Below are 144,179 nucleotides of genomic sequence, written 5' to 3' on the forward strand. Positions count from 1 at the left end.
GTGAGCATTGCATGGGAACTATATTAGCCTGCAAACACAATTTAAACACTGTACACTTGTATGTATAACAGTGGGTTGCACCCTATTTCTGGTTAAGGAACCCTATAATTATATTGCCCAATTCTGAGGAACCCCAACCCTCTCTAATAGTGTGTGTGAGATCAGATGCATTGTAAGGAATCCCAACTCTCTCTAACAGTGCATCAGAGATTAGATGCATTGTGAATTCTTCTGTATTTGGTATTATTTTCAAAATGACCTTAAAAATTGCAGGGAACCATTTAGGAATGCCCATGCAACCCCAGCTGAAAAACAATGGTATAGTGTTACATAAAGTAATAGGAAAACCTGCATCAGAGAGCTAGGCTTAAGACTCTTGCTGCTGGAAGATGCGTTACAAGTCTTTTGGGATCACGATCACAAGCCCTTGGGGTAGCTATGAGTTTTCCGCAAAGGGCCCCCAGTGACGTAAATGGAGGTAGAGGGGGCTCCACATCAGTTCAATCGCGTTCGCAAAATGAGCAAAAAGAGCCTGACGTTCCCCTATGTCATAAGGCCCCTGGCGTGCCAGCGACCATGACGTATAGGGAACAGCTTAAGGGTTAAATGTGTAATCCCACTGAGATAATACTCAATTATGTAACATCTTCTCTAGCACTTTGAATACCTGTTTCATGACTCAGTTTCTTTAATAAGTTTTGTTTAAAGTTCGGTAAGTAGAAAAGCAGAACTTTGAAATATATAACACACATACAAATAATGTACAATTTGTACTGGTTCTTCTAAATTAGGCTGCGCTTATAGTGCCGTCACCGTCACGCTGCGGTCGCTGGAAAAATCAAATTGAAGTGACATCCAGCGATTGCGACCAATAAAATATTTTACCTGGAAGTAATACATTGAGAGTTACCTCTCGTTTTCAAGTATGTCCTGGGCACAGAGTTAAGGCAAATAATACATGGTTACAAGTACAGTTACATAAATGAACAGGTATACATTATATACAAGACATTGCATGCACAGTTAAAGAAAATATATATTATGAGCGTATGAAACAGTTACAGACCAGATTAAAATGTGAGACAGCCTTAGATTTGAAAGAACTTAGACTGGTGGTGGATGTGAGAGTCTCTGGTAGGTTGTTCCAGTTTTGGGGTGCACGGTAGGAGAAGGAGGAACGTCCGGATACTTTGTTGAGCCTTGGGACCATGAACAGTCTTTTGGAATCTGATCTCAGGTGATAGGTGCTGCATGTGGTAAGGGTGAGGAGCTTGTTCAGGTATAAGCGCACGCGACGGCGTAAATACATTTGTTTTGACGCAATGTCGCGTCACTGTCACCGGTACTATAAGCGCTGCCCTAGACTCCAACTCCAGTGGAGTTCTGCAAAGTAGTTACAAAGCTGATCTTAAAGAAAGTCTACATTCTTTTTATTGTTGCCATCATTCCAGAATGAATTAACCAGACTAAACAAGTACTTGGGGATTTCCTAATGCAGTTTGTGATGTGGGTGAAAGACAAAAAGTAAAAGCAAATTGTACATTTGCAAAAGAAAAGTGAGTCATATTATGCTGCTCCTGTGAAATTCAAGCATGTGGCTTTGGTGCTTCTTTGCCATTCCCAGCCTTTCTAAAATGCTGTTTTTTTTGTTGTTGATCTGTGGCCTTACATTTCCCTCTAGTGGAGGCTTTAAGGAATGCTTAGTAGTATTTCACCATCACCCTGTAGAGCAGGGGCGAGCACACTAGGGAGCACAAGATTATCTGCGGGGGGCGCAGGGTTTACAGAGGGCCCGCGCGCTTCCCGAAGGCATTTACATTAAATGCTGGGAGAGTGGTGAAGGCCTCTGCAGACTTCACTTACCTTGGCTCAGGCGGCTTCTGGAGATTGCAACGCAGCGGGGTCACGTGATGCCACGTTGCCGTGATCAGAACGCCGGAGCCAAGGTAGGGATGGGGGACGGGGAGGGATGGGGGAGGGATGGGGGAGGGGGGGGGAGGGATGGGGGAGGGATGGGGGAGGGATGGGGGAGGGGGGGGGAGGGATGGGGGAGGGATGGGGGAGGGGGGGGAGGGATGGGGGAGGGATGGGGGAGGGATGGGGGAGGGGGGGGAGGGGGGGGGAGGGATGGGGGAGGGAGGGGGGGGCACGAGGAGTGGGGTGCAGGGGAAAATGATTGCGCAACCCTGCTATAGAGAGAAGTCATACAGTATGTAAAGATTCCAATTTGCTGTCTTTATTTTTTTTTGGTTAAATCAGTGTTTTTCTAGTGATTTAACTTTATTATTTTTTTTAAAAAAAATCTGTGTTTAGAAGTGTTAAAAGGAAACAAATTGAGACATTTTAAACCGGTGTTTATCAGTACAGTTTTATTTATTTTCTGTGTTCCCAAGTTGTTTTTGTCTCCTACCTGTAGCCGAATTGCTACAAGAGGTCTAATTCAAAACATTTTGTTTCATTTCCGTTTTAAACAGAAGTGTGATATGATCAGTCGGTGGTGTTTTTCCGTTAAAACCCCAAAACGGAATCCCGGCATAGCCGCATATATGCAATTATATTAATCCAATTTCATTCAATGTTATGGTGCCACATCATCTACACTACTAACCTCTGAAAGGTTTTTCTTTTTTCTAATCCCTGTGCTGACATTTTGAAGAAGAATTTTACTGCAGTGGTAATTATAAAAGCCTAGCAAAAAGCAGAAGTGTAAAAAAAAAAAATAATAGGCAAGAAATTCTCCTAAACTAACCAAAGTCACTTGGAGGCATATTACTGATTCTGTGCACTAAGGTAATGAATTTGTCCTGAGAGCAAAGAGTCAACTTTCTAGGATCCATTTGAAATTGAGACCATTTTCTTTTAGCACCTGTAACTAAGAAATCATACCAATCAAGTGTCTGTTCTATCATTATTTTGCTCACTCCATATCAGAGTACTAAGCAGAAGATATGCTTCCCTGTAGAAGGGAAGGCAGGTCCAACAAACAACAATGACATTACACAAAATGGAGACAACTGAAGACTTCTAATTTACCAAATTTATTAAATACAGATTATTTTCAAAACCATTTAGAGGTCAATTATGAGAAAGAAAATATCTTAAATATGTCCGTTATTTGGTTTATTTTGGTCACAAGAAGGACTGCACCATAACGGGAGTGGCGTACGCACCATCACGGGCTGTAGTGGCGTAAATGCATAGAGCACTTTGTATAACACATGTTTTTTCAGGTCATCCTCATTATCTGACACAAATAAATATAAGGGAACTTTTGTTTTTGAAAACATACGCTATCCCTGCAAACTCGGAACCTTTTGCAGGTCCTAACACTATCTATGCCTTGGCGGGGCTCAGGCTTATAACACGCTGGCCAAAGAATTTTACTAAATTACCCTTAGGCTGCGGCCCCGCTGCCGCGGAGCACGCTCATGCTTGAGAGCGGAGACGTCACCATTTCTCCAAGCATGAGCGCTCGGCTGTCCTGCATATTCTTTTTCAAGCGCAAGTGAGTCCTTCCTAACTTTATAGTGCTCCTGGGGAGCCAAGTTGAGGTTTAAGACTGTTCCTACCAGGTTAGCCTTGGCCCGAGACCCACAGTAATTCCCTCAAATCAACGGGTTATGATCCAGCAATTTATACACCTCTAGAGCACCTTATTGCTTCACTTAGGTGTACCTGTTCTTCAATTTTTCAAGCGCAAGCAGGGGGGCATGGTCGTGCAGTGACTGGCACTGATTGGTTGCTAAAGGGTCATGTGACCCTTCAGCGCGCCTGAAATTCATTTTATCTGTCTCGCTAGGCGCCTACCGCAGGCGAGCGCACGGGCACAAGCACGCGCACCGCCTGAGCGTGGTCATTCATATTTACATTTACTAAAGTAAACGCGCCAATGCGCTCAGCGGCAGTGTGGACACAGCCTTACTTTGTGAGAAGACAGACAGATAAGTATTTGACAATATAATTTGTCACATTGGATGCAGCATTGGGGATTTTTGTCTTTTGTTTTTGCACAATATTTGAAACAATTTGTTAAATGCAGGACAAACCATCACTCCATTCCCTCATATAAAAAAATTAAAAAAATAAGAAAAAAGTACCAATATATAAAGTCTGCACAACTCTGTAATTAGATTAACAAAAACATGTTTAAAATATTTTGTAATCAGTGGATTAAACAGTTGAATGGTTGGTAGTACAATTTATTTTGAACTTTTTTTAACGGGCTGCTCACCAAGACGCTCAGTACTACAGCGCGTGTAGGAGCCTAGGAAGGACACCCACCCCAACCCTACAACTAAAAACTACTGACAACAAAGAGAATTATTATGCATTGTGACTAGATCACTTTAACACATTTTTTTGCCCCCCCGAACCTATGACATCAGAGGCTCAAGATTCACAAAGCAGTGTTAGCATTTTCAATGTGGTGCACTGATTAATGCATTTTTCACCATAACAAATATTGTGGCTTCATTCCTTTTTTTTCTTCCAATAAACAATAAGCTCTATTTATAACTTCCAATATGAAAAAAATGCTAACAAAAGACCTAAATCATATGTCCCAGATTCCCGAAGCAGCACGATGATTAATATTGGGAAATAAGGCTGCAGTATATTATTCATCGAATGTGCACACATTTCAGTGAATCTATTGGCTCCGGAGAAAATCTGTTTTAACTTGTGAAATCACTCAGGGTTTCACAAAATTATCAAAAATGTATTAGAAGCAGTTATTTCAGGGTCAGAAAAATACAAAAATGTTTTATTAAGTCACTTCACTTAAAAGCAGGCCAGCCAACAGATTTCCTAAGACTCAGGACTGAAGTCTTGTTCTGGGCCTTGCAAGGTTATCGAACGGGGGAGCAGTGCAGGCCGTGGTTGTGGAACAAAGGGGAGCGGGTTGTCACCATCCGGAGCCTGTTGGGGAGGTGAGGGATGGGACGTTTTGGGCACCATTCCTTAAAAAAACCACAATGGAACTAGAGAAAGTGCAGAGAAGAGCCACCAAATTAATAAAGGGGATGGACAATCTAACTTATGAGGCGAGGCTAACTAAATTAGATTTGTTTACATTAGAAAAGAAGGGATATGATAACTAAAAACTGTGACGGGAGCGGGTAACCAGGCTCACAAATAAAGGTTAAGCCCATTCCTGATCCATGTATAAGGGTCCAAGAGAGTTAGCTCTTGGGCCCAGTAACATTGTACCATTCCAATGTCTATATATATATAAAAAATATGCAATAAAAGTATTTTTGCGTCTTTTCCCCTTTCCGGGCATGCCAGCAGCCAGGGATTGCTAGGGTATAAGTTTCAAGGGGGGGGGGGGGGGTTGGGGGTGGGTTGTGGAGGGTCTGTTAACAGAATGTGCACATTGTCCTGGCAATATCTCCCATTGCAAGTGCGACTCACCACTAGGGTACCCTGCTTCAGCATAGCACAGAAAGGAGAATGAGGCACAGGGATAAATAGGTATCCCTGTAGCTGAGGGAATCCCTAGGTTAAGGGGGGTACCCCAGCTAGTGCCAAGGTGACAATGAACAAGTGTAGGGTTTGTGGGTACCCCAACCATATATAAGGTTGAGAGGGGATTCTGAGAGTCCAGTATGAGTCCAAAAGATAGTGTGTGGGGAATACGGCAGGTAGAAATAAAAGTACAAAGATATGGTGACTGTCCTGGAGTCTTCATCTTGAGGGGGGGAGGTTTGACGGTAGTGGATAACCAGGCTCTCAAATAAAAGGTTAAGCCCTTTTTGGGTACCCCTGATCTGTGTGTGGGGTCCAAGAGAGTTAGCTCTAGGGCCCTTTACCATTGTATCTTTTCAATGTATTGCCTGTAATAAAAGTATTTTTCGTGTATTTCCCTTTCCGAGCATGCCAGCAAGCAGGGATTGCTAGGGTATGAATTTCAAGGGGGGGTTTGCGGAGGTTCCGTTAACAGAATGTGCCTACAGTAGGAGGTGAGCTGTCGGTTCCCCCATAAATGTACCCGGGAATCATGCCTCATTCTCAGATACATGTAGGCACATTGTCCCGGCAATATTACCCCTTGAAAATGCAAGCGCGACTCACCACTAAGGTACCCTGCTTCAGCATGGCCCAGAAAGGAGAATGAGGCACAGGGATAAATAGGTATCCCTGTAGTTGAGGGAATCCCTAGGTTAAGGGGGGTACCCCAGCTAATGCCAAGGTGACAATGAACAAGTGTAAGGTGTGTGGGTGCCCCAACCATATATAAGGTTGAGGGGGGATTCTGAGAGTCCAGTACGAGTCCAAAAGATAGTGTGTGGGGAATACGGCAGGTAGAAATAAAAGTACAATATCTTTCTTCTTTTGTCCCCTGTACCCAGAAGTAAATTACAAGCATATCGTAACGTATTAAAGCATACTTTATTAAAATGTAATGTGTTTTTACATTCGGAACCGGTGTCCAAACAGTCTGCCCGAGCTAACCCATAGGCGCCGTTAAGTCTGCTGGACATCGGAGTTCAAAGCAATCAGAGGATTCCAGGGGTGAGAATAGTATTTGGTCAGCGGGGAAAGGCGGAGTACCAGGTCAAGAGTTCAATGGCAGTTGTCCAGGCTGCCACTTGCTCTGCCAGACCTGGTGGACCTCCAAGAAATGAAACAGAGAAAAACAAAACAAAAAATATATAGTGAAGTACGTTTTGGCAAATCCAAATTTATGCAGCTTGTCCACGAATACAGATGAGCTGGAGCCTTTAGATGGTACAATTCCAACTTAGTCCCCAATTTGCGAGAGCACAGAGCCCTACCGGAAGTGACGAAAGACGCCGGCTGGAACGGCGATAGTCGCGGTCAAGGAGAAAAGCTTGTGTGCATTGGTGTCCCTGTTCCATCTGCGGTGTATACCTTTATGCCTCTTTTTTATTTATAAAAAGTTGGAATTGTACCATCTAAAGGATCCAGCTCATCTGTATTCATGGGCAAGCTGCATAAAGAAACCTTTACATGCCTGGTTGCATGCACTTAGAACTAAGTGCATATCTTACAAAACTACATCTATTTGGATTTGCCAAAACGTACGTCACTATATATTTTTTTATTTTTTTTCTGTTTCATTCCTTGGAGGTGCACTGATTTTCCTGAATTAATCTTCAATCAAAGAACTAGAGTAGGAATAGTTATTTTTCTTCAAGCAGGACCCCATCACCTATTTATTGTAGTTTAGACACTTTGAATATTGATTTTGAGCGCTTTTTTGCGTTATACAGACCTGGTGGAGCGTGTCCCAGCGGGTGGCATTGAGATAGCCAGGAACGAAGGTGGCAAACTTGCGTATGTCCTTTGGCTATTTCAGATTTCCCGCTGACCCAGCTTTTCTAGCCGGCTTGGCTCTGATTGGTTGCTTGGGAATTTTCCCACGCGATGATTGGCTGCTGAGTTTTGTGAATGAAACGCAGAATACTGTAAGAATCTGTGAGCCAATCAGATTGTAGTTCTCCAGTAGTAAGAGCGCGGGCGGGCTTTTCAAAGTTGCTTCTGCGCGAATAGCTGAGCAACCGGCTTCGATTTCAAGCCTGAAAAGCCTGCCTGCCAGAGACTAAGTCCAGCTTTTTGCGCCCAAGTTCTCAAAATTGAACGTAGCTGGGATTTTATGCCGATATGAGTTCCTGAGGATTTGGAGTAATTCGAGGTCAGGAGGGAACAAGTTCTCAGAAGAGAACGTACCGGTGGCTTGTGGAATTTCATGGCGATTAAGGTTCCAAGAGATTCTGGGAGTCCTGGTCAGGGTAAAACTCCCTTATAGAGTTCCCTGCACCTAGAAAATTCAAGTTTTCAACCCCAGTCCCAAAGTAAGTTTGTCTATTTGTCTGTATTTTGTGTATCATTGTAAGTGAATTTATGCGACTAAACATCAATTTATTTTAGTACCTTGTTTTGCTCAATGAATGATCCATGTAAAAAGATGAAAATAACCTGGTCTCCCGTGACATATAAAAATATATTCAGTATCAATACAAGGAAATTTCAAAAGAACTATTCATCCCAAGGGCAGTACAAAGGACACTGGGTCATCACTTAAGGTTGGAGGAAAGGAGATTTCATCAGCAACAAAAGGAAAGGGTTCTTTACAGTAAGGGCAGTTAAAATGTGGAATTCATTACCCATGGAGACTGTGACGGCTGATACAATAAATACCCCATAACAGTCCAGGTTTTAAGGATATCCCTGCTTGAGCACAGGTGGTTCGGTCAAAATGATTGGGCCACCTGCGCTAATGTGAGAATATTATTAAAAACCTGGACTGTTAGGGGTAATTGAGGACTGGAGTTGGTAAACACTGCTCTGGACCAATATACTGTAAATACAAATATAGGAGAAGTATCTGTCATCCACATTTAACATAGGTTGAACTTTGACATAAGTCTACCTCATCTACTACGTAACTATGTAAAAAAAAAAAAGTCTGAAGTCAAATCAATGATAGTTGTTCCATGATTGGGGAGTATTTCTCAACTTTTCTTTCCCCTCCGACAACGAACCCCTATGTATATTATCGAAGAGCAGAGCCATCTCAACATTGGTCATTTAAATTAAAATGTCAAGAATGTTGTGATCGTAGTTTTGTATATTGATGATTGTATCCTATATTGCATTTATGAAACACGTACAATAGACAATGTGAAATGAAAAGGAATGAAATGTACATCTTGTGACAGGAGGGGGTAACCAGGCTCTATAATAAAAGGTAAAGCTCGTTTTGGTTACCCCTGCTCCATGTATAAGGGTCCAAGAGAGTTACTTCTTGGGCCCAGTAACATTATACTGTCTCTAATAAACCCATTTTATGTGTTTTTCCCTTTTAGGGCATGCCAGCAAGCAGGGATTGCTAAGGTATGAGTTTCAAGGGTTTTGCGGAGGAACCATTGACAGAATGTGCCTAGGAGGTTGGGGTCCAGAGGTGCTGTTTCCCCCATAAATGTAATCGGGAATCATGCCTGATTCTCAGATACATGTAGGCACATTGTCTCGGCAGTATCTCACCCTTAAAACACAAGTGCGACACCACTAGGGTACCCTGCTTCAGCACAACACAGAAATGAGAATGAGGCATAGGGATAAATATGTATTCCTGTTGCTGAGGGAATCCCTAGGCTAAGGGGGGTACCCTAGCTAGTGCCAAGGTGACCCACAATTAGTATAGGGTTTGTGGGTGCCCAACCGTATATAAGGTTGGGGGGGGCTCTGCAAGTCCAAACTGAGTCACAGGGAAAGTGTGTGGGGAAATAAGGCGGGCAAAAATAAAGAGAACATTGTTCCTTTTCTGTTTCCTGTACCCCAAGACTCAGAGTGTATTACAATATTCTTTAATGTAGTGTAATATGTTTGTAACATTCGGAACCGATGTTCAAACAGCCAGCCCGTACAAACCCATAGGCGCAGCAATATCTGCTGGACATCGGAGTTCAAAGCAGCCAGACGATGTCCAGGTGGTGTGAACAGCATTTGGTCAGGGGGGAAAGGTTGTACTAGGTCCAGCGATCAATGCCAGTCCTCCGGGATGCCACTTGTTCTGTCTGACCTAGTGGAGCCTGCCCAGCGGATGGCATTGGGATGGCTGAGGGGGTATGTGGCAGGCTTGAGCATGCCCCTTAGCTGTTTCAAATTTCCTGTTGACCCGGCTTTTCTAGCCAGCTTGGCTCCAATTGGCTGCTTGGGAAAGTTCCCACACGCTGATTGGCTGTCCGCTCTGCTTCTATTTTATGAATGAAGCAGAGCATACTATAAGAAGTCCTGAGCCAATTAGATTGTGTGTTCCCCTTGGGTCCAAGCTGAAAGAGCGCGAGCAGGATTTTCAAAGATGCTTTGTTTGTAACAGCAAAGCAACCGGCTTCGATTTCAAGCCTGAAAAGCCTGCCCACCAGAGACTTAGTCCCAACTTTTGCGCCCAAGTTCTGAGAAAAGAACATAGTGGACACGGCTGGGATTTTACGCCAGTTTGAGTTCCAGGAGATTTGGGCTGACTCGCAGTCAGGAGGGAGCAAGTTCTCAAAAGAGAACGTAGCGGTGGCATATGGAATTTTATGCCGATTTGGGTTCCAGGAGATTCTGGGCTTAGTCCCGGTCAGGGTAAAACTCTCCCAAAGAGTTCCCTGCACGTAGGAAAGTCTAGTTTTCAATCCCAGCCCCAAAGTAAGTGTGTCTTTTCATCTGAATTTTGTGTTTCATTGTGTGTAAGTGAATATATGCCGAATAAATAACAATTTATTTCTCTACCTTGTTTTCTTCAATGAATGATCCCGGTAAAAAGGTGTAAATAACCTGGTCTCCTGTGCGGGGCATCCAGGCACTGGTTAAAGTGTTCAGGAATCTAGTCATTCATATCTGTCTTTCTTTTCTAGATTAGTGAGGACACACACACACACACACACACACACACACACACACACACACACACACACACACACACACACACACACACACACACACACACACACACACACACAACTATAGGTATAGACCTCCACCAGACTTTAAAATGCTGGGAATTTACAAGACAATATGACTTCATTACAACAGATTCAGGGTGGTAACTACTTAGGACCCTTAGCCAACATGGATTATAACAAATCCGGTGAGTATTTTGTTTTTCAATCATTCATAAGCAATTTTAATCCTGATTACGTATCTTTGGGCAGGAACTCATGGAGAGCTGACTATCTGGCGTTTCTATGAAATGCTTCTGTTAATTTAATCCAAGACAACAGCTTCATTATGATTGAGAAATCAATGAAAGAGAAATGAATGATAATCAGGATTAAAATGGCAGTTCAGTGGCACAGATTCAAATGTTATTTGGTTCTGACTGTCACCAACGCTTCAGCTGCTGGACGGAGCAGCATCGCATTCCAAAGTGATCTACGGCTGAGCAATCCGGTAATAAAAGTGTTAAGCAGGCAGAAGTATGCACTTTTCCAGCATAAAGATGGACTCATTTTGTGGTCTCTTGCGGGTTGTTATTTCGCTCAGGCTACGCTCTGTGTTTCTAGTTACATTTGTCATAAAGTTTGCATAAGCTGCTGCCAATTAGCATTGCATCTGAAACAATTCCAAGCCTGTGGGCCAGATATATGTGTCTCTTTTTCTGGATGAGAACTACTGCTGAGTCCCATAAATACTTCCATTTTGCTTCCATAGAGGGAGTCATTTATTTAAGTACTTTGAAGGTCAACAGGTCATAAATTTTACTAAAATTGAATAAGCGCAATATTGCATTACTGAAATTATTTTTTTAAATTAACCACATCAATGAAGCTAGTTCAACGTCGTCTACTTTAACTCTTTCCTGCTTTAGAGACCTATATCTCAGTGGAGAGAACGCTTAACTCTGACATTCTTCACACTACAGGGTAATTGCTCAATTCGGAGGAATTCATTCAACAAATAAAAATAGTTCACGATAGGTTGTTTGTACAGGTGCTAATATCACTGATGCTGATTTGCGTGTGCGCACAAAATAAAGAACAAATTATTGAACAAACATGTCAACTTGAGAAATAGTCTCTGCTTATGGTGACATTTCACAACTCCGTCTCATTCCATTTCAGCACACCATAATACCATCAAAACCTACTTTACCATATCCTCATAACTCCTTTTATTAAATACATGCAATCAACTTCTAAGATTGCTGTACTGCGCTTGAAACTATTTCAGAGAAACACTGCCAAACTAGTCACTGGGTATTTTAACATTGGAGTGCTGCCTGGTGTAGTGCTTACTGACCAAAAAGTCAGGGGGGGGGACACACAAGAATTTCCTGAAGAATTGAAAGGTTACAGAGAGATGTCTCCTTTTGTAAGTAACAGGGGGGGGACAGCATCTTTAACATACAGTAAAACTCCAGAATTCCATGACGTCCGTTTCTCCCGTGGCCTATACATCTCTATTAATGGCAGCAATGGTTAGGGGAAGAGCCAACATTAGGTAGATCTTTCATTTTGGAAAGAGTTCTCCTCACCTGAAGTTGAAATAGGGAGGTCACACAACCTCTCTGGGGTATGGACATTCCTACAAAGATTTAGAACTGTGGAAATAAGTGAAATTTACTGTGAGAAGAGCCCGAGTTTCACAAAACATTAAACATCTTTTAAATTAAATGTTTATGCCATGCTAAATTCAGGAAGGCGCGTTTCTTCTTTTGCAGGCATGGTCACCCATAATAAACAAAATATATCGTGCGCAACTAATAAACCTCTAATATAATCAGTGATACAATGTGTATTAACATATACCCTTCTAATTTTTACTCAACTGGTAAAACCACAAAAAAACCAGTGTGAAATTTTTTTTTTTTTTACATAACCGTGTAATGTGATGTAGAAAGCGTCTGCTGCTATTAAACAGGGGGTGGCTCGGCACCCCCCAAACACTGAAGATATGGAGACAAAAAAACAGCGCACAACGCAAATAGTGAAGTAAGAAAGTAACAAGTATATATTAAAATAGGGGATAAATATTCTGCGTATATCAAGGTATTAGGACATAAACATTGAGTGTGTTAAACACACAAGTTACCACTCGGCGGCCGCTCATACAGGAGTCAGGAGTATGTTTCCCTTGGCAGGCGTCTGGGACAGCAGCTGCGATGCTTTTCCTTCCTAGGAACACCTCTGCATTCGGTCACCGTCTCTGTGGGAAACTCCCCTCTGGTCAGCTGGGCTCCAGACGGATCGAGCAATCTGCAGCCTGCAGACGCATTGGGAGGGTCCCCGGATTGGTCAGTGAGGACCTGGGTGGTTCGCAGAGCTCTCCGTTTAGTGCAGCCACAAGCAGGGGTGAACTGGCTGCGAAGTGACGTCACAGTGGCGATTTCAAAAGTACACAGCAAAAGCGGAAAAAAGTCTCTAAAGTGCCCAAATTGCACACATAGGATAGAGTAGCAATAAAACACTTGGACCAATTACATCCTACATGTTTCGTAGTCACAACTACTTCATCAGGGAATAAATTTAGCATTTCCCAGAGGTACTATATACCTCACAAACACATCCCATTGGTTAGTCAATTGAAAAAATAGCCAATCAGTCACCTGGGTACTGTGCTAGTCAGAGAGACTTGGGAAATGCAGACACCAGTTAAACAACACCTTTATTTAACAATGAAACTTAAAATACATCCTAGCATATAAAAACATCATAAATAAATTAAAAAGAATTCTGTAATAAAAGAAACACATGATTAGTATATTAAAAAATTGACAAAACATTATCAGCATGAGTAAAAAAGAAAGGAGATCCACGTACTAGAATAAAGGACTATAGTAATTAATAAAGTGCCCAGATGTCAACATCTTCATTTAACCCTTTAGGGGACATCGTATCTAATTTATGTATCCAGTACGTTTCTTTTGAAGATAATATTTTAACCCTATCTCCACCTCTCCTATTGATAGGAATCTGTTGAATCCCCTTAAAGGTCAAACTTGAGGGATCTTTATTATGGTGAGTAAGGAAGTGCCTAGACACACTATGCTTGTCAAAGCCATTCCTAATATTTCTGACACGTTCTTGTATTCGAACTTTAAGGCTGCGCTTAGTCCTACCGACATATTGATATCCGCACGCACATTCCAACAGGTATACAATACATGATGACGTACATAAAATAAAATCATCAATGGGAAAAATGTCATTATTAATCTTAGAAGCAAACCTGTTCCTATCTGGGTGTAAGTATTTGCAAATGGAGCACTTTCCACAAATATGATTACCCTTAGGTTTAGAGCCTAACCAACTCCTTTGAAAGGATGAATCCGCAGTTTGATATATATCACTCGGTGCTAGCACATTCTTTAGTTTTTTTGCTCTCCTATAGATAAATCGTGGTTTCGTGCTCAAATGTGACCCCAGAATTGGATCATTGCACAAGATGCCCCAATGTTTTGTAAAGACTTTTTCTATATCCCTATGCACAGAGTTAAAATCCGTAATAAAAGCCACATTAAGAATATCGCTGTTTGTTGTCTGTTCTTTATTTCTCCTATCTCTGGATCCACTTTGAATTAGCATGCCGCTACGATCCATACTGCGTACCCTCTCAATCTCTTTCTCAAGCAGTTCCCTAGGGTATCCTCTCTCTCTAAACTTATGAAATAGTTTAGTAGCCTGAAAACCTACTTTACCATATCCTCATAACTCCTTTATTAAATACATGCAATCAACTTCTAAGATTGCTGTACTGCGCTTGAAACTATTTCAGAGAAACACTGCCAAACTAGTCACTGGGTATTTTAACATTGGCGTGCTGCCTGGTGTAATGCTTACTGACCAAAAAGTCAGGGGGGGGGGACGGACACAAGAATTTCGTGAAGAATTGAAAGGTTACAGAGAGATGTCGCCTTTTGTAAGTAAAAAGGGGGGGACAGCATCTTTAACATACAGTAAAACTCCAGAATTCCATGACGTCCGTTTCTCCCGTGGCCTATACATCTCTATTAATGGCAGCAATGGTTAGGGGAAGAGCCAACATTAGGTAGATCTTTCTTTTTGCAAAGAGTTCTCCTCATCTGAAGTTGAAATAGGGAAGTCACACAACCTCTCTGGGGTATGGACATTCCTACAAAGATTTAGAACTGTGGAAATAAGTGAAATTTACTGTGAGAAGAGCCCGAGTTTCACAAAACATTAAACATCTTTTAAATTAAATGTTTATGCCATGCTAAATTCAGGAAGGCGCGTTTCTTTTTTTGCAGGCATGGTCACCCATAGTCAGTGTTTCAAAAGCTTCTATACTATTGTCTTTACAAATAATATTCTAATATTTTCTGGTAGTTAAGGGTGATGAACATAGTCATCTACAGTATAGACTGCAAATGTGATATTGAATAAATACTGAATACAAGTTCACATTCACTTTATTTCTTTTAATTCAGTTTTTGCATTTAGACCGAAACATCTGTAATAAGTGGGGAAATAACATTAACACTCCGGCTGTCAGACTTACTATAACATTCACAAGTTTTAGACATAAAAATATCTACATAAAACATGCAAATAATATAGGATGAATCCATTGATGTGATGTTCCATACAATTCACTTACGAGGAAATGTCGCCTCAAGATCACAGTCCATGATTTCTGGCTTTACAAGTCTACTTCTAAAAAATGAAACAAAAAACTGAGGTTTTAAAAGTGCTTGGATTATGAAAATACATGAGGACCAAATGTACTTTTCTCTCAAATGCCTTTTAGTCCAACTGTCTGCATACAGTACAGTGCCTCTTTCATACAGTCCCCATTTGCTGGTAAACCAGGAATAGAAATATTATACTGACAATTTGCCAGTGTTCATAAAATGACTAACCCAGAAAACAAAAATAGCTTTGCTTTTAAAGTAAGGGTAACGATTGCTTTGCTTTTTCTGGGTTAAGCAAATCCAGATTGTTAAAACAGGAAATTTCCGAGCGGCACAAACGTTATCCTGCATTAAGGGTCTCTGTACTAAAGTAGTATTGACGCACTTTATTGGATTTCTGTAGGAAGAGGAAACTCGGCGGCTTCCAATGTCGCGCATTGATGGAATACTGCGACATGTAGGAAATCGCCATCATTGTACAGCTGGTTAAATCTCTTCACTTCATGGTGTCAGGAGTAATAGCGACTTCTGTGTCCGGATGATACCGTTAGTGGAAGTGTTAGTGATGAAAGAGAGGATACCTCCCAGTAAAGGCTGTGAGACAGAAAAAGTCTATAAAGCATGATCATGGAGACCGACTGAGACAGGATGACCCCAACTGTGATAATCTGAGGGGGAAAAAAAAAACAAGTATGTCACAATATTATGCAAATGACAATTGTAGCTTTGTATAAATGTACGTTAGTGTAGTCTTCCACTAGCAATGCTCCTTACACAGGTGTCTTTTTATTCTTGTGGGAGTCTCCTAGGAAACCCTCCGTTTTGCTTGAACTAGGATTGCCCCCAGCTCAGGGGGGGAAAAAAAAGTAGGCCTTGTCCCCTGCAAGCCAATCTTTACTTATTGCGTACAGTAGATGTTATCCACCAGTTATGAGAGAGGGTTGGCTCCTCTGGACCCTTCCTTGGGTATGCTAAGAATTTAAAGCAGAGATCTGCCCTGCCAAAATATAATTGTTTTTTTTTTAACTGGCCTCAAATCAGGGGGGGTCAGTCGAAGCAGATCCGTGGTTCCCTGATTTCCACACACCCTCTGCTTCCCGTGGTTCTATAGTTTTCTGTGTGCCAATTTTGACATAAAAGTACAAATATGGCTGCAGGGTCACACATAGAAAGTCACAACTTTCTATTGGCCACCGATAGATCAACCTGCTAGTTGCTTAGGAACCAGAGGGGAGGGGGGGAGGGAGTCGGTCTCTGGAAATCAGCGGTCCGCCCCCCCTTTCAAGTAACTAAAAAAAAACACAAGCAGGCGGAACTGCTGCTCTAATAAGTAATTTAAGGTGGGATGCTTTACAAATACAAAAAAGGGTAACGTCACCATAAATGGATGGAAGTATTGAAATATTGGTTACATATATATTTGAAGCATTACATTGTTTTTTTTGGTGCTTGATTGCGATCATATGCTTGGCTTCCATTATACATAGAAAATGTATTCCAGCATCCACAAGAGACACTTCAAATGCTTTACATCTTTTCAGTCTTTGTGGCCATTTTCATTCTAAAGAGTAGGTTTTGTTGAAGGTTGCGATACTAAACGACTAACAAGAGAGTTCTAAATAAATGTCACATGGTACACAGCACACACGAGGAACAAACCTATGAAGTCTTAAAAGCTCCTTATACTGTACATATATTGCATTTATTAATTTGCCTGATGGTTCAATAAATGGTTTCGCAACCTATGATGAAACTTACCCACAGGAATGAATATAGTTTTTACATTGTATGCCATCATGATAACCAATTTGCTGATAGGGCATGTAAGCTTATTTCCCCATGCTTTACCGATATACTTGAAGTAAAACTCCTTGCAACCTCAAGGATGTCACTTTATCTGCCTTAGCATGCGTCCACGCTGCCGCTAAATGCGCTTGGAGCGCTCACTTTAATTAAAATCAATTTGTATGTCCACGCGGCGCGGGCTCGTGCACGTACGCTCTCCCAAGCTAGGCGCTTGGGGAGACAAAGAAAATTGATGTTTGAGCGCGCTGAAGGGTCACATGTCCCTTCAACAACCAATCAGCGCCAGACAATGCCCGGCCACGCCCCCAGCCCACACAATTTTGCAGGACAGCCTGCGCTCATGCTTGGAGAGTTGGTGATGTCAACACTCAAGCATGAGCGCGCTCAGCGGCAGCTAGTCTCCAAAAACTGAGCACTTTGAGGAAGGGATTTCTTTTTGATCCAAATGCACCACAGTAGGGTTAGAAAGGTATTTGCTATACTTTATATATTCCCAAAGCAGGTACTGTATCTTTTAAATCTGCCCTTTATCAGTAGAAGATTTGCTACATTATACAATTCAGAGATACATTCTCAGAATGGCCATGCACCATGTCACTATGTTTTAACTAATTTGGAGGCGACTATGAGCTCTGCAAAGAAATTTACCAGTATTTTGTTTGCTATATATATTTTATTTTTAAGACATTAATTTAAGAACCACTCATGTTATAAATGGTACATGTAGCACAACAATCTAGTGTAAAAGATGAAAAATTAAAGACGTTAAAATGAGAGATTTTCTTTTTAGGTAGATCGGGCACAGTCTGAAGACATGTTGTAAAGGTTCTACAGGTCCTAAAAGGGTTGCAACCACTGCTCTATACCATATTGTATAATACAAGTGACATCCAAAGAGGTGGGTGAGAGAAAGGTAAACAATTAATCTGACGGAGAATAAAGCATATGTCCAATTAATGTCAGCAATCTCACACCAGCAATTATGGTTACTGTCTCTTCAATGAACTCCCGCAAACACACTTTTGTTAGGAAGATTGGCAGGGTAATGAGGGGGAACACCACACACCCAATAAGTGGATCAGCACACAATGGCAACAAAGTTTTTATTCCAGGAATGTTTTGAATATAGTGCACACACGCCTTTTTGTATTTTTATACATACATACATACCTTTTCTCTTTGATACTCCTCAAACATGAATGAAATGGCTACAAGACATGGGTGGCACAAAAACCACAAAAAGCAGCCCTGAAAAAGAAAAACAATGATTCATGACACGTTTCAGTTGCATTTACAGGTGCAGCCAACAAAAAGGGAAAAAATGGGGACTTTAGTACAATGTAGCTAGAGGATAACACAACATTGTGGTACTTCCAGGAAATCAAAAAGCATAAACCAATGAACTTAAACCAAATACTTTAGATGCCCTCGATAAGACAAAGCCATCACTATAAATCAAATCATTTTGCACAATTTTCCCTCTCAACAGAAAATGATGAGATTGCACAATGAAGCATACAGACAGGAGGAAAAGCGGCTTTCAGTTTGCTCATCAGTGGGCTTTAAAAAAAAAAATCACAGACAACCTGTTTCCCTTACAAATCCAATTCATAAGCATAAATAGGAAAAAGTCATTATTTGAATAATGTGACTGAATTAAGAGTCTTATCTGTGCATCTGAGAAGACATAAGAAGAACAACCACATGAAAATATATGTGAACAGGACAACTGAGAAAAAAGTTACAAAAACCTTGAGGGCATGCACAACAAGCATTTAAAGAGTAGCCTAAATATTTACTTTTCTTCATATTGAAATGGTAATCATACTGAAAGCAAACATTTGTCCAATTTGGTTTCTTTGGAAAGTAACCCTTTTGGTGCTAGCAGTACAGTGGCTCCTGAGAGCCGTGTCTTCTGCGATCATGACCATACAAATCGATTGGGGTAGCTGTTATATGATCATGACCATCTTGAGTGACTCGAAAAGAAGTGGAGGGATCTCTACGCCTGCTCCGATTGAGCAGTAACCAAAATCTTCCCTCAGAAAACAAGCACGCTTCTTGTAACTGCCCTAAACAATATAAGGTCCTATAAAGGGATCTTTACGTTCAGGGACCTACACAAGAACAGCCGAAAACTTTAGAAAACTTCCCTCTCCAAATAGGGGAGTGTTTGTCGATCAATTATTTACCCATATTCTAGCCCACTTTGTCCCTATTAGAGGGCCCAGAGATCAGAAGGGAGAAGTGAGGCGGATCTTACCCGTGTAAATGCCAGTTCAGAGCACAGAGACATGGCACAAAGGGAAGAAGCTAGTGGAAATTAGACATCTCCTCCGTCTCTACTCACTGTGTTCACAAACGAAATAAAAAATATGCTTATTGTGTATTATTTTTGTATCCATCACCAAAATGTTATATGCCATTGGTCCATTTTGGTCCCAGGAGGCACTGCACCTTTAACCAGAGTATCACAGGATCCCCAGCACTTCAGTGTCATGTGGTCGCTCCTGGAGCCACCACCTGACGAGGCTGGTCCTCTTGATACAGGAAGTAGAGGTAGCTCCACTTCCATCTCGATCAGGCTGGCAGCTCTGTCAGAAGTCAGCCCGATCATCCCGTATGAAAAACGACCATTTGCCCATGACGCACCCGACACTTAAATAGGTTAAAGTAGCAACTCACTATACTCTCCACAAAAATACATCTCCTTTGTGTTTATTATAGCAAAGTGGTTTGCTGTTATTTTTAGGCAATCACAAACTTTTTCAACTCTGTAGCCGAACTCTAGAGGGATCAGTTGGTGGGAGGTTAAAATGGCCCCTGCCATTCCTACTTGTAAAGACAAGAGGTTGCCATGGAAACACCCAGTGGAAATAAATAGGTTAAACATTTTTTATTTTTTAACTTGGCAAACAATTAAGATTTTTCAAATATGAAAAGTTACAAATAGCACTACATCAACTATCAGATTATGCTATGACATTTTGTTTCTTGGGAAGGTGGCTACTTTAACCCCTTGAGTGCAGCAAGACAAAATACTTTTACAAATAGAAAAGGCAGCAAAACGTAGTCATGTTTGAATAAATCAGTGATTTTAATTATCCAGACATCGACTGCAACAATGAGAATAGCATAACTAAGCAATGGTAAGCAGGGTTAGTCTTAAAACCTGACCTGTTGGGGGATTTTGAGGACTGGAGATGGGAAACTCTGAACTTAAACAGTTTTTTTTAGGTGTGCTAGAATACAATAACATGTCCCCAAATTATTGAGGAACCAACCAGGAAGTGGGCATTATTGGACTTGGTAATAACAAATATTCAAGTCAGGTAACATTTGTGAAACAGTGCTCATAACATGGTCGCAGTCGAAATGATGATCAAAAACAATATTATGTGGGATCAACAAAGATTTAATTTTAGAAAGGAAGATTTCAGTCATTAGAATCTACAAAGAATAAATTGAGATTAAGTTCTTGCATGAAAAAATATGGAAGATAAATGGGCAGTCCTTAAAACATTGTTAGAAAAGCACACCATTTTTGGGTAATAAATATAAAAGAAACATGTCTAATCCAATGCAGTTAAATAAGCAGTGAGGAGGAGGAAATGGAAAGGAACAGACAGGCATTTAGATCATTACAATCAGAAGGGACAGAGGCATCATATCAGAATTTTAAGGAATGCAACAAATGTTGGAAAAGGAAAATTAGATTAGCAAAAATGGAAAAAGAAAAAAGCATTACAATGGAAAGTAAGATCAACCCTAAAATGTTCAAGTACATTAATAACAAAAAGATTAGAAGAGATAATATAGGAAGGTGGACATTCTCTGTGTCTCCATGCATCTGTGACACCGACACACAGACTCTCACCCCCCCCCCCCCACACACACACACACTCCTTTCCCCCCCTCTGCCAGGGTGTGCATTGAAAGCAGGGGTGGGCAGAGTATAGGATGGCCGACTTGCTCCGCCACCAGCCCTCACACAGCCTCCGCTCTCCTCCATTTTTAAGATAGGTCTTAAAAGATTAGTAACACAGTTAGTTCTATAGTTTTGTAAAGCAAAGTAAATATTGCTAAATGAAAAAACATTGTGCGAATGTTGACGATTGACTAAATACATTTGGCTGACAGTGAGAAAAACATTGTGATTACTAGGTTAAGAAAAATGTATAAAGATTATAACTGGATGAATGGAATTTAGAATCCTATAACATCAACTAATCTGAAGATTCTCCACTATAACCAAATTCTATATACCTGAAAACTTGATATAACTGATTGAAATGATACTGCAAAAGATGTTAATATTGTCTCTGAATAAAGTGAGAGAAAAAAAAACCGAACCGTGGACTATTTGATATATCACTGAAAGGTGGGACATTTATTTGCACCCATCTAATGAAGCAAATCTTCAGGTGGTCAGGCAAATTATTGGAGACGTTGTAGGTATTACATAATTTATTTGCCTCTGTATTTACCAATGAGTCAACTAAGAAAATATTGAAACAAGAGGAAGCCACAACTTTTACATTAACTAACATTTGGTTAACAGAGGAAGAAATGTAAAGGCTGCTTGATAAAATCAAGGTAAATAAAGCCCCTGAGCCCGATGCCATACACCCAAGGATTCTTAAAAAGCAACGTTCAATAACAGCCAGACTGTTATATTTAATATTTAAGGACCCAATTTCCACACGATTGGCGTACAGCATCTATGGGGCCTATAATTAAAAATAAAGTTAGATCACAACAATGGAATTACAGACCTGTAGGCTTGACATCAATAATGGGGAAGCAACTTGAAGGGATAATAAACAGGAATGCCTATTGGGTAACAACATTATTAGTAATAGTTATCATGAATGTATATGAGGGATAGGTCGTACCAAACTAACCATTGGCTTTTTTGAGGAAGTAGGAGTTTAGACCAAGGCAATGCAGTTGATGTGGTCTATTTAGATTTTGCAAAGGCTTTTGATACGATGCCACAGGTTAGGTTCAGTGTACAAAATAAATTAATTTGTTTGGGTAAAAAAAAAAAGTGTACATGGATTGAAAACAGGTTGAAAGATGAACAGCAGAAGGTTGTTATAATGGAACCTTTTCAGGTTGGGCTAAAGTTGTAAGTGCAGTAAGTTATAAGGTTTGGCACTGAGGCCACTGCTTTTTAAAATGGTTTATTAATGACCTTGAGGTTGGTATAGAATATACAAAATAAGTAAACATAGGAAGGTAGAAAGGATGTTGATCCATGGAGAAAATCGATTATTTGGAGTCAGTAAGGAATTTATTTTTTCCCATATGAGACATCATTGGATAATGTTTCACTGGGGGTTTTTGTTTGCCTTCCTGTGGATCAGTATACTGTAAACACAAATATTGTCTTTCATCTAAATTTAACATAGCGTGAATGGACATATGTCTTTTTGCAACCTGATATACTATGTCATGGGTGCGCAAACTTCTTGAGCTGCGCCCCCCTGCCCGGGAGCCGCAGCGTTCATGCCCCCTCTCTAATGACTTGGCGTCAAATTACGTCGCGGGTCATGTGACGTTACGTGACCCAGCTGCGTCATTTGATGCATGTTGCCATGCCGAAGACCCAGCAGAGAGCAAGTATATGAGTTAGAGGCCTCACCCAGCATTTAATTTAAATGCCGTGGGAAAGAGCGCGGGTCCTCTGCAACCGCAAACGCCCCCCACATGAAATTCTCCCGCCCACCCGTTTGCGCACCGCTGTACTATATAACAGTTAGTGACCAAAAAGCAATGCTGTGGTGCTGCATGACATGACGTTATCATCTAGGATTGGTCACATGATCGCAATGTGCCGGATGGGCCGTAGGCGGAGGTTGCCTGACCCTCCGGCACTGAAAGGGTTAAGCTGCGGGTAGATTTATAATGTGTAGGTACTGCGGGGGGGGGGGGGGGATATTTGAGAAGCACACGATTGCACTAGACTGATAAAGAATCTTCTGGTCAGTGGTTTAAACATTGCCAGCACCAAATACAGCTGAACCCCGTTATAACGCGGTCCTCTGGTGCCTCCCGAACCTACCGCGTTATAACCGGGGTCGTGCTAATTTTTAAAACAAAATGGCTGCCACACGCCCGATCGGAAGGAGGCAGGAGTGAGGTGCCGGCAGCCCCAGCACTTCCCCCAGCACCCCGACCCCCAGGCATATTGGGTAGAAGGAGAAGGCAGGAGTGAGGCGCCAGCAGCCCCACCATGATTCCCAGCACCACCAGAGGAAGGGGGGTGGGGGGGTGTATGTATGTGCAGTGGTTGACAAATCACCAAAAAATCTACTCGCCACACAAAAAAATCTACTCGCCACCTAGTACCAAACGTGGGCTGCTTGGGCCAATATTTACTCGCCCGGGGGTTAAATCCACTCGCCCGGGGCGAGCAAATGTATAGGTTTGTCGAACACTGTGTATGTGTATAGTTTTAAAAAAAAAAAAAGTGTTTTTTTGCCAATTAAATATTCGCTCACACAGCGTTAGCGCGGTCCGCTTATATACTCCCAATATTTTTCAGCACTATTACAAACACAGGAAGCACTCATAGATCTCAAGTCAAGTCCTTTTTTCTAAACAACTAATTTTACCAGCAAGTTCACGCATGTTGTAATTCAGAAAAGAATCACTAATCCTTTGCAGCAACAACTGCATTAAACATTATGTTCTGTACCAGAGTGAACATGTCACGTTGAACAGATATATTTCTTTTTGCACTTAACCCTGGGCCATATGTGCCTGTATTGCACTTGAACTTCATTTAAAAGCAGCAGTCCCCCTACTCAAACAGATATTTAACTTACCCGAACCGGAGGTCCCCAGGAGCTCACCCATGGTCTTCCAACGTCCGAGGGCCTCCGGTTCCCCAGATATTTGTGTGCCGTTTTTGACACACAAAAAAGTCCGATCTAGCAGCTGAACTACAAACACGGCCACGGGGTGACCAACATAAATCTGCAATGTCACTGCTTGTCTATTGGCCGCTGGGGAGAGCACTAACCGTGCCTCTATTTGGTGTATGGCGGGCACATACTCTGCTCAGTACCAGAGCGGAAGAGCCAGGGGGTTCTTGGAATAAAACCTAGCAGCACAGAATACGGCTTTAAGGCCCACTCGCTGTACAAATATATGGCTACCCTAAACTGCCTCAAACTAGTTATAATCGTGATATAAACAAAAAGGGATAAAAAGCGCTTCTCAAACCTCAACTTCCTGTTGCATTGTTAAAAACTCAAAATTACAAAAAAACATCTTCGGGGAAATTATGTTTAAAGGCAGACTAAACAACGGCTTAAAGTCGTTTGTTACTTTAAACATGCTTAGAATTGCATACATACACGATAAGTGTAAGCTACGTGAGCTAGGAACTAAAAGGTTAATTTCCTAGTGGTCTTCCTGCATCATGAATGACATCACTAATTAAGGATGGCTTTTCCGGACTACCGAAAACAAGATTTTTGTTTTTATTTTGCTTTGTTTCACTACTGTAGACGTACTGAAGGGGGGAACCCCCCCCACTTTAAATAGGGTATAACTTATCCTAAAATAATAATGTATATTTATGAAACACATATTTTAACATCTGCATGTCTCATGGTTTCTGAAAACCGGTTTTATTCACCTCACTGTACAATTTTACACAGTAGTTAAACTGTAGCTAGAGATTCTGGACAATAACATGCTAATGAGCTCATTAAAGAGGTCACGTTTTAAGATGCACATACGTTTAAAAACCTGAATGTTTCCTTAGTGCCTTTTCCTCTGTTGAGCTCGAGAGGGCCCTGGATCTCCTTAACATATTTGATAGACCATCAGGTCAGAGGTAAAATGTGAAATTGATTAAAAAAATTAAAGTCTACGTGTAATAATCTATAAATAAATTTTTTTTTTAAAAAGTGATAAAATAGTGAATAAAAACCATCTCTAGGTACATGGTCCCCCTGTGTAGATTCCCAATGCCTTCCATAGGTATTTAACTCGGATAGAAACTAGAAAATAGAAGCACAAACAAAACAAGGCGAATTCTAATGCATCAGATTGTATTAAAGTATCAATGCACTCACAGAAGTATATCGATAGTCAGCTCATTGCACAGTGGGGATTCTTCAGCAGTTATGACACTGTTAGCACCCTGAGTGGTTCATTTGGCCTGCCTTATTGTCCATGATTGCTACCCAGGCCCTCCCCACCTCCTCTTGCTAGTTGTGCTGTGGTCAGAGTCGTCCACTGTGCAGTTGGCCCAGTCTCCTCTTGCATTAAGCATCTTGACGAGGCGGTGGGACCGACTGCACAGTGAAGGATGCCAAAGGTGGTCCAACCAGTAAGAAGCAGCGCTGGAATGGGCCAGTAGCAATCCTAAATCTGCAGAAGTGACATCCACTGGAGCAGCAGCTCTATCTTGCGATGAGCCAGCTGTCAATATACTTTTGTGAGTGGGTTGATCATTACTCTACTTCTTTAGAAATTGCTACATTAGAAGTTTCTCCTGGTTTGCACTTTTATTTTCTAGTTTCTATCAAATTTTGGAAGAAGGAAGCACAGTGGCAAAAAAATCCACTCAAAAGACAGATTGGACTGGGAGTGAAGTCACAAAAACTCCACCTTACAAGGTACAGTAAAAACAGGGAACCCATGAGTGCAACCAAAACAGAGACACGTACTTTTGCAAATGTGATGTAGAACTCCCGTTTCATTGTGCTTCTCTCCACAGTGATTATCTGGTGTAGACCACATGCCGACGAAACAGCGAGGCACATTTTCAAGGCAATCAGGAGTGTCCCAGCTAAGCTCAGGTGGGCGTGGTAACTGTGGTGAAAGGTATCTTCAAACAGCTCCCAAACTAACAAAATAACCTGTAATGCACAAAAATAACATTCAGATAAAATGTAATATGAGAAGGATGCTGCATTTGTCAAATAGGTCAGATAAGATTATCTGCATCAAGGAAAGGGAGCAATTCTTAAAAGTAAATACAGACTTCACTCATTCATATACTTTTCTGGGATATACAATGTATAAAGCAAGTCTGCCCCTTAACAGGAAACACTGTTATATTATTCATTAGATGTAACTACCCTGCAGTAGACCTGTAGTAAAACAGAGATATAAAGTACAGACCTGGGCAGTGACGGCCACGACAGCGATGCCGGTGGATGTGGGTGTAGAATCCCACTGTAGGGGTCTTCCCTGGGATTTCTTCCTTCTGCTGAGGGTCCAACCCATACATAGGCTTAGCAGCAAGTATAACATCTGCACCTCCGAGGCTATATCACATACTAGAATCAGAAAAGAAACAACTTAGTACATTTCAGCACTAACCTTATATTTATTTTATTCATGATTCACCGACTTATTTAAAGACCGTTTATGCCATTCCAGCACTCAAATTGTAATTTTTGCAATCCACTTTTTGTTGCTTGACAACTATGAAAAATGACAAAGTTATCATGCATTTATAAGTCCCTTTATCCTGGAGAATTCAGTTAAGATGACTATAGAGGTATACCATCTGTGCACAGAACATGTGACAACTGATAATACTCAAGTAGAAGCAAAAATCAGGAGAACTACAAAATCTGGCATTTTAATTATCTTCATTCATATCAGTTACAATTGAAATACCACTAGAATTAAATGTTTCAATATTATGTTCCAGGCAGTCACATTTAAAGCAGAGCATACGGTCTACTTAAAACAAATGTGTTACTCGAAGATAATTTCAGTGACATTATTGGTAAAACCATGTGTGACTGAAAAAATTACAAAATAGACCAATGGCTCTGGTAGAGGATTCTCTAGTGTTCCACTCTTTCTTGCATTCTACATCCCACAAAAGATAAAATACAATTACAAGAAAAGGACCAGTAGCAACGTTCCTACACATGAGCCTATCAGTATTCCAATCCATTGAATCATGCAGGTGTGCAGAAGTTGGCCGTTTTACATAATCACCCTGGGAATCCCGAGTCGGCAAATGGGTGTGAAATTTACAGAATCAGATGGCCAATGTGTTCAAGCACTTAGAAAGCCGCCGATTCTCATGTTAAACAATACATACAAAAAAAGGATACACATTTATATTACAGATTGCATAACATTATCACGAAAACTCACATTCTGCCAAACTTCCAATGAAAGGTGCTCCTTGGCCATCTCTGGAATACCTGAGATATCACAATGAAATGATTACCAAAACACCACATTCAATAAATAGAAAGAGCACACAAGTCAAGCCTTTTTTGTATACCTTAAGAAATGCAGATAGTTTGCGAAAGCGGACACAGCTTGTAACAGCAGTGAGGTTGACAAAACCTTGAGTACTGTATGCATTGGTCCACCTTTCTTAATACTCTGCCACAGAGACTGGATATAAATACAAGCAGCTACAAAGTATACCAGCACAAGCAGGAAAAAGAATTCATGTAATCCTATGAAAAGAATGAAAAACACACAACTGAAGTCTAAACACCTGTAACATTACATATGGTAAAGTTAATAACCAAACTCAAATACAATATCACATTGCAAAACATTCAAATTACCAAAAGGGTTATAATTTTAAAATGTGAATATAAACAGATTGGTGAAACAGTTTATTTTAACATGAGTAAGAAATTATGGTATCTGTACCTCTGTAATCATTGAAGCAGCAAAACATACCAAATCTTCCTTTTTTTTTAAAAAATAAATAATTTTTTGTTTTTGTTCAATTCTTAGTGCCATTATTAGTTTTAAAGCAGCAAAAATTGGAAATATCAAATATGGATTTAAAAAAAAGGAAATTCGTTCTGTAGTATTGAATAATTATTCAACTCAATGCAATTTTTGTTGGTTTTAAAGCAACTTTTAATTTTTATAGCAGGCTTTTGCCCACAGCCAAGCAGTGCAAGATCTTTGCAACACTTTCCTGTTTGGGATCATTTGTTGCAAATGTTCCCAGCAGTTGGAGCTGTAAACTCTAAGGCTGCGCTTAAAGTGACGGTGACGTCACATCAAAACAAATGTATTGCCGCCGTCGCATGCGCTTATAGTAAACGCGACGCGACGGAGAGACGACTTGGTTGCGATCACTGGAAGTCATCTGTATTTGATTATTCCAGCGACAGCTGCCTGACGTCACCGTCACTATAAGCGCAGCCCAAGGCTTCTTCCACGCTGCCGCTGAGCGCGCTTGGCGTGTCGAGTTCAATGAATGTCAATGTGTCCGGCCACACTCACACGGCACACGCACAGGCGCTTGGAGAGATGAAATTGATTTCCAGGCACGCTTCTCCATTTTGGCTTTATTTTTGCTAAATAAATCATGACACGGTTTAATATGTCATGGGTTGTTGTTCATCTGAGGTTCTATTTACCTAATTTTTAGACCTGCTAAGGAACAGATTGTTATTATGTCCTATGTAAAACCATAGAATTCAAAGAGGGTGTACTTTCTTTTTCACACAACTGTATGTGTTTAAAAAAATAAAAATAAACAAAAAGCTCAGGTGGTATTATTGCTGCCTTAAGACTCTACATGCTGCTTTTGCTCTGATGACTCCCAAGGTACTAGAGGCAGCTTCTTACTGTAGAGAAGTGCTGTCAAAATCAAACCTCACCCTTTTACATCAATATAATTTGGGGTCTGTGTGCATCAAACTGTTTAATGCAACTTTGGAAGCCGCCGCCAATTTCGGATATAAAAACATTAAACAAAAAGAAAATGTATTATTAAATGACAGTTTATATGGTGTGTAATATGGCTCACAAAATGTGGATTGTCATATTACAAACTGAATGACAAAGTTTTTCTGTGCTTTGCATGCTACTTGAACTGGTGAGGTCACATGATCCAATATGCAGATGGAACCAACACCAAATTAAAAAAAAAACAACAACAAACCACACACACCTTTCTGGATAAGGAAAAAACCCTGAAATCTTTCTCATCAAGAATTTATTTTCTCCTTGTCCATCCATGACATGAGGGATTAGGGTCCGCCCATCTGAAGGTAGGACACCAATTTCTGGCCTGTGTGCGGCCTTATAAGTCCCTTCTATGCCTACTTCAGGTCAGTTCATATAGCTAAGCTTTGGGTGCATACATATACACTCACAGAAAACGGAAGGATAATATAATGAAAAGAAAATGTACTGCAAAATCTGTGCAAGAAAAGACAAATAGAGGTAGGAGCAAGGCATGCACTGCCATGGCAGGACTAGGAGAAAAATTAATCAGCGAGTTAAATTTTCGTTCTCTCTCTTGTCCCTTCATTTCAGTGCATAACATGAGGGAATATCCCAAAGTAGTTCCCCCTAAGAAAATGTTGGGTTGGGCAAATGATCGCGATACTACTACCTGGAGGACTTTCCTTCCACAGGCAGCTTCTGCTGATGTGGATACAGTTCGCTGGTAGTGTTTTGAGAACGTATGTAGGGAAGACCAAGTTGCAGCTTTGCAGATTTGTTCTGCGGATGTCTGTTCCATAGTTCAAGATCGCATAGTCCTGATCGCTCAGGTAGAGTGAGCCTTTATAGAAATTGGCAGTGCGTTCCCTGACACTTTCAGAGACTGTATAAATGAGGTTTCATATCCATTTGGCTGTCTTGGAAGTTGGTTTTCCCTTTTGCCGCAAAAAAAAGAAAGAGAGACAATCTTCTGGATAGTCTGAAGGATTCCGTCCTGGAGATATTGGCCTTTAGCACTCGCACCACATCTAAGATGTGCAGACATTCTTCCTCCTGGTTTTTTGGGTTTGGACAGGAGGGCACCACCCACTATTTTCCTGGTTAATGTAAAATGATGAAATTACCTTTGAGCAAAAACGTGGTACTATACTGAAGGGGCGGGAAGTGGGGGCAGCTTTCAATGTCAAGCATCTGATTGGTATTGAATGGAGAGATTCAAAAATGTGTGTCTGTAGTGCTAGATTTAAATCCAACAGAGGTACTGGCTCTGATCCTTGTTCTTATTTTTCTAGTTCCCTTTAAGAATTGCTGAACATATTTTTGTTTTGGGATTTGATCCTGAAAGAAGCCGAGTGCTGCCACTAGGACTTGAAAAGATGATTGACTGAGACCCTTACTGAATCCCTCCTTATTAATGCAAATTATAGGTTCACATTATTGTTGACGCACCAGGATCTCAAAATTGACCTAATTCCAAAATGGATTTTGGATGTTACTGGTTTTCTAGACTTGATCAGTGTTGGATACTTGTACAGAAAAATCTCATCTTCTTAGGATATTCTTTTAACGTCTCCAAGCTGTAAGGTGCAACATTCGTAAGTTTCAATGGTTGATTGGGCCCAGTGTGAGAAGGCCCAGGAAAATTGGAAGCCGCTAAGGAAAGTTCAATTACATTTATTTTAGCTCTGTCAACCAGGATCTTCTTGGCCGGTATAGGGCTATTAGTGTGGCATTTATGCCCTCGGTTTTGGGTTTCTGCAATGTCATCTGAATGAGAGGAATTGGTGAGAAGACATAGACCAACGGGACCTGCCACTTTCTGGCGAGAGCATGTACTACTGATGGCCGGTGGTCCCAGTGTCTGGAAAATAAAAGGCATTTGGTGTTGAGACCTGTTGACATGAAGTCTATTGCTGGTTGAACCCATCTGCGAACAATGTGTTTGAAAATGTCTCCTGCGTCTATACCATTCCTGCTCAAAAAGTTGGCTTGGCTTGGTGACCTGCTATTCGAACTGCTGTAATTGCTGGAAGTTTGAGCTCTGCCCATCTGAAAATGTTTGTAACGGCTCTTTCAGCTTGAACACTCCATGTGCCTCCTTGATCATTTATGTGGGAAAGTGCTGTGATATTGTTGGTGTATCTTGATCATTTGACTTTGAAAACGATAGGAAAATGCCAAGAGAGCTTTGAAGATCTCACTCATCTGCAGTATGTTGCTTGAGACTACTGCTTCGGTTGTCCAAATTCTTTGGACATTCGGATGGGGAGCAAACTGCCAAACGTAAGAGCTTGCATCTGTTATTAGGAGAACTCAATCCACCGGGTCTAACAACCGACTCTTTGCTCAATTGTGTTCTGGTGTCTACCATGTCAGTGACCGACAAGTTTCTGGTAGGTTTCAGGGTCTTGGTCTTTTGAGTGATCGGTAGCTTTGAAAGGACGGTCTCTAACATCTAAATTAAGTAGGAAAATGGGATCTTCTGTCTTAGGTTAATGCTTACCCCTTCTCTCTCCCCCCTCCACCACAATGGTCCCCACTCTTGGCAAAATAGAGCTTTACCCAGAAAAGGGATATAAATTAGCTTATAATTTCTATGAAACATTGGTGGCCCAGGGTTTCAGCCAGTGCTCTGAATGTGGAGACGGAAGCTGCAGAAGATTTGGCCAGTAATCTGGTTGCATGAAATGAAGCGTTGCAGAGAAATTCTAATGACTGACATGATAGTGCAGTCTTTCAGAATCTTCTGACGGGATGCTCATGATTGCATTGCTTCCTGAATACTGGAAAACCAGATCGTTCTTACTAGACAAGTCAACGCAAATCATAGGCTTGAGGAATGATGTGGAATACGGCCTCTTTTTAGTAGGCCATCAATCATCTAGTGTCCCTGAAAGATGGACATTCACTTTAGGAGAATTGCCCCAATCTTCCTTATTTTCTGATCTGAACGGGTATATTTTGTTGCATTTATTTGTAGTTCCACATTTGCAGTCAGGAAATTTGTATTTGCTCACAATTAAATTCTTATGGACCGAAAGGGTTCTGGTTTCTTTTTTTTAGATCTGTAATTGATTTTGTCAAGGTTATTAAAAAGGTCTCCCTTTTCCTCTGGTAACCATTGGGCTGAAGCCATTTCTTTTATCAGTTTGACGATATTGTCAAGGTTAAATTTGGACCGATCTTCTCTGACCTCTTCATCTGAGGATGAATACAGATATGGACCTGATGTACCCTCTTGTTCCGAGTCTGGACCAGAAAAATCTGACTCCGATTCATAGAATCTGATAAGTCTGGGACATGTGCTTGAAGACAGCAGGGCTTCTTTTAACCTTTCTACCATGGGTTTTAAACCAATTGAAGAACTGATATCTGCGCAGGTGCCTCCAGTAATACAGTTTGCCTGATCTAAGTTGCCTGGGTAACCCACAGGCAGCCTTTCGCTACAACCCCTACAATTTAGATGCTTACATTTAACAGCACTCCCCACCAGAGCATGCAGAGATATAGATATTTTTTTTTATTGATCCACCTACAGCGTAGGACACAGACAACTGACCTGCAGCAGGCATAGGAGGAGTTTATAGAGCTGCGAACAGGTCAGAAGTCTGTATCCTACCTTCAGATGGAAGGAGCCTACTTCCTCATGTCGTGTTGCCATGGAGGGACCAGGAGAGAATATATGCGCACATACGTACGTACGTACACACACACACACACACACACACACACACACACACACACAAGAAAATCATGTTATAAAAAGGTTATTGTAAAATTGTGAAAAAACCTTTGGCCACACAGGTGGCAACTATTCTTTGCAGTGAAGAGGCTCAATCCTTTGGACTGCAGAACTAATCCAAATTTTGCAGCAAAGGCCAACTAGATACTATTCTTACCCGACTCATCTGCACCAAAATGATCAAAAGGATTTCCTGCTGCATCGGGATTCAATAGCGTGACTTGAAATGCCATATAGTCTGAGTTGGTATCCTCGTAGCTCACAAGGCAGGTGTATTTGTCCACATATATTGTATGCCATGCTTTGGGATATACCATCTGTGGCAGAGTGTAGTTATAGTCTGTTTGATTCAAATGAACTATAAGGAAGCATACAAAATATAGCCTATAAGACACAAATGTCATTTAATTGCTGTACACGTGCAGTAGAAACATTTTATTTTACCCTTCACTGCTGAGGCAAGGTCTTCTAAACTTTATTGGCAAGAAGGCATGACATTGAGGAGGTTTGGAAAATGTTTTAGGTGCAATATACTTTCTGATGGAACAAATACCTCTTTGCAGCACAGCAGAAATGCAACAGAGTTTTGTATTTAATTTTACAGGTAGTAAAGAGAGTGTCCGGTTTTGGTGACTGCAGCCATCACAAATTGTGTGTGTTAAACGTAACATTGGTGATCAAGTAGTAAGTACTGCAAGGCACTATTACAGACATAAAAAACTAAATATATTTTTTAATGTTGCTCTAGGCAAACTAAACTGGACTGCAAAGCAAGTAAGATAGCTGCAATCTACAAAAACACTACTTTTACGAGTAGATTCATTTCTCACAAGCACATTGTCATTACCTAGAGCCACAGAGAACATGTACTTGTACCTCTTGATCACTCCATTTTTGGCTATCCATCCTTCTTTTCCTTTTAACTACCATTTTGTTTGTGAAGAGGGGGGGTTACACTTTTTTGTATGAGAGTTATTTTAATGGTGCTGTTTTTAACATGAAATACTTATGTTTTATACTATACATTATTTTCTTTATAAGAAACTATGTCCTTTGGAGACACATTGCAATATATAACATTGTGCATTAAGTTATGTGCCAGAAAGATAATCCCTCACTAAATTATTTTTTATGAAACCTGATCAGATGTCCTTGCCTTGTGTGGACATTATACTGTTTGCATTATTACAAATCCAGAATATCCCAAGATTAATCATGCATTCACACGACTATGAACCGACACGACTATGAACCGAGTGGTAAAACTAAAGGATGAGAGATGGAGCAACAGGTGTTCAGGAAGAGGTTTATTGCCACGTATGCTGGTAGGTTTAACCATACTATAAAAGCTTAAACAATAGCACCCGACTAAAGCGGAACAGATACTTGTCAACATGCAAATGAGGCCGGCATCGCAAGTAAGGACTCAAACCCCATATATGGAATACACCGAAACACAATGGCCCTAATTCTTCGGGGGCTGGATTATCCCTGGAATAAAGTAGAGGATGCTAAGAATCCCCAGATGTTAAACAAAAGCTGCCATTCAACGCTAAATTTGGCTACCTACAATGGCAGACTCTCTCCAGTAAAGACTAACGTGACAAGATTAAATGGGATATTGTTGTCCTTAGTAAAATAAGTAGAAAAGATGAAGGCCTTATTGAGTTTAAAAAGCAGACACCTATTCTATTACAGAGGTACAGAAAACGGAAGAATCGACAGAGTAGGTTTCAATGTTAACAAGAGGTGGAGAAACAACATAGAAGAATATGAAAGCTCATCGGAAATGGCCAATATCATCAAGTTGGCAGAGATACAGGATTCCTATAATCCATAAGTATGCCACAACATCAAGTCAGACAGACAATACAATGGTAAACCTCTACCATGAAATCAACCAATTTAACAGCAACGGAAACAGTCACATCAAGACTATTTTGGGAGATTTCAATGCAAAGATGGGTGCTTAGCAGAAAGACAAACCATCAGTTGGTAAGTATGGTTATGGGAACAGGAATGAACGTGGAGACATGTTGGTATCATTTGCACAATGTGAAAACTGCTACATCAGGAATTCCTTTTTCAAGAATAATCCACAATAGAAAATAGACCCAATGGAATAAATTAAATGGACTGTATACTAGCTAACAAGGAACACAACACTGAAGACTGCACAGTCCTTAATAGTTTTGACACAAGGAGCGATCACCGATTGCTGCAAGTTACATCTGAATGCGAAGATGGAAACAAGAAAAGCAACAACAAAAAAACATCAATAACCTCAACAGCAGCAGCAACAGAGAATTTCAAATACAACTGACAAATCGTCTCAGCTTTCTCGAAATGCATGGTGACAAACAATTATGAAGAATTTATAAAGATTGCAGTTGAAAACGCAGAAACAAACTGGAGGAATCACTGACAAAAAAACAACAGGATAAGAAAATATCTGATGAGACAAAGCAGTTACTGAGAAGACAACAAAAAATGAAGCAATCCCAAGATGCAAGAATAATAATTTAATATGGAGAGCTGTACAAGACAGTCTACAAATATAACTGAAAATGTAAGAAAATGTAACTTATCTGGTGAAGAAGACTATTGAAGATAACAAAAGCTTGAAGAGAAAAGCAGCGACTTATGGTTGGGAAGAAGCAAGTCATGGCACTCAAACAAGATGATGGATCAACAATGAAAAAAAGATGGTGCACTCATCAGAAAGAGAACTTCTACATGAAACTGTACAAGAACATATGGCATAATCTAGAGGATAAGCGAGATGAAACCACCAATGATGTATACCATATGTCCTTCCAGAAGAAGTGGCAAAAGCAATAAAATCCATGTAGAATGGGAAGGCTCCAAGAGAAGATGGAATTACAATGGAAATCTTTAAAAGCAGGGGTAGTAGAGCAAATCTTTACATGCTGCTTGAAGAACAGGGAAATTCCAGAGCAATGGACTAATGCCATAGTTATCCTCGTCCACATTAAAAGGAGACAAAGAAGACTTCAAGAACTGCAGACCAATCAACTATGACCAGTCTATGACTAATCAGTCTATGACCAATCAGTCTATGACCAATCAGTCTATGACCAATCACTTACAAGATTTTTACGAAGATACTTGCTAATTGGCTGCAACAGACCCTGGACTTTGCTCCGCCTAGAAAACAAGCGGCATTTTGCAGTGGATACAATACAATGTACCACATCCAAGTAGTACAAGAAGCTATTTTCCCAAGTAATTAATACGATCTACAACTCAATTTAGGAATCATAGATTGCAAAAAGACAAATTGGATTCTGTCTACACCTCAGTGGTTCTAAAACGCATTAAGACAAAAAGTGTTGAAGAATCGTACATTGATATTATAAAGAACATTTACGAAAATGCCACATCAGCTACTAGATTACAAAGATACAAGCAAGATGAGGATCAGCGGGGGGAGTGTCGTAGCGACACACTGTCACCAAAGATTTTCACAGCATCACTAGAAGAATTGTTCAAGACATGGAATTGGTGAAGAAAAAGGAATTGAAAATCAATAGTGAATATTTGAGTCATCTACAATTTGCAGATGACTGATTTTTGCCACAAGAAGACCTTCAGCAACAAATAAGAGAACTAGCCGTAACAAGTAAGGAAGGGGTCTCCATATGAATCTTAGCAAGACCAAAGTGATGTTTAACTCCGTGAAATAAATAGAACAGATCTAGAAGTCAAAGACTATGTCAGACTCAAAGTAACAATGGATTAAATCAACAGGAGAATGAAGATGGGATGGAGCACATTTGGAAGGAACAGAATCTTTCAAGGGAACCTTCCACTGTGCCTCAAGAAGAAAGTTTGACAATTGGAGAGAAATCACAAATATTTGGGTTTACTCAAACTGTAATGGGCCAGATCAGGGGGAGTGCGGTCGCACGGAATCTCCCTTTTACTTGAATAGAAGTTTCCGTTCAATACTACCCTATTTGACACTATCACAGTTTAACTAATAATCCTCAATGAATTCCAGGGGGAAAAAAAGAGGGTAGTGTAGTGAGATAAGCAATTCTGGCTTTTAGAGGTGCCTCAAGAAAGACTATATAAATTAGGATGCAGGATTCACTTGTTTAAAAATAAACTATGTGGGGATATTTAACATTAATACCCAATTCAACATTGTACACAGCATTTTATGGTTCAATAACTGGGACTTATGAGATCTGTTTTTAAGTGTGTCTGTATATAGTACACATTTGTTTTCCTTTTAAAATGAAGAACGAAAATGTTGAAAACGGATATGGCAAATCAACATGTTGTACCCTACATAACACAAACCAAAGCCCCTAAAAAAAGAGGCAAACCAATTTATCATACGATCCATAAAGCATTAAAGGGGAGGGGGAGTAGCACCCACGTGACACTTGTGCCAAGGATAACCTCTCAGGACAGCTGTACTCCTCCACGCTTCCCTGCATCTTTAACCATTCCTCCTCTCGATACAGGCAAAGGGTGGCTTCTTTTCCAACAGCAGCAGCAACATCGCTGATTCTGACACGTAGCACAGCTTGGTCCCCTTGAAAAGAGAGGATATCTACTTAAAATCAAACATCTAGTTCAAATAAAACATTTTAGATTTAGTAGGTTCTATGGAGCTAGGACATGTGGTGCAGAATCTTATTAACATTGGTTACAAAAGTCATATCAATAAAACAAACAAAAAACAAAAAGGCTCAAACTATTGACATATTTAGTTTTAAACCCTGCGATTATATCAGGGACACGAGTCAATTTTAAGTATATGAGTTAAAAGGCGCCAAAAAGGATCCTATGGAATAGCACCGATTAGTATATTTGGGCCATAGTTTTGGTTTGCTCTCCTAGACGGAATGGGATGTTTGGCCACGACCAAAACACTTCCGGCATTCCGGCGCTGGGCAGCTCATCGTGTTGTCCACACCTGCGTCCGACCGTTGTCCGCCGCGCACCCGACCCAACTAGCAAAGCGTGCCGCTCCGTCACCTGCATGTTTAAATTGCCCACGCGGAACCGCTATACTGCCTAGACAGGCCACTCCAACGCTCCATCTTTAAATGTCGCAGTGGTGGAACACGGACGGCGTTTGGACACGGTGAAACGTCCTAGCAGCGGACATTTCAGGTGGGTTGGAGGGAAGGTGTGAGGCCTGCGCATGGGGAAGTCTAGGATTGATAAAGGGAGCGAGTGCTGTGTAAGAAGGGAGAAATGGGGAGTGTGTGTTAAATAAATGGGCAAGTATGAGGGTGAATATGGAGTGTGTAAGGGGAAGGTGTGCATGAGTGAGGTGTGATGAGCAGGGGAACCACTGTTTTACACAATAAATGACCTAATGTCTCATAGTATGATGGTGCATCCGCTCAACTAATGAGGAGCTACTAATTCATGTGAAACACCTGCCCCGGTTAATTGGTAGAGTCCATATTATACCCCACAAATGACAAATACAATAAGTGATACCAATTGCTAAAAACATACACGAACTAGCTGAAAGTACCTGGCTCTGCTCTGGCATTCTCATTATTTCAGCTACATTGATTGCTCTGATCTCAATGAGGTGTGGGCAAGTCAAGTTCAATGAGATTCCATTCTCTGATGGGATCAAGTAATTTGTGACATCATATGTGATGACATCAGCAAAGCATGGGGTAAGAGTTATGGCTGTGTGTCACGTTAACTTCGAAATTTCCAGTCTTTTGAAGGGTTTGTTTACAAACCGTAACTACACTTTAAGAAAGTTTTTTCAGTTTAATATTAATATATATATATAGATCTATATATATCTATATATATCTAAAATATATATTAGTGGTTGACAAATCACCAAAAAATCTACTCGCCACACAAAAAAATCTACTCGCCACCTAGTACCAAACGTGTGCTGCTTGGGCCAATATTTACTCGCCCGGGGGTTAAATCCACTCGCCCGGGGCGAGCAAATGTATAGGTTTGTCGAACACTGTATATATATATATATATATATATATATATACAGTGGTTGACAAATCACCAAAAAATCTACTCGCCACACAAAAAAATCTACTCGCCACCTAATACCAAACGTGTGCTGCTTGGGCCAATATTTACTCGCCCGGGGGATAAATCCACTCGCCCGGGGCGAGCAAATGTATAGGTTTGTCGAACACTGTATATATATATATATATATATATGTGCATCTGTCTGTGTACAAAAATGTATATATGTATGGTAATAAAAGAGCCTGCGTGTCTGTCCGATCCGTAGCTGCCCTTGAAACACATACACATACAATACACACACGTTAAAATCACTGCAGTTTTTAAAAGGTTCAGTCCGTTATCTTGATTATAAATGGTGTCCAATTGTATCCAAACTGCTCCATCATGCAAAACTTGGTTATGATATCTTAAGGAGGTGTCTAAAAGCATATAGTAAATACATATATTTTGAAAGTCAGATGCCCATATGGGGTCTGAAGGAGTGAGAGGTGAAATTGCCAACCCCTTGGAACTGCACCTATACAAATCATACTACTCATGCAAGCCAAGATCTAGGAGTGCACATTTGTGATTCGGTTTGCTTAGGTACAGGTACAGCACTTCAAGACTAGTTGTTGTTTTTAAGAAAGTGCAACCTGGGACAGCTTTAAATCAAGGCCAAGTAACAATGGCCTTTACCATCCAGCCCTCCGAGAAAACAAATGAGTATACGCCACTGCATTGGAGTCTCATTCGTAAAGCAATAGAAGGGTGAAAATAGATACATATATGGCCATTAAATGTCATCCATCAGGTATAGATTTAGCTAGCCAACATAGATGTACACCTTTTATTGCATTGCACTAAACATTTGCATAATTACGATGATCGATAATGGGCGAGTGGAAAGGTACAGGGGAAGGTCAGTGTTTGAGAGCTGCTTGCTATGAAGCATGGGATTGTGAGGAGATGGAGAGGCTTCCTTACACATTCATATTAGCAAGTCCAGCATCAAGAACATCATCAGCAAACCGCTAGCACAGTTTCATGCCTTTTGTGTGACCATGCCAATATCTAATAGACTTCTTTTCAGTTATAGTAGTGTGCAGAATGCATGTATTGCCTCCTGGTCAGTTATAGAGGTGTGCAGAATGCATGTACAGTATCTCTTCCTGATCAGTTATAGAGGTGTGCAGAATGCATGTATCGCCTCCTGATCAGTTATAGCGGTGTGCAGAATGCATGTATCCCCTCCTGATCACAGTTATAGCGGTGTGCAGAATGCATGTACAGTATCTCTTCATGATCACAGTTATAGCGGTGTGCAGAATGCATGTATCGCCTCCTGATCACAGTTATAGCGGTGTGCAGAATGCATGTATCGCCTCCTGATCACAGTTATAGCGGTGTGCAGAATGCATGTATCGCCTCCTGATCACAGTTATAGCGGTGTGCAGAATGCATGTATTGCCTCCTGATCAGTTAAAGAGGTGTGCAGAATGCATGTATCCCCTCCTGATCACAGTTATAGCGGTGTGCAGAATGCATGTATCCCCTCCTGATCAGTTATAGCGGTGTGCAGAATTCATGTATCCCCTCCTGATCAGTTATAGCGGTGTGTATTGCCTCCTGATCAGTTATAGAGGTGTGCAGAATGCATGTATCCCCTCCTGATCAGTTATAGCGGTGTGCACATGTATCCCCTCCTGATCACAGTTATAGCGGTGTGCACATGTATCCCCTCCTGATCACAGTTATAGCGGTGTGTATTGCCTCCTGATCAGTTATAGAGGTGTGCAGAATGCATGTATCCCCTCCTGATCAGTTATAGCGGTGTGCACATGTATCCCCTCCTGATCACAGTTATAGCGGTGTGCACATGTATCCCCTTCTGATCACAGTTATAGTGGTGTGCAGAATGCATGTCCAGTATCTCTTCCTGATCATAGTTATGGCGATGTGCAGAATGCATGCATCTACTCCTGATCACATAATTTTGGGGGCACAGACCTATACCCATCTGAGCCAGTGAATGTCACCCTTATTTGAAGGGTTCTTGCTCAAAAAACGTTGGCACATCACAAGGTCTCTAACCAAATAAATGTGCCATGTGAGGTGCTGTAAGGCTTGATCACCAGGTCAGAGCTCAGAGCCAAAATGCTGGAAGCAATGCATCGGTGTCTTGCTTTGCTCACACACTGTACCCACCATGAAACACAAACGTGACAATGTGCTGCCCTCGGCTGCGCCACGCCAGGGCACTGTCAAAGCTCCCGTGCACGGTCCTGCCCTGACCCATGTGCAGGAGGAGCAGCACAGCGAGCAGCAGCCCCAGCATGTCCCCCGGTCCTCTCTCCGCACGGTGACATGTGCAGCTCCGGCCGCCACATCTACAGCCGGAGCGCTGACGTCACGCGAGGACGGGGTCCCATAGTCCAATGAAACGCCGAACGTCCACCAATCAGAGGCGTCACAATGGGCGGGTCCGCCGTGGCATGCGAAGCTTCTTCCCATGCGCGCGTGCTACGTGTCCGTTGCTAGGGGGAGCCGCAAAGCGAAGGTGAAGAAGCCCACTGACTGTCGTGAGATCTGTGGGATTTTTTTGTTGCTACCCATTTTTTTAGGATGCCCCGGGAGTCTCCCCCGGTTATCCGTCACCGCCGGGACTGGAGCTGGCATGAACCCTAAACTGAAACAGCTTGCCAGGGAGCGGTAAATCGGTGACAATCACGTGGGTGCATGAGAAACGCCTCTCTTGCCAGTCACGTGATCGCCCCCGTGACGTCACGACGGATTTGACTCGGGACGCGCAGGGACCGGCGGGCACGGCACGCGCAGGGACCGAAGAGATGAAGCGTCACGAGCCGACCGGGGGCTTCACTAAGCGGCTGCTGGTGACCGGCGGGGCCGGGTTCATGTAGGTGCGCGGGGAGGTTCACCATGTCATTAACACTATAGTGTCCGCGAATAGGCGTTATACTGTGATCAATGTTTTATTGCGCCCGGTGTGCAGCGGGGAGACTTTGCTGCGGCCCCCAATGTGCAGAGCATCGGGTTATTGTTGTTATTATAAGCGCCACACGTGCTGATTAGTGCTGTGATTGGTGTATGATAAGGACACTACGCATGTAGTCACACCCGTGGTGGAGATGCCCGCAGGTAAAGCAGTATTATTATTGGGGGGTGGAGAGACTGATCTGTTCATACGGCTCTTGTAACCCGCTGTATAAAGACTTGTGTTGGTGGAGGAGAAATGAAGAGATGTGTTTATTACACACGTTTATATCAGGGGTCGCACTGGGATTGTTTTTGTTTTTTGCCAAGTTTATGATTTCATTTTTCTTTTGAAAGAAAAGTTGATTTATTTTAGGAAGCCTGTTTCCCTTTTTAGTACCCACACTTACTTACTTATATATATATATTTATAAAATATAATCAGAACAAGCTTACCCACAATAGTAAATCCAGAATCCTTTTTACTCATATACTTTTTAAAGCCATTTTGACCACAAATTAGGTTTATATTGTTAGGTTAAGAAGGGTTTCTTTGTAAAATAACATTGGAATTAAACACATCAGTTATTGAATTCAATCAATATATATTTTATATAACACGTCCCTTCAGCACAGTTTGGGTTGTTATTGAGTAAATGAGGGCTACGTCTGCCTTATTTAACTAGTGTATCTCTGCTGCTCTGAGATGAGGTGCAACAAAGTTGCAACAAAGCTGTCTGGGGAACAAAGTTTCTATTTGCCCTGCTCTATATAAATGACCTCACTCTTAACTGGGAGAAAATAATCGCCAGATATCAGGGAGACCGTGCTGGTGAGGACCTTCTCTACCTGGCTGCTCAAATTAGGCTGCACTAACCTGCCGGGTAAATATCCTCTGGTCTTGAGAAACTGAGAATGATATATACAATCTGTACATTCAAATCAATAAATCAGAGGTGGAAACATATATAAAATACTTAGGAGACAGTCAGAGAATTTGGAAGCCCGTGTGTTTTTTTTTTTTTTTTTTTTGACGGGTCCAGATACCCCGCCCCCTCCTGTTCATGGCTCTGTGTCACAATATATGTGACTCACACCCACAGAGACTAAGGCAGAGTTTAGGTTGTGTTTATACCTGCACGCGCCAAAACAAGTAGCATAAATCCAATGAAAGTGCTCATACCGATGGCGACGGTCGCGGCGTGACGTACTGCAAAGCGGACAGCTGGGGAAGAGTAAAAAAAAATTTCCTCTGGGACAGCCGTGTCACGTGAGTGGTTCAGCCAATGAGGGCGGACCGCTCACGGCCACGCCACCGCGCCATACGTCCTTTGGAGCTTCTGGAACTTCTCGGACTGTGTCATTTGTAAAAACACCAATGTACAAAAGAGAGGCTAAGGCGTGCTCAATTTCTATAGTAAAGAAAAAGTGAAAAACTCCCAGTGATCCAGTTTTAATATATCAGTATATGACAATGGGTTAAAAATAGTGTCTTGGGGTATACCAAGAAAGGTAAAAAGGGATAGTACAGAAAAATTGGAAGAAAATAAAAACGAAAAAACATAAATTGATAAAAATAGGATGAACAGGACACATACAAATATGTAATACAGGGTGAGAGAAAGAAAGGGCCCTAAACAAAAAGCACTCTAGTATGCCTTGAAGTACAAATTCTCATAATCTTTATTAGATGGTTGTCACAGAACAATAGTTAAAAACAAAGCACAGAAAGTATAAAATAGGGCATGGATCCCCTGTACATGGCAAAACTTGACAAATCCTCCAGGGAGGATCCTGCGCAGGGAGTGACGCGGTGCTGGTTTGGTCTCTTGACTGCACGGGGCCTCTTGGTGAATAGGCGCACGTGCGCAGTGGAGTGTACTTAGGGAAATGACTGTCTGCCAGGTTATGATCCGGCATGGGGCGCCTTGGTTATTGATGGGACGGCACTTGATGACGTCACGGACATGCACACTGGCATCCGTAAGGCGCGAATTGCCCTCAGTCTAAATTCCCAGAGAAAGAGCTTTTAAACCGCTTGTAAATCACTAAATAGATCTGCTACAGCAGTGAGTAAGACAGCCACGCAAGGGGTGACTCCTTATGACATCATGCGCACGACGCACCAGGAAGGTATATTTGCCAGCATTGCCCTCTTTTGAGGGAGAGGGCGTTCTCACGATATAGTCTTATCATTGGTCCTTCAACTGTGACACCCATAGACTCACACAGTAACCTTATCGTGCACACACCTGTCTGTTCTTTGTACATCAGATTACTGATTGATTTCACCAGGTGATTACACTCATTAGCCCAATTAGATATCCTTTTTGAGCATGCATGTTACCCTGCCTACATCACCACTCCCAGTAGAAGGCTCTTGGCCGAAACGCGTAGGAGCAGGTCTAGTAGGCAGGATCCCCTGGTCTGTCCCCCCCTTGGGACACGTTATCATGCTCTGAGCTGTTGCTCCTTGTCTCCTCCTTCAATTTGCAGTGTACCTGACATTAGGTGATGTATTACAACCTGTTGCTGTTGGCTAAGGTGTGCTCCCTTGGCTTAATATTGTGTGTCTCTCTTACTTCTTTCGCACACTGTGTCACTTTAGACATACCCTAGAGAATTATGGGGATAAGAGTGTGTTGTTACTATGTGATTTGACCACTTAACCATAGCCACCGTAGTTTGGCCTGTTGTCAGCTTAACTGTGCTAACCTTGTCAGGTACTTTAGAGTGCAATCGTTGTCAATTTTGGTATTGGTTTTTGAAGTGAAACTTCTTAAGTGGCACCTCATTCGTGATGGGGCAAAAATGGATTGTGGAGACAGAAATGAAACGGATGTGACGTCAGTGCTGGCAGTTGAGGCCGGGCTGTGTTCTGGCTCAGCCCGACCCCAACACTGACATCACACCCGCTCCACAAATCAGATGCGGCGGCGGCGATAGCCGCCGGCGCCGCTCCTAATGGCCACCGCACCCCCCACACAGCCGCTGACATGCGGCGGCGGCGATAGCCGCCGGCGCCGCTCATAACGGCCGCCGTTCCCCGCCCGCTGCCTACTGCCGTGCCGCGCATGCGCGATGGCGCCAGTGACTCCTGGCTCCTGCTCGGGTAAAGTGGGAAGCGGGGGGGTTTGAGCAGGCCGCTTCCCACGCATACGGCAGGCCCGGTGCGGCCGCGTCTCAACCTTCCCCCACCCCTCTCCCCCCAATTACCCCCTCTATTCCTCCCCCCACACCCCCCCACCGGCATCATGGTGTTCTTCCCCGGGGGGGGGGGGGCGTCACACTCACATGGGCCTCCTCGCCGTATGTGCCGTCCTCCCTGCCCTGATCCCCGGCACTGCGGGGCAACACAACCTGTGCCCATCCCTCCTCCTACCACACTGCTCTGCCGCCGTGCTCGCAGGTGCAGGGGGTGAGGGGAGGTGCAGGTGAGGAGGTGAAGGGGGGTGATGTGAGGAGGTGAAGGGGGGTGATGTGAGGAGGTGAAGGGGGGGTGATGTGAGGAGGTGAAGGGGGGTGATGTGAGGAGGTGAAGGGGGGTGATGTGAGATGCAGGGGGGGTGATGTGAGGTGCAGGGGGGGTGATGTGAGGTGCAGGGGGGGTGATGTGAGGTGCAGGGGGGGTGATGTGAGGTGTAGGGGGGGTGATGTGAGGTGAGGGGGGTGATGTGAGGTGGAGGGGGGTGATGTGAGGTGCAGGGAGGTGATGTGAGGTGCAGGGGGGTGATGTGAGGTGAAGGGGGGTGATGTGAGGTGCAGGGGGGTGATGTGAGGTGCAGGGAGATGATGTAAGGTGCAGGGAGGTGCAGGGGGGTGATGTGAGGTGCAGGGAGATGATGTGAGGTGCAGGGGGGTGATGCGAGGTGCAGGGGTTTGATGCGAGGTGCAGGGGGGTGATGCGAGGTGCAGGGGGGTGATGCGAGGTGCAGGGGGGTGATGCGAGGTGCAGGAGGGTGATGCGAGGTGCAGGGGGTGATGCGAGGTGCAGGGGGGGATGTGAGGTGCAGGGGGGGATGCGAGGTGCAGGGGGGTGATGCGAGGTGCAGGGGGGTGATGCGAGGTGCAGGGGCATATGCGAGGTGCAGGGGCATATGCAAGGTGCAGGATGGGTGCGCATACATCACACATGCACACACACAGTCACACGCACACACACAGTCACACGCGCACACTACACAGTCACACGCACACACACACACAGTCACACGCACACACACACAGTCACACGCACACACACACAGTCACACGCACACACACACAGTCACATGCACACGCACACACACAGTCACACGCACGAGGAATTCACGCTTAGTGCAAATAGCTAATACAGGGGAAGTGTGCCGAGCACGCACATTCTAAGTCCAAATTTATTTGCGTTTTGTCAAAGAAATTGTATTTTGATTTTTAATTAAAACATCACAAACACAATTTCTGTGACAAACGTCAAAGAAGTTTCACTTACTATGCGTGTGCACAGCACACACAGCTTCTTTTTTTCCCATTGGGATATACCTGCTGGAGGATTTGTCAAGTTTTGCCATGTACAGGGGATCCATGCCCTATTTTATACTTTCTGTGCTTTGTTTTTAACTATTGTTCTGTGACAACCATCTAATAAAGATTATGTGAATTTGTACTTCAAGGCATACTAGAGTGCTTTTTGTTTAGGGCCCTTTCTTTCTCTCACCCTATTTACCTGCCCTTATAGCACCACCGACTTATCACTGTATATTGATGAAACTTTAGTGTCGGTATTTAGTTGCATTTATCTATCTTGCGGATGCGGGGTCCTCCTTTTCTCCCACAAAATATGTAATACACTTCAGATAAAATATATGCAATTGCCCTTACAGTGCATAAAGATAACCAGCATATCTTTATACCGTCTGTAAGGGAACTTGCATATATTTTATCTGAAGTGTATTACATATTCATTTGTGTGTCATGTTCATCTGATTGTTATTAATTGATGTTTTTTCGTTTTTATTTTGTTCCCATTTTTCTGTAATACCCTTTTTTTACTTTTCTTGGTATATCCCATTTGAACCCTGTGTCATACTTATATATTAAACCTGGATCACTGGCAGTTTTGCGCTTCTTTGTTTCTGTAGATCTTTTTCTAGACATGGTTGTTGTTCTCAGAGGCTGCAGTATCTCCACAAAAGATCTGTTTTGAAGTACCTTCTTTCTCTTCGTAAACACTATGCTAGATAAGTACTATTTGAGACTTTGTTCCGTATTTTTTTTATTTTTTTATTTTTTACTGTATAGTAGTTTTATTTATTGTTTATTGTTGGTGCATCTTTACCTTTATGTAAGACGCACTACTGCGATATTTGTTTTTCTTTGTTCTAGTCAATTTCTATAGTGTTCTTTAAGTGTTTTAATTAACTTTGGTTCTGTAGTGGTGCTCAGGTACTGGGATCATCCCCAATAGTCCTACAGACAATCAAGGGAGTCAAGAATAAAGTTACCTGTTTCTCGCATCATGGTGGCAGTCTGTCCGAGAATCATTCTAGGCCCGATACATTAGGTCTCGTATTTCCTATGTGGTTCTCTGGCATTTTCCGGTGCTTGAAGACACCTCATAGGTGTCTGGTAGAATGACACCACTTGGCATAAATGCTTTATTCTCTGTCCTTATTTCTCCTGTTGAGATTAACCCACTCTTCTCACTTGATTTTAGTTGTTAATTTTACTATCACTTACTACCACATGGGGGAGTAGACCTGCATTGAATAGTCTGGTAGAAATTATGGACGTGATGGAAAGGTATTGCTAGTTTAGTTTGCAGCGGATTTCAACTACAGTTTTAAACTCTCCTGCCCCCCCCCCCCCCCCTTATCTGTAGGGGCATATAGTCATTGCTGCCAATAATGCCTTGATAATTGCGTTCTTATTCACTTTGAGATTCTGGAGGGAAAAAACACTTCAAGCTTTTCAGACATTTGGTTAGATAAAACCCAGAGTTTTGAACTGATTAGGACAGATTTGTTGCACATTTGTTTTAGAAAAATAGTTGAATTAAAATGTCAAAATGTAGATTTAGTTAAGGAGCATGATCTAGTGATCGCACCGGCAGGCTTCTAGTGTGTGCTGAATAGATATATCTATCTATATCTCATATAAAAATATTACTTGAGCACATTTACATGTCTTAGACAGGTCTGCAACCCTGCTTTTTGCCATTATCACCTAGCATACAGGGCTTCCACTGCAGCAAGGGATTCTGGACAATGACATGCAAATGAGCACACGGTGCCACCTTTTGTCTCAAGTACACATTACATGGACAACCCTTAATGTATGCTGCTTTAAACACAGCTTTTAAACATAGCCTGGGATGAGATGCAAAGCCAATAAACCCACTCAGACAGACAGTTTCGACCTTGTGAGTCTCATCAGTGAGGTTGGTTGTACTGGCTTTGCAATTTGAGAGATGAATAGGTGTTCACCGCACATTATTTAGGTTATGGTGGGTGAAAAGGTGACTATAAACCCTCCACCGTATAGCATATAAAAATATTACTTGTGAGCACATTCACATGTCGTTGACAGGTCTACAACCCGGCTTTTCGCCATTCTCTCTTGGCATACAGTGCTTCCACTGCAGCCAGGGATTCTGGGTAATGACTGCAAATGAGCACACAGTGTGTCATTCTTTGTCTTATCCATTTTAAGATGGATCCCTATAAGCATGCTGCATTGCACAGCTTTTCAGCACAGCCTGGGTTAAAGAAGTGTATACTGTAGCCCATAAAACCTACTCACAGACAGCACAAATTGTTTTATTTTTCATTTCTTGAAGGATATGTAAATAGGGGTTCTATGCAAAAACAATCAAATGCACCGTGCCTTGGGTTGTCGACGTAAATCCATGCGCTTGCTGTAACATTGTCCAATATACAGACCCATGGCCACCTAGTGACGAATACAGACTTTTTCCAATGACTGTACATTCCCCCCTGACCCACAGTGTCTAAGGATGGGGCCATGGTGCCTTCGACTATGCGGAGGCTGTGGGAAAGCGGGTCCTTTCCCTGTCCAGGATGGACGGGCCGTGGGGGCGTCATGGAGCTGGTTCGTCCTCATTGGGCAAACCACTCGCGTGACCTCGCTGTCACGCCGAGAAATCAGTTTCAACTGATTTCTCATGCAACGCGCGCCCCCTCATGCTGCCGCCCGCGAGGTCTATGGGCACGATCAATGCCTTTTAGGCAATGTGATCGCACCCCGCGCGGTCTGCGGCAGTATGGACCTGTCCTTATGATATAAATAGCAGTGGTTTTTAACCTATTACCAACCCTAGAACCCTTTACAAATGTCTCCTAAATCAGCAGAAACCAGTTCACCTGTTCCTGTATACCTAACATTAAGTTTGCTGATGCGGGGCATACATATATTTTCTATAATGTAATAATTAAAAATGATATATTTTGACAGACTAAACGTTCTGGCAACATCTTTTGACCTAAATGAATTTGCACCAAATGTTACACCCTTCCTGGAAATCCCTATATTATCTTTCCTTTGGTGTAAGACTTCAGAGTGACACGTGAAAGGTTAATTCCATAAGCTGTCTCATTCCGTAGAGAAATCAACAATTTGTAGTTCTGAGAATGACACTTTTGTTTTGCACAACCTCTTTGTTGCACTAATACACACTATCAAATGGGCAAACCTTCATATCATGTCTGAAAGATGTTTTCATCCGTTATGGACCTACATTAAGTCACAAGAATCGCTAAAGGGAATATGATCACAGCCTTTGAACAAGACAACCTTGTTTTGTGGTAATTGTTCTGCTTTCTGGATGAATTTGGGTGCCAAATATTTTTAATAAAGCTTTTGTTCATTAAAAATGTATCGGTGGCTTCCTGAGACTTACTGGATCGTCTGAGGACATCCTGCCTTCAAATATTACAGCATACAAAAGCTTTCTTCTTACATCGGTATGCTAAACGCTGGGAGCTTTTCAACTTCTTGTGATATGTTTGTTGTTCGCAATCTTTCAGGGCCTGGCCCCCTGTTAGGCATGTCCTACAATAAAGAATGCAATTCCTTAATCTGTGGCATGTGACAGAAGAATCTTCTACATTTGTATTCTGTAAAACCTAATTTTTGAAAGTTTACAGCCATAAGCATCAGTTGGTTAGTAAAGATATCTTCACAAACTATTTTCCAATAACAGTAGCTTTAGTTCGTAGTAATCCAAGCGCACACTTTTTTTGCGAATTGTTTAAGTTTTTTTCCAACATAGGATTGAAGCAGGGGGTCTTCGGGGCTGAACCCCATTCATTCCAGCTCCCTGCTCCTGGAGATACTTACCACCGTAGTAGGTGCCATTAGCCTCTCTGCTCGGCTACCAGGATCACGTAATGGCAGCGTTTCAAAGCGTATGGGCCAATAGGAAGTCGTGACATCATCCAGTGCCGCTTCACATTGGCCCATGTGACATGGGAGCTTTAAAAGCGCAGATACCCCGGCACTCCCTACAGAGATAAGTATATCTGGAAGCAGGGGGTCCCCAAAGCTGAAATTAATGGGGTACAGCTCCGGAGACCCTCTGCTTCCATCCCATGTAAAAAAAAAAAAAAAAAGATGAGATGTGCACTCATATCGAAGTCTCTGCAGCTTTCTCATTAATCGGGCTACTTTCACCCATTTGACATGGTTTTATATGACTGGCATTTATTTATTTTTTTCAACTTTACTCTGTACATTGCAAAAGTTTTCATGGGTAGAACTTGTTTGGTTCCGATTTGCTATTTTTGCGATGTTATTCTATTGACTGAGCATTATTTATGAACCCGAAATGAATAAACAGCGGTTTACGATTGCATTGGATTGGCGTTACAATTTTTGGGGGGACATTTTTTACTGTGACTTGTTGCGGTCTGGCCTTGGGGACAGGGAAGCACTTACTCCCTGCCGGTCACATTATAGAAATGTGGGCAGAGAGGTGTACATTGGACACTCCTGGTTGCCCCCGTTTGCCTAAAATGTTCTTGCTGTGCGCAGTGATGACTGACCTGTCAATCACCTTTGCTACCAGCAACATCGCTCAGCGACATCAGACAGATCTGACGTGCTGAGATCAGCAGCGATGGTGATTGCCGGGTTGTCACCGCCGCTCAGTGGGGAGAGCGGGAGGTTTGGAGATGGGACAGCAGAGGCTGGGGGAGGAGCTACTCAGAGAGCTGGTGTTTAATTTGGTGGGGTGGTGGGGGGGCTTTATTTGGTCTATGGGATTTGTATATATAATTTCTATACACTTGGATTGTGTGTATTATGCATGTATATATATTTGGTATACATTTGTTTGTATCACATCGTTTGTGTGTGCGCGCACGCCGTTTTGATATTTGAGCTGCTTGTCCCCTAGTTTAACATTTGCCTACCAGCCTATGGAAAGAGATCTGAAAGCTCAAGGCCACCACAATACAGGAACTCATTATCTGGTATTTACCAGCGATCATTTGTCTTTTAGTTCTTCACAAGTAGAATGATTTAGTTGGCTGGAACAGGTTATACTGGATTGTAGAAGACCCTTTAATGAGCATTACAAAGGATTGAAGTAGGGGGTGTCAGAAGCTGAACCCCATTAACAGCCCTGGGGACCCCCTGATTTTTCAAAGATACAGAGGTCTGTAGGGGGTGCTAGTCGCTGCTCTGCTACCAGAGCTCACATATTGGCAGCGTTTCAAAGCACCTGCGCGCCAACAGGAAGCAGTGATGTCGTCATGTTCAGCTTCCACATGACGCAGCAAATTTAAACTTTGCTGAGATACGGGCACCCCATATGGAGGTCTGTATCTTGGGAAGCAGGAGTTCCCCAGAGGTGAAACTAATGGGGTTCAGCTCCGGAGACCCCCTGCTTTTTGTGTGTGTGTGCATGAATTAAACCTTTTAATAAGACTAAGCTATTGTATGTGTATGCAATTTCTATATATCATTAATGTTTTATTATAAATTCTTATGCAAAACTAATAAATTAATAATTTTCTTTTTCTAGAGCATCTCATATGATAATTTCACTCGTTGAAAACTACCCTGATTATCTTGTTATGAACCTTGATAAGGTAAGAATGTATTATTTTTGGATTGGGGGGAGGGTGGGAGGAGGAGAGAGTATGTTTAAAACCTGTCCTTTATCTTGCTACCTCCATCTGCTGCTGTATTTTGCAATAGATCATTTGCCTTGTGATGCATTCAGAAATCACAAAACTGTTTGAACTTTAGTGTAAGGCTAAGGCCCCGCTCCCTCAGTCAGCGCGCCCGCACTGCAGACAGGCGTCGCGCTGACAGGCACAGACCGCGATATGCGGTCTGTAGGGAGCTGGGAAGGGGGCGGGGGCGTGGCCAAAACGGGTGGGGGGTGCGGCCATGACGTGAGGGGGCTGGACCATCGCACAGCTCCACAGCGCTGACGCCCATCAGCCCCTCAGCCCCTGCAATTGACCGCTCCCTGCGGTCTGTAGGGAGCTGGGGGCGTGGTTTGAGCATGGCGGCGTGATTTGAGCGGAAGGGCTCTCGTGCTGTCTCCCCCCAACCTGTCGGTCCCTCTCCCCCCTGTCGGTCCCCCTCTCCCGGAGCAGGGGCAGCATGCGAAATGGGCACCAGAGGGTGGGGGGTCGGCGCTATGCACGGCTGCACAGACAGGGTGGCCGCCTCCCTCCCCGTAGCCGCCTCCTTTCCCTCCTCATTGGCTGAGTGCTGCACCACGTGACGCGTCAGCGCTTCTGATCACAAGAAGCTTGCAGCATCGGCCGTCTGACGCGTCACAGCACGCAGTCAGCCATGTATGAAGGAGCCAGCGGGGACCGGGGACCTTCAGACTGGAGGAAAGGAGCTGGTGGCCCGCGGCCGCGCGTGCCGCCGGCCGCAGCGGGTTCGCAGCCTAAGATCACTGCTGAAATTTTTCCAGTTCATTTATATTCGTTAAGGCAAAAGCCCAACAACACAATGTGTTGCTTGTCCGTCAAGCACTGAGGGGCATAACACTGGGAATAAAAGTATGGTCTGAGAATGCTCAGTAACTGAAATGTGATACGTGTGTGTTTTACACAATAAACATGTTTGGAAATTGTATTTGCTTAGAACGGACAGTTTCTCTAACATTTGTTAAGTTAGGCTGCGCTTATAGTGCCAGCGTCGTCACGTCAAAACAAATGCATTGTCGCCATCATCGGCGCTTATAGTGCACGCGACCAAGCCAATTGGAGAGCTTCTCCGTCCCTCTGCCTTGCCCTTTTATGACGTCACTGGCCTTGTTGCCAGCGACGTCGCCTAAACTTGTATTACAACTATCGCAATGGCGACGGGTGACGTCATCAGTCGCGTCGCCGGCACTGTAAGCACAGCCTAACAAATGAAGACCGTGAATGAATAGTGGAAGAAAAGTTACTTTAAAAAAATGTTTTTTTATGGAATGTTTGCTTCTGATTAAGTATTTATAAGCTTTTTGCGTTTTCATTCCTTGTCTTGCACAGCTTGATTACTGTGCCAGTTTGAACAATCTCAGAGCCATCTCGGATCGTCCCAACTACAAGTTCTTACAGGTGTGGTAGACAATGAACAATTGAAGGTGCTGACCCACCCAGGGGATCGTAACACGGTCTGTGTATATTGTATTGTGATTGAAATGTTATTTTTTTGCCTCTTATTAACAATGATGTGCTTTATCCCTCTACCCATACTCTTATAATAATCACATTCTCGACCCCATACAAGTACAAAATCTGAATATAAAATAAAACAAAGGGGGAAAAAAAGGCAGTATGATGACATTGTATTAGATCAAGCAATCGTTTGCACGATAGAGAAATAAATATGTACGCTCTAAAAGTTCCCTAACCAAAATCGAAGCCGCTTGCTCTGCTAGTCACACACAAGCAACTTTGAATAGCCCGCCCACGCTCTTACTACCGGAGACTGCGAATCTGATTGGCTCATGATTCTTGTAGTATGTTCAGTTTCATTCACAAAACTCAGCAGCCAATCAACGCGTGGGAACTTTCCCAAGCAACAAATCAGAGCCAAGGTGGCTAGGAAAGCAGAGTCAGCAGGCAATCCGAAATAGCCAAGAGACATGTGCAAGCCTGCCACCTCTCACCATGGCTAACTCAATGCCACCCGCTGGGCAGGCTCCACCAGGTCTGGCAAAACAAGTGGCAGCCCGGAGGACTGCCATTGATCTTTGGACCTGGTGCTCTGCCTTTCCCCACTGACCAAATGCTATTCACACCTTCGGGCATCCTCTGGCTGCTTTGAACTGCGATGCCAAGCAGACTTACCGGCGCCTATGGGTTAACTCGGCAATCTGTTTGGACATCGGTTCCAAATGTAAAAAGCACATTACATTAAACTATATTTGAATACACTTCTGAGTCTCTGGATACAGGGGACAGAAAAGGGAAAATATTGTAGTTTTATTTCTATCTGCCTTATTCCCCACACACTTTCCCTGGGACTCTCTGAGTGCCCTCAACCTCATATACTGTTGGGGCACCCACACACTTTATACTGGTTTTGGGTCACCTTGGCACTAGCTTGGGTACCCCCCTTAACCTAGGGATTCCTTCAGCTACAGGGAAACATGTTTTATCCCTGTGCCTCATTCTCCTCCCTCCACCCCCCCCACATCCCCTCCTTGGAATTCATACCCTAGCAATCCCTGCTCGCTGGCATGCCTGGAAAGGGATAAACACAAATACTTTTAATACATACATTATAACACAGTGATACAATGTTACTGGATCCAAGAGCTGACTCTCTGTGGGACCCTTATACACAGAACAGGGGTAACCAAAACGGGCTTGACCTTTATTAGAGAGCCTGGTTACCCCCTCCCGTCACGTGTTCCTTTTTTCATCTTTATAAAAGCTCATGGTGTTAATGTTGTGAATTCTTGCATTCATACTGATGTTGGGGTTCCTTGCTTGATACATTTTGTGGTTAAAGGAATAAGCCTTGAAATCGGTGTACTTTTTTTTTTTTTTTTTTAAGTTATGCACTTCATTCATTTATTTGTTGGTCATTAATCTTGACTTAAATTGGGGGATTTGCTACAGCAATGTTCTCCCTCATTTATAAAGCATGCATATCCTTTGAATGTTATCTTAAATGCTCAAAGCGAATAATACTACAATTTCTTTGGACTAGTCGCTTCTTGCACTTAAACATTACACAGTTACGGCGTATAATTACACAGTTACGGCGTATAATCAGTAGCACCCGGCGCAATTTTAGAAATACCAGTATTAACATGGATCTATTAATAAGGGTTAATTTGACTAATGTCTTTGAAGAGGGTGAGAAATATATCCCAACTTATACACAATTAAATTAGATGCAATTAATCAGTGTGTGTGTGTATGTATATATCTATATATCTATATATATATATAGATATATATATATAGATATATATAGATATATATAGATATATATATATAGATATATATCACTTGCAACATATTTTTGCGCACCTGAAATTCAATAGTGTGTGCGTGTGGACACGCTCACATACACCAATAATACATATATATATTTTTTTCCCCCGCAGGGTAATATCTGTGACTCGCATTATATAAAGCTGCTCTTTGAAACAGAAAATATTGATGTTGTGTTACATTTTGCTGCACAAACCCACGTAGGTAAGCAATTTGAGCAATGTTGCACTCCAAGCGCCTTTTGTTATTTTTAACATTTATTTTATAATAGGTTGTTCAACATCAAATCATTTGTGCAGGGGGATCTTCCCACCTCTTTGGTTGTTAATTAGTTAAAAGTAGTGTGTAGTTTTCGGTATTTTTTTTAAAATGATCTCTTCCCCCCTTAATATCTGAAGTTTTTTATCTTCATTTTATAAAGTGCAGTGCAGATCTATTGTACAGCACAGTGTACTTAATATTTGCATGCCTTCCAGTAATGTTACAATATGTAATATAAATTATGAATGGATCTGGAGTGAATGTCGTTTAATGCCAATGTCCCTGAACATTTGTATGTATATAATCTCCAGTCTTTTTCTGTAGAATCTCTGTTCTTTTAGACTTGATTTATTTTTCATAGATACTTTTTATTATACCCTGTCAAGCTCCTCTTCATACAGGATGTTATGCCCCATATATGTCCTTCCCTGAACATCAAGTTGAATACGCAGTTTACCCCATGGAATAAGAACCATGTGATGTAGCTTGTCTTGTGTACAACATTTCAATAGAGGAATAAACAAAAGAGTGTTTTCAAAGCATTTCATTTTTGAATTGATTTGTCTCTGAATTAATACTAGCTACAAGCTCACTGGTTACAGTTCTATACTTGGTACAACTTTTTATTTGTTCTACTGTTTACAATTCGCTCCCATTATTGACGCTAATCTTGTTTAACCCACAATCGCTTGGTGCAGCGATCCTTTAGTCGCTAGCAGGCCTCCCATGTTCCGATAGTATTTACCTCTCCAAATGCAGTCTTCCCCTAGAAAACATGAGTGTTCAGAATGCTGCATTCCTAGTATGACGTTCCCTGTACGTCGAGGGTCTTAGCGTGCCGGCCTTCATAATGTGAATCTGGGGGCACTCGGAGGCCAAATGTCTCCCCTTCAAAGTCGCTTAATGTAAGCGTGTTCTGTTAAAGAATAGTTAGGGCAATGCTGGAGCCTGGTGAGTGCCAACCTTTTTTTTTTTTTTTTGTCATTTGGTGGTAATGGTACCCATTATAGTGATGACACTACAAGCAATTCACAGTGGCTAAAAACTCTCAAATGAGACATTGGAGGATGCTTAAGTTGTGACTCCTTTTTGTTTTAGATCTTTCCTTTTTGCATTCCTTTATATTTACTTACGTGAACACTTATGGTACTCACGTTCTTCTCAACGCTGCTCATGGAGCTGGGATAGAAAAGTTTGTCTATATAAGTACAGATGAAGTATATGGCGGTAGCCTTGATGAGGTAAGAAACGGAAACTGAATGACCTCCTCCTGCATTGCTATATCAGAGCAGCCTTAGGCCCAGATCACAACGCTGGTAAGGCTGGTCTTGTAGCATGACATTGCTTAAATTAAAAACAGATATTGTGTTCCCTGAGGTTAACGTGTATCCTCTAATCCAGGGGTGCGCAAACTACTTGAGCTGCGCTCCCATGCCTGGGGGTCGCAGTGTTCTCGCCCCCCCTCCAATGAATCGGCGTCAAATGACGTTGCGGGTCATGTGACGTCACGTGACTCCAGCGCGTCATTTGACTCATGTTGCCATGGTGACGCGTCACCAGGGAGCAGGTAAGTGAGTTACAGAGGCCTCACACCTCCCCTGGCATTTAATTTAAATGCTGTTGGGAAGAGCGCAGGGCCTCTGTAACCGCCATCGCCCCCACTAGAAATTCTCCCGCCCCCCAGTTAGCGCATCACTGCTCTAATCTACTTATATGCAAAAACAGTCGTTCTATGTACTTTATACTTAAATTGTTATTGTAACAAAGTCTTGACCGTCTAATAAAGTGATTTTATTCTAGTCTTGGCGTTACTCCGATTTAAACCCTGAAATAGTATTTAACTCCAGTTGAGAGAGGAGAGAAAAGGGAAATAACGCTGGAATTAGCACTATATATTTTAGATATTGCTTAACTGGGGCGTTGCACTCATTCCGATTCCATAAAAGCCTTATTTTAGGGTTTGGATGTTGGTAACACCAAGTTTAAGTATGGCCCTAACTATTGTTATGTTGAGTCCCCCCGTGTTATCCTTGGCCCACTTTTCAGGTTATGCGATCTTATGGTAATGCCTCGTTTGCATGTAATTTAACATGAACGGATGTTCTAGTCAACACACTGCATTTTACGTGAGAAACATGATTACACGTAGCTTTGTGGATCTGGGCCTTAATCTATTTAATGCATCTATACATATTTGAGGCACAACTAGACACAGTGAAACACAAAGCTGTGGTATCCGTGTGACTTTAGAATAGGGCAGTGACCGCTCCATATCCATGGTCATCCATATTTCCTTGCAATCTCTGTATCTGCTAAAAAGTGACGTTACTGAAACGACTAATTCTACATGTGAAGGGCAGACATATTGTACAGCACAATGTACTTCATATGTGCAACATGTCTTTGTGGGAAATTTTACTTTTTATCTAATATACGTTTTGAATGGATATGGAGTGCTGGTTCTTTTATTCCAAAGTCTCTGAAAATGTGAATTGGGGGGAAATAAATCTTTACTCCCATAGGTTTTAGCAGGATGTTATTAACATTATTGCTAGCCTTTTAATCTAGAATCTGTGCAGCCCTTAACATCATTCCAGTTCGTTGCCATCTTTTGATAATCATATTTCATTAGGAATTTGATGAAACCTCACCAAAACGGCCAACAAATCCATATGCGTCATCTAAAGCAGCTGCAGAAAGCTTTGTGCTGTCTTTCTGGGAAAGATACAAGGTAAGGAGACACAGAGCTAGCCAAGAATTCATTAGCACAAGGCGTCTTAGTTCAATTCAGTAGGGTTATGTGTGGAAATTAAGCATCATGCAGCCATATGTTCTGAAGTGTGAAAATAATTACATAGACTGCTGGATGTATTCAGAATGTAGACCAAACTATACCACCTGCTCTGCAATGCACCAGATGTCATTAAATTCTTTCATGGTGATAATTGTTTACCCTAGACAAGTAAAAGCTGTAAGCTATCCAAAGGAAAACTGTGATATCTGGTAACGTATTGGATGTCAGAAGTTTTCTGAACGAGATATTTACACCGTCCCTCTTGAGTGCTACTGGAATTCCTATATTCCAGCTCCCCTCCTTCTACGGTATTTAGGTCTGCGCATTAAAGTAAACACATGGCTACACGTATTGAAACTAACTCATGTTATAAATTTTTCTAAAGAGAAAGTTTTTAATATAGCCCCACACCTTAATTCAGGGGTGCACAAACATTTTAGGTTGCCCTCCCCGCTCTTCGGCATCTCTCTGCCATAGACTCGTGTCCGGAGAAGCCGGAGAGAAGGTAAGAGGCAGTTACAGTGGCCCGTGCTCTCCCCCATCCATCAATTTAAATGTTGTGGGCCTCTGTAAGCATGACGCCCCCCAGTTTGCGCACCCCTGCCTTAATTTATAACCAGCATAAAGGAGTAACACACCTTGATTTGAATGCACATCTTCCTTTGTATTCCTCTGCACCGCGTGGTTTAACATCTGTTTGCAATTTCCTTGATGTAGGGAAGCACATGCGTTGACACTCACATCCATTACTTTAATGGCTAGCTCAACAGACAATCCGCTGGAGATCACAAGGAAGCCGGATTTGCATGAAGAATATAAACACTTTATTTGTTTTTCATTTTTTTAAATAGTCAGGACACTTGACCAATTGGAATTATTACTATGATCCATTGTGACATGTATCAAAATGAGTAACTTGAAGAATACATTTCTTTTCTACTAAATTGGTTTTGAAAAAAAAAAAATATATACATATACATATACACAGTGTTCGACAAATCACCCAAAAATCTACTCGCTCAACCAAAAAATCTACTCGCCACCTAGTCCCGCCCCCAACCCACCCCTAGTAACCGCCCCCAAAGCACCCCTAGTCCCGCCCCCAACCCCGCTTTAAAATAAAATATATAATTAAAATACATTTAATAAATTCCTAGTCAGAACAACATTCGTTTTTGACAAATGTAGTGTGTGTGTGTGTGTGTGTGTGTGTGTGTGTGTGTGTGTGTGTGTGTGTGTGTGTGTGTGTGTGTGTGTGTGTGTGTATATCTAAAGCAGTAATCCCGCCTGGGATTTTACCTGATCCGCAGTCCCTCAATGTCCAGGTACCTCATTCCCGCAATGTTATAAGTTGGAGGGGATGTGTTCCCTACCTGTCTTCTGGGTTAGGGGGGATTCCGATGTCTTCCGTGTGAAGCTTGAGTCAGATCTGGAAGAAAGCAGTATAGGTTATTTTGGTGTAGTATAGGACAGTTAAGATATATAGGGTAAATAAGATATCCAGATACAGAGGGAGGGGGAGAGAGGGAGAGAGGGAGAGGAGACCAGAGAGGGGGGGGGCAGGGGTGACTGACTGATTGGGGGGGGGGAGGTACCTCTGGTGTCACACATACTCCCATACACACATACACATTCTCCTATATATATATATATACATACACACACACACACACACACATACATACAAACACTCCCACATACATACACACACTCCCACATACATACACACACTCCCACATACATACACGCACTCCCACGCACATACACGCACTCCCACGTACATACACACACTCCCGCGTACATACACACACTCCCGCGTACATACACACACTCCCGCGTACATACACACACTCCCGCGTACATACACACACTCCCGCGTACATACACACACTCCCGCGTACATACACACACTCCCGCGTACATACACACACTCCCGCGTACATACACACACTCCCGCGTACATACACACACTCCCGCGTACATACACACACTCCCGCGTACATACACACACTCCCGCGTACATACACACACTCCCGCGTACATACACACACTCCCGCGTACATACACACACTCCCGCGTACATACACACACTCCCACGTACATACACACACTCCCACACACATATGTACACACCTATATACACACACAAAGGCCGCGACCAGCACCACCACGCTCCCCCGCCCATCTCCTGCTCCGCTCCCACATGAGGGGGCTTCCCCCGCTCCCATCACCCGGCGCACTCTCTGACGCGGGAGCGGGGGGGGAAGCGGGGACATGAGGGGGCATCCCCCGCTCACATCACCCGCCGCGCTCTCTGACACGGGACCGGGGGGGACATGAGGGGGCATCCCCCGCTCCCATCACCATAACTGCGGGCAGCAGGAGCACCGGGGAGGGGAGGGAGGTGGAGGAAGGCACAGATAATACTTACTGTGTCCTCCATCCTCCATGGAAAAAAAAATGGCCGCTCGTTGGGGGCTGGCTCATATAGAGCCTGGCCGCGCGCCCACAAAGCCTGGGAGCGCGCACCAATCATCTGCCAGGTAGGGGGAGTTTTTTTTTTTTTCAGCCAGCGCGAGCAGGAAAATTTCAGCGCGAGCCAGGCTCATATATATGCACACAATGTACTCGCCGAACAAAAAAAATCTACTCGCCACCTAGTACCACACGTGTGCTGCTTGGGCCAATAGGAGCTCGCCACAATATTAAATCCACTCGCCCAGGGCGTGCAAAAAAAATTTATATATATATATATATATTTTTTTTTTTTATGATGATGATACCGTTCTGTGGCAAATGAAATGCTTTTGTTTGTGCGAGCTTTCGAGATACACTGATCTCTTCTTCCGGCGATGTTACAAAAAAATCAGAGATCAGTGTATCTCGAAAGCTCGCACAAATAAAAGCATTTCGTTAGCCACTGAACGGTATCATCTATATATTTTTCATTATTGAAGCTCGGCTAACACGGTATTGATACCTCTACATGTATATATGTGTGTGTGTGTATATATATCTATATTTATTTATTTATTTATTTAAAGAAAAGGCTACATTCTACGAACAGCTAAAAGCCACTTGAAATCGAACAGAAAAGTAACCCAGAATAACACTGAATACGTCCCAAAAGTGTGTGTGTGTGTGTGTGTGTGTGTGTGTGTGTGCACAAGTGACTTATGACTGACTGACGTTTTAAAGATAATGTTCCACATAGGACCAAAGTAAAAATGCCAGTGATATTTTTTAATCTTGTTGATTGATGTAATATATGTTAAACAATACAAGTATTTTTAGATAATTTAGTTTTCACTCACAGGAAGGACTATGATAGTAAGGTGAGTATGTGCCTTGTTTGGGCCTCCCCATTTTAATGGTAAGGTAAATACACAAAGATAATGTCCCCGGCGCTAGAAATTGATGGTCACAATACCATATCCAAAAGACAGTCCTGGATAGAATGACAGTCCTGATAGTGGAGTACTGCACCAGCCAATGTTCTATTAAATTAATGGGTCCTCAGACTATGATACCCAGGTGGTCTCTGTAATAAAAAAGAACAAAAACACCATTGCACAGTATCAAAGGTCACACAGCCCCAACCAAAGGTGGAAAATCCCTACTTACAAGATATAATCTTGTTGGTTCAGGGGAGAGAATCTGTACACAGCTCTTTCTTCACCTCGATATCCACGGACCCCTCGTGGTTCACAAGATGTCTCTCTTCACATCGACTGGCGCCCTCGCGGGAGCAGCATACACCGCAGCGGTCGTTGGTGAGAGAAATGAAAAAGCATAAAACACTTTAATAACAATAAAAGGCAGCACTGCTCACACTTACAATTTGTGAGGGCAAACGTGCCGCTATCGAATGCCGTCCACACCCTGTAACCAGCTCCGTGGGATTGAAGCACACACAGTCACGCGCCAATTGATGACGTCAGCGGCGCAGCGCCCATGGCTTTCTCCCACACCAGAAGGAACACAGAGGGTGACCGGCTCACATGCACTGTACTAGGCTCCTCCCTACGCGTTTTGTGACGATGTGTCACTTCCTCAGGGGATGTGGGAGCCTAGTACACTAATGGCTTAAGTACAGGCAAGGAACAGATATCCGCCCCTGATGGGCGGGGGTAATTTGACTTAATTAGTGGTATCAGGACAAAAAACAGCTAACACAGAGTGATAAGCTGATGGGGTCAGATTGGTCCTAGATAACACTCAAGCCATTCAATTTATGCTAAAACTGAGTGATAATAGCTCACTCCTATGAACTTTAAAAACTAATAAAAATGTCCTCTTGACGGCCTTCGAGACCGTTATGTTACATGGTTAAATGACCTAAAGGGCTACTACACTTGTTCTAAATGTATTGGGTGTAGAAATAGTGTGAAAGGAAAATCTTTTAAGTCCAATGTAACGGGAGCTATTTATAACATAGAAACATTTATCAACTGTAGGACAGATTACTGTGTTTATTTACTTCAATGCCCATGTGGGTTGCAATATGTAGGGCGGACTGGGAGACCCCTCAAGTGGCGGTTTGCCGAACATATATACAATATCAAGAGGGGACTTGAGACCCATAGTGTCTCCAATCACTTTAAGCTTGTGCATAATCAAAATCCAGAAGGCCTAACCTGCATGGGCATTGAAAATCTGAAGCCCAATTGGCGTGGGGGAGACAGGTTGGGCATGTTGTCCAAACGAGAGAGCTATTGGATTTACGTGCTCAAACCCCTGTCTCCTCTAGGCTTAAACATAGACTTTAATTTGGCATCATTCCTGAAGGATCCTTAGGGAATTATAATGTCTATAGCTTTAAATCTATGTATCTGTATGAAATCCATTATTGAATGTTTATTCATTTTTATTAGAGTTTTTAAAGTTCATAGGAGTGAGCTATTATCACTCAGTTTTAGCATAAATTGAATGTCTTGAGTGTTATCTAGGACCAATCTGACCCCATCAGCTTATCACTCTGTGTTAGCTGTTTTTTGTCCTGATACCAATAATTAAGTCAAATTACCCCCGCCCATCAGGGGCGGATATCTGTTCCTTGCCTGTACTTAAGCCACTAGTGTACTAGGCTCCCACATCCCCTGAGGAAGTGACACATCGTCACAAAACGCGTAGGGAGGAGCCTAGTACAGTGCATGTGAGCCGGTCACCCTCTGTGTTCCTTCTGGTGTGGCAGAAAGCCACGGCGCTGCGCCGCTGACGTCATCAATCGGCGCGTGACTGTGTGTGCTTCAATCCCACGGAGCTGGTTACAGGGTGCGGACGGCATTCGATAGCGGCACGTTTGCCCTCACAAATTGTAAGTGTGAGCAGTGCTGCCTTTTTATTGTTATTAAAGTGTTTTATGCTTTTTCATTTCTCTCACCAACGACCGCTGCGGTGTATGCTGCTCCCGCGAGGGCGCCAGTCGATGTGAAGAGAGACATCTTGTGAACCACGAGGGGTCCGTGGATATCGAGGTGAAGGAGCTGTGTACAGATTCTCTCCCCTGAACCAACAAGATTATATCTTGTAAGTAGGGATTTTCCACCTTTGGTTGGGGCTGTGTGACCTTTGATACTGTGCAATGGTGTTTTTGTTCTTTTTTATTACAGAGACCACCTGGGTATCATAGTCTGAGGACCCATTAATTTAATAGAACATTGGCTGGTGCAGTACTCCACTATCAGGACTGTCATTCTATCCAGGACTGTCTTTTGGATATGGTATTGTGACCATCAATTTCTAGCGCCGGGGACATTATCTTTGTGTATTTATATTGTTAATTAGATTTGGAACGGTCTTTTGTTAATCATCCCCTTAGCTGCATTTGAATTCACACTCATCACAATTTGTTTGGTGTATTCATATCAATTCACTTATTTCACTTATTATTAATTGGATCAAGCGCTGGTAGAGAGTTATAGTTAGTTGTAGTATATTAATGGTAAGTTAATTAGATATATTAATACTGTCACTCCATATGTAGAATTACTCAGGTGCGTGGACTCCTGGTTAACCTCATATGAAGAAAAGAACACAAATGCAGAGGGTATAGTGTATTAACATTTACTCCTGATGACAAACAACCCAGGGGGGGAGGAAAGAAACTCACACTCTCCCCACTGGTGTATAAGCAAGAAGTGAATTCGGGCGCACTTCAACCCTTCTCCCGAAATGACTGCTCCCAAATCAGCTGCTGGGCATGGAGAGACACATGCAAACTCCGGTCTCCTCCTTCAGCGCCTCTCACCCGCACTCAGAGTCCTCCGTCCGTTTCAACACGTCACAGCCTCCCCAGCCAATCCGGATAGTATAGGGTTAATGCAGTGGCCTCAGAGTCAAAAAGCCCAATATGTTTCATCCAAAGACTGACCCCAGATGAAGTCTTTGGACGAAGCATGTTGTGCTTTCACTGGGTTTATTTGCACATGGCACTGTTTATATTTGGTCACTTTGCGCCACGAGCACTTTTTGGTTCAGGTTTATGTAATTGCGGTTTGGGGAAACCGCAGGTGTTCAGGCAGCAGCTTGGTTGTATCACAATATTTGTTGTGCTTTATTAGCCCTTTATCTGTCACTTAGATATATTAATGCCTCCTCCAAATCTTGGGCCAAACTAGGACTAGAGCCCGGATTATGGAGAGATTAGGCAGCGAATAAGGACATTGAATTTACCATAAATTTAAGGATACAATAGTTGCTGATATTGCCAGAATAAACTTTTAGGCAAACTCTTAACTGATTATTTTATTTAAGCCTAAAATCATCTTGTTTAAACCTACTAGTCTTCACTGTCATGAGTTCAGTTTGGTTCACTGTGGAACTGCATGTCTGAGAAATGCTGTGCTTGTCTTATTGCAAAAAGCTACATAGAGCTTTATGTATATTACACCTAGGCCTTCTTTTTTTTTTTTCTTTCAAGTTTCCAGTTGTCATTACAAGAAGTAGCAATGTTTATGGACCACATCAATATCCCGAGAAAGTAAGTGTTTAAATCAATACTGCCGAATTTTGTTTTTTAATTTGTAATTTTTTTGTTTGCCCGCTCCTATATTACACCACCTCCCTAAACGTTATCTACCTCCAGATGCCAAGTTGCTCTCTCACACATTAAAATGTAGACTACTCACACAGTTGTGTTTATACAAAGCTGTAGTTGTTTAAACTGAACACTGTTCTATGAGGAGGAGGTAAAATGTTGGCAAAGGACATGTACAAAATGAAATGTACTTTTTGCATAAGTATTCAGTCCTTTAAGTCTTCGCACCCTCCTTCTCCCCTCTATCCTGACAAGCTTCCCAGTCTCTACTGACGAGTCATCCCCATAACCGGATGATGCCAACACCATGCTTGCCAGTTGGAATGATGTTGACTGGGTGGTGAGTCTGTGGTCACACATCAATATGCCAGTCCCTACACAAAGCTGGGCTGTATGGATGTGTTGCAAGAAAAAGTTATTGCTCAATCTATTGAAAATTGAACTTTTTGTCTAAATTCCAAACGTTGCGTCTGGCGCAAGCCCAACGCTGCACATCACCCAGTCAACACCATCCCAACTGTCGAGAGAAATCGGTGCAACTCCCTGAGTTTGCTATAAACTGTATGAAACCGTACATTGCTCAAGACCAAAGGCAAAGGGAGATTCACTACAAATAAAGTACACAAGATGTCTTCAAACAGGTGGTCACATAATCTGGGACTAAATGTATATGTCTCTTGCAAACAAATGATTTAATTGTCAGCGGTTTAATTGTTGTTTCGGTCATATAAACACACACCCTTGAATTGTCAGGCAGCCCTATGGTGATCTTAAGGGCTTGTAATGGACTCCTGATTTGACACCTTCAACCGTTTTTCAGAGTTGATGTTCTTGTTGATGATAACTGTTGTTACTGTTTATCCTACTTATGGTACTGAAATCTCATTCATTTTCTGACCACATGTTTTATCCTGTGCCTGTCCTATTGCAAGATGCACTTTGTGGCTCAGTTTGAGATCCACCTTTAAGCTGGGATTTAGCGGATAAAAACGTAAAGCTTTAAATATATATATATTAAGATCTAGAGCTGGATTAAAAAAATGTCTGTTATTTTCTGTTTTCTAATGTAGGTTTTATTGGTTGCTTAGCATGTCATTGTCACAATAAGACACAGCAAAATTGTGTAATTGTCAGATCTTAATGGCATTTTGCCTTTTTTAAGCTTAAATTCACACAGCTCAAACCACCTGGAGTCCTGCAATTATCCCCCGTAATTACACCCCCCGGCATGTTTTAAGGGCATTCATCACTTATAATGGATTCTTTGCAGATTTTGATGCTCTTTAAAGTTTTGCGCAAGACTCCCATTGTATGTATTTTGAGTCCCTATAGCTTAGTGTATCATTTGTGCTACCTGTTCTCAGTATTAGGTCTTCAGGGCAGGGGCTCTTTTCTCACCGTATTTATTTTTATTGGTGATGTATTTATCCCTGTTTAAACACACATTTAAATTCTTTTCAACGGTTTTGGTAAAGGTAAATTACTTTGACAGCAAATTATTATTTTTTTAATGCAAAACTATAATAGGGATTCTCTTATTTTTGTTTGTTTTTTAGGTTATACCCAAATTTATTTCTTTGTTGCAGCACAACAGAAAATGGTAGGTATCTTGACCATTCATAAATAATGGTATTTCTTTTGGGGGACATTGATGGAGTGAGTATGTGCCCATCAAATGAAAGGATAAGAATTGGCGATGTACAAAACTTTTGCTCAAGATCTCAAACCAGGCATCATTTGCCCTTCCTTTTTTTTTTTTTTTTAAAGCAAAAACAACACAGTCTTGTCATGATTCGCCACACATTTAGTCAATATGCATTTACATTTTGTATAATATGCTAATTTGCTATGTTCTCTAAAATCGATACATTCGCTTATAAATAAAAGCGCATTCACCATGTTTTGCTCACGGCCCAGGCCAGGGATGTTGTGCTGAAAGCTTGCCAAATTTCAAGCTCCTAAAAACGTTGCTATTTTGCATTTTTTTTTATAGTTTTGTACATCTCATAAAAATGGACTACTCCTTATAAATACTGGGTGTCACTGCATTGGATACAGTTCTCTTTTGTAGTGCTGTCTAATAAGTCAAACATTACGTGACTCGGCTTAGTTCATAGTCGTAGAAACAGAAGTTGCTTTGCTGTCATTTCTGCTTTTGAATGGGCTAATCTTCTAATTCATTATTATCGGCACTAGGGCAATAAACCTGGTGGTGGCAGAAATCACCCGTATTACTCATGTAGTCTAAATACGCTTGTTACAGATCCTGTTTAAAGGTGCTATCCTCCCTATGACCAACATGAATTAGTACCTAGGGATATCAATTAAATAATATTGATTGCCCTTTTTAACCAAATCTGACACTTATAACTATTTTGTTAACCCTCTCTGTGCTAGAGGGTCCTGTCACCTCTGTGGCCTTGGACCCTCTGGCACTGACCTATCACGTGATCGCTCTTCACACTCGATCAAATGAATCCTTTTCGGGTTACGCCTCCAGACCAGAAGTGATGTGCAGGGTTAAGGTTATTATATAAATATCGAGAGGTGAGACGTGGGAGTGGTTTACTTTCCTGCTCCCACCACCATTCGACAGTTGGGATGGTGTTGACCTGGTTGAGTCGGTGTTCACACATCAACAATAAACCAGCCCCTACACAAAGCTGGACTGTATTAATTGGTGCTCCCTTTTGTCTGATGTCCTTATTTTGATCAGCGAGTGCTTATACAGCCTAAGTCTCCCCTTAACTTTATTGGTTCTCTAAGGGCAAAGAAAACACTTGATTGACAAATACTTTCACATTCACAAGCCCCTAAGAAATTCAAGTTGTAATTAATTTCCCAAAAAATAAAAGCAGCCAAACATTTACAATTATACGGTTAGATATGTATAGGAAAACTAATGAAACTGTTATAAATTCTTTAGAAATACAGGCATACCCCGCATTAACGTACGCAATGGGACCGGAGCATGTATGTAAAGCGAAAATGTACTTAAAGTGAAGCACTACCTTTTCCCCACTTATCGATGCATGTACTGTACTGCAATCTTCATATATGTGCATAACTAATGTAAATAACACATTTGTAACAGGCTCTATAGTCTCCCCGCTTGCGCACAGCTTCGGTACAGGTAGGGAGCCGGTATTGGTGTTCAGGACGTGCTGACAGGCGCATGCGTGAGCTGCCGTTTTCCTATTGAGCGATATGTACTTACTCGCAAGTGTACTTAAAGTGAGTGTCCTTAAACCGGGGTATGCCTGTAGTTGATTTACAGGCAGATACGTGGGACTGCACCTTTTTAAAGTAGTTTTCATGCAAGCAAATTGTTAGGATGGTTTCTGTTTTTCCAGGGATTAAAACAAAGTTTCACCTAATTGTAAAATGTTTGCAACCACACCAGTTGTAATGTAAGTAATAATATTAAGGGATGTCATATTTTACATGGGGATTAAAGCAAAGTTCCCAACAGAAAATTGGTAGTCGGCGATCCTTTGATTTTACGATATTACTTTGGTGAAGACAATTTTGCGCTGAAACATTTCGTCCTGTTATAACAAAATTAGGGTGAAACCGTATTTGTGCAAAATAAGGGTTACATATATGTCAAATAAAAGGGAAATCTGTAGACCAAAGAGATGTGCTGCATAGAATAACAATTTGTCCCTGTTATAAGTACTAAGCAGTTACCTAATGTATGCATTGTATTACTTTTTGTCTTTTTATCCTTTGCTTTCTTGTGCACCTGAAGCTGTATCCATGGCACTGGAAGGCAGATGAGAAATTTTATTTATGCCACAGATGTAGTAGAAGCATTACTGACCATTCTAAGAATGGGGACAATTGGAGAAATTTACAACATTGGCACCAGTTTTGAAATATCAGTCTCTGAGCTTGCTAGAGAACTAATCCAAATGGTAAGTCACAGACCATATCAGAGCTAAACCGGCCATAAACCTTTGCGTGTAAAACAAAGTACAAGGTAAGTGTCAGTAACCTATATTTAAACATCCAAATATACCACTACTATTCCTAGAAGGGATTGCTTCTTTAAAGCCCTTAATTCATTTGATGGTGCGATGATGTTTTAGTTAATCTTGACCAAAATGTCAAGACATACCCTCCAATACAGTGTAAAACTGACAAGTATTTCTCTCTTTAACTTCTAACAGTTGTATTGCTTAAAAAAAAAAATAGTTCAGTTTTACCATGGAAATAATATTGACGCTTAAGCAGGTAAACCCTTCAAACACCAACAAGAAGCCAAACGATAATTGCCTTCCAACAGTATAACCAGGAATATGACCATTTATTTTACAGTAAGAAATGACCACAATCTGCACATAAGCTATTTACCCAGAACTAACATTTAAGCAAACTATAAATTATGAGAAGTGTCTTATGTTTTATATCACGGATTCTCCACACTGGGGAAAAAAAAGTTTTATAGTTTTGTGGTTATAAACTGATTTAGCTAGCTATTGGTCACTTGGGTTGGCTGTGGTTCACTGGAACATTATAGTCTTCCAGTTGAGGTTTATTGTTTTTGGTATAACTCTCTTATTTTCTTCAAAGATAAAAAATACAGCATCAGAATCTGAAACAGACGGTTGGATTTGTTATGTAAATGACCGGTAATAATGGATTTTTTTTTTCTATTAACAGTTTCTTTTTTCTATTTTGCTTTGTTATTCTGATAGTCTCCTTTTGATCACAATACATCACTGTAACCGATACATAACTAATGCACATTCATTATGTAAAAAATGACATATCGCATACTACTAGATAATGTGGGCCGTGTGTTTCCTTGGCAAACATGGACACAGCCAGAGTAACAGAAGTAGTGTTTGGGTGACCGGCTTATACAATATAAAACAGAACTGAAAAGTACATTCTTATGTATTTGACAATTATTTGTGCTCTAAATACATGTCAATTTCCTATTAAAGGTGCTCAATGGTTACAAGATTACTTTTGTTTCCTGCAATATCGGAAATTGCATTTATAAATCCAGTAAGTGCTTGCTAGGCATGGAGTGTGTTTTCCTTCAAGCATTGAAGGGATTAAATGGGCTCGACGATTATGTTTACCTACTTTTTCTATTACCCTCTTTCCACAGCAAATGTTACCATCAACTTAAATATTGCTTATAAGATAGACAGTTTGCCATAAATATTATTTGCGACTGTTTATAAATATTTGGGTTGTCATTTACAGTAGTGCGTTCAAAACAACCACCATTTAAGCTGTGTACCATATACATGTTGCATTTCCTCCCCACTGTCCTAACTGGGATCCTATACATTCTTCAGGCCTGTAAATGATCTCCGATACCCAATGAAGTCAGAAAAAATGCACAGATTAGGATGGCGACCTAAAGTGCATTGGAAAGAAGGGATTCAAAAGACAAGTACGTTGGCTTTTTATACATTTAGAGAGCTGCATTGTTCGTGGAAAATCTGTTTGGTCAATCCATTTTATAACATTATTTTTTTAATACTGGTATGTGGTTTTAAATGTGATTATGGCTTTTATTAACATGAAGATGCTGTACACACAACTTGTTAAGGCAGCAGATGTTCCTCCTTCATGTGTGACCTTACTACACAAATAACGATTAGAAGTCATACAAAAACTACACGGTATAGGCAGCACTCAAATAGTAGTATGCTGAATGAAAAAGTTTGATGTAGGTGCAGGGGAACAGTGGAGGGACTCTAAACTCTCCTAGTAAATCAATCTCAAACACAAAAAGTTTCCCACCACATTGAAGTAAGGAGATCTAGACAAAATGGTATAAGCCAAAAGATAACTATGTTTGGAGAAAAAAAATGCTACAGGATATGCTGCAGTGAGGACAACAAAATGCAATGAGCAATCTATATTGACCCTGTTATAAATGGATAACGCCAGAACAAGTATATATACAAAATGACGAATACAAATTTGAGAGGGGGGAGGGAACGAAGGTGGGGAAAGGGGAAAAAATGGGGATGGAGGGGTGTCTATGGTACTTCCCTTCAACCAACCACACACTCCTCCCTTAGAAAGAATAAAATGGTAAAATACACGAGTGCAGAATCAAGCACATCTAAATGTAAGCAATGCATAGTTGAACTACATACTGTATGTCAAAAGGTGAGAACTCTAATCAACACTAGAATAGGTAACCAACACTCCTTTTTATAACTACTGACAACAGTTTGTGGTCACAGTGATAAGAAACACTGACCAATAAAGGGACTGTAATCCCAAAGGAGATAATTTTATAACAAAAGCAATAGCATGGTGAATTAAACAGAAAAACTGTAATAGTCACTACTGGGGAGATAATAATCCCATAAGATGTCACCCTATCCAGACTGCTGGCTCTCTCCTAAGGACACGTATTGTAGACTGAGGACTCATTACCTAAGCCTGCCTTACCTGCTTTGTAGCTTGCCTTTCCTCACATGCTTGATTACACCTTATGGTATTATCTCCTCAGTAGTTACTGTTATAGTTTTCTGTTTAATCTATGCTATTGCTTTTGTGATAAGTGGTTATCCCCCTTGGGATTACAGTCCCTTTATTGGTGAGTCTTTTTGGTCACTGTGACCACAAACCTTTATCAGTACAGTTATAAAGGTGTTTAAATTACATATTCTAGTATAGATCAGTTGTCTCACCTTTTTGATATACAGGCATACCCCGTTTTAAGTACACCCGTTTTACGTACACTCACAAGTACGTACATTGTTTTTAAATTGCACCTTACCCCCTGTGTACGTACACATGCTTCGCGAGTACGGACACCAGGGGGCAGCGTGCGCATGCTGCGGCGGTGTGCCCTCTCTTCCTCTCCCCGGCGCTTCCTTTACCCGGCTCCCCTAGCTCTTCAGTTCCCCAGCTTCCCCCTGGCTCTTCCTTTCCCCGGCTCATCCAATGCCTGGCTCTTACGAACACCCCCCACCTCCCCTGGCTCTTCAGATCACCCCCCTGGCTCTTCCGATCAATCCCCCACCCCCCTGGCCCTTCCGATCAATCCCCCACCCCCCCTGGTCCTTCCGATCACTCCCCCCACCCCCCTGTCTCTTCAGATCACCCCCCACCCCCCCTGGCTCTTCCGATCACCCCGCCACCCCCCTGGCTCTTCCGATCACCCCCCCACCCCCCTGGCTCTTCCGATCACCCCCCCACCCCCAGGCTCTTCCGATCACCCCCCCATCCCCCCCTGGCTCTTCCAATCACCCCCCAACCCCCCCTGGCTCTTCCGATCACCCCCCCACCCAGCCTGGCTCTTCCGATCACCCCCCCCCCCCCGAGCCCGCTCAGAGCCTCCGCTTACTGCCATGCTTCTGCCGCCCGCAACCTGCACGCTGCTTCAGGTAGGGGAAGAAAGGGAGGAGGGACATGGGGGGGTTGATGTGAGGGACATGGGGGGGGGGGTTGATGTGAGGGACATGGGGGGGTGATGTGAGGGACATGCAGGGAGGGGGGTGATGTGAGGGACATGCAGGGGGGAATGATGTGAGGGACATGGGGGGGGTTGATGTGAGGGACATGGGGGGGGTTGATGTGAGGGACAGGGGGGGTTGATGTGAGGGACATGGGGGGGTGATGTGAGGGACATGCAGGGAGGGGGGTGATGTGAGGGACATGCAGGGGGGGATGATGTGAGGGACATGCAGGGGGGGTGATGTGAGGGACATGCAGGGGGGGTGATGTGAGGGACATGCAGGGGGGGTGATGTGAGGGGCATGCAGGGGTGGGGATGATGTGAGGGACATGCAGGGGGGGTGATGATGTGAGGGACATGCAGGGGGGGGATGATGTGAGGGACATGCAGGGGGGGATGATGTGAGGGACATGCAGGGGGGGATGATGTGAGGGACATGCAGGGGGGGTGATGTGAGGGGCATGCAGGGGTGGGGATGATGTGAGGGACATGCAGGGGGGGTGATGATGTGAGGGACATGCAGGGGGGGGAGGATGTGAGGGACATGCAGGGGGGGGATGATGTGAGGGACATGCAGGGGTGGGGATGATGTGAGGGACATGCAGGGGGGGGGGGTGTGAGGGACATGCAGGGGGGGCTATGTGAGGGACATGCAGGGGGGGAGGATGATGTGAGGGACATGCAGGGGGGGTGATGATGTGAGGGATATGCAGGGGGGGTGATGATGTGAGGGATATGCAGGGGGGGTGATGATGTGAGGGACATGCAGGGGGGGGTATGATGTGAGGGACATGCAGGGGGGGGTATGATGTGAGGGACATGCAGGGGGGGGATGATGTGAAGGACATGCAGGGGGGGATGATGTGAGGGACATGCAGGGGGGGATGATGTGAGGGACATGCAGAGGGGGGATGATGTGAGGGACATGCACGGGGGGGATGATGTGAGGGACATGCAGGGGGGGGTGATGTGAGGGACATGCAGTGGGGGTGATATATGGGAGACGCAGGGTGGTGATATGAGGGATGTTGGAGGAGATGTGGTGATTTTACCCGTGCGGCCCGATTTTTGTATGGGGGGGGGGGGGAATCTTTTAAAAATGTATTGAGGCGGTGTTTTTTTTTTAAAAAAATGTATTGAGGCGGTGGGGGTCTTTTTAAAATGTATTGGCAGGATCGGGTATTTTTATTATGTATTGCGGGGTGGGATTACATGTATTTAGAGGGGTGGGGGGTTTTGGTATGTATTTTGTGGGGGGGATTGAGTGAGTGGGGTAATTGACATAATTTTTACATAATTTTCCGTTCATCCATTTTGCATCTGCCAGCACTAGTAAGAAAAAAATCAGCTGACATTAAAGATTTTCTTTCTATAAAGCTTACTATATTTATTTTGGTTACAAATGTGTTATTTACATCAGTTATGCACGTATATGACGATTGCCGTACAGTACATGCATCGTAAAGTGGAAAAAAAGTAGTGCTTCACTTTAAGTACATTTTCACTTTACATACATGCTCCGGTCCCATTGCGTATGTTAAAGCGGGGTATGCCTGTATGTGGTTCTACTGTGCATTGCTTACATTTAGAGTTGACTGATTCTACACACATTATTGTGTATTATACCATTTTATTCTTTCTAAGGGAGGAGTGTGTGGTTGGTTGAAGGAAAGTACCATAGACCCCCTGGGTCTGTGGGACGGGCCTGAAGAAAGGTCCCACGCCCCAAAACGTTGCCCCCCTCATCTTGCTTCACCCTTTTTTTTTTTTCCCCTGGGGTTTCTCCTTTCCCTCCTTTTTTTTATTTTTATTTTTCCCCTCCCCCCCTTCCTTCCCCTCCCTCCCCCCCTTCCTTCCCCTCCCTCCCCCCTTCCTTCCCCTCCCTCCCCCCTTCCTTCCCCTCCCTCCCCCCCTTCCTTCCCCTCCCCCTCTCCCATGTATGTTTTTATCTGTCATTTTGTATATACACTTGTTCTGGCGTTGTCCATATTTCATGTCTGACAGGGTCAATACAGATTATTCATTGCATTTTGTTGTCCTCACTGCAGCATATCCTGTAGCATTTTTTTTTCTTTTCAAATATAGATATCTTTTGGGCTATATCATTTTGTCTAGATCTCCTTACTTCAGTGTGCTGGGAACCTTTTTGTGTGTTTGAACTATTAGAAGCATTTCATACATTATTCTCCTGTTTCAGTCTCCATCTTTTTAATTGATCTTAGCCTTGCCAGTAAATATATTGAAAGTAGCTATCAGAGTCTGCACAAAGTGTCAGGATTGAGTGCTTGAAACAAGAAAGAAGAAGAAAATACTAATTAGTCAGGAGGAATGAAGTGAAATTTGGATGTAGGGAATCCGAGCAAGATTTCCTACACACATCATGGGTTCATACAGAAAGTGGCATCAAACGCTGGGTATGGGTTAGCACCTGATCCAACATTAACTTTGAGTCAATGGCAGTTGACGCTGGATCGTGTGCCACCAACTCATACCGTTGCTTGACTAATCTGCCCTTTAACCTTTCTTGATGTCTGCAATGTCATGAAAAAAAGTGGATTAAATAGCCTGATGAATTCTATTCTGAATCCTGTCTGATTGTGTGTGCATTTTACTGCATGAGGCACCACAGTGGATAAAGTAGGAAAAGTGAGTATCAAAGAAAAATCATATGGGCAAGTGTATCAAAGAAAAAGCACTGTAAATGTATATGAACGGTTAAAAATGTTTATTTGGCATGAAACTTGACTAAATGTTGAATAAATATTTAATTGTGATTAGCAACAAATGGGATCCTTAGCATATTTAACTGAACTTTCTTTTCTTCATTTAATAGTTGAATGGTACAAAAATAATTTTCACAACTGGAAGTATGCAGAAAAGGCACTGGAGCCATTTCCATGTGGATCATAGGAACAAGAGTCCTAGGAACAAGTGGATCATAGGAACGAGAGCCCTAGGAACAAGAAGTGAATCATGGGGAAAAGAAGCAGTAGGATTATTATAATTCTACCTTTTTTAGGACAATTTTGCAATGATGTACACGCAAGATCACAGAGATGGTGTTAGAATTGCTACAGGCAAAATGAAATGCGGTTCAAATAACAAACCATGGGTATGAAAGACAACCAAAGCATTATTTTATACATTTTGTTTTCTTGCTATTTGAAATGGCAAGTTTTTATTTCTTTTTTTTTAACATTTTTTTAAAGATTGTGAATAAAGGGGTCATGTTATTTTTAGTTCCAGGGACCCCAGAGATACTGTACTTGCTATTTTATGGGAAACAAATACACAAATTCTGTGCTCCTCCCAAATTGTCTTGCAATTATTTTTAATGATTTGTTGATTTTACTAATGTTTTTTTAATTAATTTGCTGAATTCAACATGGCGTGCGATTTGCAAACATGTTTCGTCTCGGTTTGAAATAAACCACAATGTTTGTAATAGATTATTTCATTCAGAACATAATTGTCAGATCATGTGATCATATGATCTGATCTTGCCTCCCATGACCTCTTTGAGTAGAACAGATCATGGCACTAACAGGCTATTCGATTCTCCCCTAGCTCAGGACTCTAACTGGTGCCAACAAAGGGATTTCATGTGGCCCCTGGAAATTTCATGCTACAGACAGAGAAGCCCAATGCTACATCCAACATGACAAATTTCATGCGGTTATTTAAGCATCGAAGTTGTAATTTAAGTTAATGTTGATTATATATGGTACAAATGTTTTTATAAATGATTGTAAAATGGTTAAATACATTTTCATGTATCAAAGTAAATTACAATAAGATTGTGGCCCTTAGGCTCCGAATCCTTTTCTGATCTCGTCCCTTTGGAGAAAATAGTTATGCCCTAGGTATTGGTTAGCTTGAGTCCTGTACTAACTATTTCTGTTTAATGATGAAAACTGTTGCAATGAAAGATTATTCTGATTCTAATATAGCATAAATGATCTAGCCAGAAAATGCAAATCACCAATACTAATGTTATCTCACATCTGCAATTGGTGTTATTTGTTGTTTTATCTTTAGTCCACACCAACTGCCTTAATATTTGAGAGAATCTGCTGTCTTCTCACACTGACTGTAAACAATGACGCAGAGGAGCCTTGTTCAATTCCAGCTTGTAAGGTCCTTGTGACCTTGGACAAGTCACTTTATCTCCCTACTGTATGTCTCATGCACCAAAAGTGATAGATTGTAATCTCTACAGAGCAGAGACTGTGTCCGTAAAAATCCTATCTGCAGTGCTATGTACTGTGCACTATATTGTAATTGTGAAGTGATTTCAATTTCAGTCCAATTGGGAGAAAAGCGCTATATGAAATAAAGATATGTTTTGATTTGGTGTGTTCTGACCCAAAGAATTAGTTTCTATTCAAGTCCTTCTTTTGTTTTTCTTTTTTTTTTTTTACCAGACTATTTTCATATGTTCATTTTTTTTTCTTCCCATCTCACTGATTACCTTATCAGAGACGCTCAGGATGCATGATAACACATTGCTGGCTGCTGACATGCAGCATGTGTGAGTAAGGCTGAGTCTCTGGTGGTGCGGGCCCCACACCAGAGAACAGCCCCCTGTTGGGCAGGCCTCAGTCGCCGTATCTGTGTGGGCACGCGATGACGTGACCGCTGGCAGGGACGACAAGAATTTTGTGTTTCCTTGCAGCGACGCTATCGCATGGTCGGACAGCCATTGGAAGGGCAGATAGTGTAGACCAATGGGAGTGCAGGTAGTGTAGACCAATGGCAGGCTGTGCTTTGCTGTCATGGCCCCCCCTCCCGCATCCATCCCATTGCTCCCCCTAGACCGCACATCTTAACGCACCGCCAGGCGCTCTGATGCACGTGCAGGCATGACCAGTGGGGCCGTAGCCTAAGCTGGGGAGGATACCCTATAAATACTATACTGCAGCTTTGAGTCTGTTTAAAGGTAAGTATATTTTAAAATGAAAAACGAAAACAGCCAGAAAAAAAAAGTTCGTGTTTTTTTAAAGGCTTCGTGCTCATTTTAAAAACATTGCCTCAAGTTCTATATAGACCGTAAGAGCATGAAAAGAATAACCTATGAGATGGTATCGTAGTACAGCAGTATTAGTCCCCACATCTAACATTAACTGGGGCTTCTTTTAATAGTTGAGCCATGAATTGCATCAATAATGTATTTTCCTGATCACCCTGGCAGTGGGCACCATTGGGTTAATCCCTTCTCACTCTAGGTAGGACAGGAAGTAGACTTTTGCAGGTAGACCATATAAGGCCCCTCCCTCTACCTGCACACCAGTCTTTTTCCTGTCCTCACAGCTAGGTGTAGGATTTGTTATTTTTTAACAGGGCTCACCTACTGCACTTTGTGCAGAGAACCAGGGTCTCAACCTCTCTCCCCTGAAGCTCCGCGGTGCGCCCTGCGGGGGGCAAGTCGGAGACCCCTTAGAGTCGGGGGTGCCCCTGTTGGGTGGGGGGAAACGGCTGCAGCGCGAGGAAAACTTAGTGCAATGCCCAAGATACGAGGCGCACAGCAGCTGCAGCAGGGACCCATGGAGGCCCAGACTCACCGCATAAGCGCCTGAACGCTGCGGTAAGGTACCCGGCAGCCCGCCACACGCGGAAGGGGGAGCAGCAATAGCTGCGAGCGGAGGAGCTCTACAGACCGCAACAGCGTAACAACGCGGCGGTACTACCCCAGGAATCCGCGGTGAACCTAGGAGGTTCAGAGGACCGCAAGTGTATCAAGGATACTGCGGAGAAGGGTACAGGGCACGTAGCCGCTCGGGAGCGCGCGCGTGCAGGCCGGCAAGTGCGTGCACGGACACGCGAGCCGTGCGGGTGCACGAGCACGAGCACTTGATGACGTCAGGAATGCGACGGCCACACGATGTATGTGTGAGTGAAGCTGCAGCATGGAACGCTCAGCAGGGAGAAGCCAAGTGCTGGATATGGATGCAAAAATGGAGACACCCAAAACATCAGTTCCCAAGACTAGGTGAGTCCTTAGTTTAGTTCTACAATGGGAAAAGAGAGATGGTCTATATACATTAGGGTGTATGTTTAGCATTTATTTTGTTTTATAAATTAGTTCAGTGGTTACCCTCCCAGAAGCAGGATCTTCAAAAGGGATGGGGGAATCCCTGCAACATAAATGAAGGTTGCTAAGAAACTAAATGGTGTTCAGCTTGTGAGAAACCAGCCCTAATAGGGAAGTAATTATGTGAAGAGTGTCTTAAGACACCTGCAGGTGATACCAGTGAACAAATGAGCATTTTCTTTATTGATGAAGGAGGAGAGTTGATGCGGCAGTGCAGCAAGCTGTTAACCCTGCGCAGGAAAGATCTATATCCCAGACCAGTCTGGATAAGGGGAAAGGTTTTTCATCATATGGGTCTGAAAGTGATTGTTTTCATGTGTCAGAGAATGAAATGGATTCATCAGATCAAGATATTCAGGAATAATCTGAAATTGATGTAGAAAGGGTGGATCCACTCATCAAAGCCTTGATACAGGTTTTTGAACTGAAAGACATTTAGGAGTTAACACAATGGTGATCTTGTGGCTCACAGAGTTGGGGTGTGCAGTGTTTGAGCTGATACTTGGAAGAAGTTGTGGGATCGAATCCAAACAGGAGGAGGTTGAAAACAGGCACCTCTGAAATTTAAAAAAAAAAAAAAAACAAAAAAAAAAAAGTGTCCTGGCTGCTTCAAGAGTTGAACTGGCCTGCTTTGACAGGCTAGGTGTGCTACTACTGCTGCTACTACTGCTACTACTACTGCTGCTACTACTATTGCTACTACTGCTACTACTGCTGCTACTGCTGCTACTGCTGCTACTACTGCTACTATTGCTACTACTGCTACTAGTACTACTACTGCTTTTACTGCTGCTGCTTTAAAAGGTAGAGTCTTTACTATCCATCAAGTAATTAAGCACCTCATTCAGGTGGAGTTGGCGCAACCAGACGCCGGAGTATTACGCCTAAAAGGTTTGGGAAGATGTATCCATTCCCACAAGAGGAAATGAGAAAGTGGGAGGTTAGCCCAAAGGTGGATCTTGCTATTTCCAGAATAGTAAAAAAGACCACAATTCCCTTAGAGGAGGCAGCGTCATTAAAAGACGCTATGGATAAAAGGATGGATTATGCATTAAAAAAAGCATATGTTACGGCAGGAACAGCCTACAAGCCAGCCATAGCAACTACATCAATTGCTAGAGCTATGCGAGTGTGGATTGCCAATATTGAAGAGGCAATAGACAAGGGTGTAAAAAGAAGTACTATTCTTAAGGCGTTGTCAGTGGTGAAATGGGCAACTGATTACATAGCAGAAGCCTCATTGGATGCAGTAAAAATAGCAGCCAAGTCTATGGTACGAGCGGTATCAGCAAGAGGAGCTTTATGGCTCAGACAGTGGATGGCTGACACAGCATCAAAGAACACCTTATGTACATTACCATTTGAAGGTGAATTCCTATTCGGCAGCAAACTAGATGCAATAATAACAAAGGCATCAGGACAGAGCCAGGAGATTCAGTCTCCAACAGATGAATAAAATCAAGATAAAGAGATGTTTAGCTTCTGAGAATCCAGCTGTTATAGGAATACGGCTTTAAGGAAATTACTACAGGCAGAAGTAATAGAAAAGGTAAGAGGAAGCGGAATTTTTCCAGAATAATTTTGGTAAAGATGCCTACAGGGGATTACAGAGCAATACTAGACCTAAGAAAGGTAAATTCAGTCTTGAAGATAAGAAAGTCAAGATGGTGTCTGTAAATCTGATTATACAAGAGGTACAACCAGGAGACTGGATGGTGGCGATAGACTTAAAAGACGCTTATTACATGTACCAATAGCAAAAGGGCATCAAAGATTCCTAAGGTTTGCAGTAAATCAAGAGTATTATCAATACACAGCACTAACATTGGTCTGGCAACTTCCCCAAGGTCGTTTACAAAGGTTCTAGCCCCTCTAGTGGCAGAGATGAGAAAGGGGGGTAGAGATATACCCTTACCTGGACGACATCCTGGTAAAATCAAAGGATGGGGGGAAACTCCAACAAGACCAGAAAATGGTAATAACCTTCCTAGAACATCACGGTTGGTTAATAAACAGAGACAAGAGCATTGGGTACCCACTCAGCTCTTAAGATTTCTGGGAGTGAGATTGCCAGAGGCAAAGGGGCTAGACATAGCCATGCGAACAAGGAGGCTCAGAAAAGCTACCAGGACTTCTGCAGAAGAATGCATGAGACTCCTGGGGAAATTCGCTTCAACATTAAGCGTTGCATATGAGACCTCTGCAAAAACAATTTTCTGCAACAATGGAACGGGAATCACAAAGACACAAGACAAAGAATCTTGTTACACCCACAAACAAAACAAGAGTTAAAATGGTGGGAAGATACCCGAAACCTGGTCAAAGGGAAAACGCTACAACCTGTGCACTGGTTAAAAATTACAACAGATGCGAGCAAGACAGGTTGGGGGGCTCAGATGGGAGAAGTGGTGCAAGGAACCTGGGGAAATCAGGTAAACCACTTACCATCAAATCTGCTGGAATTAAAAGCAGTACAAAAGGCCCTAGAAGTTTTCCAGGACAAAATAAGAGATGGCTGTATAAGATAGAATCAGACAACAGCTCTGTGGTCAAATATATAGCCAAACAAGGAGGAACCAGGAGCAGAAAGCTGATGAAGCTCACAGCAGAAATACTCGGTTGGGCAGAGTGCCACTTGTCGGATATCACAGCCATACATATCCCAGGACTAGAAAATGTCACAGCAGACTTTCTAAGTCGCAATATCATTCACCCAGGAGAATGGGCGTTAAATCCAGGAGTATTCCAAGACCTGGTAGAGCGATGGGGTCAACCAGACATCGATCTGATGGCGACACACCAGAATCGCAAAGTAAGGAACTATTGTTCCAGACAATTTCACCCAAGCGCACAAGCTACAGATGCTCTCAGTCTCAAATGGGACTTCAAATTGGGATACCTGTTCCCTCCAATTCCTCTGATTCCAAAAACAATCAGGAAAATCAGAGAAGAGAGAGCAGAGGTGATATTCATAGCACCATACTGGCCAAGAAGGCTTTGGTTTACACAACTGGTAAATATGGCAGTGGATACACCATGGCACATACCAGATCAAAAAGGCCTGATACAACAGGGGCCAATAAGCCATCCAAATACCAAACAATGGGCTTTGACGGCATGGCGATTGAGCGGGAGACATTGAGACTGAAGGGTTGTTCAGAGAAAACAATTCAAACCCTCTTACAAGCAAGGAAAAGTTCCACATCAAGAGTATACCATAGAATCTGGCTCTGCTTTTGTGATTGGTGTGAAAAAGAGAGAAAATTTCCTTTCACCAAAAATTGTATCTATAGTGGAATTCCTGCATAAAGGATTTGAGAAAGGTCTCAGTCTCAGCTCATTAAAAGTACAAGTGTCGGCACTATCAGCTTTGTTGGAAAGAAATCTGGCAGTAGAAAGACTGATAATCAGGTTCTTTCAAGCAGTTAAAAGGTTAAAACCTCAAATTAAGAACAGAGTACCTACATGGGACTTGTCGTTAGTCTTGGATGTATTAACAGCAGCTCCGTTTGAACCAATACAGGACATTGGCCTAAAATGGTTGTCTGGGAAAATGGCGTTTCTGATAGCAATCACCTCGGCAAGGAGAGTGGGAGAACTACAGGCGCTATCTGCTAAGGAGCCATTCCTAATCATACATCAAGACAAGGCAGTTCTTAGACCGATACATCAATTCCTGCCAAAGGTGGTATCACAGTTCCACATAAGTCAGGAGATGGTGATCCCGTCATTTTGTCCAGAACCAAAAAATGAGAAAGAGGAAAGGTTACACAAATTGGACGTGGTAAGATGTCTTAAGGTGTACCTAGAAAGGATGAGAGATATCCGAAAGTCTGACAAATTATTTGTCATCCCAGAGGGACCAAAGAAGGGACAAGCGGCATCAAAGACTACAATTGCACAGTGGATGGTGTCTTGTATCAAAGAGCTTATGAAAGCAAAGGACAAGATAAACCTTTGAAGGTGAAGGCCCATTCTACAAGGGCCATGGCTACTTCATGGGCATTCAAAGCCCAGGCCACACCAGGGCAGATATGTAAAGCAGCTGTCTGGTCCTCATTCAATACATTTCTGAAATACTACAGACTAGACGTACAATCATCAGCTGACGCAAGCTTTGGACGTAGAGTCTTAGAAACTGTAGTGAAATAAAGTGTAAAGGGTATTAATAAAGGTTGAACTGATAAGACATTAAACTGGTGTTGTCTATTCTGATGTTCCCTCCCTAAAAATTGCACTGCTTGGGTATGTCCCAATGGTGCCCACTGCCAGGGTGATCAGGAAAGGAGAAAATTTAAACAACTTACCGTAATTTTCTTTTCCTGGAACCATGGCAGTGGGCACATAGGCATTAGACATACATAGGGAGGGTAACTATGTGCCCACTGCCATGGTTCCAGGAAAAGAAAATTACGGTAAGTTGTTTAAATTTTCTCCTTTCCCATGTTAGGCTTGCAAACATGTTTGTAAATGGATATGTATATTTTCCTATGAGGGTTAGAGTATATTGGGGTAGGGTAGATTGAGGTTTGAATTTTTGTGTTTCATTGTATGTTTTGTTTGTACCGTGTTACACCTCATACATTTTGCACTTTATATTCTACCTATAGGTATTACAAGTGGAACAAACTATTCACTTATCAGGGAGGCTGTCACAGTATTTCACATTTTTATGAAAAGTATAGTCAAGCACACCAAAAATACAAGTCAGTCAAAAGATAACAAAAAGTGTCATTTAATGACTTAAGTCATAACTGCATCCAATGTTTCGGTGCAACAGGCACCTTCATATATTTTTAGCCACTATTTATTGTTACTCATTTTGTGGAATACATTTTGGATAATTGTTTTGAATATATTTTTGTTAAACATTTTCTGAGCTGAGTGCTTTTTTGTGAGGTTCTGTGTTTGCTTTATTCTTGATGTTACCTCTTAACACCACAGGGGTATGGATTTCTTTTTTTATTCTTTGTTTATCCCCAGCTGTCTCTTGAGGCCCAGTTTTCTCTCCTATATACAGTGGTGAAAAAAAAGTTTCTGAACCCCTTAGGATTTTATTATATTACAAACCTAAAATGTTATTAGATCTTTATCTAAGTCCAAATAATAGAATAAAAGATAACCTGATCAAACAAATGACACAAAAAAAATAATTATGCTTTTTTTTCCAATATGTATCCATAAATGATTCAACATTCAATATCCATGTGTGAAAAAGTATGTGAACCTTTAGATTCATTACCTGGTAGCACCCCATTGAGTAGCAATGACTTCAACTAAGCGTTTCCTGGACTGCAGGTCCGTTTCTCTCACATAGGTTTTGAGGAATTTTGGCCCATTCCTCCTTACAGAACTGCTTCAGCTCTGTGACATATAATGATTTCCAGCTTGAACAGCTCGCTTTAGGTACACATTTCGATGGGGTTCAGGCCCGAACTTTGAATAGGCCATTCTAAAAAGCGGAATTTCTTTTTCTGCAGCCATTCTATTGTAGATCTGCTTCTATGTTTAGGATCTTCATTTTTCTGCATGGCCCATTTCACTTCAGCTCACAGACAGCTGGCCTGACCCTCTCCTCTACCATGCAGAATTCATTGTTGGGTCGATGGCAAGCTGTCAAGTCATAAGGCAGCAAAGCAATGCCAAACCATCACACTCCCACCACTATGCTTGACGGTCGGGATGAGGTTCTTCTGTTATAGCGCAGTGTTTGGTTTTCACCAAACATAGCGTTTCTCATTGAGGTAAAAAAGTTCTACATTTGACTCGTCTGTCCAGAGAACATTGTTCCAGAAGTCTTGTGGATCATCCTATGTTCTCTTTAGTGAACTTCAGACGGGCAGCAATGTTATTTTTAGAGAGCAGTGGTTTCCTCCTGTATCGTTTCATGAACAACATTCTTGTTCAGTCTTATTCCGATAATTACATAGTTATATAGTAGATGAGGTTAAAGACATGCGTATATCAAGTTCAACCTATGCTAAATTTAGACAACCGATACTCTATCCTATATCTATACTTAGTTATTGATCCAAAGGAAGGCAAACAAAAAACCCCAGTGACATATCCAATGATATCCCATAAGGGGAAAAATTAATTCCTTCCTGAATCAAAGAATTGGCAATCGGATTACTCCCTGGATCAATATCCTTCCCATGTTTACTTATTTTGTATATCCCTGTATACCTCTCCTTCTTTTTTTTAATTTTTTTTTTAAACATGAACACACACATTAGTCAAGACGAGAGTGACCTGCAAATCTTTGGATGTTACGTTGAAGTTATTTGTGACTTCCTGGATGATTTACTGTTTTGTTCTTGAAGAGATTTTGGTAGGATGACAGCTCCTGGGTAGTGACTGTGGTCTTGAACTTTCTCCATTTGTAGACTATCTGTCTGACAGTGGATTGGTGGAGCCACATCATTAGAAACTGTTTTGTAACCCTTTCTAGACTGATGAGCATCAATAACTGCTTTTCTGAGATTTCTTTTGATTGTGGCATGACGTGTTTCCTTACATCTGTATGGTGAAGACCAAAAGCACAACATTTCTGATCCTTCTATAGGATGGGGCTTCCCAAACTCACCCTTGAACATCTACCTAATTATTTAAACACTGATTCTAATTGGCCCCTTTCATTATTTGGCTGTTAAAATCAGGGTTTCACTTACATTGGCACATACCCTGACTCTTAATTACTTATTGTCTAATCCATACAGCATTTTGTTTAAAAAATCATGGAATTGGTTCATATAAACCCTATTGCATATTTAAGAAAAGATTGATTTTAATTCAAGAAGGTTATGGAAAAACTATGGCATTTCTGTAATCATTGGGGTTCACAAACTTTTTCTCACCACTGTAGTGTGTGTGTGTGTGTGTATATATATATTTATATATATATATATATATATATATAAACTCCCTCACATCCATATACTATACTAATATTTATACACGTGTATGCTTGTATATTTTGTTACTGATGAAATGGGGTCACATTGATTGATTAAACCACAATGCCACTTTAAAGCCTTGTAATTTCAATCACTGCCGTGGCGGACGAGTGCTGAATCACTGCCGTGGCGGACGAGTGCTGAATCACTGCCGTGATCTAGTAAATGAGCTCTGATTCTAAAAAAGTTTTGCTATATGAACCAAAATGTTAAAACAAGATTTGTATATTTAGTGTTCCAAGTATTTAATGTAAAACCTTTCTGCTTCAGTCTTCCTTCTTAATCTGCCTAATAGATTAAAGCCTTTTTTTTAAATAATTGAATTGTGATAATAAAGTTATTTTTAAATCTGTCGTGTGTGTTGTTGTGCTGTAGAATATTCACAGCCCACTAAGTGGCCTTTTTTAATACTACTTCTTTACTTGGAGCCATTCTGTATAATGTGTATTTTATTTCATGTAATATAACAGTATATTTCAGTTTACTAAAGTGAGCTAAGGGACCTGTTCTTTTACTTATTGGGTCCTTTTTGTTCTTGTATGCCACATTTCCATATACACCTAATGTGAAATTTAAGGTAGAGCATTCTTCTGTAAAATCTATTTTAATATGTTGGTCCGACCTCTTCACTCAAAAACATATGATTAATTACTTTTTTTAACATCAACTCCATCACAAATTGTGATTGATACAGGAATGCAAAATGTATAATAATAATTTGTTCTTGGTTGTTTTACGTAGCGCTTTACAGAGATATTTTGCAGACAGTCCTGGCTCCGTGGGGCTTACAATATATGTTTTTAGATGCCTGAGGCACAGGGAGATAGTGATTTGCCCACGGTCACAAGGAGCCGACACCGGGAATTGAACCAGGCAATTGATTCCCCTGCTTAAACCCCAGTGCCAGTCAGTGTCTTTACTCACTGAGCCGCTCCTTCTCCTAATTGTGACTGTGTGCCTTTTGGTCAGCCGTGTGCACATTCATCACATTTTATACTTTGCAATTATTTCAAACTCCAACATTTTATGCAGTGCAGTACGAAGGATGAGAAAAGATCAAACGGTTAAAAATAAATAAAAAATACATGTACTGTATATACATTTAATTATTTTGTGTAAATCAAAGAAATTCAAAAAGTAATGAAACTAAACCAAATAAAAAAAAATAAAACAAGCAAAAAAATAAATAACAGAAAAATAGACTCTAATGGCGCCTGTGATATACCACAATAAGGGTTATGAACACACTATAGAATAAATGGTTCAAACCATGTGATGTCCTCAGGTACTAATCAGATAACTCCGTCCAACCCACTCCACTTGGGGTAATCGGGATGATCATAACATGGGGAGAATGGGAGAAAGAAAAAAATAACTGATACTCTTATTGTATGCAATATGATGTCAATAGCGGAAACAAAAACAAGAAGCGCAACAAAGGGACTAGTAAATGTAAAAATCAATTATATAGAGAAGTAGCCAAATATTAACTCACATCAAGTATAGGATACATCGGCACACCCGCTGTAAACATCACAACAAAACGCAGTGCCAGACTGGTAATGGTCCGACCTCCCAGCAAGTAAAGTCTAGTACAGCAGCTGAGTAAGGCACCGGTGTGACGGTAAGGCTAGCCAGTCTTCATAATAAAGGTGAAGCCCGGCTAGCTGCCCCTAACAAAAAAAAAAGTGTGTAAGGGGCCATGAGTTTCAGACCAATTAGTCAATGATCTACAAAACCTGTGTTCTATTGGAAATCACTTGCATTTGATGTTATTTTTGACATCGAGGCATAACTGACATACACTATCAATATATATTTATAATCATGCTGACAAGCTTATATATTACTAATAAGATAATACAGTTGTAAGTCATTGCATACTGTACACTGCAAAACCGCCTCAAATAAAATTGCTACATAAAATACTAAAAATACATCCTACATGTTCCCAATGTTACATAGCATTTTAATCCACATCTTACTGTACATGGCTACCAAAGTGTATGTTAGTGGTGCTGTAATAAAAATTAGTAAATGGCTATAGGAAAAAAAAACCCATGTAGGTAGAATAGATCATATTGTTAATGAAATGATGGACTGCATACAATGCAGGCTACACATTTGTCGATGGTGGACATGCAGGTGTTCAATAACATTGCAGGTCTATCTGCCAATTTATTGTTATTTTTTTTAATTACAGGTAATGCTTAATTTTTTGCCTCTTTTTTGCTGTTGACTCTTGTCATGGGAGACCAGTCAATTACACCTTTTATACCAGGATCATTTCACTGAACAAAACGAGTTAATGAAATAAATTGTAAATTTATTCACAGGCAAAGGCAAACACACAATGTTACACAATTTACAGCAAAAAAGGCACACTTACTTGAGCATTGGGGGTTGAAAACAAACTATACTTTCCTAGGTGTTAGGGCTTATCACCAAAGCTTACCTTAAAAAGTCTTAGGCCTCGTCCATGGTTGTTGCTTGCTGGCGGAGGCGTGATTCCGCTCAGCGCTGAGCCCTTACAGCCGCAATTAGAGCGGCTTTAGTAGGGGCTCGCCTATGCTTCCACAAGCGCGCGGAAGCGTAGATCTTCAGGAAATTTAAAAATTTCCCCGCTTGCCGGAGCGCAGGGCCGGTCACGTGAGCGGTTCGCCCAATGAGGGCAAACCAGCTCCGTGACGTAACTGGCCCGCCCCCTGACAGCGCGCAGGGAAAGCACCCGCTTTCCCTGAGCCTCAGCACGCCAGCGGGAAGTTTGGCCGAGGCCTTAGGCCTAGGACATAGTAAACAGCTACCAAGTGACACACACAGTGATACCCGCCTCCCAAGCGCGCTTGCTGTGTCCTCTGCCAGGACAGCAAAAAGCTCCTGGTAAAGCGAGCAGCAGCAAGCAACAGCGAGCAGCAGCACAAAAGTGTTTACTATGTCCCAGGCCTTAGAAGGGAAATCACCATGCCGTTTCAAATGTCCCAGCTCACTCTCCATAGGGCTAAAGTTCACTTACTACTGAGAGTCTTAGCCCTCGGGCATGGTCAGCGCATAAGGCGTGCTGCTGCTCGAAACTGAGCCCCCGCAGCCGCAATGAGAGCGGCTTTAGCAGGGGCTCGCGCACGCTTGCGGAAGCGTGTGTCTGACACAGTTTTGAAATTTGGCGCTCGCCGAAGCGCAGGGCCGGTCACGTGAGCGGTTCGACCAATGAGGGCGAACCAGCTCCGTGACGTCACTGGCCCGCCCCCGTCCCGCCCCCTGACGACGCGCTGTGTAAGGCCAGGGAAAGCACCGCTTTCCCTGAGCCTCAGCGCGCCTCCGCACTGTTTGGGGCACTATGTCCCAGGCCTTAGAAAACTTTAGAGAGCCGTAGAAATCTGGAAAACTTAAAACCAACTTAGATGACACTTAGAAACTGAAAATCTGAGCTGCGTAAGGGTTTTTAAAACCTCTCGGGTTCATTCATAGAAAACCTACAGCCCAATCAAAAAGCCTGAAAAAATTCTCAGCAGCTAAACAGAGCGGGGCTCATCTGGCTGATGATTTCAGAGAAAGGGTCATGGCTATTTGCAGAGCAGGCTCCACAGAGTCTGCCAGAACCCATATGGCTGTTGGGCCTGTTTCCCCTGCCCCTCCTTGCTACCAAACGGTCTTGACACCGCCATATCCTGGATTGCCTTTGAAGCTAGAAGACGGGGTAGACATCAGGTCTCCGAGGCAAATGCTGAATGGATTTTTATACATACAGTATAACACCCTCTGAACCTTACTTTAGTAAAGTATAAACCTTACACTTTTATGCTGCTAAAAGTCTTTTTGGTGATGAGGGATAGAATGAGAACTTGTACTTTTTAGTCCCACTAGCCATATGCCTTACACTCTGCAAAACCTGACTTTTAGACTCAAACAAAACCTTAACAAAAGTCTTATATATAACTGGTGCACCCCCTGAACTCCTATACTGGGTTCGGGATGATCGGGGCTTTAGCTGGGCATCCCTCCTTATACTAGGGACCCCTTGACTGTTTCAGGGACACCTCACATCCCTATGCCTTTTACTTTTCTGGGTTGTGCTGAAGCAGAAAACTTAGGGGTGAGTCACGCCTTTATACAGCTTCTGGGTGACCTGGGCATTACATGACTATCCTCCTTAACCTAGGGACCTCTTGACTGTGTCAGGTACACCTCACATCCCTATGCCCCTTTTACCTTTCTGGTCTGTGCTGAAGCAGGGAACTTGCCATAACTGTTTTTAAGGGAGGATTTTGACCAGAGGTCTGTGCCTATATGTCCCCCCCCCCCCCTTGAAATTCATAGCCTGTGAATCTCCACTGGTTAGCACTATTGGAAAGGTAGAACACACAAATTCTTGATCGTTGCACAATCACATACATTTCATATACAACCCATGGTTCCAACAGCTGACACTCCAAACCCACAAATATGGTTCAGAGGTAACCAGCTTGGCATAACACCTTTATTGATGGCCTGGTTACACCTTCACCGTCACAACTGTCTCCTATGGGAACTGCATAGCTAGTGTTCATTGCTGAAATATGCCTCCCTGCTGTACCTTGTAGATCTGGCCACTCTTTTTGACTATAAAGAGACATTTTCAACATTAACACAGTTTAATAAATAACCCCCTTGATGTTGTATTTGAACGCTTCTATCATGTCCCTCTTTTCCCTTCTCTCTTTCATGCTATACAGGTTGGGTTCCTTTTTAAGTAATTACTTATTTTCCAGTTTCATGATGTTGAACAGTGTTTTTCAACCAGGGTTCCACGGGAATCCTTAAAGGGTTCCGTGCAATTTTCAGGTCATTTTAAAATTGTGCCAGATACATAATAATTTACAATGCATCTGATCTCAGACACACTGTTAGAGAGGGTTGGGTTTCTTTACAATGCATCTGTTCTCACACGTGCTATTAGAGACGGTTTAGATATACTATATGATATATGTATATATTAATTTGGGTAAATTGGAGTGCTGCTGGGAAAGTGACCTCAAAGCACTTCTATTGGTACAATTATTTATTTATTTTAATTATGTAAAAGAAGCGCAGACAAACAACCCACAGTGCAGACAACAAAAACATGTTTATTAGATATAAGAAACAATAAAAGGCACCCACAACGGTACATAAATTAAGGGCTTATCTGTATGTGGTTACTGAACTTCTGTTGCTCCGTTGTGCTGGCAGAAGTGAGTCCTGTACTGCAGTTACGGTGAGCGCTCTGGTCCTATGGATCGCCAACTGGATCAAAACTCTAGCTTGCCCAACGGGTTAGGTAACATGTTGCTTCATCAAAGGCGTCCCTTGTTTCTTCTATCAAATTAACACCTGGTTTATACTCTTGTAAACTTTAAAGAAAATAAAACCCTATATTATAGCACTTGTACCAGAATTGTAATCTGAGTCACTTGGCATATAACTTTTAATTCAATCATATAAAATAAGGTTTCTAATGAAAAACACGCCGATTATGTAAAAGGAGGTGCGGCAATGAGACATCTATCTTGTATGTAACCACTAGTCATTGCGCGCAACAAATTGATTTACTCAACCAGTAAGCAAAACTGTTTAAGTAGCCTGCCATTAATGAAATTGCTTCATAGGCATGCTATCAAACCCTAGTCGTTGCCTTATCGCCACACCAATTTTTATTTTATTTCATCGCCGTGTTTCTTATTCGAAGCCTTATTTTATATGATTGAATTAAAAGTTAAGTTCTAAGTGACTCACATTACAATTCTGGTACAAGTGCCATAGTAATAATACTGTGCCATAGTGTAGGGATTTATTTTCTTTAAAGTATACATGCCTAATAGTCATATCCCTTTGTGCACCTCCCTTATAATACAACATTAGTTTGACTGAAGCTGAGCAAGGGGCTATCTGTATCTATACTGTTTTATAGTCTGCATTATGTGAGTTGTTTGTCTACACTTCTTTCTTTTAAAATAATACTGCATCAATTTGGGTGTAGGACTCTATTCAGAAACAGCAACAGTGCACCCTCTAAGACTGATTGACACTAACCTGATTGTGGAACTCCCTAACGCCTAACTACCATAAGGACCATATGGTTTGGATTATATGTGACTTTTCTTTTTAATTGACTACCCTTAAAGGACTCTTTGGACTGTTTTGTGCAATTTACCTTTTACATTTATTATTACATATATTGTTTTATCTTTTACTATTTAGTGTGTATATATATATATATATATATATTTTTTTTAATTTTTTTATTTTTTAAACTTGATTTTTATTGAAGTTTTTCAAGGACAGACAACATAAGAGACAGAGGGTGAGGGCGCCATTACAATATAATCTAGTCTCAGATTGGGCTGGGGGTCAAGTGAGGGTACCCAGAATTGGAACATTCTAGGGCTCACCCTCAAGGTATCCCACAACACAAACCCAGTCCGGGTTGGGAGTCAAAGCAGATCATTTTAGTGTAGGGCTCAGAGGAGGACCGTATTGAGATTCAGGCCAGTGATTCCCGCATTGTCGAGCCAAGGCTGCCAGACCCTCTGGTATTTTGAGCAGGTGTCGTTCACGTAACTGGTCATTGTGTCCATTTGACACATACTATGGATTTTGTCTAATATTGGCTCGAGATGGGATTTTTCCGTTTCGAGAGGGCCACCATCTCACACCTGGGGCCATAGCAATATGCTTAAGCAGCTTATTCTCCGAACGAGAAAAATCTTGGAGGAGCCTTGTCACAGGAGACCAGGTTATTTACACCTTTTTACCGGGATCATTCATTGAGCAAAACAAGGTAGAGAAATAAAATGTAATTTATTCAGCATAAATTTGCTTACACGGTGAAACACAAAATACAGACAAAAAGACACACTTAGTTTTGCAGCTGGAGTTGAAAACTAGACTTTCCTAGGTGCAGGGAACTCTTTGGGAGAGTTTTACCCTGACCAGGACTTGGCTCTCTCCCCCACAACAGTTAAACTGATTGCAGGGGGAGAGCGCAGGCCTCTGTAAATGCCTCTTACCTTCCACCTCATCCCTGCCATGACAATGTGATGCTGCAACGTCATATGACGCCGCAATGTCGCTGAGATGCTGATGATAAAAGAAAAGAAAGAAAAAATGATGGCTGCTTACATCATTCTAAAGTATTATAACAGTAATAGTAGCATCTGATCTGTTCACCATAGGTTGACATCATCCAAATCAATGTTTCCCTAAAAGACTATTAGTGAGAATTTAACTAAACGATGGAAAAATATAATTTCAAACTTGATACAAAACTACATGACACTAAGGCTGCGTCCATACAGCCTTCGTCCACGCAGAGGCGTGTGCGTGCATGACGTCACCCACGTAAAGCAGGTGCATTTTCAGGACATGGTAAATGCGCCATCATGGGGGCGGGTCTAGAGGCGTGACTGTGACGTCACGGAGCTGGTTCGTCCTCATTGGGCAAATCGCTCACGTGACGTGCCCGTCGCGCTGAGAAATCAGTTTCAACTGATTCCTCGCGCAACGCGCGCCCTCCTGGTTAAGGCAATGGGATCGCACCGCACATGGACAATGCCTAAGGCTGCAAAGAGTTGATAGAACTACACGGTAATGGTGCACCAAACAAAATAATGGCTAGGGCCTCGGATATAGTAGGCGCGTGCGACGGAGCACATGGCGTCGCGCCCGCCTGTTGCCCGAGCGATCGGTGGACTCGGATCGTTTGCGACGGGGAGACCTGGCCGTGATGTCACGAGGCTGGTTCGCCCTCATTGGCTGAATCGCTCCCGTGACCCGGCTGTCGCGTGACAAAATTTAAAAAAATTGTCGGCTCAAAATTCTGCCGCACGGTCGCTCATCGCGTGCTCACACTCACTATGGCCGCCCTATACAGCAGCTGCGCTTTGTTCGCTTGCGCCGTCGCTCGGACTATGGACGCAGCCTAAATGTCTCTTTTGGCAAATATAGTATTACACAGAGATGTATTACCAGCAAGTCTTGTACCATTTGTGGAATGGGATAAGAGAAACATGTTATCATGAACCTGCTGTAATATTAATTGTCACTTTCATACCTTATTGCACCTGTTTCCTTGCACACACTAGAATAAGTGGAATGAATCTCCTTCTTTATCTTATACAAGTTCTAACAGCCCAATACAGATCAAGAGGAGATGAGAACTCCATTATTTCCATTCACATCAGTAGTCTCCTCTATATCCCAAAACATAGGAACATTTTGCTGTTTTAGGAGTTAGTATCCTCTGTATAAAGAGGAACGCTAACCGCATGCTCAATATGAAGTTGTGATTATGATAGACCCAGTGGCAGCACTCACAGCATGTGTCGCAGTGCACGTATAAACAAGAGGGCATAGCGTTGTGAGATACCGAAATACAGTAGCTCAGTGGGGAGAGCGTTAGACTGAAGGCCCCTGGTTCGATACCAGCTTTCAACAATTGTTTTAAACTCTGATTTATTGTTATAGTTGCGTTTCTACAAAATGTATATTTTATATATTACAATGAATATTAAATGCTTAGTGATCACATTCCAGTATGTCATAATTACGCAGTAATAGTATGGCATTGCTAATTACCAAATACATTGTATTTAGTTTTAATATAGACACCTACCACTTAGAAACATATTGATGCAACTAACATTTTGCTTTACATTTTTTTTTTGTAAATTAAGATTGTTTGGTAACACAGGCCATAGTCTAATTTTGCTAAAGGAGATCTCAAAAACGATATAGTATTAAAATGTATTATAACTGTAGTAATATAATCTATTTGGTATATTGCAAACTGGACAGAATCATACTTCATTATAATGCACTGGTCCCACTAGTTACAGTATGTGCACAGGAGGTTTCATATTGGCCGATAAACTTGATGCTAATGTCTTGCTGTAGCCATATTGGTCCAATTGAAGAGTGGTCCCAGACTGCCTGACATGACAAATTAAGCTGAGGATGTAATGGGGAGCCTAGATACATAGAAATATATGCCAGTTTATATGCGTTTAAAAGAGGGCACAAGGGCACTATACTTAACCACTAAAATATAATGTGCCCCATAATGGGAAACATGCAGATGCAAATCTGAAGTGATTTGTAGACTAAGGTAAAATTGGTGTAACTCTTTGACACATCTCTTGTTTTTTTTATTTTCAGTATTTTACATAAAAATGCAATCTTCCATATGTCTAATGACCCCAAAATCTTCAGAAATGTTCATAAACTGCACATTCCAACCTTATTATGGTACTATTGATGTGAGGCAGTCATGGGTATTAATCCCTGTTGTGTATTCTAAATGAGTGGTTCACAGATATGTTAATTGCTCACAAGCTATGCTTGGAGGTTTTTAGTTCTCATGATTTGTCAAAGTTTGTGAAAGTACAAAGATTCTACACAAAACAAGATTTAATATTAGATGTACAGTTTACACACTAATATGACTATATGTAAATGGCATGTTTAGATTGAGAGCAAGTTATAAACAATACAGTGTTGTAAATGCAGCATTTCACAATTTGATCTTTGGTGTGTTGTCCCCTTTCCCTATGCCTAAGGGATCTAAGTGAGCAACTACGCGTGCTGCTGCACCTGTCTGCTTACAGGAGGGCTAAGCCTCTGGGAGCCTGGGGTGAGCTCTTTCTCTTTTCGTGCAGCGCCTCCACCTATGAGGGATCCCAGCATTGGCAGGATAACCCCTCACAGGAACCAATACACAGTAACGAGTAATACACCACACATATGTATATAAGCTTTACTGTACACACACTAAACACAGATAACACAATTAACGGTACCCACAGTATAACACAGTGACCCAACACGTGGTGGTTCCCCCAAAGTAAAGGGTGCTGTTGTACCAATAACCCCTGGTGTCCTGTCCCAGAAGTCCCACCCAAATGTGAGGTAGTGCTACCCCCTGTAGATGTAGGTACATGTTGGGTACCTGTCTGGGTACTCCAGTACCCAGGTGCTGCTTGGTGTGGTGAGTTGGAGTGGATCCCACGTAGTTTGGCCTCCAACACAAATCCCCTCATAAGGGTCTTGATCCTCCTCTCAGTGTGAGCTCCAGCCGGAAGGTCTCAGGGTCCTGTGGCCACAGTGCACAGCGTGGCCGTCCGGTCACCAGCGCAGTACTAACACTAATGGGAAGAGTCTCTATCTAGAGCCTTCCCAACAACATTCAGCTACTATGGATCAGGGCCTAACTGGGGCTTAGGGGCAGTATCAATACATAGCCCAGGAAGCACTGCTCCCTGGACACTACTTTCTGTCTTGCCGCCTCGGTCCGACTGAGCACACTGGCTCCTTGTCCCAACGGATAGCCTGTCCCTTTCAGCCTGCTTCAATACCATTGGCTGGGACAGCCAACTGATCTCCCCCCCCTCCGAGGATTCTGGGACTCGTAGTTCCGATCAGGCTATGCAGAGCCAGTCCAAGATGGCCACTGCGCTATTCCCGCAAGGCCTTCTGGGAATTGTAGTCTCTATGGGCTTTTGAAGCCATTTAAAGATGACCACCGCTCCGATTGCAACTGCGCATGCGCGGCAGTACATAATGGCCGCCACCACCTCTCCCCACTTGCGCGGAGCTCCGGCGGCAACCCAGCAATTCCCCCTCACCGGAGGTAAGGAGGGGGACTCTGCTACAAGTGCTTGAATATTAATCGCTGCAGTATGAAGCAACAGCAAATTCATTGTTTCTACCTATTCTGTCAAGAACCCTGATCCCCAAAACAGTTTTGCAACTCTCTTATTGGTCCATCAAAAAGTATTGCAACCTACAACTCTGCTCTTCCTCATGCTATTTACACTGCATTACACAGAGGTATACATGTACAGTAGCAAATGTTTTACATGTATAGGCATATTACAAGTGTATACCAACAAAACATGGTATGTCTTAATGTGACTGCTCATTTGCATGTCATTACTCAGAATCCCTGGCTGCAGTAGAAGCATTATATGCTAAGAGATCATTGGGAAAGGTAGGTTTGTGGACCTGTCTGGCAGGTAAATGTACTCCTAAGTGATATTTTTATTATGTGTGACTCTATAGTTGTGGAATCTAATTTCATAGTGTTATGTCTGTAGCAAATGCACTACTAGTACTGTCTTTGTTTTTTAGCATATCATATAAAACAGTGTTCCATTGCTAGGGTAAACAAAGTTATAAATGAAATTGTACTCATTTAAAATCTAGGCATTAATTAGTAATTAGTAATATAATGTTACATATCAGCTGCAGCATTTCACAGACTGTAGCACAAAGTGAGAAGACGAACATTTTGTTAGGCAGACAATCAGGATTTTTAAGCGATTTATGACAGGGGCACAAAACGACCGCCAGCTTATGTAAGGATGTAGAATTATACATTGTCACATGTTTTACATTTTAAAATTGTTTTTTTTTTTATAAAAGGGGGAATGTAGTATTGCTGTTTTAATGCCTAATGGGTTCAATCCCTCCGCCCTGGACATCAATGACCAGGTAATGCCCTGTCCTTTTTGCATTTTCAGTGCTCAACACAAATAATAATGCCATCAACATAATATATACTGTGGATAGGAGTACATATACCACTTTCAATAATTATTGGACAGTGTGACGTTGAAAGGATACTTGGAGAGCGTCCCAGCGCCCAGCTCTGAGGGAGCACCTCAACAAGATGCCAACAGTCGAATGGGACGGGCGGTAAATATACGAATCCTAGTGGAGGGGATATACTCCTCTGCATTGCTTGATACCGGGTCACAAGTGCCCATTATCTACTGACCATTTTATGATCAGCATCTGAAACATCTGCCTATGCAGTTGGCGGAGAAGATAAAACTATGGGGCCTTAGCAACGAAGAAAACCCCATTGACGGTGTGGTGCAAATACAGATAGACATACCTGTGACGGTGAAGGGATTAACCAAGCTCACTAATAAAGGTTCAGCCCACTTGGGTACCCCTGATCCGTGTGTTGAGGTCCTAGAGTGTCAGCTTTTTGGACCTAGTTGTAAGAAATGCATTGCTGGGACTGTGCAAATTTTGCGATTTTATTGTGTTTTGCCTTTCTTGGGGTGCTGGGACCAGGACATTTCTAGGCTGTAAGTTTCAGGGTGGGTTTGCCAGAGAAAGTCATTACAGAATGTGTCTATCTAGCAGGGTTCCGGAGATATGGGATACACCAAGAGTTGGGTCCGGAAATCGAGTGAGATTCTTGGATACAGCCAAGCACATTAGTCTGGGCAAACTCCGACCCTGAAAACGTTCTTGCGACTCACTGCCAGGATTCCTGCTGCAGCACAATCCAGACAAGGTAAATGGGGCAAATTTGGAAAAAAAGAGTGGGCAAATGGTGCATTTTCAAGCTAATTTGAGAAAGCTTGAAGGTTAATAAAGCAATTGTGAAAGTGTAGCTATGACATCAAAAAAGAGCAGCTACTCAAAGTTGCAGGATCTGGTGGATGCCTGGAGAACTTGCCATGTCACTCTGGCGCGTAAGTGCAGAAATTCCAGCCGTACTACTACATTTTAAGGCTGCTTCTCTGCGCAGGATCCTCAGACATGATGTGTGCCAGGTGGGGCACAAGAAAAAGAAATGGGGATCATTAAATACTCTGCTCATCACTGGGCTGGCGGTATTGAATAAACTGTGGGTTGTAGATGAGCTGCAGGGAGTTGAAAAATCCCTTTAAAGTTCTCCTCTCAGGAGATCCAAGCTTTCCTTGCATAATGCATAGTTATATTGGTAAGATGAGATTTGTAAACTTCAAATAACTCACCAACAATGCATTTTTATTGAATACAGCCCTGTATGCAGTAATAGAAACTTGAAAAAGGAAAAGTGTATGTGTGTGGCACACAGTGTGGGTGGGTATATATACTTCTAGTCAAAAAAAGACCCTTCAGTACTGCAAAACCAACTCTTTTAAAAAAAAGCAAGGAAAACAGTATGTTTTCTTTATATAACCCTCATCCAATAGGGTTTCCCCTTGGTGGCATGCTTCATCATTGGGTCCATCCCGTTCCGCTACGAGCTATGTGGGAGCACTTATTAGTATGACTGTGCACACACACAATATATATATATATATATATATATATATATATATATATATATATATATATATATATACACTGTAGTGCCAGATTTCACTTGCCACAGCACTAGATTGCACCCACAGCAGCAGATTGCACTCAATTTGCCAACAATACTTGCCACACAACACCAGTTATAACCCCAAAGCCCTTGCCATAGCATTGGATGGCATCCACATCATTCACCAGATATAATCGCACATTTTCCGCTCCCCTGTTTTTCTGAGTGCTTGCTTGCTTTCCCTTGTTTTTCACTGTCTGCTTCTCCTTGTTTTTTCAACAACACACAAGACACAGCGCAGGGTTTTTTCTATCATGTGCTCCCTCTCTCTCACCATCTTTCTTTTTCCATCCATAGTAGCATCATGCTCCTTTGTCTCTCTTTTGCTGTATCTATTTTACTTTTACTCTCTCTCGCTGCTCTCTCACTCTCACCCTGCCCCTGTCTTGCTTTTTCCATAATATTTCTCCATTCTCTCAGAATCTTTCTCACACTCTATTCAACTCAGCTTAATAAATAGCCAGCATGATGCATGTGGTGGCACTGGCACCCAGCGAAACGTTGTGTTGTCTTTGTACCCTGATTTTCAAATTGTTGCCAATTCCAAATGCTACTTCCTGCCCCCTAAGGCAGCAAAACTACTGTGGTCTGGATTATTTGATTCAGATTTCAGAACTAATTGCAGTCTACTCTGCAAAGTGCCAGGGCCATCGGGGCCTATTGCGCAGAGAAAGTGCTGCTGCCTGCATCTTCTCTCTTCAGCAGACTCTCTGAACTGTGAGCCTGCGCAAATTGACGACGAGTCAGAGGAGGCGGGAGCATGATGGGCGGTAGGCCGCGTGATGAGTGTGGAGGTCAGAGTCGGACCATGATTGGTCCGACTCAGGGACTGGGTCATTAAGAGATGGCGGCGGCTCTCTCATTGGTAGCGCTCAGCTACCAATGATGAGTGGACTTGTTGGCACCGGCACCGCTGCAGTGCAATGGCGGGCCCGGTCGCGGCACAGATTGGTCCCGACTTGGGAGTAAGGCGGCTCTCATTGGTAGGTAGTGCTACCAATGAGAGCCGCCTCACTCCCGAGTGCTACCAATGACAGTGTGCTGTACTTCCTCCTGCGTAGCAGTGTAGGCTAGCCTACCACTAGCTGCCTGCCGCGGCGCCAGGGGGACCCACCCACCTCCGTCCCGGTCCTCCCGGAGTCTGTTTTTCACTTTTATAGTGCAGTTAACGTACTGTTTACTGCCATAAACGCCAAAAACAGTCCGGGACTGCGAGTGATCCAGGGGTGGGGGGGGGGAGCTTGCCCACTCCTGCGGATGCCCATGATCCTTAGTATAAGGAGGGGTGCCCAGATACATGCCCAGGTACCCTAAACCTGGTATAAGGGTTCAGGGGATGCTCCAGCTATATGATAAAGCTGAGAGTGGTTTTTGTGTGTAAAAAGTTCAAAGTTATTTCTATAGTATGAGGCTAGTGAGTATATGCAATATACTGTATACCCTTACTCCATCCCTGACACCAGAACAGGGACTTACACATTTTTTATCACACAAAATACAGGACACAGTATATTTTATTAAAGAGTTATATTTAATAGGTATATGTACTAACAACCTGTGAATGAACTGTGGGATTTTCAAGTCATGGATTCCGAGGGACCAGGTGGCTACTAAGCTTGGTGTCTATCGGTCTGTTCGGAGTCTGGACTTGAAAGCTCAGGGATGCCAAGGTGTTAGAACAGGAGGGGTACTGCAGTTCTGCTTGAGTACCCGCATCCTGGCCTAACACAGGGCTATCCAGCCACCATTTGCCAGAACCCAGACTCTGTGGAGCCTGGACAGCGGATGGGCTCAGTATGCAAAGAGGCAGAGGTGCCAGGTTGGCGCATGCCCCTTTGCAGATCGAGAAAAGATGCCCACCCAGCTTAACAATACCAGTATGAGGATTCACCATCCTGGCGGCTGGAGACCGTCTCCTCACCTGAAAGTTCCTGCCGCAACGGACACCTAGGAGGCGCAGTCTCACGGCCCTGTTATGCGTGTGTGGATCTTGCCCGCGGGCTCCATCTCCGCCCTCTGCTCTGGCGCGCGACGGGTGCACTCTTCCAGCCTCCCCTCTGACTCACGTCCTACTCTCCACCCCGGTGACGGACAGGACCGGTATGGGAGTGACTTGCGCTCCAGTCTCCGTTCCCTGACCTCAATGACGCGTGCAAGTCAGCGCCCGCTCGGTCCCACCTCCGTTCCTGATTCGGCTGCATCATAGGGCACACCTGTGTGCACCAGCATCCTATAGGATTCGGTTTCCTGGTTCCACCCTGGCTCTCCATTGGAGGATCTCCCTTTATATACCCTATTGCTCCAGACACACATTGCTGAGCATAGTCTTGTGTGACGCCGTGCCTTGCTGCATTCTGTTCCTGTATCCCTTGCCTTGTCTGTTGATCCTGCCACTGCCTGACCCTGCTATGTACCTTGGACTCCTCACCTCTCTACTCCTGATCTAGAAATCATTCGACCTTCCACCAGTCTCCAATCTTGAAACTGGCTATGTACCCCGACGATCTGCTACTCTCCAATCCTGAATCTGGTTACGTACCCCGATGATCCGCTACTCTCCAATCCTGAACTTGGCTATGTAACTCGCAATCCGCTACTCTCCAATCCTGATCCGGCAAGTACCCTCTACTACTCTCACATCTATACATCTATATATAGAAGGAGGAACGTCCAGATACTTTGTTGAGACTATTCATGGTCCCAAGGCTCAACAAAGTATCCGGACGTTCCTCCTTCTCCTTCCGTGCACCCCAAAACTGGAACAACCTACCAGAGACTCTCACATCCACCACCAGTTTAAGTTCTTTCAAATCTAAGGCTGTCTCACACTTTAATCTGGTCTGTAACTGTCTCATACACTCATAATATATATTTTCTTTAACTGTGCATGCAATGTCTTGTATATAATGTATACCTTGTTCATTTATGTAACTGTACTTGTAACCATGTATTATTTGTTTTACTCTGTGCCCAGGACATACTTGAAAACGAGAGGTAACTCTCAATGTATTACTTCCTGGTAAAATATTTTATAAATAAATAATACTCCTGACCTGGCTTGCACGACCAATCTACATTCTAGGCGAGCCCGCGTGTCTGGGGTTGGCGTTACTCAATTCCCTACCTCAGCACCACGGTCACGCTTCGTTTGTGGTGAGCTACGCATTACAGTATGCTCAGCCACACAAACTTTGAGGTAGGATGAGTCCTGAGCACACACGCAAGCTACCTGTCCAGTATTGAGAAAAAAATAGTGGCTAGTGATCAAAGCATGCGTTCCCTTCAGGAGAACTTCAGGTCTCTCACCCGTTCTCTCCAAGAGCCTCGCTCCTCTCTTGCTCCTGCTGTCCCTGAGTCTGCCACTATGCCCTCTTCACATATCTCCCAAGAACCCCGGTTACCTACTCCTAACCGCTATGGGGGTGACCCCCACGAATGCCAGGGGTTTCTTAACCAGTACTTTATTCAATTAGAAATGAATCCATCCCGCTTCACATTTCCCGTGCCAAAGTTGCATATATTGTCTCTCTTTTTAAAAATAACGCTCTTGCCTGGGCCTCTCCCATCTGGGAACGAAGATCCGACCTCACACAGGATATCGGAGCCTTCACCAGGGAGTTCCGGAAGGTGTTCGATACACCTGGCCATAAGGTATCTGCTGCCTCTGCACTATTCCATGTCTCCCAACGGAATCGCCCTGTTGCTACTGTAGATACACACTCGAATTTAGGACTATAGCTGCAGAGACAGATTGGAATGACAAAGCCCTGTCCGCGGCCTTTTGGCAGGGGCTATCCGAAACCTTGAAGGATGAGCTTGCAACCTACGATTGCCCCACCGATTTGGAAGAACTAATTGCCGTTTGCATCAAGGTGGATCATCGCCTTCAGGAAAGGAGATCAGAGAGGGTTCATCACTGTGTCACTCCATCCCGGATCACTCCCGGTCAGGTGAGCCAATCTGAGATTCTGTTCTCGGATTCTTCCGAACATATGCAATTGGGGGGTACTAGTCTTTCCAAATCCGAGAAGCAACGACGCAAGAATGCCGGTTTATGTATTTACTGCGGTACATCTGGACATTTTGCTTATTTCTGTCCCCAAAAGTCGGGAAATGCAAAGTTCCCATGAGACCTGGGGGAGTCTCATTGGGAACGCTTTCTCTTTCCCCTATTTCTGATGACAACCCTTCTCACATTCTCCTCCCTATCACTCTCTTTGGGGAGGGCTTCCAAGTCTCTACGCTTGCATTCCTCGATTCAGGTTCTGGCGGAAACTTCATAGATCAAGCATTCGCAGAACGCCATCTGGTTCCTATCAGGCATAAAATAAGTCCCATTGCTCTTCAAGCCATTGATGGAAGACCTCTTCAGCCAGCTTTTATCTCACTGGAGACAGAGGTACTTCATCTCAAAATTGACAATAATCACTTGGAAAAGATTCAACTCAACGTTATTCACACACCATCCATTAGCGTGATCCTCGGCTTCCCTGGTTACAGATTCATAACCTCCGGTGGACTGGCTCAACAAAGAACCCATTCAATGGAGCTCTTTCTGCACTAAGAACTGCATCATAGAAGCAAGTAGTATTGGGGGTACCACCGTGTCAGAGGAAAAGGAAAGGGTACAATTGCCAGAGGAGTATGCCGAGTTCCAGGACGTGTTTGATAAGGTCAAATCTGAGGTCCTCCCTCCACATCGTCCATTCGATTGTCCCATTGATCTGCTTCCAAGTACTATGCCACCCAGGGAAACCTCTTACCCGTTGTCTATGCCCAAAACCAAGGCAATGAAGGAATATATTGCAGAGAATTTACAGAAAGGATTTATACGTAAGTCTACTTCTCCTGCGGACGCTGGATTCTTCTTCGTGAAGAAGAAGGACGGAGCCTTACACCCTTGCATAGACTACCGGGACTCAACAAAATTACCGTGAAATATCGCTATCTTCTTCCCCCATTTCTGAACTTTTCGATCGGTTACAAGGAGCTAATATTTTCTTTAAATTGGATTTACGAGGTGCCTACAATCTTGTCAGGATCGGTCAGGGTGACAAATGGAAAACTGCTTTCAACACCAGAGATGGACATTATGAGTACCTGGACATGCCTTTTGGTCTGTGCAATGCCCCAGCCGTGTTTCAAGATTTCGTCAATTAAGTTTTTAGGGATCTTCTCAACTCCTTTGTAATCTTCTATCTCAAAGACATCCTAATCTTTTCTAAATCCAAACAGGAACACGTTAATCATGTGAAACAAGTGCTCCTTCGCTTACGAGAGAACAGACTTTTTGCCAAACTCGAGAAATTTAATTTTCATCAAACTTCTACTATTTTACTGAATTCCTGGTTGCACCCCTGATATCTATACTGTGTGAGCAGCAACTCAAATGGAGAATAAAAAATACAAATCAACCCAATGAGGGGGAGGGCGTTCTGGTTGTTGCCAGAGCAAGGGATATTTCCTGTATCCCCAACTGTAATATAAATAATCGTCGATTGACTCCAGCAATTCAATATTATTTATAATTGCTGAGTCCTGTTCTATAGCTTAAATGTTATATGCATGTTGACCCCATGCTGTGGGATAGAGGACAACATGGCTATCAGAGATTCAGCAGCAGCAGCATACAGCAGCCACCACTCATTTCCAATGACTATTGGGGCATTTGCATGTTTTTCCGTTTTGTAAGTGGAGCCGCAAAATGTTCTATTGCAGCAGATATCCAAGCAGGAAGTGGCCACACAAATGTAATTATAACAATCCGGGAGAGTAATATTTATGATACATGATACTGCGCAGGTCACGTTCTGTCTAAGCAATCCCTGCCTCCTGATATTGTTCCTAGTACCAGTATCTCTCAGTGTCTGACCTTGACTAGTATCTGGACTCCTGACTTCCCAACTCCTGACCCCGGCAATATGTACGACGATCCGCACCTCTCCAATCTCGACCAAGGCAAGTACCTACGATGATCCCGACTTCTCCAACCCTGACCCGGCTGCCCACTACCAATCTACACACCGGACGCGCTCTCACGGCTAGAGGTCAGTTTATTCTCATCCCCACCTCTGCCCCGCGGTCGTGCCCTGTTTGTGGTGAGCACTCCATTACATGACCTCATCGTGACGTCACGCAGTGTCCATGGCAATGTGCCACCGTACGACATCACATTGGTGACGTTGCAGCATCATTTGACGCCGGGATTCCAATGAAGCAGGAGGGCAGCACCAAGTAGACGGCAGACACAGGCAAGTACCTAGGGGCGGCAAATGTGGAAATCTGCTGCTGAATATATATATATATCACGGAGTGCCTGCTGTTCCATTCCTTTGCTATATATATATATATATCTATAGATATATATATATATATAGCAAAGGAATGGAACAGCAGGCACTCCGTGATAAGTCTCTGATGATGGTGCAAATCCTATATGTATAATAAGCAATACGATACCGTTTTTGAAGACGAAATCAAAAGGCAGCACTCCAGAAACTATCCTTAAAAATGTATTAAAGATGATACACAATACCGACATTTTGGTCCACAAGCGGGACATTTATCAAGATGGTGCAACTACATGACAGAACTGAATACATATACATACCCCTAAAACCCTCACATAAACCAAGTGCTGCACATTACAATGATTGCACAGCGCAAAGCATGTACAGTACTGACCTGAAGAGAACTCAGCGCGATCAACAGCGCAGGGAGCTGCCCGTGTGGTGGGACACAGGAACAGGCTTCTGGGGTCCATACCCCACGTAATACTTAGCAGTGCAGCGCCTCCATCTGCCGTAGTCTCCAGGGATATGGAGGTGATCTCCCACGGTATAACTGTAACTCTTCCCCCCAATTAGATCACACACCAGGCAGGAGGTATATTGCAAAACAGGAACGGGTTTATTACTACTCGTATTGCAGTAATACAGGTACTCAGCAGCCACCTGTTGGATCACAGTCTCTTCTCTCAGATATCACGGGAGATAGTCCCTGGACAGTCACTACAGGCCTAGGGCACCCACAGACATCCTAGCTCTTCCCCACCTCCCTAGCAGAGGCAGAGGTATAGTCAATCTACTCCTCCCCCAAGGGAAGAGCACATGAGAAGGCCCCAATCTCAGGCTCCCAGTCGTGACCTGCCTTCCTCATGGGGAAGGACAACAACTAACTAGCAGGGCTGTCCTGCCCTTAAGTACAGCCAGAGGGCGGGCATCCCGTTGGCCCAGCTACAACAGGATATGCCACCCCCTGCTGTCACTAAAGCGCAGCACCAAAGGATGAAGGGGGAAAACCCCATGATAACAACTGGCAAACCTGTGAACACCAGGGTTTACTGCCAGACCATTGGGTAGATTTAGTAGCCAGGGGGTACTCCGCTACATATATATATATATATACATACATACATACAAATACGTCCTCATGTTATTAGAACAGAATTATGAACAACCATCCACAATGCAAACAAGTTTGATTCTGCATTTTTATTTTCTTACAAGTTAGACAGCCAATTTGGATGAAAGATTGAAAACCTAGGAAATGTGAGTGTAGCCCTGGTCCTCTGCGGCTCCTAGAGACCCCCCTCCTTTGCGGCAGCGTGGTCGCGGGTGCCGCCGGAGCCAGCGACGGACCCGCCGGCTGCTTCCAAAGGTGGGGGCCAGAGCAGGGAGTGTTGAGAGCCTTAGGAGGCTCTGCGGCGTACCCAGCTAGTGGGGGCCGCCATTGTGGTTGCGCATGCGCAGGAGAATCACGCACGTGGCCCCAATACAGAAATAGCCTCCACGGGACTACAATTCCCAGGAGGCTAAGGGGAGAAGGTACCAGGTGCCCTAGAGTGGCCAATAGGGCTGGAGGATCTGAGTGTTAGCATTTCAATTCAACAGAGTAGTTAGCCAGTGTAATTTGGAGTTATCTTCTGTTACTAAAATGCAGCAGCAATCGGTGTAAATTTTATTGCAGACTGCCACTGCCACTATACACTTGCTGCATTGGAATTTTATCTCCCTTATTTTACAAATTAGCTAGCCACATAATGCTGACATAGACCTTTTGATTTGATCTGCACACTTTTTCGTTCCCTATGTATTACATTAAGAATATACTTTCCTTAATGATTATAATGAAATAGGTATTAATACGGAATTACCGCTGCCTTAAACAGAGTAACCGAGTAACAGTGTTCTTTACTATACACTGCACTCATTTGACTCTGGTATTTTTACTATATACCATTGTCAGTCTGTTTGATTGGACACTCTGTGCTTTGAGAGACCCATAATATATGTCCAGTGCTCTCCAATCAACAGTCACTATCCTAGCTACACAGTAGTCTACTTTCTGTCAAACAATATGTATTTTAACTGCGTTGCTTATTAGGACTATTCGGCCTTTGTCACTCAGAACTATTAGATTGGAAACACTATGAGCCTGGCTAATATCAGCCCTTAGAATCCACCCTATCAGGCTACTATAAACATACCTGTTTTACTTAAGGTTCTATTACCATCACCTACTAGCTTAGGGCACCTTTTCCCTGCTGTAGGTCTCTGTAGCCTTATTTACCTTTGAGTGACTACTCTATTCAGAGGTGGCAAGGAAGTGTGACGTCTATATATATCAAACTATACATTTATATACCACACCTTCTTTGAATCCTATATGTTCTTACCACCCTGATGCACCTTTTGAACTAGAATTATTTAATGCAAGGTGCCAGTGCCTTACAGTTCTTCTACTTACCACCCCCATTAATTTGTTAGGATACACTTTGGAGGTGGTTCATCTATTTAATACATATTTTAACCATTAGTGTTGTGTGTTCATTTTAGAGTGTTATTCACTCACTATTGCATATGTTAATAAAGGTTAAGTTTTATCCTGATTATACTATCCTGTTTTGAGTGCTAGTTACATAGGGGTCTCTTTCACCTGCTTAGGCAAGTGCTGTTTTCTACCCAATATCTCCACCCCTGGCACCTTTATCTGTACAGACTGTAGCAAGAGCTATCTCTCCCTTCCCCCCCCTTCTTTCCCCACATTCACATAAAGCACATGACCCAACATAGTATTGAATACAATATGTGAAAAGTGTATCTTAGCCTTGCCTGTCATGTGCTGCTAACCACGAGGACGCCTACATCATTAATCCCATTCAGAAAAAGCATCCCCCAGCCTATATAACTAGGGAAACTGGTGCTTGGCTGTATAATTGTGAAGCAGTTTAGCATCAAGGAACATGAGGAGAGAAGTGAATGCAGCAAGAGTAGAAAAGTCACTTCCATTCTAGTGAAAAAAGAACAAACCTTAACAACCTCATAGGGCTACAGCGAGGAAAGTTAGAAAAAGGAAACAGATCAGCTGTGTTAAACAAAATTAATGGACAAAGGTCCAAAAATGATTTGAATAATGAATAATCAAAGAGATATGAAAATGTGTTATAAGTCTAAGGCGTTTAGAAAGACATTTATTGTCTAGGGAGTGTAACAGCCGCGTGCTAATTAGAGAGAGACAGGGATTAAATGAGCAGTAAATAGCCTTGAGTGTGACATTAATTAGAGCCAACACAAGAGGCGTAACAACAGCTCGCCTCAATTACTTGAATAGTCGAGGGGACAATTCGCAAGTTGTGTGTACATTTGTTACATCGCCATAGAGTGACCGGCTGGAAGGAGAGGGAGTAGTGACTAGTGTAGGAGAGGGAGTAGTGAGTAGTGTAGGAGAGGGAGTAGTGAGTAGTGAGTGACTAGTGTAGGAGACATGGGGTATCTGCACGCTGGGGCCCTGCTGATGATACTAGTTGCCTCCTGTAGGTTTCAGGCAGCCCATGCTCAGTTCCCCCGGGCTTGTGTGAGTGTGGAGGCGCTGGTGGCCAAACGCTGCTGCCCTACTCTGGGCGCTGCTCCGGCCAATGTGTGCGGCTTCGTGCAGGGACGGGGCCAGTGCTCGTCTGTGACGGTGGATGAGCGACCCTGGAGCGGACCTTACACGCTGCGCAATGTGGATGATCGGGAGAAGTGGCCCATGAAGTTCTTTAACTTTACCTGCCAATGCACAGGTTAGTGCTCCTGAGGGGTAACTGCATAGCAGTGATCACAGTGCTACAGTATGATCACAGTGCCTGTAGGGTTGCATCACCATATGCACAGTTATGTTATATACTAGTCACTGGTTTGTAAAGGAAAAAATATATATACTGTATATCTACAGTATATCTCTCAATCGGTGGGGGAAGATTGCTTTGCTTTTCTATATAAATCTTGGTCACAAATGTTGATTGAAAATAAGATGGTACTTTTCATCATTAATAGTGGGGTCGCGATTTTAATTAACCTACACCTTCCTTTCTATCTTTTTGTTCCTATGACCTTTACTAAAGCGCTACATTTACTTAACAGAATTCAAGTCTCCTGGGATGAGGCGTAATATCCTATGATTGCTATTATATAACCTTTATATACTAGTAATTATTGCTCTTAAACTTTTTGTTCTTTATTTTTTTATTATTCCAGGTAGGGTATCTGAACATATTGTGAGTTACTTAGCAAAGTCTTTCGCTATAGCACTAGGACAAAAGAACTGTTAAGGAAAAACATGCCTATTCAAGACAATGGGGGTCTTTCTCAATGTTGATCACGAGTTTTCCCTGGTTTTACAGCCAGAAGACTTTGCATGAAGGGGCATTTATCAGAGATAGATGGGGCAAATAATGGCATACTTAATGGCATGTTTAATAAAGTAAATGCAAATTTCGCTAATAAATTATAGCTGTGTAAAATAAAGAGGGTTTTCTTATGTGTACCTTTGCAAAGGTTATGGTGCAACCTACTCCCCACCACCACAAAAAATGTTTTGGAATGCATCAAACACTTTCATTCCTAAACTTAGAGATTCAAGTTTCTTCCAAAACAGATGTCTACCATCAAATGATACCATAATGCAGAGAAGCACCTCAATGTATTTTCTTTTAATTGTGTTTGAAGTCCAGAATGGCTTATCTGAGAAGCCACCAATTATGTCTGCACTTCAACTACACACTATAAGACTTCCCAGGAGTGCACAACAATTTGTAAACTCTGTGCTTGATTACACTTTAAATGGTACTTCCAGGGAGGCACACTTATCTTACAGGAGAGGATTTCTTTAAAATGACATTGGAGCCCTCAATGTGCCATGCTGTGTCTCCTGCTCAGTATGTGAAGATGTTAGGCTGATGCCACAATGTGCTTACACACTGTTCTCCACAGATGCTTGATTAAATCTATGTTCCCTGGACCAGTTTCCATTACCTTGCTCTATATGAGCACCGGCTTTCAGACACACTTGATTTCTAAGTAGTTATGTCCTCCTGTTTGAGAATGGTTGGTTTGAATTGAGATGTTAATGTGACTTAAAAAAAAAAAAAAGCTCATTTTATTGCAATTTTTATAACCAAATAAGGAACAGAACACGAGCACAGGAATGGGGTGGCCAAACGAAATATTGAAAATGAAGAAAAACAGTGGTACCCGGTTACCTACAGCATGAATATCTAATATACAAACCTGCTTTTCAAGTGGAGACAACCCAGGATCAATTGAATTATTTTATTTTTTTATTTATTTATAAAAATGTTTTACCAGGAAGTAAAACATTTTGGATCAATTGCATTAGGGGCCAAATCCGATTTGACGTCCTGAATCACCAATAAATGTTCTCCATGGTTCCCAAATGTTCTGGAATTTGTAAAGAGTAATTATTTAAGCCTGTGAATTTTTCCATTAGGAACACCTGCCATAGCCTAGATTTCACCTGATCTATAGAGGGTCCTGTTTAGGTTGCTTGCATACAGCTATTATCTTGCTATATGTGGGCTATGAGTTTATTTTTTATCTATTCAGTTTCTCCACTGGTTTGCACAGTAATGCTGACTAAGGTGTCTGTAGGGAAGGCAATATCAGGAATGCTCTCTATCATTTACATAATCTTGAGACCTCTGGGCAATGCTACCACATATGCAAAAATGATCACTGCTGGATGCAGCCTCTTCCACATAAGGAAAAAAACGAGACAGAATATTGACAGTTTCAGAAGGGGGTGAAATATCATTGATGTAATATTTTGAATTCATGTTCTTTGATTAGCACATAAATTGAACTTTTTTTTGCAATTCCCTTGCATATGTCTTAATCTAGTGCCTCCCATTTAAGCATAAACTTGGGTTTGTCAGGAGTCGAATACTGTCAGCAGTTTATATATTAAAGATATTAAGCTTTTATGTTCACCTTTACTTGGGCATAAGCCTTTGAGTAAGGGGCATTGGATTTGAATGAAGTCAAACCAGAGGCAAAGTTGGTTATCGAATAGAGGTAGCATTGAGAATTTGAGCAAAGTCATGTTCTAACTAAAGCCATTGTTTTTAGGGGGGAAGGACGGACCATAGGAACTTTTATGTATGTTAGGAACTTACAAAGCCTAGGATTCAATATGGCTTTTGTTTTTGTTTTTCAATTACACAATGTTATGTGGTATATATTTAAGGTTTGCATTTTTAATGCAGCTCATTGACTCACAAGGAGTACTGTGATCTTTAAATATATGGTGATGCCCAACTGCTTTCACGGTTTGCCAAATAGCTCTTGGGTATAATTTAACTGTATACTGGTTACACTTCATTAGAAAAAAATGTGTACAGTGTCGAACTTTAACTTTACGTTTCTTTTTGGCCATATTGATCGTTCAGACTTTTAAGCATTTGGACATGTTTCATGGAAATTATTTTTGTATGTTGCACAAATTGTGAAATCAAAGCATAACAACAGGGCAGAAAGTAGAAAATGACTATGTAATTGCTACTTAATCTTTGGGAATTTAATCGTTCAGGTTTATTTAGTGTGACATTCTGATCCAATTCATGTAATTCCTGCACCAATGGATTACTTTCTGTAACATTGTGGTCATATGATTTAAGGCATGCGATGTCTTTCACTGGGCAATTACTCAGCATTTTCACATCATTTAAAGATTAAATCATAATTACCTTCAGTTAAATCAACTTGATCATATTAGATATGTGTGAGTGCTGGGACAATGCTGTACTAAAAGTTTGACTATAAAATACTGGTTTGCCAATATCCTCTTGTGCTAACATTTGTTCATATAGTGATGCTTAGAAGTAGACTGAAATGTGAGTACTACTTTGGCGTAATCTGTATAGGACATGTGAAGTTTCAAAAGGTCGTATGTGCCCCGCCTAATGAGTAATTGTTAGCGTTCTCAAATTAAATCTATGAAGAAATCTCATGCTGGTCCATTAAAATGGATTGCTAAATCTAAACTCAAATTATTATTTTTTTAATTAAAGAGCAACATGGTCATTATAGCTCTTTTCACAAATTTAATTCTAATTTTAACTGTTTGCCATTGTTGAGTACTGAGATAATATTGACTTTTAGGTGTTCAAAGCTGTAATCCTTGGTAGAATTGAAATCCACAGGAATTCAAATCTCAAACATTCAGTGCTCCTTTTTATTAATTTGTCCTTAGGAGCTGAGTAATAGAAACCCAGGAAGACAAACGTTATTTCTGATGAAAGGAAAATCCTCTTATTCTCTCCCTAGAAAGATATAAAAATGCAGGCAGAAACATCTAGTATACTGTATAGACCAGTGGGGGAGGTAGACATACGCGGGCAACATTTTTCAGGGCCCCATTATAAATGATTGTATTAGGAGACTGCACCGAATTCACGGGCAGAACAGCGTTCAGTTTGCTGTGGGATAGCACATTTTTTTTGATATCTTTTATCTGCATAAATTGGCAAGTTATCTGGCTTCTAAGAGTCAGAATTAGAAGCCTCATTTATTAGACATACAGTAGTGTCACAGTATTGATACACTACCACATCCACTTCTGCTGTGACCTGCAGGAGATTTTCTCTTCTCTGAGAGAGAACCATAGTCAGTACAAATGGCTAAGTGACAGCTCAATTTAGGGCTATCTACATACCGATATATAACTTCGGTAGTGGCTAATATGCAGCCATTTACTCCAGCCCGATTTCTACAACGGGGCCATGCTCCTCCCATTATTTTCCACCTAACTTGCTACCCTCATCAGCAACGAAAGAGTTAACAAACATTTATTTTGCAAGACTGGTTAGGACTACACCTGACTGTACTCTGTGATATTAATGTGGTATCCACGTGTAATCTGCCTTCCGCTGTCTGACAGATCAGACTGACCCCCGGCATTCCCATATCTATGTAGCCGTGAGACTTAATTTGTCAGGCTACTGTATTATGCCGTTTTTTAGCAATAGATTTAGCTAAATTAACAACATAAGAGCACACACCCACCTCTATTCAGTTTTAATTATTTTTAAGTTTGCATTTTTGTTAACTTTATTTTAAGCCTTTTTTATTCTTTTTTTTATACCATAATGTTAAACCGTTTATCAAATGAGTACATGCTTTTCTGTAATCTAAAAAGTATGCTTTGTGAAACACTATTTGTTTCTACTAGGAAACTTTGCAGGCTATAATTGTGGAGACTGCAAATTTGGCTGGACTGGACCAAGCTGTGACCAGAGGAAACCTACTGTTGTGCGGAAGGATATCCATTCCTTGACTGCTCAGGAGAGGACACAGTTCTTGGATGCACTCGATCAAGCCAAGAATACAATTCATCCAGACTATGTGATCGCTACTCGGCATTGGATGAGTCTACTTGGGCCTAATGGGACAGAACCACAAGTGGCTAATGTCAGCATTTATAACTTCTTCGTCTGGCTTCATTATTTCTCTGTCAGAGATACATTGTTAGGTTTGTATATATATATATATTTTTTCCTTACTTTGTAGGTTAGCTAAAACAAGGAAGTTCTGTATCCCAGGCCTTTCATGTACAGAGTTATTGTAACTAACACGGCAGTACTTGCTGCCTCCTTATGAGATCCATCTGGGCCAGGTTTGGGAATTGGGGTGGTTGATTTAAAAGCCTAGATTGGTTAAAGGTGTTCATGGAGCCACCATTTCCATATTCTAGACCTAGAGGAAGTCTATTTGTAAATCGGTCACACAAGGTTTACTAACCTGAAATGGTATTAAAGTTGCTGAATAACTGATGGTCATCTGAAGATGTCCAGGTAGTCTAGAGCTTTTACATCCAGCCTTGAAAACCTACCCTTCATAGACATATGTTGGAGATATATATTCTGATTTTACAAAAAATTATATACATTGGAATGTGTAGCACCCAAATAACGGCTGAATGAACTAACACATGGGGCTCCTCCTCACTACCATCATGGGATGTTTCATGTCATGTGACCAGTCAGTACTCCAGATGTATTTTTCATGGAGCTGACATGGTTTAGCTGGGGTATTAATCTTGCAGCTCCAATTGATTTACTTTTGTATGATAGCTTAAATTATCCAAAAGATCAATATGTTCTGAAGACTGTTGTACAGATCAGCAATGAACAGATTAAGGAGCAGTGGACCTAAAATGGAACCCTGCCGCCTTATCATTACACTCTTTACTAGACCAATCATAATGGGTTCCATCCAGCTTTCTGCACGGACACCTATTTTATCCGTTTATTGTCCGTCATACTCATTTATCCTTGTACAGAATTATTTTGTGTCACAAATAGTAATAGTATATGGACACAACATTTTATGCAAAATACCATAGTTGATCTCTTTTTAAATACAAATTGCTATGAGCTACAGAAACAGAAATTGAATTTCTGTCTTACTACATAATATATTTCTTCCTTTAGGACCCGGACGCCCGTTCTCTGATATAGATTTCTCCCACCAAGGACCTGCTTTTGTTTCCTGGCATCGATACCACCTGTTGCTGTTGGAGAGAGATATTCAGGTTGTGCTGCAGATATAGATAGATTATACTCCGATGAAATAGACAGCCCTGTAAAATTGAATATCAAAATGTGATCTTTATCGTCCAAACGTTTTGGCCCTCTGTGGGACCTTCCTGAGGGTGGTGTGGAGAGGACCAAAATGTTGTTTTTTGCACTTTGGACAATACAGTATGTATGCTCCGTGGCTGATACTATACACCTCATACATCGACCTTGGCCCCTTGCAGATGCACTTACCAGAACACCCTCCTACTGTCTCTGCACATTCTTCCTACCTACCAATTAGATTGTAAGCTCTTCGGGGCAGGGACTCCTTTTCTTAATGTACTTTTATGTCTGAAGCATTTATTCCCATTATGTGTTATTTGTATTATTTGTTATGTATATGATTGTCACTTGTATTACTGCTGTGTACATTAATGGCACTCTATAAATAATGACCATACATACATACAAATACAAGAATTTTACACACTAATTTTATGAGAAGTAGCAAACGACTGTACCATTCTTCCCCCACCTGGGTGCCCCATTAAAGCTTCTGGCACCTAAAACAAAGTGGTTTAGAAAACCGGCATTATAGCGTGCTGTCATTGATGCTTATTTTCATTGGTAACTGACAGTTTGCTAATTAAGGGGTCACAATATAACACATTACATTCTCTCCACTAGTTTTCTCTTAACGTACTGTTCAGGTGGTAGAATTGAAAGTGCTGCATATGTATTTTAAATGGAACGTGGTGACACATTGAGCAGAAGGAGCAGTTTACAGATGCTGGAGATGACGTCTCTGATGGGACATGTGCTCACGTGCTGTGATCCTAGCTTTAGTGTGGAATGTGCTCAGCTTAGACATTAGTCCTGCAGCGCCTTATTTAAAGTAACAGTTAGCCCCAAAATGATCGATATTAAAAATGAGCTCCGTGTTGCCAAACTTATTTAAAGAGAAATTCCAACTATTGATTTATTGCCAAAGGCCTGCAGGTGAGCGTTTACATGGCAATCCTGCTGTTCTTTCTTTGTTCCAAACACAAAGCTGTTTTTCATGTAGACTATAAAGGATCAAATTAACAGTCTTAATCTTGTAATGTCACTAATTAATTGGCATAGGAGCCATATTAAATAAGGTTTGGGGTATTTTTCTAATTTGGAACAAACCAATAGTAGGCACTGCATCTTTAAACCATGGGCTTATGGCCCATATTTACTATGCAGTCTTCTTCCATTAGATACCTTCCTGAACTGGAAGATGCACTCGAATAGTCTGTAAGGTGTCTTCCAATGCTGAAAGGTGCCTTAGGGCAGAAGACTGCTTGGTAAATGTGTATGTCTCCTAGATACATCTCAGCTGCTGAAAGTCTTTAGGTTTAGCAGGTAGTTGTCTGGTGGCAGTTTGGCAATTTACTATTGCCAATCTAGCAACCTTAATTGAAGATTAGTTCAGAATAGTTGGCTTTTTAATAGGACTATGCAGATTGTTTTAGTATTTCAGAATAAATACAGACCTCAATCTGTAACTAAAATACTTTTACGTTGCAAAGTCCCCAGATATTTCTTGCTTACCACAACTGGAGCCGCACACATGAACCCTTTTGAATGAATTATTCACATGATTCCTCTATTTATAAGCCCGTATGATCATATTTGGCATGCACACAACAACTTAAAATATTTACAATGTTTAGCTAAAGTTCTAATGCTAAACCTTCAAGCTTGTTTTACGATAGAAAAGTTAGTCCTAGCTGCCGATTGTATGTATGAAGTGGTATTGCCCCTTTAAGTGCATATTCATTCTTTGCATTCATAGAGAATTGTACTAGGCACTGTCTATCTGTATGCTGCATGCTTATGATTTCCTGTCTGAGAATAATCGTTCTCTAATCCTTACAGAGAATGATTGGAAATGACTCCTTTGCTTTACCATACTGGAACTTTGCCACTGGTAGAAATGTGTGTGATGTATGTACTAACGAGTTGTTTGGCGCACCCAGACTGGATGATCCTAGTCTAATCAGTCTGGACTCTAGATTTTCACGCTGGGGAATAGTGTGCAATCAGTAAGTCACCTTTTGTACATATATAATCTTACTTGAGGACTCTTGATTTATAACTGCGATTAAACACTGGATAAACGTGTTAATGAATCAGACCATTCTGTATACCACTTGTCTCCCTTTTTCTTTCTTCATAAAGAACCTCAGTAATGAGATTAGAGAAAATGTGTATTATGAGACCTCAGACGAGTACAAATTCAATGTATTTCTTTATTCACACCATATTTAGTTCTTGTCTGTTTTGGTTTATTAGCTCCTCTGAAAAACAGGGGTGAAACAAGTGAACAGTGGGCCCCAGTGCAAAAAAACATTTCTGGGCCCACCTGCTTCCCCTTCTACCTTATCACTTTTCTGGGGTGCAATTTTTCCCTGCTCAGTGGTGATTGACGGCCATGAGCAGTGACATTGCACTCTGAAATTTTGGTGACAATTCTGGCGCCGCACTGAGGAACACCGGGTAAAAAGACATAACACCATGAAGATAGAGTGCCTGGGCAATGAGCATCGGTGTCTTAAATTGGCTATAATTTGGTTCCTGCTGACATTGATATTTAACCTAAACACACGCACCCAAATGCTTATCTGGTGGTCAGTTGTTCCTTTTTAGTCAAGGAAAATATATAGTTTTTATTTTATATCTCTGATACAATTATTGGAGGGAGACAATTCAACTGCTAATCTGTAATGAACCATTAATACTGACTAATTGCATCTCTTTTTAAATCTTAGTTTGGATGACTATAATCGATTGGTTACTCTATGTAATGGAACAAATGAAGGCTTTCTGCAGAGGAGCACAATGGAAGGATCCAAAGGACCACTGCCAACTATGGAAGATGTACGAAAATGTCTTTCACTTAAAGAATTTGATAATCCTCCTTTCTTTAAGAACTCTAATTTCAGTTTCCGGTATGTTACTTAGGATAACTCTTTAGAATAAATGTGGTAATGAGCAGGTCAAATGTGATGGAAGGTATTGCAATGCTTTCCCTTTTTCATTTACAGCAATGCACTTGAAGGCTTTGATAATCCAGATGGATTGTTTGATTCTCCAGTAATGAGTCTCCATAACTTGGTCCACTCTTTCTTAAATGGAACAAGCCGTTTGTCACACTCTGCTGCCAATGATCCCATCTTTGTGGTATGATTTTCTTTACTCTTCCAATTCTAAAATGTTTACTTTGTTGATGCCTCTGTGAAATCATAGGGGATTGGATGCTTTCCTATAGTGTTGAAGTGTACTCAGTAATCGTGGTCCTCCTGGAGACATCACATATAATGTCTGAGAGCCATTCAACAAGGCTGCGTTGTTAGCCTTTGCTGTCGTACTCTAATCTTGTATCCGTACTCCCTTTCTCAATTTATAAAAGTCAATCAGCTTTAACTTTAGTGTATACAGTATGTTGGGTTTGTGTATGAGCTTATTTATATTTTTGGGGGATAAAATGGTTACTTCTGGGAGACTCTATTTTTGCCTTTGTTAATATTTTGTATGCTACCTAATAGAAAATGACTACTGCAAAATCTGATTCACTTGTAGGTGCTCCATTCATTCACTGATGCCATCTTTGATGAGTGGATGAAACGCTTTCAGCCCACTGATACTGTGTGGCCTGAAGAATTGGCTCCAATAGGACACAATCGCATGTACAATATGGTACCGTTCTTTCCACCAGTAACCAATGATGAACTATTCACAACAGCAGAGCAACTGGGATATACATATGCTATAGATCTACCGGGTAATAGTTTTGATATGTATAAACAATGGTTTTTTGAATTGTTACCTTTCTCCTTCTGAAGTAGTATTGCATGTTCAATTTGCTGTAAACGGGGAATGGACAAGCCAATGTATTTGACTTATACGATTCAGGGGGTTGTATTTTGCAAAGAGCACAACTGGGAAATACTATAACTTTGGATTACTGGACATTCTGAAGTTTTAAGGTACACACTGAATATTTTCCTATTTGGTTTACTATCAATTTGACTGGTTTTGGTGAAGTCTTCTGAATGGGGGAGTGGGTGTGGTGGAAATGAATAGCTGGGAGGAAAAAAATATGGAATACTCAATGCAGCCCTTCTAGATCATAAGAACCAACCTGACTAGTGATAGAAACAGAGCCAAACACAAGTTCACTGGATGGTCATTTATTGTCTTTTTTCCTCTGTCGTGGTACAATCCTTAATCATTCCACCCATTTCTACTCTCCAGTTTCTTATGGCACTAATTGAACATGGATTGAGAAATCCACATTGCTTGAAATTTAGTGGGCAATACACAGTGTAAAGAGCACATAAGGCTTAGATCCCAACAGTATTTACAACAAATAAATGCATTAAAAAATAACTACTGTATACTGCACAAAAGTAGTAGGGTTTTTATTCACCCCCCCCTCCAAACCTCCCTACTTTTAATAACACTATTTGACTTTCACTGTAGTGAAACAATGTTTCTACTATAGCTTATGAGCTCATCTATTACCTCTTAAATTGTCTGTCTCGATTAGTGCTCTGCTAATCTTCCATTCAAGTTTTATTGCACATGACATGGGAAAGTAGCTGTACTTATGTTTAGAAAACAGTTTTATTCTTTTGACTTTTTCTTCCAGCCTCTGATGACGACCCTCGGGCAGTAGCCGTAATGATTGGGTCAATTGTTGGTGGAGCACTCATTGCTTTGCTTGTACTCCTGCTGTTGCTAGTCCTGTTCATGCATAATCGGCAAAGAAAAGGCTTTGAGCCACTGGTGAATGCAACATTCAACACCGCAAGATACACAGAGGAAAAATAGATAGAAAACTGCTCTTTTGATCTATTGGAAATGGTATACTACTTCATAGTAGTACAGTGCGGACAACAGTAGCTTTCTCATGATTGGAAAATCTTTAACTTTGTCCACAAACATAATCTTTCTACTCCCCCCCCCATTTGAAAATGTATGGTACTAATCATAATGGTTGATGAAAATTTGAATAAATGCAACATCATCGTAACATTCTGAGGTTTTACCACCAGCAGGCTGTATTATCTCCTTTAGAAAGATGTCCTACATCAGTGATGTATAAATGTTGTCAAAGAAACTTGGTGAAATACTGTAGAAACCATATAAATACCATGTCAAATCTCTTGCCAAATGAGTTTTGGGGGCTTTTGAGATGTTGTGTGGAGGAAGTATATTGTAAATCCTTTTATGCTGGGTGGTTGAAACTGCAAATATTAGCTTGTATACCTCATTCTGTACAACTATTTAATGTATTTGTCTGTATGTTAACATGTATAATAGTTGTGTTTATCGATGTGGAGCTAGTTGCCAGATTTTAATATGCCAAGCTAAAACCTTCTTGCACAAAGTAGGATGTACTTGTCAGGAAAAAAGTAGGTGTTCCCAGCACTCAATAAAAATAGTACATGGTATTTCAACACTAAGTTGTATCAAAAAAATTAATTGTATTGAAAATGAAACAATTTAAGAATATATATATATATACATAGACAGATACGGCATGAATACACATCTCGTAAAAATGATATACAAATACATGTAAGCCTAACCGGCACATGGAGGAGGGAGGTGATTGGGACAACGGGGAAACAACAAAAGGGTTTTTTTGGGAAAAAAAGCGGTAAACAAAAGGGCAATAACAGGAAGAACATGTAGTGGGAAAAAAGGGGGGGCAACATTTCAGGCTCAATACCCTTTTCTCAGGCCCTTTCCCACGGCTAAAGTGGGACATGTGGTACTTCCCTTTGACCCAAACCACAAATGTTTCCCTCCATACAAATAGGGAAACTGCACTGGAAGGATCTTAATAGTCCTTTTTTCCCACCACATTTACTTCCTTTAATTGCCCTTTTTGTGCCTTTTGTTTACCTTTTTTCCCCCCAACCCCCCCCCCCCCCCCTTTGTTGTTTCCCCTTTGTTCCAATCACCTCCCTCCCCATGTACCGGTTAGGCTTACATGTATTTGTATATCATTTTTCCGAGATGTGTATTCATGCCATATCTGTCTGTGTATATATATTCTAAAATAGTTTTATTTTGAATATAATTCATTTTTTTGATACAACTTCATTTTGAAATATCATTTACTACTAAAATTCAGACTTTTGAAGGGTTAAGGTGACACACAACCTTAAACTCTTCTCCCCCTCCCCCCCATGCTTTGCTGATGTTATGATCCGATTACATCAGAGAATGCGGAATGCTTCTCTGATCTGTTTTATCCCCAGCCCATTTCTCAATCAGGCTTTTCTGGACCATTCTTCCCTATGGCTTATCTGATCTATTTCTCCTCTCACCCCACAAACATTGAGTTTCTCAGGTGCCTTCTCCACCTGCCAACCAGAAGCATAAGGCTTGTCCAATCCCTTTCACTTCCTTGCATCAGGATTCTCCAGTGTGTCTCAGACTGCCCCTGCAGATGCATCAGGCTTTTGTGATCCCTTTGTTCCCCTTGCCTCCAAGCAGCTGCAGACCTTTCTCCCTTCTCTCCCACCCCCCCAGTATTAGTCCTCTTTGATTCCTTTCTCCACCCACCCTCTGCATTGCACAAGTATCAGGCTTCTCAATTACCCCCCTCCCACCACTCCTCCATGCTTGGTTGTTGTGACGGTGAAGGGGTTAACCAGGCTTATAATAAAGGTCAAGCCAACATGGTTAACCCTGACCCGCGTGTTAGGGTCTTAGAGTGTCAGCTCTGGGACCCAGATGCCAAATGTATTACTGCAACTGTATACTAATTCGGCAACATTAAAGATTTCTGTGACTTTTTACCTTTCCGGGGATGCTGGGATCAGGAGATTTCTAGGCTGTAAGTTTCAGGGTGGGTTTGGCGGAGAAAGTCTTTGCAGAATGTGTATATGTAGCGGGGTTCTGGATTGTGGGATACCCCAAGAGTTGTATCCAGAAATTGAGTGATATCCTCAGATACAGCTAAGCGCATTACTTCACCAACCTCGTACCCTGAAACCGTGCTTATGACCCTCCACCAGAGTTCCTGCTGCAGCATCTTCCAGACAAGGTAAATGGGAATGAAGGGGTTAAAATATCTGTAGGTATCCTTAGTATAGCAGAGGTACCCACATACCTGCCCAGGTATCCTGAGCCTAGAGTAGGGGTTCAGGAAGGTGCTCACGCTAAGGTTATGAAGCTGAGCAGATTTGCAGTGTTTTAAAAAGTTTAAAAGTATTTTTCTCATGTGTGCCAGGAATGAGGCTAGTGATTTGTAGGGAATATTTACACTCACTTCATTCCTGACACTAGAATAAGAACTCATAACTTTTTGCACGCAGAAGACAGGACACCACATATTTTATTAAACGGGAATAGTTTAATATGTATAGCTATTGCTGACCTGTATATGAGCTGAGGGCTTTCTAAGTCCTGGATTCCGAAGGCACAGATGGCTACCAGGCTTGGCATCGCTATGTCTGTCCCAGAGCCATACTTGAAAGGGCTCAGAGATACCTAGGTGTTAGGCCAGATTGGGCCCTGCCATATTCTGGAGCACCCATATCCTGGCCTGACACAAGGCAACATCACACCCTTTGCCCAAGATGCAGAATCGGTGGAGCCTCGCACCATGGGGGGTGAAGGGGCAGAAAGGGATATTTCACCTGCCCCTGGAAGACTCAGGGGTGGGAAACCCTGTCTGATTGTCTCAGATTGGTTGCTAGGAAAGTTGCTAAGGTTTTTTGATTGGGCAACAGGGTTTCTGGGAAGATATACGAGAGGTTTTAAAACTCTGACACAGCTCAGATTTGTCAGTTTTCCAAGATTCTAAGCAAATTCCAAGCGCCACACCAACACCGGCGAAGTAACAGATGTGAAGGACTTTTTGTGAGTAACTACTGGTCATTGGAAAGTGCTCTAAAAAGGTGATCTGAAGGAATTTCGTTCCGGAAACGGATTTATTCGTTAGACCCATCAACAGCTAGTCTGTTAATTTTGAATTGTGTAACATTGTGTGTTCGTCTTATATAAGAAATAAATCACCATTCATTTTACTATCTTGTTTTGCTCAATCAAATGATCCCGGATATAAAAAGGTGTTGTAGAACCTGATCTCCTGTGACATGATAGTTGTGATGATAGTTGGAGTGGAAATTCTCCACGGTCCTATAGTAATAGTCTTTAGTCTACTACATACATCCTGACATAAGTGATGTCAACTTCACCAATTCTATCTTTACCTTTATCCATCCCATGTTCGCTGATGGGATGGATAATGTAGTATGATGATGTCTACAAAGCATGGGGGTGGGGGGGGGAGTTAGGGTTGCGTGTCACCTTAACTTTGAAATGTCAAGACTTTGGAAGGGTTTACTTACAAACCTTAATACATTTTTACTAACTACGTTTTTTTTTGTACGCTATGGACCATAGCTAGCAATTGATCCCAAGGATTCTTTCATTCATATATTTCACTATGAACTTTTCATAGATACCTCACAATGACCTGTTGTAAAATTATATCAAATGGATATAAAAGATTGTGATCAAACTTTCCACAAAAATTCACCTTGCCAGTCTGAAATCCCAAATTTCAGATGAATTGGTGAATTTGAGTTACTGTATGAACAACTATAAAAGGGAGTTTATAAAGGAAGTCTCTTTCAAACCTTAACTATAGCGCATCCTTAATATCCCCCTCACTCGCTGTGTATATATATCTCCCCCTCACTCCCTGTGTAGACATTCAGTATATTAAATCGTGTGTGTATACCTCTCACCGTCCGGAGCCCACTGCCTGATGTACAGAGTGAACAGAGCTAGGGTCTGAGTGAGGAGCCGAGAGGGCCGTACAGACTGATCCATCGGACACCACCGGGAAGATCTGTAGTCTGAACTCGGTGGGTGAAGAGGGAGATATGAGTGTGGAGGCTTAAGATCCCCCCACATGTCTGGAGCTGATCGTGCGGCAGGGACTATCTTTTAACCTTACATTTCTCAAACACATTGATCCATCCTTTTAAAAAGCTGACACTAAATCCATGCCGAATTTCACACAAACCCATTCTTTGCTCTGAGTTACAGGCAGTGTCAGATATCCCATTAAGCCCGGGCCTAGGGCGGCAAGAATGTCCACCCCCATATTCATTTGCCACGCTCTCTGGCCTATCGGACCTAATGGTAAGGCACGTACCTGTGTTTGCCACCTACTTGCCGCCGCCCTCCTTCAAAATTGAGCGTCAAATGACACCCCGGATGCCACAAATGATGACACACGACGTCCGTCAAATGACATCATGACATCGCGTTACCATGGTAACGCGATGCTATGTGGCGTTACATTGGTGACGCCTGCGTCATCATTTGTCGCTTGATTCTGAATGGGCAGGAGGGAGGCGTCAAGGAGGTAGCAGGCACAGGCAAGTGCATAGGGGCGGCGAATTTTGAAATCCGCTGCTGGTTACAGGAAACTTCCCATGTTAAACTATAGGCTACAAATCTTTAATACCTAATTTTTGTCTCACCTGTAAGTCAAAAACAACTCAACGGATTCTGCTCAAACTTTCCACAAACCACTTTACCAACCCGACCTAAAGTCCAAAATTTGACCTTAAATATGGATGCGCTACTGCATATCCATAATGTATATCATTGTGGCCTCCCATTCATGTAACTTTGGAACTACATTTGAGGAATTAAACTAATGATCATAGAGGTATTTCAGAGTTCAATGCTTCTGACTCTTCTGCAATTTGTTGCTAAATAGGACTACACCTTTAATCTTTTCAGTGCCCTAATGTCTTACCTGGTACTTCACAGGCTCTGGCATGCCAGAGGCCATATCAATGTACCAGGGACATCATGGTATCATGTCAGTTTTCAAGGGATTGGTTAGCCCAATTGAACAGGAACCCCTTGCACTTCAGTTAGTAAGGCGCGGTGGTGTACATGTGATTAGTTCAGAACCAATCACTTGACCGCAAATGACAAATTAAAAAGGTTAAGACTGTAGAGCGTGAAAGCATCACAACAGGCAGTTGCACTCTAAGCAACTGGTCAATGTAATAACGAACCATATTCTTTTAGTATATGTAACGGGTTTCCCCCCCCCCCAATCTCACATTGGCACGGGTACTCTAGCAACCAACCCCCATTACGTGTTCGTGTTTGGTGGTGCACCTGTAGGCAACAGGACTCCTGAGTCTCCCGCTTGATGGTATTAGGGGATGTCATCAGGACAGGTAGCTGAGGTAGTGGGTGCGAGTTCAACTTACATCATGTGCAGCGCCTCCACCTCATCAGGATCTGTGCTTCCGCAGGGAGATGGTCCTGGTGAGGAACTCCTTCTTGGTGGTGACTGCCACTGCTGAGTAATCTCACACTCACACAGTGGGGATTTCGTTAACAAGGTCATCTTTATTGTAGATTGGGATGTAGCAGACTGCCCCATGCAGCTGCCGGCTCTAGCCGCACATCTCTCCGTGCTGTCCCTTTGCCAGGTACGCCCTCCCAAATTGAAGTGGGATTCCCTCTTCTCCTAGAGAGATCCTCTCTGTGCCAGGTCCCTGGACACAGAGTGGCTTAGACAGGCCGATTGGTCAACCTGGACCGCTAGTTACTGCACTAGGATCACAAAGTGTTCCTACAATCCCTTATACAGGAAAATACAACTTCCCAACAACTTCCCACAGCTGCTGGAACCAACTCTAACTAACTGTGTTGTGCCTTATATACGTCAGGAGGCAGGCGCATCCCTGATGTCACTATCCAGGGACTCAGAGCATACAGCCACTCCCCTCCATACATAGGGCACCTCACCATGGTGTGAGTGAAAACCTCCATAACTACTGCTGGCATACCCGTTCTTATCAGGACTTATTGCCAACAGAGAGGAAAGTAATATACCATTATTATGCATGGCTATATACTCCCCCTGGTGAATCCCCACCGTCCCGGCTGGGGCCTAAATTTGGTGTACCTTGCTCCAGGAAACACTGTAAAAGAACACACAAATTAAGCGTCAAACATTATCACCTTTACATAATAATGCAAGAACCTTCCGCTCACTGACCAGCAGGGAGCGTTAAAGAAAAGGGCAGACCACTCTTTGACGGGACCTAATAATAGTGTTGAGGGTCTGGTTACTTCACCTCCCACCCCGCTGCATCGGTGACTGTCACGCTATACTCTCAGGGCAGGCCTCGCTCATTACAATACACCCCTTTGTGCATATAAATGCTGCGCCCGATTTTCCAAACCCTCATTAGTTGGGAAACCCTCTGCTCAGCCTGAACGCCCTTAATGGCTCCTCCCTTATTGACGATATAATATTCTATGTCATTACGAAGCTACCTCTCTCGATTGTCCTCTATCTCCCTCATCAGAGGTTCGGGGACATATGGGTACTCAAGCCCATGAGACCGTTTATACTTGGCTGTAATGGCCCGTTCAGCTCGGCAGGCCCGGGTTAATTTAGTTTGCCCAGCCTTTCCCGGTAACTCCCATGACAGGGGCTCATCTGACTCCACCGGATCATCTAACCCTTCAGATCCCTTTGGGGTAATAAGACCCCCTTGAATTCGGTCCCACCTTACTCGCAGCTCTTTGAGGTATGCCTCATCGTCGAAATCCCCGGGAGCCCACCAATGGTCAACTACCCCATCCCTTTCTAGAATGAAACGGGTGCGGTCTATCCAGGCGACATAACCCTCATATAGTGGTGCCCACCATCTAGTTTCCCGTACCTCCTCCGAGTTGGATTCTAGTGGCTCTTCCTCTTCAGGCCCGCCCGATGATACCCCTGAAGTACCCTCAGATTGCGTAACCTTTCCCCGACGCTGTGACCAGTGTCCACCCGTGATACCCAACACACTAGCACAATCACTGGGCACTGACCCTCGTCGGGAAATCCTCCCTCCACCCTCCGATCCATCATCTGAAGTTCCCCAGTCCAGGCTTCCAGTCCGTTCCTCGGTAGGACCCCGGGAATCCCCTGACATCCCCAGGCTAGAGGTAGACCCGAATGAACAGGTGACAGGGACAGGGGATTTAACTAGGGCCTTGGGGCTAACTTTGGGAATGGACGGGGTTGGGGGACGGAGCCGGACGGTAGGTATCGGCAGGGTTACGGCCTGCTCCTCAGCAATACCTGACTCGCTTCCGCCACAAAGTCCGTTCTTTCCTCCGGCAGCTGAGCTTCTCGGTCTCCGGCTTGAGCGCCCACTCCGTCTGTCAGTAGGGGATCGACTTCCACTGCTCGACCGCAGAGGCGCGATCACCTCCCACTCGATGCCGCCCTGGTCGTCCGGAATCTCCTCCGTACACGCACGTGCTTCGATGCCATCTTGGGTTGGGTCCCCAATCGAGACCTCTTCCTCCACGAGGACATCTGGCAATGCCCGTCTGCTACGCGGTCCAGCCTGACCCTGGATCCGCTCTTCTTTCACCTCCACCCCCTGGATCTGCGGCGAGCACTGAGCTAGCCTACTGCTCCGCAGCGTCGGGGTGGATCAACCTCCTTCCGACCCGCTAGTCACCACAGCAGTGGGACTCCGGCGATCGGGGGGTCGCGGTACTGGGGACACTCGACTCTGTGTCTCCACACCACGAGGAATAGCATCTCGCCACGGGATACCACTGGTATGGTACTCCGTCAACAAGTCCTGTGCATCTGCCAGCCTGGCACACTCCTCGTCCGAGGACTCTAATTTACAGTTCGGGCGGGATATTCCAGTAGGGGACCGTCGATGGGCTCCTTTCCGGTCACCTCTCCGATGGCTAGTTTTCTCTGACTTGAGAACCCGGCTTGATTCCTGCTCCGCGGGGCCTGCACTCTCACACCACAGTGCACCCGGAAGCTCCGCCGCCGACATCGGGGTAGAATCCTTCACTCCCCCAGCTTGTACCGGCACAAACGTCGTCATGGGCCACATATATTGCAGTCCACAATGAGGACATCGAGCCTTGCTGCCCACAGCTCCGCCCGGCAGTCTGCACTGCAGGCAGAGACAGACCACTGTCTCCACACCCTCTACGCGGATAATCAGGAAGCCTCCTGGAACCGAATAGGGATGGGTAGATATCAAGGGACTCTGATCCACTTTCTCGGAATGTTCAGCCATAGTCACCAACGGAGGCACTCTTCTTAGAGGTCTGTATCGATCAATGGCTCTTTGCAACTGAAGGGCAGGGGATGGTTGAACAATCCCTCCCCCTACTTCCTCCATCGGCATCCGGTGGAACCGCAGACCACTCCCCCTGGTTGAAACTAGGGGATGTCTCCCAGACTTGTAGGTTGACCCAGCACAGGTGCAGAGTGAGTCATAGTCAGGTGCAGAGTGAGTCATGAGGGCGTGGCTCCAGCTTTCGCGCCAAACTCCCCAGCAGGGTGGGGTTTTCTCATTGCCGCCAATCCTGGCCAACAATTAGCAAACTGCAAAGTTGCAAGACTTTCTGCAGCTGGCCCATGCGGAAGCCCGGGAACGCGGGAACCGCCATCTTTGGTGAGTACTGTCCTTCTTCATATTTGAGGTAGCGTCTGGCTGTTTGTTTATTGGTGTATAACAAAGTCCATTTCGTTCCTCCCATCTCGCAAAGCTGTCATCCTCACTAGTCTCGAGGGTACTTTCCCGAGAACACAGGCAGGACAAACACTGCGCAGCCACGGCTTTCACGCCATTCCATAACAAGCTCACAAAAGTCTCTTCTGTAGCTAGTTCTTCTTCCTCAGTCCGGCATCCTGGACCTTCTGCTCTTTGCAGATCGTCCATTCTGACGGTTGTTTCTCGATCACTGTATACTGGATTATTGTACATGGAGCTCCGCTCTGCGGGGCAGCTACCACATCAGTACAATAAACATGCCTTGTGCACCACCTTATGTACCTAACGTAGATCTAACTCGTGTTTGCACTACCTCAGTCTAGGCTCACTCTCTCACTGTATCTCCTTCCTCCCAGTCTGTGCTCCCTTCGGTAAGTGATCTGGAATGGGCTAGAGTACTCTGGGGCTTCCATGCAGTACTTGGGCGTCTACCTCTCTTGGTCAGCCTAGTGCAGACCCTCTCCAGGAGTCCTGACCTAGTTAACAGGCTATCCCTTCAGGCATCCTACCCCTAGCGCTACCTCAAGGTGACTCGGACAGCTATAGCCCCTTTCCAGACCCACTAACTCCTCTCAGGTTCCCAGGTTCCTCCTGCGGTTTCATCCCAACACAGCACAAAGTGGCAGCATACACTCTCCCTGTTTCCTAGTGTGCCTAGCAAAAGCCTGTCCTGTTGACAAGTCTCTCAGCAGCGCCTCCAATTGTAACGGGTTTTCCCCCCCCTCAATCTCACATCGGCCCGCGTACTCTAGCAACCAACCCCCATTACGTGTTCGTGTTTGGTGGTGCACCTGTAGGCAACAGGACTCCTTTGTCTCCCGCTTGATGGTATTAGGGGATGTCATCAGGACAGGTAGCTGAGGTAGTGGGTGCGAGTTCAACTTACATCATGTGCAGCGCCTCCACCTCATCAGGATCTGTGCTTCCGCAGGGAGATGGTCCTGGTGAGGAACTCCTTCTTGGTGGTGACTGCCACTGCTGAGTAATCTCACACTCACACAGTGGGGATTTCGTTAACAAGGTCATCTTTATTGTAGATTGGGATGTAGCAGACTGCCCCATGCAGCTGCCGGCTCTAGCCGCACATCTCTCCATGCTGTCCCTTTGCCAGGTACGCCCTCCCAAATTGAAGTGGGATTCCCTCTTCTCCTAGAGAGATCCTCTCTGTGCCAAGTCCCTGGACACAGAGTGGCTTAGACAGGCCGATTGGTCAACCTGGACCGCTAGTTACTGCACTAGGGTCACAAAGTGTTCCTACAATCCCTTATACAGGAAAATACAACTTCCCAACAACTTCCCACAGCTGCTGGAACCAACTCTAACTAACTGTGTTGTGCCTTATATACTTCAGGAGGCAGGTGCATCCCTGATGTCACTAGCCAGGGACTCAGAGCATACAGCCACTCCCCTCCATACATAGGGCACCTCACCATGGTGTGAGTGAAAACCTCCATAACTACTGCTGGCATACCCGTTCTTATCAGGACTTACTGCCAACAGAGAGGAAAGTAATATACCATTATTATGCATGGCTATATATATGATTTATACCACGATAATGGTAGATTAACTAAATGTTGGCAGTTTTTTTTAACACTGTGTCAACACAGGATAATTCATGTATTATTTAAAATAAGTGAATCTCTTAATTTTTTATCAAAGTTTATTTTTGTTCATATATTAAAAAAAAAGGATGCTAATATTTACACATTTTCTCATTTACTAAGCCATAGCATGGTTAATGCTAAGAAATAACACTTGGTCCTAAAGACTGTGCGTTTTTGTTTCTTTCAATGGATGTAAAGGATTCTTCGGCGATGTAATTTCCAACTTCCACTGAAAGGTGTAATGTTACATCGATGCCCTGGGAAAGCTCAGAATAAATGTAAAAACTAATATACAGAGAGCTGGGCTCATAAAATTACTATTACAGTAAACAAGCCCCAATAAATATTCAATATGACATTATTTAGTTAATCCTTTGTTCTCAGAAGTATGGGTCAATTAGTTCAGAGTTTGGTCAAAACATGTTAAGCCTGCAACCATATCAAGGTAAATCCTTTCACTACCTATTGTGTAGTACCCATTGTATTTCCTCCACTGCAAAATTTGCTGTATATTTGAGGTCACTTTCCCTGTACTGTAGTATTCCAGTTGACACAAGCAAATGTAAGGCTAAGGCCCTGTTGCACGCATCCGCATGGCTGTCTTGCTTGCCGGTGGCGCGTGCAACTCACTGCACCGCGATCTGCGGTCTGCAGGAAACTTTTTTCGGAGCGGGGGGGGGGGGCGTGACCAAACGGGTCGGGTAGGCGGGGCCATGACGAGGGGGGGGCACGGCCATGACGTGTGTCCGTGTGCTGGAGTGACATATCTCCAGTTTAATCGGGTGCTGTAAAGTCCCTTCCCGTTCACCGCCCCCCCCCTCTCCCCCCTCAGTTTGCCCTGAAGCGGGGTCCCGTCCCCCAGGCCCTGCATGTAAATGAGTGTGAGGACAGTGTAAATACATGTGTCCCGCTCCACGCAGCCTCCCTGCTCCCCGAAGCCTCCCCTCCTCCTCCTCTCCTCATTGCCAGGGGTTCCCCCATCCTGTGCATCTGCTTACACTGCAGAGAGAGTCAAAAAAGCCGGCAAAAAAAAACAAAAAAAACAGGCCGCCTCCCTACGAGCTCCTTCCCTGCTCACCTCCTCATTGGCTCGCACGCGCACCACTTGACGCGTCAACGCTCCAGAACACCTTCTTCTGGTAGCACTGGCCGGCTGACGCGTCACAGCACGTAGTGAGCCACGGATGAGGAGGCAGCGGGGACCAATGGATTGCAGGTAAGGGGCTGGTGGCGCACGCGCACGCGGCCGCACGCACCACCGGACGCAGCGGGACCAAGCCCTTAATGTTGAAGGTTGGAGTTTTGTGCTTGCTAAGCTTTGGGTAGTTTATCATATATACACAATCAGAAAAATACAAAGTTTGTTCTCATCACCATTAATAAATGCACTTTATCCAGAAACCTGCATAAGCAGATAGCCACCTCTCCATCCTTAAGCACACCCCACCCTAAAGTTGTTGAAGTTATAGCGACCATCTCACCCCCTCTCTACCGCCAAGACCAGTTTGGTTAATGTTAGTATTTTACTCTCTAACCAAGTCCTACTTTTAATTACTGTTTTTTATTTGTTAATGGTTTTCTAAACGCTATTCTTAATATCTAGCTCCTGAGGTGATCTGGGGGAGAGTCTTATTTTAACCTCCAGTACACTTCATATTTCAAACCCTTATATCGTGTGAACAGAGAATTAGATTTTAAAAATAAACAATTTGGAAAGCGTGAGGAGATTTCTTAAAGTAAACAAAAAGCATGAAATGCAGGAGCGGACTGATGGTCAAAGACGCATAAGTATCACTGAGAAGATTCATTAAGTTAAGCATTGTGGATATGGTGTTTTAAATGGAAGCGTTGCCTATTATTTGGAAATGTATGCACTATAAAGAAAATTCACCCAAAAACCTTATATTTTTGCATGGAATTTTAGACAATTTGGAGGAAACAGGGAAAGTAACATCCTTAGGATAAAGAACAGAAAAAATTAGTAGCGCAAAAAACTCTATGGGAAAAGGCAAACAAGCCACATTGAAATTTATTGAAAACACACAAAAGGTGATAAAAACCAAGAATAAATTGTTAAAAGTCACTGCAATTGCATGTCCAGGTAGTGTGTACTGCGTTGCTATTAAACAACTAGGGCCCCTCTGCGTCCAGGGAGACCCGGGTGAAAATTGAATAACAATGGTAATGTATGGTTCCAAATTGAAGTGATAAGCTCAAGGGTGTAGAGTCAACAGATTGGACAACCAATGGATGCGACAAGAGTGGAGTGGGACCGTCGGTGAGCCCCTGTATGATCAGCTCACCCAGCCTTCAGACCGGTATGTAGAGACGGCTCCTCACACTCCTCATCTGGAATCCTTCCAGCTAGCCTCTTCTTCAAGGCTCGGACACGGAGCAGAGCAGCTACCCGCCTGCCGGGTTTCCGGGTATGACGTCACGGCCGGACGTGATGCACCAACCCTTCCCGGCTGGCAGCTAGAGACGCTCAATAATTCTCCAAGCAACGAGCAGGCTTTCCAAAGGCAATTACAGCGTCAGTTCCTCGGGTACTCCACACTCAAGAGCAGCACTGCAGTGATCAACCGGACAGCAAGACTGCACAAACAGAAGCACAGACCCCTTAGGCTCCTCCAGTAACATCCTTCCCTGTTTTGTATCGTGTAGAGTTATTTTCCTTTAATGTACCTTCATTTTTAATAGACAGAATATAGGGGGGTGAACCCCTCGGAATACCATGGCTACCAAAACCGTGGTGGTCTGTTTATGCAAGTCCGTGGTAGCAAGCGGTAGACATCCTTGAAAGTATAAAGATAATAAGCAACCAGGATATAGCCGTGCGGACAATGGCAGGGCGGGGGGCCCAAACCGGGGGAAATACCAGCGGGCACGTCCAGGGAAATGCCCGAAAATAAGTCCCTAATGAACCGGTAGCTGAACGCCTCACCCACACCCTGTGTCCCGGAATAAACCCAGCGGTCAGTACTCACGACTCCTTTGTGATCTGCCAAAGTGCTGGTTTGAAAGTTGCCCAGCGGTCTGTTGTGTGGTGATGTCCTCGTGTGCTCCAGCCGGAAATAGAAGAGGTAAGTGAAAAAACAAGTGACGCCGCGGTCACGACTCCTCCAAACAGCCAAAACGCATATAGAAAAATAAAAAACTTTATTAATCGAACATGTGAACAACAGCCATAGTCAACCTCTGACGCGTTTCGTCCAGGTTACGGACTTTATCAAAGAGTAACTCCCTATGCCTGGGATGACAATGTAGTGAGTTGGACTATTTCTAATGTTGTATGCATTTATTAGTAGCCCACATATGTATACCTTATATGCTTTCCTTACATGTATTTTTTTCTTATTCAATATCTACTGGGATGAATCAGCAGTCTTTGTTTTTAACTCTTGCTTTTTAACTTCTTTTGTATTTTGTATGTACTTTTACACTTGGTTTGGTGCCTAATAGGTGACGGTCTTTATATGGGAGTATATGGAGTCAGTTAATACCCATTATTCTGCAGGTGAAGGGGGTTTGCCCTCCACTTTAATATGACCAATCATGGTGCAGTATACTCTATATAAAGATCATCCCAGGCATAGGGAGTTACTCTTTGATAAAGTCCGTAACCCGGACGAAACGCGTCAGAGGTTGACTATGGCTGTTGTTCACATGTTCGATTAATAAAGTTTTTTATTTTTCTATATGCGTTTTGGCTGTTTGGAGGAGTCGTGACCGCGGCGTCACTTGTTTTTTCACTTACCTCTTCATTTTTAATAGTCTACTTTTATTCTGTCGACTATCCAGTACAATAATAATTATCATAACATCAGACCATCTACTAATAACTTTGTTTCTGTAATGATTGTAATATGTGACGTGTGGGCACGTACTAAAAAAACACCAGCGGTGTTAATGATGAGACTGTCCCAGTTTTTCCCTGGACTAAATTCGAAATATTTAACATCAGCAGTCTTGCTATACGTATTTTGTAAAGTGCAGCAATTAGTAAGATTGCTAAAGCACGCATTAAGTGTACATACGTGATTAATGGGGATGCAAATATTTCAACAATTGTGGAACTGTGCTCTTTGCAGAATAAAATAATTACATACAGTAACCTGTTTGCACAAAGCATAGCTGATATTTTGGACACTATCTCTGAGACGTGCAAAGTGTTTCTTGGCACAGTTTATTTTGGTAACACTGACTTGCATAACACATCCAACAGAGACTTGCTGCAAGACATAATGTTTTAATACATTTTTAACCATAATAGAACGTTTGAACTGTTAGAATGCAAACTTCCTGTTCAGGTGGGCAAAAGTAGCCTAATTGTTGAAAATGGCTACAAACACCTATAACGCTATATATTTTAGTGCACTATGCTTGTTTTTATATATTGAAATGCAAGTATTTTGGTGTTCTACAACAGTTTAAATCGCATTATACAGTATAACATTGTTGCATCTTTGGAAAGAGCAAAGTAACGGAAATGTATACCAAAGAAATGTTGCTCAATGCTTGACCACTATAAGTCCTTGTTATATTTGCATATTTCTTTGTTACAGCAAGAGCTAGTGAAGTGTCAATTAAGTTGCAATAAGTAACCACACACACTCATAATTTGCCAAACGGCATCCAGAATAAAACAAATATGGTTAAAATGGTATTACATAGTGTGCAACTGCCCTCTAGTGGTAAAATAAAAAACAACCTTAAAGGGCTATTTGCTATGTTGCTTTTGTATCATTACAGCATATTCCAGAAGATATGCAGGGGGCGATTGAAATAGGTCTGTGAATACAATTTTTTCTTCATCACTTTTGAAAAGCAATACGATTTAGGAGAATGCTATTAAAGAAGTGATAAGTTTAGCGATAACCTAGTAGTGCATAGTTAAATCTTGCTATAGCTTTAAGGTAAAAATACCATAAGAATAAGAAATACCATCCTGGATAATACTTCATTTTGTTGTTGTAATAGTTTTAACACCAGTAAATTTAGAAACGTTACTCTTTATCCCCAACCTAAAATGTAATAATTACAGTATGAAGCTTCAACTACACCAGGGTGCTCAACTCCAGTCCTCAAGCCCACCCCAACCGGTCAGATTTTCTGGATATTCCAGGTTCAACACAGGTCCCAGGTTCAATCAGTCCCTGCTTCAGCACGGTTGGCTCAATGGCCAATGCTTTGGCACAGGTGGCTCAATCAGAGGCGTAGTCTTTGTCTGAGCCTCTGATTGAGCCACTTGTGCTGAAACAGGAACGGATTGTGCCATTTGTGCTAAAGCTGGGATATTCTGATAACCTGACCTTTTTGGGGGGTGGGGTGTTAAGGACTGGAGTTGAACACATCTGATCTACACCATTACTATTCTACCATCCAAAAAAGACACTTCCTCGTGGACATTTTTTTTTATCTAGGCATATCGTGTTTCCTCAAATCCTTGCTTAATTTCCAGGAACAGTGTCACAGTATCAGTTAAGGTAAATGCTAAAAATACTGAAGCACCTCCACCTTATCAATAAAAGTATACGTGTGTGGCAGGAGTCTCCCTCCATGCAGAAAGCAAGTGGTGAACTTAATTCGTTGTAATAATAATAATAATTTTTATTGTTGAATGGGTTAACTGTGGAATATTATCTGAAGTTGCGGCCTGACTCACACCACTTGTTTAGTGCCTTAGGGATAGTACAGTAATCATTTTGCACAGTATTTTTTAATCTTTTTCAAAGAAGGACAAAACCTGTTTTGCAGTCATTTTAATGTTGCATCAATACAGGCAATTAAACTATTTGACTCCTTGCCACAAGGCATCTGTGTTTAAATGCTAGAGACAAGGGAGTATGTGATCCCAGCAATACTCCCAGCTGGGACTTCTTGTGAAAGTAAAAGTGCTTCTAGCAGTTGGAGAGAGTTCAAAGGGGAAGATCATTGTTCTAAATAATGACTGTATAAAAAACAGTGCATTATACTAATAGGTATTCAGCTTTGAAAATCCACTGCGTGCAATAAGTTTATGGTGATCCTTAATCAGAGGCTTTTTTTCAGAGGTGTTGCCATTATAAAGGGAACAGGACTCTTCGCACCAAAGACTTTAATATGTGATTGAAGAAGTGGTGTGAAGGGGAGGGATTTGGATTTATTGGACATAGCTGTTCTACCTGGAGGAATATGGTCTATATAAAAGAGATAACCTTTATCGATTTTGCAGGGGAACCAGGATACTCAGTGAGCAGTTCAGATGCTTCATTAGCAAGCATTTTAAATAGCTGAAGGGGCAGTGAAATGAGTCAGGATAAATTCAACTTCTCTGCCCTGCAAGAGGTAGTGATTCGGTGGGATAATACAGCAGGAAACCTAACCAGTGGACCAGAAGGTAGCTTAATAAGGAAAAATATCAACATACAGATCGCAGCCTGGACGGATTAATGTTGTTGGGGGTCTGATCTGGAAGCATAGACCCCCCCATCGTGATTGCAGCAGACACTGTCCCCAGCACCGCAGCCGTTTGCTTTTGAAGTGAAACTTCTTTCCTGGCACCTACTGTGTTTTCATGGGAAGAAATCCTTGCATTGTAACGCAAAAAACACCATTCCAGGCCACACGAAGGTTGCACTATACGCATGCACAGAAGAAGAGGATGTGGGCCGCGGCACGCATGCGCATAATCCAATAGTCAACCCCCATATTCGTATATGCTCAGTGACGGCTGGGCTTGGCGCACATGTGTAATGGCAGCCGGGCTAGACACACATGCGCAGTGGCTACCGGACTCGTCACACATGTGCAGTAGCGGTCGGGCTCACCACACATGCGCTGTGGCGGCTGGCCTCGGCGCACATGTGCAGCAGCCGCCAGCTTGGCGCAGCACTCATGCGCAGGAGCAACAGCAACCCAGCTTGGGGACAGAGGTACGAAAGTCACCAGACTTAGGCACCAGAGTCAGGCACAAGAGGCACCAGAGACACACACACAGAGACACACATGCACACACACAAACAGATACAGACACACACACAGATAGTATAACTATAGAAGTGCAAATAGCTAAAACAGACGTTTGTGCCAAGCACGTGCATTCTTAGTCAAAGTTCTTTGCGTTTTGTCACTGACATTGTGTTTTGCATTTTAATTAAAAATATCACCATCACAAATACAATATCTGTGACAAAACAGTGACCAGAGACAAAAAAAAGTTTCACTTAAAATGCGCGTGCTCAGCACACACAACTTTTTTTTAAACCTGTGATGCTAGGAAAAGTAAGTCTTGCTTCATCTGTAGGGAGAAGGAGGTTAGTGGTAGACAAGGATTAGAGAAAATAGTAACAAAAGCCTTTGGGCAATGTGTTAATGCTCGTAGGTGGTGAGAAAATATCCCACAACTAATTTCAATGATGAAGAGGGATGACTTGGACATTGTGTCTATTACTGAGTATAAGTGTATTGTGTCTACTACAGAGTCATGGTACCGTGGAAATCAGGAGATAAAGGTTGAGGGCCTTTATGTGAAGAACATAAAGGCTACTTTGGTGCAAAGAACGGTAGAAAGGACGGAGACACTTTTGGTTACCTTGGGAACTGGTGAGAAGGGTGTAATTCATACTGGGATGACTTAAAGACCCCCAGGACAAGAGGAGGAATTTAATAGGCTGTTAATAGAAGACATGATCAAGATGACAATTTAAGGACAGGTAAACATACTTCAATCTACCAGGTGTGGCTTTGCATGTGTTTCAGGTGCAGCCAGAGGCAGGGACACCCTTGATTCCCTGCAAGAGACATCTCTCAAGAAATTGGTGAGGGAGCCCACTCACAAGGGAGCAATACTGGATTTAATACTTACAAATGTTGACAGAGTATCAGATGTAATTGTGGGTGAGAACTTAGATTGATCATCGATCAGTGTGGTTTAGTTTAAAAACAGAGGCTGAGTAATACCACACATAAACTAAGGTTTTCAGGAGGGATGTTCTTTCAGATATGGGAACATACAGTATTTAATGGATTCTTTGGCAAGGTGGAGGTAATTTAGAGGACTGCAATAGCAGTGGGAAAAAATGAAAAGTTCATAATAAAAACAACAGACTTTTCAGGCAGGTTAGTAAAAGCTTCTTCCAAATATGTAAGGGTGCGCAACCAGACAGAGAACAAAATAGTGCAATAATCCTGGTCAAATTATTGGTGATATTCAGGTTGGTAGTCAATGCACTCACAAATTTCCAGCAAATATCAGGTACTTAAAGCTGCAGTTCAAGCTGCCGTTTAAAAAAAAAAAAAATATATATATTTTTTTCCTATTCAATAAGTGCATCAATACAATCTGCACACTGACAAGTGATTAGCTAAGCTGCAGATCCATCCGTTCTCCTGTAATCAATCGCTTGCTCGGGGCTATTTAATTCAGTTCTTGCACAGCATTTTGAGCATTATAGTTTCTGGAATATTAATAATTAGTGCACAAAAAGCGCGAGTATCTAATAATATAAAAAAAACACTCTAAATGATAAATTAATAAATGTGCATGAAAATCAAATATAAATCAAACACAATGAGCAAAATAACTTAAGTGACTTATAGTCGCATGTGGTGGTCCTGTGATAATGTCCAATGCAGCCTAAAAAGTCTCACTGGGTGTCTATAGTATAGATATGCAAACAACAACAGACCACTCTGGTGCTGAGGATCAAATATGATGAGGTAAAGATGAACTACACTTGGATCTTGCAAAGATGTATACCAAAGAGAAAGGAGACAAAAAGCATATACATTGCAATAGTGCACTATTGCAGTGTATATGCTTTTTGTCTCCTTTCTCTGAGGTATACATCTTTGCAAGATCCAAGTGTAGTTCATCTTTACCTCATCATATTTGATCCTCAGCGCCAGAGTGGTCTGTTGTTGTTTGCAGTTTCTGGAATATGATTGACTGGGCAGTTACTAGATGCAATTGGTTCACTGCAAGGGAGAGGACGGGGCTCAAGAGCCAGAGATTATCAGAATGGGAAGGGGACTGTCACTTTGGAAATGCTTCCTACATTAGAAACATTAAAAATGTCTTTAAAGCATTAATTTTTTACATTTTTTAAATGCTACAAGTATTTTCTCATAGTACAGAACTGATTTATTAAAAAAACCACACGTAGGATATTGCTTGAACTGCTGCTTTACCAGAGTTTAAATTAACACACAGTATTTAAACTTGATACTTATTACCATATATGTATTGTCAATTAGATCTAGCATTGGGCACCCCTGTCTTTTGTTGTATACATTTGCCGCACTCAGTAGCACTCCTTTTGAGATATATATATATATATATAAACAAAAATTAAATAGATGATATCGTTCTGTGGCTAACGAAATGCTTTTATTTGTGCGAGCTTTCGAGATACACTGATCTCTTCTTCCGGTGATGTTACAATGAATGAAGCAAGCAAAAGGTATACTTAAAAACAGTGTCTCTTGGAATGTTATCTGTGCTTGTCCTTCCCCCGGTTGGATGTGTTTTATGGCTAGAGGTGTCAAAAGGTTCCTGAAAGCAAGTGATGTAAGAGTGTGTGTGTGTATCTGTGTGAATATAAGTGAATGGAGAGTATATACAGTGCTTTACAAAAGGTGGGAGTGGAGTGGGAGTGGATATAAATGGTGTGGGTAGGTGTGGAAATGTGAGAGATTGTAGCACAACGAAAAGTGTGTGTGGATACTATGTGGTCCCTATTGGTGTATAGGGATGGAAAAACAAGGAGTATTAGTATGTGTAAGAGACAGCTGTGTGTGCATACATATAGCACAGTATGTACAGACATGGCCTTTAGCGCTCATGGGAAGAGAGTTCACTTGTGTCAGTAATGACTCATAAAATTTCGATCTCTGTTTAGGCCACCGCTAAGTGTCCCGAACAGTTGAATAAATTTGTATTCATGCAATCGTCTCTCTTTCCGTGTTTTAAGATTACCTTTGAGTATGGCAACCCTCAGATCGTTCATCTTATGGCCAGAGTCAGAGAAATGTTCGCCGACAGGACTGTCTCTTGTTCCGCGCGTGATGCTGTGGCGATGCAAGTTCATTCTCTTGTTTAGCCCCTGCCCTGTCTCACCTATGTAGTAGATAGGAGGATTGGGGTGCTCAAACCGCAGCAACTCCCTCCAATTACATGGGTAATTCAGTATTAACCCTGGAGATACCAGTGGGAGTGGGTAGGTACATGTAGACTTGTAAGCATCACAGTGACAGCAGTCAAACTTAACTATAGCAGTCTAAACCAATAAACCCCACTCACGTCACCTCCAGGGTTCCTCTGCCAGCGTGCCAGCCAGACTTTCTTACTACGGTATGCTTATTCTAGCCCCACTATTTTTGTGACCCTATTATATGGATCAAGGCAAGAGTCTATGTTATGTTTTGTCCATTTGTGTACACTACTTTTTTTTAACCCTAGTTATTAATTAAGGTTATTTTTAAACACTTCACGTTACACTATTTAGGTTATATAGTGCTAATTAACTGAGTCCTTTCTCTCTAGTACCTGCCATTAGTATATATCTCAGCACAGCACCATTTCCTATATATGCATTAGAAATACGCTATTAGGCTGAGCAGAGGTCCCATTCCCCTCCCCTCCCCTCCCCCAATAGGTATATCGATCCAAAGCTGTCCTGGGCAAGGAATTGGAGTGGCACGAAGCTGACCTGGCTGAATGCACTCCTGAGGTAATGGTCATAGCCACTACTATCGGGACCATGTGCCCAGAGAGTGAACCCCTCGAGAGTGTCTCGGATGGGGACCTCAACCCTCCTATGTTTTCCACTGGAACCGTACCTACCATGCTAGTCAAACTGCTAACTCTCTCTTTGTCAGGTTGTATCCAACCTCGACAGAGCGCAGAGGTTACAGTTCGTCCAACTAGCAGTAAGGTTCAGGAATCTTGATTCCCTGAAAGCCGCCCTGCAAGCTGAGCATGATGCCACCCCGGTACCATGCCTTGTAGTCCTCGAGAAGGTGACCCCGATAGTCCCAAGAGCTGACACTCTAATGCTAGAGTGTCAGCTGAGCACCCAAGAAAGAGAGGGAGAGATGAGCCAACCCAGTGCTGGGGATCTCACCTCCCTGCAGGCTGAGGTGGGCACCACCCCGGTGCCCTGCCTTGTGTCCACTCCGGTAGTGCCAGATGGTGTGTCCGTGGGGGCACAGTCCGAGAAGCAGGTCCCAGAACACATGGGAGCACCAGTTATCATAACCCCAGAAGAAGCCTACTGATTTGGTGAAACTAGTTGGGCTTTTTGGACCTTGGAGGGCACCATACCAACCCCTCTACAATCCAGTGCTGACATCAGAGGTCTCCGGAGCGCCAGCTGGGGAGAGAAGCAGACGGGAGAGACTCTGTGTGGATGACCAGGCAGGAAGAAAGTACCAGCTGCTGACGAGAGCGGAGTTAGGGTTGGAGTACGCCCCAAGTCACTCCCTGCACTCTACCTTGGGGGACAGTGTGAGTTTACATTATCCCCTTTGTGTTGTTTGTGGCTTGGAGATAAAACGTTATTGCACCAGCATTTCTGTACTGTATGTGTTTCTTCCTACATGTATCTGTGATGGTGGTTTAACCTATGAGACCCTGGTTCAACGGAGGAGTGCACAACATCACTCAGCAGGGCTGGTATCATCTGTTACCGTGCAATCACTTTATTATTCACTTTATTATTCACATCATTCAGTTTGCGCCGTGAACACACATTTTATTCACTTCTTCGTCATTGCAGTTGGGAAACTGCAAGCGTTTTTGGCAGCACCTGATATATAATGCACATTAAGCATTGGAACATTGCACTTTAAACAGTTGTATATTTGTCACTTGTCACTAGTTTAAGTTTGCGCCTTATTTTCTTTATCATCACTTCTCTACATTGGGAGCCCCCACACACAGAGGACCTTGAAGGGATCAGGCCGGTATGTCAGACCATGCCCGACCAGTGTCCCGCTGTGTATAATGTTCCCCACTGTGACCTTTTTTCTGCCTGTGTGACAGACAGGGAACTACCTGAGCTCAGTGAGTGGTACCAGCAGATGGTGCAGGTAAATTCTGATTTTTTTATTTACAGAAGGAACACACACACGATTATTTGCAAAAAAACACTTGAAATACACTTACTGGGACGGGGCAAAACGAAATCTTCTATCGCCAAAAGGAAATCTTTAGAAACAGAGTCTTTAGGCACAATTTCCCAGGAGCGGCAGTTGTGCTCAAATAAAGCCAAAAACAGTCTTTGGATAGGGGCGCCTCTCGCAACCCCTGTTTCTCTTCCGCAGCTGCTTACTTTGTTCTACCCCATATAATTGGTTCTGGATTCCTTAGTTCTTACGAACTCTTGACTTGGGTTATGATGTTGCAAAGTTTAAAATCCAGGTTAGATGAATCTGACTCCCGATCGGCTGCAGGGATTTTTATGCAGTAAAAATCCTTATCTGTAACCTCTGCAGCCAATCTCCTGCCAAACATTTCTAAAGTACCGCAATTACAACTTGAGTGTTTCCCTCTGTTCCGGCCATCTGAAGGAAAATCCCCTTATGCCTATAATGTTAGAACCATTAAAAGAGGGGGACTTTCATTCATCAATTTTTATGAAACTGTATAAAAATTGCGTTATAACCTTTTTCATGATTTTACTCTCCCAGCCCTGACAGCAAATCTCAGCGCTCTAGGACCTTCCTAGCTGGGTTAGCGAAATGCTATGCACTGTGTTGCAGGCTCCTGGGTTTTAAAACCATTTTCCTTTGCTCGGTTACAGGAAAACACTGCTATTGAAATACATTTCATAGTAGGAATAACATTATCCTCGCCACCTTATACCTGGTGGGAGACACACAGGCATTTTTATTAAAAGCTCAGTGTTACTGCCATTACTGGGCTGAAGAGCTGACAATCACAATTCCCCAATATGGCTCAGGGGCACCCAGCCAGGCATAATAACTTTATTTACTGGCCTGGACACCCCTTTACTATCATGGTGACATACTCATCAGTCAGGCTAGCTGCATCCCGGCAAGTGGCTGGCTTTTGGTCAAAGACCCAATCCCTCACCCCAGGCTAGCACCGCTGTAAGAACTGCTCCTTGAACATTAAGTTCAGTAAGCTGTAGTACATGGTGGCTTGGCATCCTTCCACCCACTGAGTGCCATGCTGGATGTCGGAAGGTAAAAATCATATGTGTTTTCTGGCTGGTCTTGTCCCCAGACCTGAACATTCCATGGTATGCCTCTGGAGTGAGGGCATAATGGCACAGCAATAAAGCCTTCACATGTCGGTAGCCATTGCTGTCCAATGACGGGATCCCCTGAAAGGTCTGCAGGGCTATCCCTGTCAATAGCGGTGACAATGGCAAAACCGTGTCCCATTCTGGAACACAGAACCGGAGACACTGATCCTCAAACAACTTAAGGAATCCATCAATGTTGTCCATGTCATCTACCAAGTTGCTGAAGATGTAGTGTGACACCTTTGGCAGGGGAGGTTGGTCAGGGATCCACCGGGGTCGTGGGGGCTGCAATCAACTGCAACCTCTGCTCAAAGGTGACCCCCTCTCCCCAAGTGGCAAGGAGAGAGGTAAGTCTTGTGGCAGGGAGACCTGTAGCAATTGGGGCTATGACGGCTGCACTCCCTGGTTCCTGCTCACGCTCCTCCTCCTCTTCTTCACCGTTCTCCTCCTCCTCTGCCTCCACTTCCTCCCAGGCTGGACGATCCTCCTGTAACCAGAATGGTGGCCCCTGCCTCAGCAGGTGAAGCTATTCCCGCTTCATGTTGCTCAAGATCCTTCACCTGCTGGCACTAAACTTAAAGTGACAGAACCTGCACTTTTCCTGCTTTGTGTAACGTGTCTAAATCACTACTTGTTTTGAGAGTTCGCAATCTACGAGTTCGTCTTTATGCTATAAGTCCCCTCAGGATTTTATAGCATAAAGCTCAATGATCCCACCGCCGCCACCAGTAAATAAGCCTGTTACAGGAGACCAGGCAATTTACACCTTTTTACCAGGAACATTCATTGTGCAAAACATGTAAAGTGAAATACATTTTGATTTATTCGCATGAAAAGGCATACACACTACATAAGAAGAGACACACTTGGGAGCTGGGGTACAAAACTAGACTTTCCTAGCTGTATGGCACTCTAAACAAGAGTTTTTCTTTGACCGGGACTTAGCCCGAAATGTCCTGGAACTCAAATTGGCATGAAATTCCAGACGCGACTGCTCCCTTCTCTCCGGAGGACTTGATTTTGCTTGATCGGGACTTAGCTCCAAACGTCTTGGAACTAAAATCATCTTGAAATCCCAGCCGCGACCACTACGTTTAATTCTCAGAACTTGGTCGCAAAAAGCTGGACAGAAAATATTCCGGGTTGTTTTTCGGAAGCTGATGCTTTGCTATTCGTGCAAGAGCATCTTTTAGCACATTAAAAAAGCCCACCGCTGTTTTGGCACTCGAGCTTCTCCTGACTGATTGGCTGAGAGGTTTCTTATAGTATTTTGGAGTTCATTCACAAAATAGTACAGTCAATCACAG

The 144,179-nt window shown here is 42.7% G+C and overlaps 3 protein-coding genes across 5 annotated transcripts; 2 read left to right on the plus strand and 1 right to left on the minus strand.

Annotated features, from left to right (window-relative positions):
- Positions 1–14,863: 14,863 nt before the first annotated feature.
- On the minus strand, positions 14,864–41,048 carry GPR180 (G protein-coupled receptor 180). Of its 2 annotated transcripts, XM_075590860.1 has the most exons (9): positions 40,542–41,046; positions 36,757–36,915; positions 32,506–32,706; positions 27,186–27,366; positions 27,053–27,102; positions 26,057–26,214; positions 25,600–25,791; positions 18,080–18,157; positions 14,864–15,771 (listed from the first exon to the last, which is right to left on the minus strand). In XM_075590860.1, the coding sequence occupies exons 1-9, from the start codon at positions 40,669–40,671 to the stop codon at positions 15,613–15,615; spliced, it is 1,308 nt and encodes a 435-aa protein (XP_075446975.1). In that variant the 5' UTR covers positions 40,672–41,046; the 3' UTR covers positions 14,864–15,612. The 2 variants fall into 2 exon arrangements, with proteins under 2 accessions (XP_075446975.1, XP_075446976.1); XM_075590861.1 differs by lacking the exons at positions 27,053–27,102; positions 27,186–27,366 and having other exon boundaries at positions 40,542–41,048.
- Positions 40,848–75,636, plus strand: TGDS (TDP-glucose 4,6-dehydratase). 2 transcript variants are annotated; one of them, XM_075590863.1, is made up of 12 exons: positions 40,848–41,254; positions 51,349–51,415; positions 52,826–52,894; positions 54,901–54,991; positions 56,147–56,289; positions 57,681–57,779; positions 64,765–64,824; positions 66,438–66,481; positions 68,633–68,798; positions 69,457–69,515; positions 70,197–70,294; positions 75,156–75,636. In XM_075590863.1, the coding sequence occupies exons 2-12, from the start codon at positions 51,359–51,361 to the stop codon at positions 75,230–75,232; spliced, it is 963 nt and encodes a 320-aa protein (XP_075446978.1). In that variant the 5' UTR covers positions 40,848–41,254; positions 51,349–51,358; the 3' UTR covers positions 75,233–75,636. The 2 variants fall into 2 exon arrangements, with proteins under 2 accessions (XP_075446978.1, XP_075446977.1); XM_075590862.1 differs by having other exon boundaries at positions 40,850–41,250.
- A 32,093-nt stretch (positions 75,637–107,729) lies between these two features.
- DCT (dopachrome tautomerase) lies at positions 107,730–122,465 on the plus strand. The gene is made up of 8 exons (XM_075590864.1): positions 107,730–108,594; positions 113,040–113,339; positions 114,301–114,401; positions 116,293–116,459; positions 117,186–117,365; positions 117,462–117,597; positions 117,997–118,198; positions 119,069–122,465. Exons 1-8 carry the CDS (start codon positions 108,297–108,299, stop codon positions 119,248–119,250), a joined length of 1,566 nt encoding a protein of 521 aa, XP_075446979.1. The 5' UTR covers positions 107,730–108,296; the 3' UTR covers positions 119,251–122,465.
- The last annotated feature ends 21,714 nt before the right edge of the window (positions 122,466–144,179 follow it).

This window comes from Ascaphus truei, chromosome 3, assembly GCF_040206685.1.
Source record: "Ascaphus truei isolate aAscTru1 chromosome 3, aAscTru1.hap1, whole genome shotgun sequence".
NCBI classification, from domain to species: Eukaryota; Metazoa; Chordata; class Amphibia; order Anura; family Ascaphidae; genus Ascaphus; species Ascaphus truei.

Coding starts and splice junctions, on each gene's coding strand:
- GPR180 (XM_075590860.1), bottom strand. CDS start 40,671: ATGCTGGGGCTGCTGCTCGCTGTGCTGCTCCTCCTGCACATGGGTCAG. Junction 36,916..40,541: donor TGTCACGTTTGTGTTTCATG/GTGGGTACAGTG, acceptor TCTCTTTTCAAG/GGGACCAAGCTGTGCTACGT. Junction 25,792..26,056: donor TCGTGGCCGTCACTGCCCAG/GTCTGTACTTTA, acceptor TGTGCATTACAG/GTTATTTTGTTAGTTTGGGA.
- TGDS (XM_075590862.1), top strand. CDS start 41,183: ATGAAGCGTCACGAGCCGACCGGGGGCTTCACTAAGCGGCTGCTGGTG. Junction 41,251..51,348: donor ACCGGCGGGGCCGGGTTCAT/GTAGGTGCGCGG, acceptor TTCTTTTTCTAG/AGCATCTCATATGATAATTT. Junction 66,482..68,632: donor TTGCAGCACAACAGAAAATG/GTAGGTATCTTG, acceptor GTGCACCTGAAG/CTGTATCCATGGCACTGGAA.
- DCT (XM_075590864.1), top strand. CDS start 108,297: ATGGGGTATCTGCACGCTGGGGCCCTGCTGATGATACTAGTTGCCTCC. Junction 117,598..117,996: donor CCAATGATCCCATCTTTGTG/GTATGATTTTCT, acceptor ATTCACTTGTAG/GTGCTCCATTCATTCACTGA. Junction 118,199..119,068: donor ATATGCTATAGATCTACCGG/GTAATAGTTTTG, acceptor TTTTTCTTCCAG/CCTCTGATGACGACCCTCGG.